Here is a 144,179-nt window from a genome sequence, read left to right on the forward strand (position 1 = left end):
AATGATCAATTAATATAATTTTATAAAATGTTATATTATTATTCTTGGTACAAATAATCTTAGAATCCTTACATGAAAAGAAAGAGAAAGGGAGAGAGTATTTAACCGTTATCATGTAATATTTATTTGGTTTACTACACACCGATCTATAATAGAGAGTGGGGGCACATAATTTTTATTAGTATGATGTCATGCACAAGCATTAAATAAAATGTTCATGAAAGTATTTTATTTTTTATTTAAATCCTATATCCATGTGACACATATCCAAATTCAAACCGCATTCATTGGCGATATGTATCTCCTTCCTCTGTAGCTGTAATAACTATTTAAAAATGTGCCGAAGTTTGAAGTTTTACAACACATTAAGCTGGATGCCAACCGCCGTTAAAAAAGAAGAAGAAGAAGTTTTACCACAAGTTTTACGGCAGCGATTTCAAACGCTCTCGCCGGTTTTGTCAGAGATTGCGACATGCCGTGTTTCCGGTGATGCGTATTTTGAATGAGAAACGCGCGAGTTTCTGAGGGAGTGGATCGACATAGTATTTTCAGCGTTTAACAACTTAAATTATGCCCTGCTCCTCGCACTACTATTATATTCTGCCAGAGTGGACTGCAACTGCAATGCATCGTCGTTTGGATTACTGTGGTAGGTTACTGCTCTTTGACACATCTATAATACATTCTTATGATTAAGTTACATGTGCCTATCTGTTACGTTTCTCTGTATACTTTTTACACTCACTCTTTATTGGTTGATATGTACTTTATAAAAATAAATAGAAAAACCAATGCCATACGTTTTTTTATTGCACAGTTACGTGATGTGTGGGTTTTAAGTCTGATTTTCTATTCAGTTTCTATTCAGTTTAATGAACTTTATTGGCATAGTTTGTGTCTACATCAAAGCATGTCACAAAATGAATAATTGCAATATACAAGGTTATAATATGAAATATTATAATTCCCAGACAGCAATATTGTGTTGGCCCAGGATCTGGACCGACACTGCTTGCTATCTGGGTTGGGTCCGGGCTATATAAGGCTCAGGTGTGGCTCAGATTTGGGGATTCTGGTTTACTTAAGGCTGAGAATTGGTACCAATAATAAAACCTGTTTTGGCCCAGTTCAGGGCCAGCTAAGGCTGATTAACTGGTTGAGATTCGGGCCAGTTGTGGCCCGAGTCTTTAATCCAGTTCTGGGCCACTCCAGGTCTGTCATCCTTTGCAGTACCTGGGCCGAGGGAAAAGTGATTGTGTGGCCCGGATCTGGGCCATAAGACATTTGCTATGTGGGTGGAGAGCATAGACAAGATTGCTCAGTGTGAAGGTGTGTTAACTTTGAGTTAATTGGTTAGTGGAGTGATAGAAAAGTTGACAGTCAGAAATCCTGGAAATCTGGCAGACTTCGCTTGATGTTGTACTTCATGAATCCCCACATTTGTTGCCTTTAAATATAATTCCTTATATAATAATTCCTAATTCCTTAGACTAATTAAAAAATGTATTCTCATTTTGTACAGAGGCCAAAACCAGCCGGTTGTGAATGTGATGATGGGCCAAACCTTCATCACAGCTCAGAATCATGGGTATGGCACAGACAGGGAACCCCTTCTTCCAGGCTGAAGTCCTCTCTTTATCAATGCAAATGATGGAAACATATTCTGGATTTCATATTTCATAAGTTAACTGCGCTTATGTCATTCTAAACCTGTATGACTTTCTCTTTTTACATGGAATAGAGGTAAAAATGTAAATCTTTGGATTGGCTTGTCTATATAATGAGAGTAACCAGGTAAACTCGCGCTAAAAAACAAAACAAACAAAACATATGATGGCATATTTCATTATTGCGAATTAACTCTTAGGCTGTTTAGAAAAGATTTATATTTGTTAAAATCTTTGTTTTGTTTTTAGTGGAATCTGGGTTAAAGTCTAACATTGTTTTCTCTCTTCTCTTTCAGGGCATTATGCATCGTACCAAGCCAGTGTTCACAGCACAGTTCCACCCCGAGGCCAAGGGAAAACCCACAGACACAGAGGTCCTGCAGCACTGTCAAAGGATTGTGAAGAGTCTGATCTTTTTATTTTTCATGGCTGAATGTTCTCTCTTGATCATGTTGTGTTGAACCCTCTGTAGAGATTCAAATATGGCTGCCCTAAACAGAAGGCCGCTGATTATTTAATTAAAAACCAGCCAGCGTACTTGAGCACTTTCTTCAATTATCTTTTATAGTTCCTGTTTGATGCTTTCATCTCTCTGATAAGGAAGAGAAAGGAGGGGAGCATCGCATCTGTGATGCCAAAGAAACCTGTTGTTCCTCAGAGAATCCAGATGGGGGAGACAAACTACATAAGTTGGAAGCCATCTGTTGAGTACAGTTACAGATAGATACTTGTTTGCTGTCTTTTTTTTACCCAGGTGTCTAAAGCGCTGGTGCTGGGTTCTGGAGGCATGTCCATCGTCAGGCGGGAGAGTTTGACTACTCCGGATCCCAAGCTGTCAAAGCTATGAAGGTGAGAAGTTTTGTTAAACTTTGCTGGTTGTGCCTCTTTTAAATGCATTAGTTTTATATATATATATATATATATATATATATATATATATATATATATATATATATATATATATATATGTATATGTATGTATATATATATATGTATATATGTATGTATATGTATATATATATATATATATATATAGCCATCAGCAGCAAATTGACTCTTTTTGAGCACATCTTGCTGATGAAACAAGCTTAAGCCAGCATATTCACAATGGTCTATTGTAAGCTAGTTTATCCTAGTTTGTTGCTGATGTTATATCCTTAGATGCATTGTTCACCAGCAAAAAAATGCTTTTGTGGTGAAGCTGATTAACTAAAGTCTTGCTGGTAAAGCTAGTTAAAGGGTTAGTTCACCCATATAGCAAATTTATGTAATTAATAACTTACCCTCATCTTGTTTCAAACCCGTAAAACCTCAGTTTATCTTCGGAACACAGTTTAAGATATTTTAGATTTAGTCCGAGAGCTCTCGTTTAAAACGATTCAGTTCAATTTGGTGAACTGAATGATTCGTTCGCGAACCGGATATCCAGCTGCTTTGATTTGAACTCTCTCTCACACAGACACGGAAGAGAAGACGATGCTGAATAAAGTCGTTGTTTTTGCTATTTTTGGACCAAAATGTATTTTCGATGCTTCAAAAAATTCTAAACGACCCTCTGATGTCACATGGACTACTTAATGATGTTTTTCTTACCTTTCTGGACATGGACAGTATACCGTACACACAGCTTCAATGGAGGGACTGAGAGCTCTCGGACTAAATCTAAAATATCTTAAACTGTGTTCCAAAGATAAACGGAGGTTTTACGGGTTTGAAACAACATAAGGGTGAGTTATTAATTACATAAATTTGCTATCTGGGTGAACTAACCCTTTAAGCGAGTTGTGACACTAGCACATAAGCATCCAAAATACAAAAGCGGGGAGCTCTTAAGGGCTGTTAGTAACATGCACACAATGCCATATTTTGATTAAAGTAAATTTAAAAATAAAATAAGTTTTTTGGTCTTTTTTTCAGTGATATTTTATTAGTATTTTTATAATACTATAGCTACTATAGTAATATTTACATCTTTTCTTTATTTTTATTTTTCACACACTGTTGTGTACATAATCCCGCAAAAGACTCAATAACATATTGTATGTATGTTTACATGCTCACACACTACAAATCATCTTGCACGGTTACCCAGTCAGCTGCTTGACTTTCCCTTTGCACGTATAAAGTATTTATGTGAAGCATTTGTACAGTTAGTACTCTCCAGTTAATGTATAGGTAATTATTTATATATAGTATATTTACAGTCCATTGTTATACAGTATGTCTGCTATTTATGTAGCACAGGTCCTGTGAGGCACGACACCTGGTTTCACTGTATGTCCCCACATTTTGCAGAATGATAATAAAGCTTGAATTGAATATGTTTTTCAGGTTTCATTTTAAGTTTTAGTAATTTTTTGTGCTTTTGTCATTTTTATTAGATTTAGCTTTAATTTTTATAACTACGTTATCGTGCTGCGTTAATGCGAGACTCTTATCGGGCGAAAAAAAAAAATATCGCCGTTAATCTATTCTCAAAGTTGGGTTGGGAGCTGGGTCTATACTAAGCAAGCTATGATGACTTTCACCTTGATATTTTATATAACCGACTGGCTGAGGCCAGCCTAAATTGATGCTCAGGACAGTTGACGGGCCACTGCTGCGCATCGTCACGAAAGCTTATCTTTTTCACATGTTTTTAAGCCTTACCGCATGTCGATTTAAACATTAAAGCATCCAAAAACAAGACGCGGAAAAGCTGAACAGAGTAGCGCGTGCCGTGTTAGGTGCGCACGAGAGAGAGAGAGCCGTGTATCACGGACAGCGACACTGAACCGAGCTCTCTTCTGCGAAGTTATCCTCAAAGTCCCTCCTGCTCCTGAACGAACAAATACAAATCGCAGTTTGAACAAACAAAAAGATGTGAAAGAGCCCAATTCAGCACCGCGGTGTTCTGGTGTTCAGGGCTTACACAGAGAAAGGCGTCTCAAAACATTTGAACATCGAATTTGATTATTTTTGCTCTTGTGCCGACAAATACATACCAAATATGTCAAAATATCCACCTTGGAAATTATGCTCGAAAAAACTGTCAGTTATTTCTTAGGTGAAAGTAAACAGTTGAGGAAAAAAATGGGATGTGTATTATATTGGATGCGTTCATCCTCTCTTAAATGGACGCGCCTAATTTAGCTACTGGCTGCTGTAATGTTAATCCAAGAAAATGAAAATGAAAATCATAATTTTTGATATATATAGCAAAACTGTACTAATGTGAGAAATGTTGAAGGTGTCTGAATAAATGTAGGTTTGATTGTATATTTCATTTTTACATTGAAGTCTATCCAGTGCTATTTTACATTTAATTATTTGGTTTCTGTACCTTGACACCTACAAACTTGAAAAAAACTTAAACAGTGGTGCGAAACAGGTGTAAGATTGTTTGCCACGTGCAATGTGGAATTAGTTTACAGCTTTTTCAAGGACTTTGTGATGCATTCTGGAAACAGGAGATGAGCCCCTTTTCTAATGCACCACCTAGCTTGATAAACCCCTTCTCAAAGACTTACTGTTTGTCCATTTTATTTGGGTAACATATATTCTGAATGCCTCCGGCAAAATTCGAATGAGCCATTTTAATCTAGATTAATTTCAAGATCACAGTGAGATTAATCTAGATTAAAAAAATTAATCTATGCCCACCTCTAATATATATATATATATATATATATATATATATAAACGTAAAAATGGTGCTGATTGACCCCAACATTGCCTCGGTACAGACTAACGAAGTTGGAACCAAGCAGGCAGTCTCTGTGTACTTCCTGCCCATCACTCCTGAGTTTGTGATGGAAGTGATCAAAGTAGAGCGACCCAATGACATCCTGCTCACCATGGGACGATAGACGGCTCTCAACTGTGCTGAGCAGCATTCAACATCAAACTTTACCAAAGTCACCAACACTGAAAGGCTTGATTGATGATGGTGGAGCTTTGGAAGTATGGAGTACAAGTTTTGGGCACACCTGTGGAGTCTATTATGGCCACTGAGGACCGGCAGCTCTTTTCAGATAAACTAATGGAGATCAACGAAAAGATTTCTCCCAGTATCACTGTTAGAACGGTGAGTTGAACATTTGCAAATTCTGGCACTGCTCAAAGATTCCAAAACTTCATTGTAGATGCTACGTTTGGACACTTTATAATAGATATTTGTTCGTTATTATTTACTGATGATCATCTTTGTCTGGAAGGTGGCAGATGCCTTGAAGGATTGGCATCAGATTGGCTACCCTTGGTCATGTTGAGATCAGCTTATGCCCTGGGTGGCCCTGGATCAGGCCTGTGTGCTAATGGAGAGAAGCTAAAGGACACTGCTCGCAAGGTAAGCACTGTAAAACATGACATAACATGATGTTGATTCATCTCATTAATTCTGACGCTATGAATTTAAAACACTGAATTTTTCTGTACAGATAGATTTTTATTAAAGGTTGTTTAATGTTTGAAATATATGTACCCGAATTTTAGAGACTCAATAGCTTTTTTTCACTGGGTATGAAGTTGTGTTCAGAAAGTTATGGTATGTGGTCATAGCACAGTCTTTGATCTCTAGAAGATCAAAGACAATTTGATTCCTCTTGATATGGCTGCTTTTGAGATGGTTTGGCCTGATGAAAGTGGGTTAAGTCTGTTCACTCTCGCTCTGTTGTGCTACACGCTCTGGCCATGAGCAGCCAGATCCTGGTGGAAAAGACCCTTCTGGGCTGGAAGGAAATGGAGTATGAGGTGGTTAGAGATGTTGCTGATAACTGTGGCACTGTCTGCAATATGGAGAACTTAGACCCTCTAGGCATCCAATCCATAGAGGTACTACTGTCTATGCAGAACACAATCTTGTTTGTATTGTTATACTCATTATTTTGTTACATTTTGTTATTCATAAAATAAAGGGTTAAGGTTTAAATAATATTTAATTATAAAAAAAATCATATATGTGTATTATTATTTTTTTTAATTGCTTTTTAAACTATATAATGTAAAATTTGAAATGCATATAATTATAGGATATTACAAAGTTTAGGCTGTCAAAAGGATTTCAATTTCCATCCAGACAACTCCAGTGATATTCAAAATAAAAAATAAATTTAAATGAAATAATTTAGAAAATATTGAACAGGGCTTGCATGTAGTAAACAGGGTGTAAGGAAAGCATTTTATTACTTTTTACTTCAATGGTTGCAATAATTGACCTGTTTTAATGTATGTAGTCATTCATTCAAAACTGTTGAATTGTTAACTGTTATATTTTTAAGAACATGGTACATGTGTGCTAAAATAGATTTTCAAAGGATTTCTGCTTTTCATTGTCTTTGAAGTCATTTGTCATTAATCCTTGCATACATACATTCATACATGCATGCAAATACTCAACCTACAGTATAAAGCCATGTGAATTTAAATGCCACAGTACATCACGAGGACATGCATTGTAACTTTCTGGTTATCTCAAAGGTGACCCCATCGTGGATGCACCCAGCCAGACTTCTAATGAGGAGTACCACATGCTAAGAGAGACCCATATTAAAGTAGTGCGTCATCTGGGCATTATGGGAGAGTGTAACATCCAGTATGCCCTGCATCCGTCCTCTCTGGAGTACTGTATTATTGAGGTGAATGCCCGTCTCTACAGAAGCTCAGCACTGGCGTCCAAAGCCACAGGGTAAGATCTGCACTACCTTGCAGTGTTATTTAATAATATGTTAGTATTTTGTAAGTATACAGTCATCCAGGCATTATTGTTTTGTCTTTAGGGACCACACTGCATTGCATTTGAGTTCATTTAATGCTGCAAGATACAGATTTAAGAGTGTAATTATTTTGGCTTGGTTCGAGTTTTACCTGCAAAACAGACATTTCTCTGTGATCAGTTTCACACAACTATTGGGTTTGGATTTTTTCTTCTTCACCAAAATATTGAGAACTGACTGCAGCCAAAGTTCTGTGTATGTTGAGAGCCAGACTCTTAAATAAAAAAATAAATAAAATAAAAACACCCACCCACTACTCTGTCTGTTCAGTGTGAAATGAATCCATATCCTTTGAAAGCAAAGACAAACAAACTGTGTGGAACAAACGGAACAGATTTTGTTGTCTTAAAAAAGATCAGTGTGAAGAGGTAAAAAAAAAAAGAAATAGTTGTAATACTTTGTGGGACAAATATTTTTTTTTTTCCCTTTCTAAAAATCATTGCAGAGTTTTTTTTTTTTTTTTTTGGAAAGCGTAGTTATTTAAACTGTGCTAAGGGCAGGTTTAGTAGTCATTTCTAAATTGCAAGAGAAAAGGTACTAAATTAATATTTTTTTCATTTTTAAGTTTATTCATTTTTCACTTTTTCAAATGTTTATTAAATAATTTTGGAGAAATACAAAAGTCACAAATGAGATAACTGTTGACATGCAGTATGAGAATATAGGCTATAGATATCATTACTTAGTTTGGTTTTGGAGATCTTTGACATTTTTGGTATCTTGACAATTTGGAACATGGTCGATTCACTTTTGAGCTCTTTCTGAAACTCCAGGAGAGACACGTATGAGATGAAATCATAAAAAGTCACAACTTGCTCTCCCTGAAATTTAATTGCTGTCGAGGAGCAACAGTTGAGATATTCAAAACATTGTTCACCTCTAATGAATATAAACTAATTGTTCTATTATTGTTGAAAACGTTATTCACCATAACCTGGCTACTTTCGGACACTTCCTCATTAGGTATCCGCTAGCATTTGTAGCTGCTAAAGTAGCACTGGTCATCCCACTGCCAGACATAAAGAATGCAGTGTCGGAGCAGATCAAGGCCTGTTTGGATTACATTGTCACCAAAATACCTCGCTGGGATCTGGACAGCTTTCGTGGGATGTCCCGGGAGATCAGCAGTGCCATGAAAAGCGCTGGAGAGGTGCGAGTTGCCATGGTGACAGTGCACTGGTGCTTTCTAACACAGTTTAAAACTAATCCAGGACCAAATTATGATTTTGATTCTTCATTGCCAATTCTACAGTATTTTAGTGTGTATCACAGTAAATTCAGTTCTCTTGATTTACAGAAATAGACAGACGTCTGTCTCCATCCTCTTATTTTTTCCCTCTTATTTCCTCACAGGTCATGGCAGTTGGCCGAACCTTCCAGGGGAGCATCCAGAAGGCTTTGCGGATCTGCCACCCCTCAGTAGACGGCTTTGTTCCATGTCTGCCTCTGAAAAGAGCCTGGGCAGAGCAGCAAGACCTTCAACGAGAGCTCTCTCTGCCTTCAAGTACTCGTCTCTTCTCCCTCGTCCAGGTGTGTGACCCAGAGCATTAAGAGAAGTGCATTAGAGTCTAGATGATAGATTCTGATTGTGTTCAAGTCAATGTAACAGCCATGTTTAATTCAGGCTCATGATTTATGAATCAGTCCTAAACCTTTGTGTTCAGTTTAGATTCACAACCATTCAGAAGTTTGGGGTCAGTAAGACTTTTTTTTTTTTTTACTTTCATCCTTAATTCAGCAACAATGCACTAAATTGATAAAAATTGCTGTAAATATATTTGTTACAAAAGATTTCTATGTGAAATAAATGCTGTTCTCATAAACTTAATATTGAAGTAAAAAAAAATGTATCATGGTCTCCATAAAAATATTAGGCAGCTTAAATGTTTTCAATATTGGTACTAAGAATACATATTTCTTGAGCACCTAATAAGGACATTATATACTGAATATATATGAAAGAGTTAAGTCATGTGACACTGAAAAATGGGTGTTGGAAATTCAGCATTACAGGAATAACTTACATTTTTAAATATGTTGAAATAGAAAACTCTTAATTTAAATTGTAGTGATGTTTAAAAAAAAAAAAAAAAAAAACATAATAATGCAGCCTTGGTGCATTAGCTGTGCATTAGTAGAGTAGTGTACAGTCAGCCAGCCAGCCATTTTGCAAAACAAACTCCTTCAGGGTGATACAAGACCCCTCCATATCTCCTGGGCATTCATTAAAGTTTAAAATGACCTGTCTGCCTAAAGAGAAAACAGCCTACTTTTCATCAGAAAAATGTGTCATGCTGTTAATGCTGGCAGATTTATTAAGGAATAATAGGGAAAATCCTATCAAGACATCAGTAACTCTCAAGGTTAGTCTCTCTTGTAGTACTAGAGTTTGATGTTAGTCTCCAGGCACATCATTTCATTCAGCGCAGGTTATGCCTCCTATTAAGCAGACAGGCAATTAAGTGTGCTGTGTCCTGATTGGCCAGGAGCCCCCCCCCACCCCACAGCACTACAGCAGTAGCCAGTTACAGCTCATTGGCCTCTGCTCTGTATTCAAGGGACACCACAGACTAACAGCCAACAATCAAGAGACATTATTTCTCATTTAACAATGACCCAACAATTTCTTGTAGACCACAATCATTTATTAGAAAAGCCTGTTTATGTTCATGCCATTTATAGTATCGTCTGCTGATTTGAGGCATTATGAAGGCCCTGCACAGTGGTGTGACCATTGATCAGATCCATGACCTCACTGCCATAGACAGATGGTTTCTGCACAATGGAGCAGCTCCTGGGTCAGCATAACAGGTGAGAGAGGTTAACAATTACATTCGGACACTCATAACTGATATTAACAGACAAAAATAAGGACTCAAAATTTAAGACTGAAGCTTCAGGTTTTCAGTTATTGGAACTCTGATATTTCACCACTAGACTACTTTCAGGTGAGCGCTGACCTTTTTACGTACAGTATGAAGTCTCACATTTGGTGCGTGGGATAGTGAGGACTGGTTGTCTCTGTCCACTGCGACTGACACTCTGCGGTCTCGCACTCCTGCTGCCCCATGCTGGTTTTAATGCTCTTTACCTTATTAATAAACAAGGGCCAGATTTAAACCAGACCCATTACGTATACTGAGGGCTTGCTGTATACATAAAAAAAAAATAATAATTAAAGAATTTTTTGAGCTACTATTTTTTTTTTTACATTACTACAGATCAGATGTTTTAAGTTTTGATTTCATTTTTCTGTTTTAGCAAGCTTTGTTCACATTTCTCTTTTATCTTTGTTTAAATTTTGTATTGATTTTAAAATAAGTATTAAGCATCTTTAGCCAGGATTTTTCTTTTTTAGATTTTCTTTCGTTCCATGTACACCGAAGCTTGAACTCTTGAATGATTTTGCATGTATTTATAAAAGAAAAAAGTAACAAAAATCTGCTAACTTTTTGGGTTAGGGTTAGGAAAATGTGTGTCTTGATGAGTTTCTTAATGCAGTTTCCACTCTCAGTGCCACAGTGCAGAGAGATCTACTTCTGAAGGCCAAGATGGATGGTTTCTCAGACTGACAGGATGGCCAGGTTCTGAACATCTCAGAGGGAGAAGCTCGGACAATCAGTCTCAACAGAACATCAGACCTTTGGTTAAACAGGTTTGAACCCACTGGCAGAAATATCTGTTTATGATTGAGATACAGTGGTTATGACATTTGCTTTGTGATAAATGGTTTTGTGCTTGCTGCTGAATACTAGAGATGTTCCGATACCCTTTTTCTCTTCCCGATACCGATTCCGATACCTGGGCTCAGGGTATCGGCCGATACCGAGTACTGATCCGATACCTGGGTGTATATCTGTATATACAGCTGTATATACTACTAGCCCTGTGTAAATTGCTAGAATTTTTTTATGGTGTGCTTCAGACAGATCCCTCAATAAAACATGAACAAATACATGGTGAATTACTGTATTTATTACAGTATTTTTATTATCTAACATGAATTTGACAGTATTATTTATTTTCTTATGCAAAAAAGAACTTCAAATGCAGCCAAAAATCTAACACCGCAAACTAAAAAAGGTATTTAAGTTTTACAATATAACTGTATAAAAAAACTGCAACAAATAAGTCTAGGAATATAAAAAAAGATCTATTAATCAGATAATCTCTAACAAGTAAAAAACAAGTAAAAAACAAGCAACCATCTAGGCATAATTATTATTATTATAGAGATGTATTATTATTACTGTAGGCTACAACAGTAGCTTTATATATTGTCAATTTACTCATGTAAACCAAACATTTATTTTAATGGGCTGCCATGAAGATCTTTGAGTGTCTGTGTTTATGATATGACAGTATTCTCAAATGAAACGGTAAATTCTCATGAAGTGACGGTTTATGCGTTCGTGTCCTCATGACACACAGCAGAGACTACAAAACAGCGAGCTCTCGCGCATCTGTGCCAGTCACCCACAGAGATGTAGATTTTGCGGGAGTAATATTTAAATAGTATTTTGCAGTTTAATATTCACAGACACTAGTATATATTCGGCTACTGTCTGGAGCCCTGCGTTTTGACTTACACGGAAGCGACTGAACGCAGTTGCCGGTACTGAATATACTCGAGAGTCTGTAACTACCGGTACTACAGAGACATACTGCTAACCACTGATCTATAATATAGTAGCGGCTTCACTGTCTTTTGGCAGTTTAGAATGTGATGAGTGATCCAGTCATATATAGATAAGGGCTGCTAACGCGTTTTCATTTCTTCTTCGCTGCTCTAAACAGGGGTTGCTTGTGGCAACACAGCACAACTTCCTGTGTTTTCAATGCATTTTGAGCAGCGAAGAAGAACCGTGCAGCGGTTAGGCAAAGCTTGCGGTCATAACTAGGTCTTTTTTAAGAAAATGGTATCGGATCGGTATATGGGTTCATGTACTCGCCGATGCCGATGCCAGAATTTGTTGTGGTATCGGAGATATTTCCGATACTAGTATCGGAATCGGAACAACTCTACTGAATACCCTGCAGCCACCAGCTATTTGTATTGTACTTATCACGGTCAGGTAAACCAAATGTATTGTTATTTTGCCATTGTTCTCCGTCTAGACTTTTTCAGAGTAGTACAATTATACAAGACAATTTTAGTACACAAGAAAAACTGAAGGAAAGTTTTGTCAGCATGATTGTTAACATTTACAATATTGACAAACCACATACATTAGAGTACCTAAAAGCACAATACAGAAAATAAAAAAGGGGGATTTAATAAATAAATATGTAAGTTGAAAAGGGAAAAATAAAATTGTATTCCTAAATTCTAAAACGGAATGGAAGAAAGTGAGATAAAATAAAATTCATTGTGGGATTTGGAGTTTGTGGCATAAATGCATATAAAATAAAACAAGCTAAAAAAAAAAAAACATCTATAAATTAAGTATAAATAAATTTCAATAAAATATATAAAACAAAACAATTCATTGGGGAGATTGGAGATTGTTGCTGATGTGTGAGGATGAACCCAATTTGTTTTGTCCTTCTCAACAGGAGCGTGACTTGGATTTTAAGGATCATGCTATCATGATTGTGGTCTGTATCACTTTGGTGAGCTTAAATCTTTTTTACCATAATCATCATCCTATGATTGTCATTTCACACCAGCCCATTCATGTAATATCTTCATTAGTTTTAATGAGCAATTAGTGCAAGAGTGGGTCAGGGCAGCGTTTCGCTCTACTTTCCCACAGGCAGTGTGGAGTTTGACTGGTGCGCCGTGTCAAGGCTCTGTGCCTTCAGACAGATGGGCAAGCGTACAGTGGTGGTGAACCATAATCCAGAGACGGTCAGTACGGACTTTGATGAGTGTGACCGTTTGTACTTTGAGGAGTTAACTCAGGAGCGCATCCTGGACATCACACAGCAGGAGGTGTAAGATCAAAATTCAGCTTATGCACCTGGCACCTTTAAGAAACTGAAAGGTATTATTCATATTTTACAAGGTCATTATGATATGGTCCCATTTTTGAAAATTCCATGAAAAAATTTACTGGCATTTTATACAAAATATCTTCTAGGGGATTTTGATCTAGCAGCCCTATACTTATGTTTTTGTGGAAAGTTTTATGGGAATGAGCAGTCACTGCTGAGCTCCTTTGCCTCAATTTCTGTTTCCATGGTAACAAGCTTCTGTGATTGGTCATTCTTCAGTATAATGTGTAGAGCAAATTCCAAACAGGAATTTGGCACACAAAAAAAGTAAATTATGGTAAAATCACACTGCTACAGAATCATATACCATCACTTAACAACCTCTGAGTGAAAAGATTAACATTTTATTGCTAGAATGTTCTCTATAGAGATAATAAATGGGGTTTTTATGCAGCTCCAGTCCTAGAAACCATTATCTCAAGAGACTAACTAGGATATGCCTCTGAGCTTCTGAGCAGTGAGTGAGGAGCTCATTTCTATTGCCTTTATAGAGATGGAGCCACTAAAGTCTTCACTGATGATGCAAAACCTGACCTCTCTAACAGCCATTGACTTCTTCATTCAGAAACATTATAAGCTAGTTAAAATGGTGATTAAAGTATGGGCTGATCAGGTGTTTGTTGTTTTGCTCGGAGGTTGTAATACATTCCCAGGTGCTGTGCAGCAGTTTATTACAATCACGTTAGTGTGCTCAGATACACATGGAGTTCCCACAGAGCTGGTGTATGTACGGTGAAAAGGGCATACATGTAGTTTGCTATAGGAATGTTATGAATGGGATCAGAAGGTATATGAGAGCATAAAATAATGCCATGTCATGTCCCAGGGTCAGCTCCTGGGACCACAGCTCAACTCTGAAACCGAAAGAGAGAGAAAGACAGCACCAGTGGATGAAAGTCTAGACTGAGCAATGAACTCTATAAAGAGTGGATTCATGCAATGAATTAGTACTGATTGTAGTCATTTCTGTCAAAATAGCGCTCTGATGAAAACATTATTTGCTTGAAACAAACTTTTTGTCATGAAGGATGATGAGGATGAAGGATGCTTTAATTCATAAGTAGTAGAATTTTTTAGTCTTCGGTCATGGACAGATACAATCAATCATATGTTAAATTGTAGAGTTGAAACTGTAATTATAAAAAGCTTTGTAGATGTATGTTTACTGAAAGGAATAATTAGGTTTTGAAAGAATATTTCATGAATGCCTATTTCCAGTAATTTTGTCAAAAAATTTAGTCACTTAGTTTAAAAAACAGAACAGGAAGTGCATTTACAACACACATAATGAAAGAAAAATGTGAAGATTTTTTGATAAAGTGCATCAATTAGGCAGTAAAGAAAGTTTATCTAAATAGACGTTTTCACTGTTTTTGATGGATGAACACCTATATGTTGTAAAGACTAAGGTGGGTCTTTTTTGCACAATGTAAATAATAACTAAACTCAATTCAAATGTTTGTTGTCAGTAAGGTGTTTTTGTAAACAAATAGTTTAATTGAGCCAGGATGCATTACATTTCCAAAAAGTGACCGTAAAGACATTTACACTGTTAGAAAAAAAAAAAAAAACAGTTTGGAATAAATGCTGTATGTTTGAACTTTTGAACTCTTATCAAAGAATCCTGAAAAAAAGTGAAGCAGCACAACTGTTGTCAATTGCGATAATAATAAGAAATATTTCTTAATCACCAAATCGGCATATTATATTTATGAAGCATTTTGTTACACTAAAGACTGGACTAATACCTGCTGAAAATGTAGCTTTACTTTAAAAAAAATAATATTAACCTTTTTAAGTTACCCATATTTTGGCAAGGCAGACATCAATGACAAAATATAAGTAATTCTGGATGGACAAATAGCCAACACTTGAAAGTTTACGGTTTAAGAATTACTCTGACTGTTATTGTTATGGAGGTATATTAGCTCAAACATCAAAAAAAAAAAAAAAAAAAAAATGCAAATATTAATAAAAAAATGGCTGTGTGAATGATCTATTGACATAATGAGGCTGAAGGGACAAGTCTGCTCATGCTTCATTTCAAATCTGAGGATGTTATCTCAAAATATGAATTATATATAACATTTTCTAAGACCGTGTTCTGTATTTTTAAAGAATGTTAATAATTTTTTTTTATTAATTAGAATATATTAGATATAATAGTTATTTTAAATTGTAGTAATATTATTACAATATTGTTTTTTTTACTGTATTTTTGATCAAATAAATGCAACTTTGGAGTGTCCACAGTACACAGGCCATAAATACTGTATATTTTATGCAGTTTCTCAAAAGAGACCTTAAAACATTTATTTGAATCTTATTTTATTTTTTGCTGCTTCTCCTCGCTATTTGCTGCTCTGTTATTCACTTCATGATCACTTTACATGCCAGTCAGATGTTTTCTTCCATCATGTGTGGGCTGTTTTTGACCAGAATATATTGCAGTGTGGATCAGGATTCATTGTGATAGTCAGAAGTGTTTCATGCAAGACTAAGACTACAGAGCCTTGCTCTGTTGCTACTGGCTCTTAATTTTAAATGCTTTTAATTGAACCACTTAATAATTATTTTGTACGCCGTTATCTTGATGAAGCACATCATGTTCAGGGATAAAAGGGAAAGGATTTTCTGGAGTTTGTTGACTTAGGTCATTTGAGTAATACAGATTTGATTTTGATTTTTCAGTAATCGTAAGCACCACCCACTTTACTTATGCATTTTCTTGTTAAATTAATAATTTATTGCTCCCGTCATCCTAGGCTTTTAAGAAATCACCCACTCGTGCAGCCATGCAGACGTTCTCCCAATATAGTTGCATTTCCAGACTTTTCACTTCTACAAATGCTGCATTCACCCCAAATACTCCAGAGGTGTCGGAGTGCTTTCATACACCATACATTAGAAGTGCTGAAACATGTTGACTGGAAGCATGCTCGCTCGTCCGTTAGCTACATCCAGCCTTCTTGCCTCGGGCCTTGGAAGTGAAGAGCTGAAGTTGGTGTGATGAAAAGGGGAGAGAGGGTATTCTGCCCCACGGCGCTGCCCACTCACCTCTGCTAGTCTCAGTCTCAATGCTGAGGGTACATCCAGCATTTTAATGGTCTCCCTGTTGTTAAAACAAGCCAGAAAGGCAGCAGAGATCAGCAGAATCTTCAGGGATTCTGTAGTTCACTCAGTGTGCTGTTTCTGGCTAGAAGGGCAGTGCTTAGGAAAGGTGAGGAGAGAAGATATAGTTGCTTCCTTATATCACACAGCATTTCTTGCTTAGTTAAAGGGATAGTTTACCAAAAAATTTAAATTGAATCAGCGTTTGGTCATCGTTGTCATTCCAAACCTGTATAATTTTTCTTCTAATGCAAAAGGAGACATATTGCAGAATATGTGCATGTTTCTAATCCATATTTACAAAAAAAATAAAATTGCCAATCTAAACACTAAATGCACTGAATTCCAAATATTTTAAAACTTAACAATAGAGTACTGGAGAAGTAAGTTCTAAAAACCAGAAAGGATTTACCTGTTTTTTGCAAGTTTGGTCCCATTGTCCCAAAGTCAATGGGTTTTCCTTCAACTGAATTTTATTAGAGAATTAATAGTATAAAAAAAAAAAAGGATGAGCTTAGCACAATAAAATATTTTAGAATTCTATTAATGGTATTAACGGAACTTTTAGAATTGTCTGAAAGTTACTTGGTTTTTAGAATGGGTTTTGGTTAAATACTTTAAATAAGGTCTCTGGATTACACAAGCTCAAAATATTTTCATATTGAGTCGGACTTGCAATCGAAGGGTTGTGAGTTCGTGTCTCGGGCCGGCAGGAATTGTGGGAGGGGGAAGTGCATGTACAGTTCTCTCTCCACCTTCAATACCACGACTTAGGTGCCCTTGAGCAAGGCACTGAACCCCCAACTGCTCCCTGGGCGCCGCAGCACAAACGGCTGCCCACTGTTCCGGGTGTGTGTTCACAGTGTGTGTGTGTGTTCACTGCTCTGTGTGTGTTCATTTCGGATGGGTTAAATGCAGAGCACAAATTCTGAGTATGGGTCACCATACTTGGCTGAATGTCACGTCACTTTTATTTTACAACAAAAAATGCATCAGTAATACTTTTTTTAGTAAGCTTTTATGTTTTTTTAAAAAGTTACTAACCAGTGGTTATCTGGGGCTACAGAGGTTGTCCATCACGCTGAACAGGAAACCCTATCTCCTCCTTGTGTTTCTACTCACCTTGTTGCAAACTAATCTAATTCCAATTTTTTTAACTAGTACTTTAGATTAGAAGGAAACTAGATTAGGAGAGCACTCCTTAGCTTTATGTGAGGTACAGACAAAATGTAAGTCTTTTTTTTTTTTTTTTTACCCCTCTTCTGTAGCTCTCAAATTGAATCAGAATATTTTGAATGAATCAGAAGAGAGCTTTTATGGTTGCGTTTTAGCTGTAGTAAGGCAGTATTGTATCCAATATGATTTTGAATTCCACTTGCTAATAACGGTTTGCTCCAATAGACAGTTGTTCAGTCTTAATTTTTTTTCCTGACAAAGTAGCCAGTTTACAATGCATTAAAAATAAGGTGAATAGATGTGGTCAGCAGTAATTGTCTGGCCCTTTTTGCCCACAGTCTGGAATATAAATGGAAAAAACCCCAATAGCCTGACCTCATCTGAAACACAGACTAGGTGATGTCATGCAGCTGATTGCAAAGAGATATCTAACTCTTGTCTTTTTCAGGAAGATGCTGTTTCTTTTGCCAGTAATGTGGGCTACCCTTGCTTCCCGAGGCCATCCTATGTTCTGAGGTGAGTTAAAGTCAGTGAAGTCAGGACACAAACACAGTATAGGAGATCAGTTTTGGAACTGACTTCCCATGTGATTTTGTCTCTTTGGCAGAGGCTTTTGTGTAATGAAAGGGGCCAAAAATGTAATCACATTTATCTAACAATCTTTCCCTCCAGTGATTGAAAACTACTGCAGTCAGATCAGTGAGTTAGTGAACAAATCGATTTGATTGGTGAATGAATTATTCAAATGGTGTATTTCAAAAGAATCAGCTCAAAAGAGATTCACTGATCCAGTTCTCAAATTCAGCTTAACAAATCAGTTAACAGCTCCACAGGGCATTATCTTCCATGAATTAATGACTTGAATGAATAATAACAACAACAACAGTAACAATAATAATAATGATAAATAAAATTTTCCTCGCATAAATATGGTTCCTTTTTGCTACCATGAATTGTCATTGTATGGAAAAGACCTAAGTGAATATTCTCCAAAATTCCTTAGATGACCAAAAAAAAACATAAATAAAAAATTAATAATAATATCACAGCATACTTGTTTGGAACAACAACATAAATGTTTTCTTTTTTATTCAGCTAATAGCTTTCCCATGTTCATAAGTACTGTAGACTGCCCTGAACCAAATGAAAGTTGGCATCAGTCAGTGTAAAGCTGATTTGACAGGAGGAGCAGAGAAATGTCACTCCAAACTTCTCAGTGAAGGCCTGTAGAAATCCTGGGTAGGATGCAATTTCACCCACATTATAAGAATCTCAGATTGGCAGGACTCGAACAGCTAATTTGTACATAATCAGACAGCAGGCATCTATTTTGAGTGCGAAGATGAGAAAATTAGGTTCCTTTTAAACCAGGCGCCGGTCCGCTGTGCATCAAGAGGTCACACAGAAATAGCTGAAAATACTGCTTTTAACCATTACCCATTACACATCACAATCATAAAAGCACTTTTATCCGTGAAGCACTTTTCTATTTGTTCTCATTTGGTGTTGCCTCAAAGGTTACTCTCTGTATTGAGAGAAGATTAGAGTTTTTTTCTTTGGAACTGCAGCAGTCAAAATACAGAGACTCATATTGTGCTAAGTGTGAAACTAATAGTTATCAGTGGAACCAGATTGAAAACATATGAAACTAAAGCTAATAGAAAGTAAAGTGGTATACTTTCATTTATTTTAACATTTATAAATCAACACCCACAAATAATAGCCTCTTGTAGAGACAAATTTGTTTTTAGTTTTCAAGAAAACCCAACTGCCAAAACCAAGACTTTTTAACTTCTTTCTTTCGTTTGAATATTAACTGCCCTGTGTGACCATTGAACTGCTCAACTGAGAGCCATGTTTTGTGTCTTGCTTTGTGTTTCTGAGGGTGTTTGGTGCCAGCTGTGGTTTGGCATCATTATATTGACTAAATCTATGCCTGAGGCTCAGACTCTCAGGGACTGCAGCCCAGACACAGAACCTGACAGAAACACTGCCAGTTCATCTGGACCGTGGAAGGGTTCATAGTGAAGAGACGCTTAGGGCTGTCTCTGTATATTTCCCACTCGTCTCTCTGTGTTCACTGTATTTTGATGTGTTAGTGAAACATATTGCTGACTGTCAGTTAAAGTGTAAAGGTAAGCAGTGGTGTTTTATTATGGGATTCAAACAGAGTTCAAAATTAACTTTTTGCCATACCTGCCAATAGTGAATGGGTGCTTTTTCATTCTAGTATATATATATATATATATATATATATATATATATATATACACACACACACACATATAAATACACATTGTTCTGTTTGCTGTGGAGTCAAGAAATCTGTAAATATGATTAAAAGGTGAATATGAGACAAAACTACAGAATGTCACATTTTATTTTTGGGTGATTTAACAAAGATGTTTTACCAGCGAAGAAGATCAGCACTTTTAGAGTTTCATCTTCTTACCTGATGTGAGCATAAGTATTGGAACAGTTGCCTCACAGGTCTTACTAAGCATTTAGCTGTTAATTCTTCATATATTAAAACCAGGAAATGTGTCTAATCAGTAATATCCATTGATTCTGCATTCTAAGTCTTGCATTCGACAATGACACACACAAACCAGGATGAAGATGAGGAAGCCGACTCTGAAAGAAAAGCAGGCAATTTGGATGCTAAAAGAAAAGGGGAAGTCAATTAGAACTATAGGAAAAACAAAGAGCATGGAGAAATCAAGAGTTTGGAAACTAACGGTGACATCAGCAACCAACGATGACCTGATCGCCTGAGAAAAACAACATTAGCTGATGACAGATAAATCATAAAAGCTGTGAAAATGAACCCTAAAATACATATCTATAAAATCACTTACAACCTCCAGAAAGCTGGGGTGATGCTCTGTCAATCTACGGTCTACAGGAGAATTTGAAACAGAATTACAGAAGCTAGAAAGCAGGATGCAAACCTCTGATCAGCACCAAAAATAAAAAAGGCAAGATTCTTCACAAATGTGAACCAGTAGAGTTTTGGAACTGAGTTGATGGATCGATGAGACAAAGATAAACCTTTATCTAAGTGATTGGAAAGCAAAAGTGTGGAGAAAAAAGGGAACTGCAAATGATCTTAAGGATGCAACCTCATCTGTAAAGCTTGGTGGAGCTGGTGTCATGCCAAGGGCGTGCATGGCTGTGTCTAGAACAAGAGCTCTTCGTTTTAATGATAACTTAATGTATGATGGAAGTAGCAGAATGAATTTGGAAGGGTACAACATCATCTTGGCTACCAATATTCAAGAAAATGCCACCAAAATTATTAGAAAGCACCTCATAATGGATCAGGACAATGACCCAAAACACCCTGCCAGTTCAATCAAGGACTTTATCAGGGCAACGAAATGTAAAGTCTTAGATTGCCCAAATCAGTCTCCAGATTTAAATCTGAACATTAATTTCACCAGCTGAAGAAGAGACTAAAGACAGAAACTCCCCAAAACCATTGGAAATGGATGCATTAAAGGCTGGAGAAAAGCATTTCAAAGCATAAGACCAAAAGTCTGGTGATGTCTCTGGGTTGCAGACTCACTGCTCTGATTGCATGCAAGGGATCTGCAACTAAATATTAGCTTTTAATCTTTTATATCTGCCTTAAATTCAACTGTTCCAAAACGCTCACATCAAATAGTGGGATGAAATCTAAAAGTGCTATCCTTTGTATTTGCTAAAACATGTATGTGTGGAAAGACCTAATAATACAAATTTACATTCTGTAGTTTTGTAGCATATATATATATATATCTTTTAATCATATTTGCAAATTTCTTGACTCCGTAGCAGAGAAAGCAATTTTGTCTTTACTGTTCCAATACTTAAGGATATATATACACACACACACACACACACACACGGTCACTTTTTAGGTACAACTGTTCAAATCAACCAATCACATGGCAGCAACTCAATGCATTTAGGCCATCTAGATGTGGTGAAGACAACTTGCTGAAGTTCAAACCGAGCATCAGAATGTGGAAGAAAGGGGATTTAAGTGACTTTGAACGTGGAATGGTTGTTGGTGCCAGACGGGCTGTATTTCCAAAACTGCTGATCTACTGGATTTTCACGCACAAACACCTCTAGGGTTTACAGACAATAGTCCAAAAAAGAAAATATCCAGTGAGCAGCAGTTGTGTGAATGAAAATGCCTTGTTGATGTCAGAGGTCAGAGGAGAATGGACAGACTGGTTAGAGATGATAGAAAGGCAACAGTAACTCACATAACCACTTGTTACAACCAAGGTATGCAGAATACCATCTCTGAATGCACAACATGTTGAACCCTGAAGCAGATGGGCTACAGCAGCAGAAGACCACACCGAGTGCCACTCCTGTCAGCTAAGAACAGGAAAGGGAGACTACAATTCACACTGGCTCACAAAAATTGGACAACAAAAAATGGAAAATAAGGTGATATCATGCTAGTTGAGTTGATAAGTATATGAAAAAGGCTGTGAAACATGTTTGGGGATGGGATTTAATCAAAATACAGTAAATACAGTAATATTGTGAAATTTGACAGTTTAATATTTAGTTTTCAATGTTATTGTATTTTAAAATAAGCTAATTTAAAATGGTTGGTCTGCTTAATATTTATTTTTAGAAAGACCTGAAGAACAGCATTTATTTGAAATAGATATTTTGTAACAATATAAGTCTTACTGTCACTTTGGATTAATTTAATGCATCCTTGCTGAATAAAGGTACTGATTTCATAACAAACAAACAAACAAAAAGTTAGCCCCAAACTTTTAAACTGTTTATGTATATATGGATGATCACTTGATCAGGTGTGATTTCGGTACCTTTCTACAACTGCATCTGGCTATGCCACAAATGTTAGCTCCAGGGATGATGCCATTAAATGACAAAAAAAATTCTGTCTTTTTTTTTTTTTTTTCTCAATATGAAACAGATTCAGTGGCGATTGCCTCGAGGAGCAGCTGACCCAAATATATTTCTCTAGTTTGCTTTTTCTCTCCCTATTCTTTTACATAACTCTACATATCTTCCCGTTTGATAGGTTTAACTCTACAACCCTCGAATAATGCTTTCGTCTCCTGATGGGCTCATTTAAATGTCAGAGTGATGAATGATGATAATCTTTCTGTTTCCAGTGGTTCAGCCATGAATGTTGTGTATGGAGAAGATAAGATGAAATGTTTCCTGGAGGAAGCCACACAGGTGTCACAGGTGAGGTCTGCACATTTAACCATTTGGCCTGGTTAACATAAATAACTTAATGTGAAGCGTGTTGGTTTTGCCATATGAATCATGCAACAGCTCCGTCATGAATAATGTAACATGCAGCCTTTTTTACCCATTATCACAAATGAATGATGTTCTTGAAATTACATCTAAACCTACCCTTTAGGAAAATATGCCCTAAAGAGCTTTTTTATTTTTTAAAGGCAGACAAAGCACATTTCCAGCAGCTCCAGTACCTCAGAGCCAGTATTGATTTTCATCTCCTGTTCTTGCTAACCCCTCAAAGTTTTTTAAGAGTGCAATAGTGTTCCTGAATCCAGCAAAACCGCTACAATCAATGTTTTTTTCTACTTCAAAACCAAACTTCAAACCAAATCAAGATGAATTTCTGAACAACAAAAACTGCACATTTTAGACTGGCCTTTTATTGTGGCCAGTCAAAGGCACACCTGTGCAATATCATTCTGTCTAATCAGCATCCTGATATGCCACACCTGTGAGGTGGATGTAGAAGCACTCACTGACACAGATTTAGACAGATTTGTGAAAAATATTTGAGAGAAATAGGCCTTTTGTGTACCTAGAAAAAGTCTCAGATCTTTGAGTATACCTCATGAAAAGTGGGGGCAAAAAGGAAAGTGTTGCGTTAAACAATTTGTTCAGTATATACTACCATTTAAAAGTTTGGGGTCTGTAACCTTTTTTCATGTTTGTGAAAAGCCTCTGATGCTCATCAAGGCTGTATTTATTCAAAAACAGTGAAACAGTAATAAAATAATTGATATATTATTACAATTTACTGTTTTCTATTTAAATATAGATTAAAATGTAGTTTAGTTCTATGCTATACTCACCAAAGCTTTACCAACCGCCACACAGGTTAACTAACTGAAGAAAGGATGAAATAATCAGCATCTGCTCAGTGCCCCATTTAATGAAAATCCTAAAGCTTAATTTCCCCACCTAAATTATTATTCTCAAAGTGTCTGTCAGGTTGTCTCATAAAGCCAGACAAATGACTAATAATGGTTGTTATAAGATAGCAAGGAATAGAGACAGGTCTTTCAGACAGGTGCTGGATGGAAGGGTTTAGTTATGCTTTTATTCAATTACTGTAAGTTACAGAATGACCCTGAGCTGCATGAGGCTCATGTTGTGGCTATAAGAGACAGTTTACAATTCTGGGAAGCACTTCATGAACACTCAGTCCTTGTTAATGTACAGCTATAGCCTTGAAAGACCCTTTGAATCAGCTTTTTTAAAATACAGGGCCCTATTTTAACGATCTGAAACGCAAGTGTCAAAGCGCGAAGCGCAAGTAACTTTGTGGGCGGGTCTCGGCGCTGTTGCTATTTTCCCGGCGGGATAAATGGCTCTTGCGCCCGGCGCAAATCTAAAATGGGTTGGTCTGAAGTAGCTTCATTATTCATAGGTGTGGTTTGGGCGTAACGTGAAATAAACAAATCAGAGCGTCATCCAACATTCCCTTTAAAAGCAGGCGCGCAAGTTCCATTATGGATTGCTATTATTATGGCGTATTTACCAGGCGCACGCCAGGAGCGGTTCACAGCCGAGGAGACTGATGTTCTTGTAAGAGCAGTGAAAGACAGAGAAGTTGTGTTGTATGGGGATGGGAGAATAATTAGCCTGAATAATTTGTAAGCTAGATTTATGCCTATTTTTTCACATCTTCGTGTCACACCACAATGATTTCCGTCATCTCATGTGTTAATATTTTTTAGTGTAACAATTTATGATTTGCAAAAATAACTGTTGCATCTGTGTAGATTACATGAGCAAAGTGTATGCGCGTTGTGCACGCTATACATTATGGTCAAGCATGCGCCCTTAAAATAGCATAATGAACAACGCGCAACGCGCCACTGACTTTAGACTAGGTTTTTTCTGGTCAGTGGCGCAATTGTTTAATGGAACAGCAAAATAGCACCAGGGATTGTTTGCGCCGGAACACGCCTCCTTTTTTGCGCTGAACCGCCCAGGGAGCGCAAGTTCATTCACTAGTTTAGCGACGTGCTTCTGTGGAGGGAAAAGCGCGCTTTGCGCGGGTGCAAAATAGGAATGACACATGCGTTGGTGTACAAAGTCAATTGCGCTGGGTGCAAGATAGGGCCCACAGTGTTTTTATGCCCTTTGCAGTATTCTTAAAATATCTTTTTTTTTTTTTTTTTTTTTTTTTTAGCAATAGTGCTATTTACAGCATTTTTATGGGGAACAGGATCATCCTGTGGTTATCACCAAATTCATACGAGGTGCCAGAGAAGTGGAGGTGGATGCAGTGGCCAGGATGGGTAAGGTGAGAGATGGTGGAATAATTTTCCAGTAGAAATGGGTAAGAATTTGTAAAATTACTTATCAGGCATTAAATAGAAATCTGAACACACAATCCTTGTTGCTGTGGTTTGTGTAGAAGATACAACTGGTTGTGTAAGACAATATAACAAAACAAGAAAAAAAAAGCTCTTAAGTATATTCCTTTTCTTTTTGTTGCTTTATCATATAACTACAGCTAAAATAAACTATAGCTAAACAGCTGTTTTAAGCACTGGTTGTGGTTACAGATGTTGGCTCATGTTATCACAGAGCATGTGGAGGATGCAGGAGTGCACTCAGGAGACGCCACACTCATTCTACCCACCCAGACCATCAGCCAGGGAGCTCTGGAGAAGGTTCCAGGCTTATTTCCATTCAACAAAGCTTGCTGTGTGAAGCCGGTTTGCACAGACAGACATTTTCTTTTCTTTTTTACATTGAGTTTTAATGTCAGGTGTTTTCTTTAAAATATTTCGCCTTTTCCCTCTTTGACTGGCGATTCTGTCCTCGTGAAGAACATAATGCTGAAGCATCCTTTACTAAAGTTTGTGCCATTACTATTACGTCCAATTTGTGGCAACTTTAGTCTGAACAGGAAGAATCAAATCTAGCTACAAATAACTTGCAGTTGATCTAAAAAAAATAAAAATACTGGTGTCATTTTTAATATAAAGTTTCTTTCCCTTTAGAATGGTGTTGTCTTGATTGTCTTTTTCATGAACCACAGATGTGACGTTTCATTCTCCTTCCAGCTGAATCAAAGCCAGCTGTCAAAAATATTTTGCGTGTTTGTGAAATCCTCAACCTTAAACACATATGACAAGAACAGTCTCCCAGAGGGCCAGCAGTCCGTCAAAGTCTTCTCTTTTCAGCTGCCTCAGTTTATCAGAATTAATATTACGTTTTCTGCGCTTCCTAAAATGTTGTATATTAGATTGGTGTATATTTGAGACGACATGCATAACCCAGACTGTGATTGATGTTTTCAGCCTGTGCATATGTAAAGACTTTGAGTTATTACTTGTAGTTTATATACATATATATATATATATACACACATTGTTTTTTTTTGTTTTTTTTAGGTGAAGACCTAAAAGAAAGTTGCAAAGGCGTTTGAGAGTTCAGGGCCATTTTACACTCAATTTTTAGTGAAAGGCAATGATGTAATGGTAAGTTAATGGTTCTTCATGAAAAGTTTGTCTGTGACATCAAAAGATATGAATTTAAACATTACTTTTCATGACCAGTGAACTGACAACATTTAGAAGCATTTTTGATCCGGAATCATAATTTTAGAACTATTTGCAATTTTTCTTCTTTATTTACTCTGTAAATTATGCTTTCCATCAAACAACATTTGGTCAGAGTAAGAAAGAAATGAATCCTGCTAAGCTGTTGAGTTTTTATTCAGCTTTATTTTTGTAATTCATAAAATATGTCTGCTGGTTACTCAAGACCATGTGTTTCTGTCTCAGGTGATTGAGTGTAACCTGCGTGCCTCTCGATCTTTCCCTTTCGTCTCTAAATCTTTTGGTGTGGACTTCATTGATGTGGCCACCGGGGTCATGGGTGAGCCACTGGACGAGTCTTGTCTGCCCTCCCTAGAAAACCCAATCATTCCAGTCGACTATGTTTGCATTAAGGTATGTATGTGTATTAAGTTAAGTAAATGTATGTTAGAGCTATGAACTAGCAGTTCTAAACTAGCACTAAATAAAAGTACTAGTTTCTTAAAAACACACACACACACACACACAAACTAATAAATAAATCTTACTGACCCCAAACTTTGGAACAGTAATAGATATTTCCAGTGTAATATTACATACCACATACTGTTTTATACATTTGTCTTTTATTTCTCTAGTTACTACTTACTGAGCAAGCCAGTTAATCTGTTTTAAAAGTGATTGATTGAACAATGAAATTACTGGAGTGTTAGTGCTGGTCTGTATCACAGGTTCAGGAGTTGAGCCTGAGTGGTGTCTCTATTCTCCTAAAGTCATTTCCTGTGAAATGATCAAGGAGCTTCAGTGCAATAGCCGCAAAGAGGAGCCAGTCACAAGGGAATAATCCCCGTCTTCTGCCAATCTCAAAGTTTTAAATACCTCATTTAGTGCTGACAGGAATTTTAAGCAGCTAACTGGATGTTTTCTTTTGGAGAGAGACATTTACGGGATTTAAACTCACTCGCAAGATTAAAGATTCATTCTCTCTTTCTATCTTTTTCAAATGCATCTCTCATGATATTTTTCTCCATTTCCCATAAGAGAAAAATGTCATGAATGAAATATCACTTATAAGTAAGTAATTTCTTCTCCTGGTCAGCAACAAGAGCAAATGTATAATATGATATGGTATGATATAATAAAATATAATAAATATAATATAATATATAAAAAATAAATAAATACTTATCTAACATTCACGTTAATCATTGACATTAATCATTAATCAAAAGTGACAGTAAAGATGTCTATAATAAAAAATATTTTAAAATATAAATGCTGTTATTTTGAATTTATTATTAAAAGAATCTTGGGGAAAAAAAAATATATATGACTGTTACCAAAAAAAATATTAAGCAGCACCAGTTTTTAACATTGACAATAGTAAGAAATGTTTCTTGTGCACCAAATCTTGAGCATATTTCTAAAGGATCATGTGACACTGAAGACGGGAGAAATGGCTCCTGAAAAGTCAGCTTTGCCATTAAAGGAATAAATTACATTTTAAAATACATTCAAATAGAACATTTCACAACGTGACTGTTTTAACTGTATTTATAAAATGTAGGCTCTGTGAGCATAAGTAACTTTTAAAATCTTACAGACCAAGACTTGTAAGCAGTATTGTATCCATATTTATTATCATATTTTCTTTATCTGTGGCACCTAAGAAAAAGTGTAAAGGTAAAGATGGTTAAGGTAAAAGGACCTTAAAGTATTTCAACATAGTGTTCCATTCTGTCATAGTCAGGTGCGAGATAATATAAATATATATGACACATCCACATCAGTATATTGCCATGTTTCATGTTTCCGCTGCTTTTGTCAAGCTGGGAAACATCTCGGAAACAGTGCTCTTCCAGTCTAACAAGTCCCTAATGTGAAGTCTTTACCACTTTCCACAGCTTCGCAGATGGCTGTTGGAGGAAGGTCGGCATGTAAGAGTTTTTCAGAGTGCATGGACACATTCCTTTAGGTTTCATATAAGTGCTTGTTTTCCTTGTACGGAAATCTCTGCTCTTCACAACCACAGAACAATGGGTTTTTCGGGATATAGGTCTGCCAAGATGATTCTGATATCTCTCTAAGATCCAATATAAATTCGCTTTTCTTTCTGTCATTATGCGATACAATTGTTGGTGTAATATATTTGCAGTTTTCCACTTGTAATGTATGCCGTGATCCGTTGGGACCAGGAAGGCCTGGTTTCCATACCGACCACCAGCCTTTAAAGCAAGGTCTATAAATTGGTAATAGGAAAGACCACTTTTTGCTACTTCACCCAAGAAGTTCTGGGACTCTCCTCACAGGCCGTCATGAATTCTCAAGGGGTTCAGTAGTTAAAAGTCTATCTGCTATTATGAATGGATCTGGAACGGTGCCAGGTTTGTAATAATAGTAGAAGTAGTAGTGTCCTTCACCTCCACAGTTCTGCCTGGTGGAGTTGCCCACCGGGATTCCTGCCACATTAACAGCCCACAATGCATTAATACCAGAATGAATCAAAGCTGCTTGTGTTTATTCACACTGGTGCGGCCTTTTCTCTCATTTGTATGCGTAAGTAGGCTGGCTTATCCAGGGTTGATTAAATGGCTTCAAGGATGAGTTCCCCCTGGTGGCGCACTGCAGTGGAGGCCAGGGTGGAGTGTTAATCTGTGCCCCACATCCCCTGTGCAGGTAATGGGAGCTGTCTGCTTTTAATTGGAGAGATAAGGGCGTCACTTGAATAGAAGTCAAACTGCTGTTGGTCTAGTCCAAAATATTCAGACTTCAACAGTCTCTCCATATAGCACCCACTTTAACAGTCTCTCAGTAGCACCCAATTATCAAAATTCAGCATCTTTTTTTTTCAGTGAAATGTGTGTTCTGCTTATTAACAGATAGATCATTTGTGATATCTCTTTAAGTCTTTTCATTGTGTCCTTTGAGCTTGTTGTGTCTCTTCCACAAACTGATGTTTTTGAATGTCCCTGGTGTGGATTCAGGTCTGCAAATGTTTTGGCCTGTGGGTGGCAGTGGTGTAGCAGGTTTACTGTTTTCTCATTCACTTTCATATGAGGAGTTCTCTTATAATATCATTTGACTGGATGTGAATCACCGTAACTTGTCAAGTGCTCTTGAGACCATTAACCCTCTATTAAAAATAGTCACATTAGACTTGCATTAGGCTTTTATACATTTTCTTGCTTTCTTGTTCCCAGGATTCGTGATAAGCACTGAGCAGTAATGTTTCACAGATAAGTGTCAGGAAGTAAACAGCATTTGTATCAGATGGCTTTTCTAAATAAATGGAAGCCTGTATCTCCTGAGTTGCATATATATATGACAAACTGTTTCTTTTGTAGTGACACATGCTTGCCAAAGGCATTCTAGGCGTTTAGATGATAGAACAGTATCTAAATCATTGTATATTTCATTTAACATAAATCATGGTCACACATCTATCTATCTATCTGATCACTAAAGTACTGGAGTAATGGCTGTTGAACATACAGCTTTTCCATCATAGGAATAAATCAAATTTTAAAATAGAGTAAACAGAAAAGTTATTTTAAACTCTTAATAATATTTCAAACTAACACTGTTTTACTGTATTTTTCATCAAATAAATGCAGCATTGATGAGAAGAGACTTCTTTTTAAAACATTTTAAAACTTTTGAATGGTAATGTAAACGCATCAACCATTAAAAAAAACTTTAAAAAAACAAAAAAACACTGAAAGACCACTTCTAGAACATTGATTACCATTACATCCGTCATAAAATCTGAAGTGTCCCCAGCTCGTGTTTTCATCACAGGCTGCTGGGAAGCAGACCAGCATCAGGGATAAATGTTTACATATTGTGTACCAGTTGTAGTCTTATTTGTTCAGTGGAACTCATGGGCACACACATCTAGTTTTTCCCGTCCTCTGTCCAAATCCATCAAATAATATTTTTATGTTTCCACACGGGCCGGTTTACCTGCTCTGTCTGCTCTTCCTGGCAATGGGAAAATCATAGAAACCAGCCTGGAGGACAATGAAGCTGAAGGAGCATTTTAATCGTGCGGCACTGATTTCCAGCTTTAGAACAGGAAGTACAATATCTCCTCCCCAGATTTTATGATGCCCCCATTCTGTCCGTTTTTTCACAATTGTAATATCACACTAGTCTTCCTTCATTCAGCAACATCTTTAATATATTTGATTTATTTCACCTTGGCTTTCAATATTGTACTTATGGAGACAAATGAAAATTTATCCAAGAGATTCTGTATGCTGTGATGAATATTTGCAGATTTGTTTCTGATCTTAAAGATTAAGATATTTCTTTCTCTTGTTTTTTTAGTGATCTGTTTTGATCACTGCAGGTGGCTTGCTTTGGACCAAACATCTACTCAGCATTCCTAAAGGCCATGCTCTCTACAGGATTCAAGCTTCCCCAGTAGTGGATTCTCATTGGGATAAAAGTGAAGAAGAACTTTTTTTTCCTTCCTTAATGGTTGAATCTCAAAGGACTCAGATTTACTCAGTGGAACATAAGCATTTCCAGCTTGTTTTGATCAGAACAGGTTGCTATATCTACTTGCAGGTTATTTTCCACATAAATTACAAAATCCATAATATGAGGTTTTCAAGTAGGAAAACAATTCCTGAATATACAGGTGCATCTCAATTAATTAGAATATCGTGGAAAAGTTCATTTCAGTAATTCAACTCAAATTGTGAAAGTCGTGTATTAAATAAATTCAATGCACACAGACTGCAGTAGTATAAGTCTTTGGTTCTTTTAATTGTGATGATTGTGGCTTCCATTTAACAAAAACCCACCTATTCACTAAATTGTGGACTGTGAATTGTTGGCCTTCTGGAAAGTATGTTCATTTACAGTAAATGTACTCAATACTTGGTAGGAGCTTCTTTTGCTTTAATTACTGCCTCAATTTGGCGTGGCATGGAGGTGATCAGTTTGTGGCACTGCAGGTGGTATGGAGGCTTAGGTTTCTTTGACAATGGTCTTCAGCTCATTTGCATTTTTTGCGATTTTGCTTGATAATCCTCATAAGGCTGCAGTTCTCTTTGTTGGTTGTGCATCTTTTTCTTCCACACTTTTTCCTTCCACTCAACTTTCTGTTAACATGCTTGGATACAGCACTCTGTGAACAGCCAGCTTCTTTGGCAATGTCTTACCCTTCTTGTGAAGGGGTGACAATGATTGCCTTCTGGACAACTGTCAGATCATCAGTCTTCCCCATAATTGTGTAGGCTAGTGAGTCTGTATGCATTTAACTTTTTTAATACACCAGTTTCACAATTTGAGTTGAATTACTGAAATAAATGAACTTTTCCATGCCATTTTAATTGTTTTAGATACACCTCTATTTAGTACATATTTATGAGTTTAAGAATTGGCATGTAAAAATTCTGTTAGATTCTCATCCTTGAATTCCTGCAAAACTGTGAAACAAAAGATTTTGCAGAATGTTTTGGATTCTCTTTTCTAAACAATGCAAGTGAATGGCAAGTAGGTTTTTCTAGCAAAAAAAATAATAATACAAAAAGCACCATAATGGCATTATGAAAACGGTAAATCTTTGCACTATATTCTAAGTCTTCTGAAGATATACAGGCGATTTGTTTAAGGAACATACTGTAAGTTAGGGGCCTGTCGAGTTCATGAATGTTGTGCTGATGAAAAATTGTCTTGCAAGTAATTGCAATTAGCTATTTTATATTAACTATTAATTTAACTTACTCTCATAGGTTATTTTTAGGTTTTACTTGTAATATATGTATAAAATATAATAAAGTATAATAAAATAGACTCAAATGTTTTACTTTAATGCTGTGAAAATGAATATTTATATAATATAACACAATACTACAAAGCAGTTTGATTAAACGCACATGCATTTTTATGAATTTATATTTTGATATCGACAAACTGCACACTTATTTTGGTTATCATTTTTATTTGATCTAAGCTCAGTTATTTAAGATAAGACCATTATGTATGTTATGTACAGTATTGTTCAAAATAATAGCAGTACAATGTGACTAACCAGAATAATCAAGGTTTTTAGTATATTTTTTATTGCTACGTGGCAAACAAGTTACCAGTAGGTTCAGTAGATTGTCAGAAAACAAACAAGACCCAGCATTCATGATATGCACGCTCTTAAGGCTGTGCAATTGGGCAATTAGTTGAAAGGGGTGTGTTCAAAAAAATAGCAGTGTCTACCTTTGACTGTACAAACTCAAAACTATTTTGTACAAACATTTTTTTTTTCTGGGATTTAGCAATCCTGTGAATCACTAAACTAATATTTAGTTGTATGACCACAGTTTTTTAAAACTGCTTGACATCTGTGTGGCATGGAGTCAACCAACTTGTGGCACCTCTCAGCTGTTATTCCACTCCATGATTCTTTAACAACATTCCACAATTCATTCACATTTCTTGGTTTTGCTTCAGAAACAGCATTTTTGATATCACCCCACAAGTTCTCAATTGGATTAAGGTCTGGAGATTGGGCTGGCCACTCCATAACATTAATTTTGTTGGTTTGGAACCAAGACTTTGCCCGTTTACTAGTGTGTTTTGGGTCATTGTCTTGTTGAAACAACCATTTCAAGGGCATGTCCTCTTCAGCATAGGGCAACATGACCTCTTCAAGTATTTTAACATATGCAAACTGATCCATGATCCCTGGTATGCGATAAATAGGCCCAACACCATAGTAGGAGAAACATGCCCATATCATGATGCTTGCACCTCCATGCTTCACTGTCTTCACTGTGTACTGTGGCTTGAATTCAGAGTTTGGGGGTCGTCTCACAAACTGCCTGTGGCCCTTGGACCCAAAAAGAACAATTTTACTCTCATCAGTCCACAAAATGTTCCTCCATTTCTCTTTAGGCCAGTTGATGTGTTCTTTGGCAAATTGTAACCTCTTCTGCACATGCCTTTTTTTTAACAGAGGGACTTTGCGGGGGATTCTTGAAAATAGATTAGCTTCACACAGACGTCTTCTAACTGTCACAGTACTTACAGGTAACTCCAGACTGTCTTTGATCATTCTGGAGGTGATCATTGGCTGAGCCTTTGCCATTCTGGTTATTCTTCTATCCATTTTGATGGTTGTCTTCCGTTTTCTTCCACGTCTCTCTGGTTTTGCTCTCCATTTTAAGGCATTGGAGATCATTTTAGCTGAACAGCCTATCATTTTTTTGCACCTCTTTATAGGTTTTCCCCTCTCTAATCAACTTTTTAATCAAAGTACGCTGTTCTTCTGAACAATGTCTTGAACGACCCATTTTCCTCAGCTTTCAAATGCATGTTCAACAAGTGTTGGCTTCATCCTTAAATAGGGGCCACCTGATTCACACCTGTTTCTTCACAAAATTGATGACCTCAGTGATTGAATGCCACACTGCTATTTTTTTGAACACACCCCTTTCAACTAATTCAACTAATTGCCCAATTGCACAGCCTTAAGAGTGTGCATATCATGAATGCTGGGTCTCATTTGTTTTCTGAGAATCTACTGAACCTACTGGTAACTTGTTTGCCACGTAGCAATAAAAAAATATACGAAAAACCTTGATTATTCTGGTTAGTCACATTGTACTGCTATTATTTTGAACAATACTGTATGTATTCAGTGTTCTGCTTGGAACTGATCTAAACTTTTTCCTCATAAAATGTGAAGCAACATATCACAAAAACTGATTGTTATCCATACATAACTACTAAAATAAAGCAGGTGCAGAACAGTTGAAGTTTATTTCATGTAAATCTCCCTGAACGTTCACAAATATATAACTGTTCCAAAAAGGCGAATACACAGTCACATATATTCACTGGGTAAAGTTTCTCCTTGAAATGCATTCTAAATCACTCTTATGGTGTTTTATGCTCTTGCGATACACCTATTTTTATTTCAGAGGGTTTCAGATGACAGATAATCACAGTGAAATGTCTCACCAAATTCAGGTAGTGCAACAACCTCACGCTGCAGGCACAAGATGTACTGTATAAAACAGGATTTATAAGGAAATTCTTAAATGATTCAGATGAAATAAACTAGTTATGGTCTGATCGGTTTCCTCAAATGGTTTTCTATAGGCAAAATGTTTTTGTTGTTCATCTCCCTTTGGTGTAACTGTGTGATGTTCACACATCATTTTAAACCTAGACTATAACACAGGAATTCAGAAGCTTAGTTTTATGTTTTTATGTAATATCTGAGAGAGCACAGGAGGAAATGAAAAAAGGCATGCCGATGATGATGTTTATTATTCATGCCCACTCTTAGCGTGAAAATCAAATTACTTGTCAGGGCCAATGACAATGCTCAGACAGCACTGTGTTCTAATAGAGTCTCTGGCAGAGATGGGACCAAGTCACACATGTGCAAGTCTCAAGTAAGTCTCAAGTCTTAACCTTCAAGTCTCAAGTAAGTCCCAAGTATTTTTTTCTTGGGCAAGTCAAGTCAAGTCAAGTCACAAGCTATGTCAAGTCAAGTCCAAGTCAAGTCACCTTAATATTGTTATTTTACCTGCAGAATCTGATCTTAATAAAGTTAAAAGACAAGATATAAGTAACTGTCAGTAAATTAAAATAATTTAAATGTAAATACTCATGTTCAGTAAAATACATCATGGAATCAAACAAAATTGTAAGTTCCTAAAATTATTTATTTTTCACTTCTGCCAACAGTGTTTGAAATGTTTTACATTTTCAACATTGAGTCCATAAAACTAAACATCCAACAGACTCCTCTCTGAACACCTCTCTCTCTCTCTCTCTCTCTCTCTCTCTCTCTCTCAAACACAGTTTACATACAACATTAAACTGTTACATTTCTCCTCTCTCTCTCTCTCTCTCTCTCTCTCACACACTCTCTCTCTCTCAGAGTATAGAATATAAATATGACGTATTTTCAGTTGTTTCATACTTTTTTGTTATGTACAGTACAGACCAAAAGTTTGGACACCTTCTCATTCAAAGAGTTTTCTTTATTTTCATGACTATGAAAATTGTAGATTCACACTGAAGGCATCAAAACTATGAATTAACACATGTGGAATTATATATGGAATTATATACATAACAAACAAGTGTGAAACAACCCGAAAATATGTAATATTCTTGGTTCTTCAAAGTAGCCACTTTTTGTTTTGATTACTGCTTTGCACACTCTTGGCATTCTCTTGATGAGCTTCAAGAGGTAGTCACCTGAAATGGTCTTCCAACAGTCTTGAAGGAGTTCCCTGAGAGATGTTTAGCACTTGTTGGCCCTTTTGTCTTCTGTCTGCGGTCCAGCTCACCCCTAAACCATCTCGACTGGGTTCAGGTCCGGTGACTGTGGAGGCCAGGTCATCTGGTGCAGCACCCCATCACTCTCTTTCTTGGTCAAATAGCCCTTGATGCCTTCAGTGTGACTCTACAATAGTCAATAGTCATGAAAATAAAGAAAACTCTTTGAATGAGACGGTGTGTCCAAACTTTTGGTCTGTACTGTACATAACAAAAAAGTATGAAACAACTGAAAATACGTCATATTTATATTCTGTACTGTGTGTATATATATATATATATATATATATATATGTATGTAATATGCACTTGTCATGACTGGGTAATCGCGGCAGCTACATTTGTTTTTCTGATCAATTGTTTTGCTCTATGAGAAAGACAAGGTAACAAAATATTCGGGGCTTATGCCCCCTTAGCCCAGCCCTAGCGCCGCCCCTGGAATGCGTTTTTTTGACGGCCTGCTAGCGGATCATTAGGGGCTGTTCACATCACGTATTTTGTGCGCGCAAGTTCGTTATTTCCAATGTAGGCGCGCGGTATGCGCGCTTATAATGGAAGCAACGCGCTCAACATCTAAACTTTTCAGAATGCCGCAAGCGCACCGCAGGTCATGTGACAATAACTAACCAATCAGCTTCATCCTTTCTCGTATCAACGTTGAAAGCTCAGCTAAGATGAAGGAACAGCTGTTCATAGCTGTATATGGATTGCCATTTTAAAATGAATTTAGTGGCAGAGCTACTGCGAGCGATTTTTAGTGCTGCAAATCCATTTATCCTTTGCTGAAATTTCCGCGTTTTCATTGAGAGAGAGCGTGTCATGGATGCTTAGCAACGACAGACGCCCCGGGAGCACTTCTGCCCGAGCGCTTTGGAAAGACGGAGAAAGCGGCGCGACTAGCGTTTTCCACGCGTTTTTAGGCGCGAACTATTGAAGACAAAAGCGATGACCCTCGGTACCTCTCAGGCTGACATGTTGATGTGCTGGGATATCTGATTTAAGTGGGCGTGGTGTGTGTAAGGTAGAGAGGGCATGACTGATGATAGTGTCCTGATCCAGTCACGACGCTATTCTCTGCCTGCGCTCCAGCTGAGTAATCAACTTTATTTTAAAAAATAATTTATATATTTTATATTCAAACTGAAAACATGATGTAATTAACACTCAAGTCATTCAAGTCATCGTGTCTCAAGTCAAGTCAAGTCCCGAGTCTTTGACTTCCAAGTCCGAGTCAAGTCTCAAGTCCTAAAAATAGCGACTCGAGTCGACTCGAGTCCAAGTCACCAAGTCACAAGTCCCCATGTCTGGTCTCTGGTATGAATGAGAGCATGAAATTCCCATTTGAAACAAACCCTCCCGGTTTCTGTAGATGCTACCTGCCTGATGGCTGTACCTGGGGACTGCAGATCTGACATGCTTTTTAAAGCCTGATTATCAGTCCATGAATCTGCGCTATTGATCTTGGAGTGCTTAGACCTTTTGGCTTTAAATATTTATTTTTTTTTCAGGATTATCATTTTTCTTTTTGTTTTCTAAGCTTTTGTTTTTTCGTTTTATTTTTTTGCTCCAGAATTCATTCAGGCTTAACTTCCTGTCTACTGCTCATCGGCTTCATGAAGAGGGCTTTCAAAGTGAGTTTAAGTTAAACCAACAAAACAGCCGCAGACAACACTCAGTAGTAGTTTTTTCTTAGCTGAATTCCATCTTGCATGGATAAAGAACAAATCTGTTTCTGTTCTGTCTTTAGGTCTGCGCCACAGAGAGTACATCAGCTTGGCTCAATGCTAATGATGTTCCAACCATCCCTGTTGCTTGGTCGAGTCAGGAAACCAAAAATACAACTTTACCCAGCATCAGCAGGTGTGTACTTTGACTTTCTGTGTAATCTTTTAACACATTTATTACTGCTCTCAATTTATATATTAATATTATTTGACAGAGTTACCTGTCCCTGTTGGTTAGCGCAGCACTCTCACACATACACGCAAGACGATACACAGTACACAGCACGCAAACATATCCACTCCATTTCCATCCCCGTCAGAATCGATGCTGCTCATAACAACACGCATACATACATACATACCTGAGTTGTTGATAATTACATTTTTTGGACAAACCCGGTTTCGCCTGACAGCGGGCCTGCGAAGACCCGTTGTCTCTCATATTAAATTAAACAAACAATTTATTTTAATTGTTATATAAATAAAATTGAGATTTAAAAAAAATATATATAATTTATTGTTAGTGTAAAAAATTTATATTGGGAAATGGTATTACAATTTATACTTTAATATATTTTTTAAATGGTATTTTTTTTCAACAGCCATTACTTCACTGTCACATGATTCTTTGGAAATCATGCTAATATGCCGAATTGGTGCTGAAGAAATACTTCTAATTATTATAATGTTGAAAACATTGTGGGTCCTTAATATTTTTGTGGAAACAGATACATTTTTAAGGACTATTTGATGAATCTAATGTTAAGAAGGACATCATTTACTTAAAATAGAAATCTTTTGAAATAATATAAATTTCTTTGCTGTCACTTTTAAACATTTAATGTGTCCTTAATTCACTTTTTAAAGGGTTCCAAACATTAGAATAGCATTCATTTGATTCAATTGTATAAAAGCCACTGTCATGCTACAAAAAATGAATAGCATCGCTACTGAGCGTTACAGTAGTACTCCATAGTCCTACACATTGGTATTATTTAGTATTACTTTCATGCCCTGATTGTTGGCTTTGTTTACCAAATAAAACATTCAGCTGTGATAGTCACCGATCAGCTGTCATGAGAGCCCAGAAGTCAAGCCTGTCAACAGAAGATCCAGTCACCTTTGAGGCATTCAAGCTTCTTTGTGTCACTTATGTTAGCATTCTGCTTTGGTGCATGGCTCTGTGGTAGCAAAATGCTTTCACTGAAAGCGTACTCTAGAAACTGCATGCTGAGATACTTCAAGTATTTCTGCCATCGTCGAACCTCAAGGCTTGCAGTCAAATTACACTATTTTGCTGTAATAAGAGATGTTTACTAAAGTGAGAGCACAGATTCAGTTGATTGCAATTATAACTAATCAAAGGGCGCTTTTAACACAGCTTCACATACATTATTTGAGACTGGTGTTTACAGTTTAAAGTTTGGTGTCTGGTTTGAGTAGATGATTAACATTTTTGATACTTTTATAAAGGCGTATACTCTAAATAATTTATAGCATTTTTGAAAAATGTTTAAAAAACATGCACACTCACAAGAGAATCTACTTATTGCAGTAAACTAATAAAATCTGGTTTATTTTTATATTGGAAGGGTTGCCTCATGGGGAGCAAAAACTTTGTGTACTGTTTGAAATGTGTTAAAGGTTTTTAACGGATCACTTTTTGCATTATGGTCTGAATAGACCTAGTGGTCAACTTACCCAATAACACCAAGTTCTTCAAGGACAACTTCCAGATCCGCAGAAGGGCGGTGGATTATGGAGTACCACTTACACAAACTTCCAGGTCAGCCTTCTCGTTTAATTGTATTATTATTCATTTTTGTTCTAGTATTAAACACCTGTTTCCCTTTTCTGCAGGTAGTAAAGCTGTTTGCAGAAGCCATTAGATATTCCAGTGATTTAAACGCCACCAGCCTGTTCCACCACCAACAAAGTGATCCCAGACTGTCGGAGAGCTCTGCTGCAAGGTTAACTTCTAATCTCTAAAACAGAGGACTCAGCTATCCATCTCAGTTATCTGTCGGGGCCAGTTAAAGTTACAATTATTTTCACAATTATAAATCTGACTAGACAGGGCTCAAGGCATAGCTAAGGCAACACTAAGCAAGATAACTGATGATTATTTTAGCTTTATACCAACGCATGGTAACATTGTGTTTATTATAAGCTCTATTTGAGTTATAGTTGTGGTATGTATTCATATAATATTTCTAAATTTTTTACAATTTAATTCATTTTACATTATATCCATGACAGCTGTAAATTTATTTTAACACTAAACTAAACAATACTGATCTATTTTTATTGTTGAGCCCTGCAACAGTTATCGGCACAGTTGCAGGATTGGAGGATCTGTCTTGACTTTTCTCAAAGAACATTAACAAATATCACAAGTTATTTTATGCTAGAGCAGATCTTCAAGAACAGGTCATTTATAATTAACATGTTTAGTGAGATGGAGTTTCTATTAAAAGACCCAAAATATTTATGCACCATTTCATAGCCTTTTATTTCATGCTTTAATTTGAAATGCTTCGTCTGACTGGAAAAACACAAACAGAAGATATCTGGTTCATATCACCAGGATAAATTAATAGATTTTAAAGTAGTACACTTATAGCAGCTTCTTAATTGGTGCAATGTTATTTATCCATTTACTCTAACCTCAAACTGTCATTCATGAGTGAAACATTTTAAGCTTCTTGGGAGATTCCTCATTTAGCTTTATTAGCCTGCCAGTAATATACATATCAACCACCTATTAGCAATACTCTCACAAACATTATGTTTATCACTTTAACATCAGTTAAACACTGTGCTAATTGGAAAAAGCTAATATTATGACCAAACAGCCCACTAGAGTGTTGCACATTATCTACTGGTCTAGATATTTATGCCATAATTAAATCCCAACTCATTTGTGTTTGTGTGGGAGAGCTAAGTACGCTACATGTCACATCTCATAACAAAAAGATTGCAGAAAGGGAGAAACTAAACCGAAAGGGGGGGAAAATATCAGTAGAGTGTGAGAAGTCCTTTCATTGTACTATAGACAAATAGAAACTGCAGTAATCTGTATTTGTAGAATGTTTGCATACCTCACACATTCACTTAAAGGGACCTCGCCTCAAAAAGAAAACTGTCAAGATTTCACCTTTTGTTTTTCACAGGAAAAAAAAAACATCTAACGGTGATAGTGAATTCCTTATTCTTTAAATGCAAATTCCTATGGTATAAGGGTTTCAGTTTTAGCAGTTTCAGATCGAATCTTTGAGTTCATTAGATAAGTGGGAATCACTGAACTGGCACACAGGCATTTGAAACGGCAGCAGGCAGATGGCACCTTATGCCAGCCAGATGAGAGGGCATCCATGTGGCAGTGATAGAGTTCATATTTAAGCCATTTTGTTATTGCTAATGGCCGTTCATTTACAGAAGGGCATGTTAAGGCATTATTCTGAATGTGCCCATTTTGACCCTGAAGCTATTTTGCAGCTGATGGATCAAAACAGCTCCATGCAGAACGTCTGCTCAAATGGATAACAAATGGATGAAAACCTGGAGTTATTTTTCTGTGTTGTAGAATAGATTTATGAAACAAACAGCCTAATGCAGGTTATGTGCAGTCTAAACACACAGCAGTGCCAACAGGTGTTATGTGTTTGTTCATTATCAGACCTGTATGGAATTTCTCTCTCTAGCTCTCTCCTCATTTTCTGTACTGATTTTGTGGGAAAATCTGTAGAATTGTAATGTGGTGTGTAGTTATTCATGACAAAATTAAATAAACTTTTAATGTGAATAATCCCTTTATGTAAAAAAAAAAACAGGGGTGGTGTTGGCACAGTGGATAAGTCACATGCCTTTGGTGTGAGAGACCTGGGTTCGAATCCACTGACATCAATGTGTCCCTGAGTGAGACACTTAACCCCTAGTTGCTCCAGAGGCGTGCGACCTCTGACATATATAGCAGTTGTAAGTCGCTTTGGATAAAAGCGTCAGCTAAATGTAAATGAGAACATTTAGTGAGGGAGCAGGCAGTGCATTTCCTGTTCAATCATTAGTGCAGGTTTAGACTTGCTCAAGATCTGCTTCAGGCTTTTTTTCTTATGCGCTCTGGCTTAGAGAAGAGAGCAGCCACACACCAACCGAAGAATCAAATGATCCAAAAATGCAAAGTGCTCAGTTTACCTTGTAAAGGGTTTGAAGGGGATTTGCGGCGTTCTTTAAGCAAATGGAGGTTAATTTGTTTTAGTCAGGGGCTCTGATTAAGTTCTTTACAGACGCAGGACAGCACCGATAGCATCCTTTTTCACAGAACTGTCTACATCTATTAAGACTAGGGATGGAACAATGCATCTGGTCGTTAAGAGCCCATGAGGAATAGTCTATTAAAAAAAAAAGTTGAACTAAAACTCTCTCAGCCTGCATCTAACAGGCCTATCCAATTTCAGTACATCCTAAAGAAAACTATGGCAAGAGCCCACGAGAGGATAATATGCTAATAACCATCTCTCACGTTGCCAGACTCGGGGCGAAGCTATTACTTATATTAGTTTAAAAAATATGCTATAGTCCAGCTGTGTAAAACCCTAAATACTGTGTACTTATCTTTTCTGGTGAATAAGGAGAACCAGAGGCCATATGTGACAAATAAGTCGTGGTTTTGCTCACATAAATGTTATATCGCCTCTGGCTGTTTTTCAGCAGCTTAACCGTCGCAGAATGGGTGTATGGAGTAATGACTTGTGCACTCTGAGGGGCACTTGGTACATCGTTGCTGACAACAGTGTCAAAATGGATCCTTAACCCTCTTCATATTATTACCACTCGAAAATGAAAAGCGATAGAGGGAGAACAGAGGAGAGAAAAGCTGCCGAGCATAATTACCACAACACATTACAGAGCGCGTGATATTTTCCCCACTATGTGAAACCTCTCTGAGGATTCCGACATTCCTTGATATTCCGTTTGCGGTGAGAACTTTTAATTATACATGAATGAGCTTTAGTGCTGCCTCTTGGTGAGGACCTTTGAGATTAGAGCGCTGTATGCCAAGCTTCCAGGGGTCATGATCAGCTAGTCACACAAGGCTGAGCGTTTGATTGAATTTAGCTGGGAAAATGAAATGTTAAAATTTGATACAGTAGAAATTACTCTATAAGAATCTTAAACAAGGCCATCAGGAGAGTGGAGTTGTTCCTAAGCCTCTGAGGGTCGGCACTGTATTATATTATAAAAAGTAGAGTAACATTGATTAGAATATTAGATTGATGTCGATCCCACTGTACTGTTGTACATGTAACTTAAAAGCTCTGTAATGAGATAGAGAGTGCATTTCTTCTTACCCGTAGATCTCTGGCTTCAGAGGGAATGAAAGACATCATGTACAGTTGTGGCCAAAAGTTTTGAGAATTACATAAATATTAGTTCTCAAAAAATGTGCTGCTAAACTGCTTTTAGATCTTTGTTTCAGTTGTTTCTGTGATGTACTGAAATTACAAGCACTTCATACGTTTCAAAGGCTTTTATCGACAATTACATGACATTTATGCAAAGAGTCAGTATTTGCAGTGTTGGCCCTTCTTTTTCAGGACCTCTGCAAGTGGGCATGCTCTCTATCAACTTCTGGGCCAAATCCTGACTGATAGCAACCCATTCTTTCATAATCACATTTGGAGTTTGTCAGAATTAGTGGGTTTTTGTTTGTCCACCCGCCTCTTGAGGATTGACCACAAGTTCTCAATGGGATTAAGATCTGGGGAGTTTCCAGGCCATGGACTCAAAATTTCAACATTCTGGTCCCCGAGCCACTTAGTTATCACTTTTGCCTTACGGCACGGTGCTCCATCGTGCTGGAAAATGCATTGTTCTTCACCAAACTGTTGAGGGTGTTTTGGTACCATTCTTTATTCATGGCTGTGTTTTTGGGCAGAATTGTGAGTGAGCCCACTCCCTTGGATGAGAAGAAACCCCACACATGAATGGTGTCATGATGCTTTACTGTTGGCATGACACAGGACTGATGGTAGCGCTCACCTTTTCTTCTCCGGACAAGCCTTTTAACAGATGCCCCAAACAATCGGAAAGGGGCTTCATTGGAGAATATGACTTTGCCCCAGTCCTCAGCAGTCCATTCACTATACTTTCTGCAGAAGATCAATCTGTCCCTGATGTTTTTTTTTTTTTGAGAGAAGTGGCTTCTTTGCTGCCCTTCTTGACACCAGGCCATCTTCCAAAAAGTCTTGGCCTCACTGTGCGTGCAGATGTGCTCACACCTGCCTGCTGCCATTACTGAGCAAGCTCTGCACTGGTGGCACTCCGATCCCGTAGCTGAATCCTCTTTAGGAGACGATCCTGGCGCTTGCTGGACTTTCTTGGGCGCCCTGAAGCCTTCTTTACAAGAATTTAACCTCTTTCCTTGAAGTTCTTGATGATCATATAAATTGTTGATTTAGGTGCAATCTTAGTAGCCACAATATCCTTGCCTGTGAAGCCACTTTTATGCAATGCAATGATGGCTGCACGCGTTTCTTTGCAGGTCACCATGGTTAACAATGGAAGAACAATGATTTCAAGCATCACCCTCCTTTTAACATGTGAAGTCTGCCATTCTAACCCAATCAGCCTGACATAATGATCTCCAGCCTTGTGCTCGTCAACATTCTGACCTGAGTTAACAAGACGATTACTGAAATGATCTCAGCAGGTCCTTTAATTACAGCAATGAAATGCAGTGAAAAGGTTTTTTTGGGATTAAGTTAATTTTCATGGCAAAGAAGGACTATGCAATTCATCTGATCACTCTTCATAACATTCTGGAGTATATGCAAATCGCTATTATAAAAACTTAAGCAGCAACTTTTCCAGTTTCCAATATTTATGTAATTCTCAAAATTTTTGGCCACGACTGTAAATTGTGTTAGTATGACTATCAGCACAGCCCCAAGATTTTGCTCTGAGAAGGCAGAGATTAATAAGAGACTTGTTCTATGTCTGTGAGTGATTAAATGTGGTCCAATTGCACATTGAAATGTAGAATTTGCCTCAGGATAGAGATTGCACTTCCATTCATCTGTATATGCCAGAGCCAAAGAATACATATTTAATCTATATTTGATATTCTTTGCACTCTGCAGTTTAGGTAATTTGGATCATACATAACTAACTGTAATATTTCCATTTAATCTGTGAAGTCATGTCACTTGAAGTTCATAAATTTATTTAATAAATTCAGTCATTTTTTTTTCTTTTCAGTGTCTTGAAAGGCTATTACATTTAAATATCATATTTATATATCACACACAAATATATATATATATATATATATATATATATATATATATATATATATATATATATATATATATATATATATATACTTATTTATAAAAATATCAGAACTCCTGATTAAAATGCATTGATTAAATGCAAATCCCCTTTTTACAAGATTTGGCACTTTAAGCAAATTTGAATCAAGTCTTATTCCATTAAAAACTGCTTATGTCACATTCAGTAAAAAAATAAATAAAAACCCTACATAGGACAGGGATGTGAACCTGGCTCTCTTTGAACACTTTTAAACATCAACTGTACCACAAAGACAATTTATGGGACTGTAAAGTTCCCACAAAAAGCTATTGTCAAATGAAAAATAATGTATTGTAATTAAGAATAAGTTGACATGAAATACCTTTAATTTGGAGAGTAGTCATTACTAAAATATAATAAAACTATAATAAACAATGTAAAAAAAGTGTGATATCCACTTTTGGTCATACCCCACAGTGTACTCCCCTCAATGTAAAATTCTTACTATAGGAACTTGAGGTCAAAGGGGTCCTGCTCTGATGCCACTAGATTTTCTGAGGTTGAAATCAGCCTGAAATCAGTGGTTCAGCCCTGCTTGAGAATGTCAGCAGGAAAAAAGAAACCTAGATTACTGTAATTGCTTTTTGTTCAAAAACCAAAGTATAAAAAAAGTTGCGCACAACCCACAAAGCAAAGCTTTCTCTCAAAATCCCGTAAGGCTGTATATACTAAAGCACTAACTAACTTTACTAAAATGAAACACTATATGGTAGCATTCAACTTCCATCCTAATATTACTCCAATGTTCACTAATACAGGTGCGTTATGATCTAGAAGTTTTTCCAATGTATCGTATTTTTCGGACTATAAGTCGCACCTCATTATAAGTCGCATCAGTCCAAAAACACGTCATGATGAGGAAAAAAACGTATACGTCGCTCTGGACTTTAAGTCGCATTTATTTAGAACTAAGAACCAAGAGAAAACATTACCGTCTACAGCCACAAGAGGGCGATTTATATTTTCAGTAGTAGACAACAGGAGCAGTGAGTAGCATAGAGTGCCCTCTGGCGGCTGTAGACGGTAATGATTTCTCTTGGTTGATGTCAAATTAATTTTGATAAATAACTCGCACCTGATTATAAGTCGCAGGACCAGCCAAACTATGAAAAAAAGTGTGACTTATAGTCCAGAAAATACGGTAAGCAAGACCACATGGACAACGAATAAGGTAAATCACATGTGTAGATCAGTATGTTACGACCAGTGTGTGTGGTTGGCTAAAAGATTTACATTTATATGTAAAAGTACACTGGTCACAATTGCCGCATCTATAATAACCAGGAGGAGGAGTAAGAGTGACAGGTTTAACTACACTAGACGGGAACTCCGATCTCACAAGCATGTCAGACAGGTTACTTTGACGTTTAAAACCAAACGGAGGGCCATCCTTGAAAATATGAGACAATTTGGAGTAGCTGGAAATAATATGCCAGTATTTTTTTTTTTGTCATTTAATCTTCCTTTAGTATGGATGAGTGAAGCTCATGATGCTACTCTTGCTGCCTCACCACAGGCGGGAACAAATTGAGCTAAAGCTCATTAAGGAAAGTATCATGACGACGGTGATCTAACCTTCAGCCATCTCTCAAAGGATCTTCAGAGGAGGCCGGCAGCTGCAGTTGTCTCTGTCCCTGTGCTGATCGAGTGTGCATACTCAGCCATACTGAATAATGCACGGCACCTTCCTGGGCTGAAGGAGGTCTGCTGTGTGCAGAAGAAAGAAGAATACTGATTGCTAATTGACGTTGGTTCCTCATGCTATGATAATGAATTATCCAGGAGGCAAAATGATTGACGTCCTATGAGGTGAGTGCTGGTATCTTTAACAGACAAATGATGGGTGTTTTTAAGTGACATCGGAAATATTTGCCCATTATGTTTCTGGTTCTCGATTAGAAGAGATGTCAGGAAAGAGAGATTTAAAATTTATTTAGGGAAATCCTCGATGTTCAACTCATGGCATTAACATCATGGTTGTCACTACACTAGAACTCCAGGCTATTAATATGCTTGGGCAAAATGTCTAATAGATTAATTTTGTTCCTTTTTCTACACCTTTTGATGTTTAAATGTATATTCATTCTTCTGTAGAACATTGAACAGTAACCACAAAGGTTTTACAAAAAATATAACAGATTTACTTAGAAAAGGAAGGTCAAAATCACTTCTCACATCACAAATGCATTTAAATTTACATTAAACACACAAAAGCCCAAGAAAATAAAATAGCCGGCAAAAACCCTAGCTTAATGTAAAATACCCTCCCTTTCTTTAATGATGCAGGCCTGAATGTAGCTCGGGTATGTTGTAGCCTTAAACCCAATGTTTAGGGAAGGTCGTTGATCACTAATGTCTTGTTTAAAAGTTTGTGTTGAACATTTTCAGGTGCATTACATGCATTACAGTTTGTCCGGAGGAAAAAGTCTCTCAAGTCCCTCACTTCCTTCTCACCCATGACCCATGTGATTGGCTCATAAACAAAACTTTCAGAAAAAAAATAAATAAATAAATTCACAAAACATTTGTGAAACTCTTACTATGTTAACAGGCATATTTTAAGCATTTTCACATATATTATTACCCAACATATATTTAACATTTTAAATGCTGTATACAGTAAATGAACATTACACTAGGCATTTCTCTCATTGAGCAAAATCTAAATTTCTTTGCTAGTCAACTTTTTTAACCTTAAACTATTTATTAAACGGTGAAATTATTTATTCAAACTAGTACATCTTATACTAAAGAACACATTTCAACTGGGTTACACCATAATGTAAAATGTGGGGGGAAAGTAATAATAAAGCACAAGGTGTTTCCAAACTTTTAACTGGTGAAACTTGTCCAAAAGGTGGTCAGTAATGGGACAATGCAAAATGAGAGTGAATTTTGTAAATGTAACTTTATCTTTGGTTTATATAGGAGCCACTGCCATACTTGGAACAAAACTGGCCACTGCCATGCAAGCAGTTCCTCTTCTGCATCGCATACATCATGATCTGGCCAGATTTGAATCCAACAGAGGACAGACGGAAGGGAAATTCCTTTTCAACTCTGCTGCAGATTTCTATCCTTTTTAATAGGACAATTAGGACTACCCGTTCCTGTAAAACACGTTGGTACATGGTAAGATATCCTTTAACAATTATAACATTTTTATTTCATTTACTGGATCTAATTAAACCTTTCTAATTTCAGATTATGTGGTTATAGCACTACAATACTGTACATTCCTCTACACAATGCTAATAAAATTCTAACCATGTAATCAGATCAATTGATCAGTTTTAAACCATAGGTAAAAATTGATAGCCTGAATACACTGTAAGTCGCTTTGGATAAAAGCGTCTGCTAAATGCATAAATTTAATTTAATTTAATTTAAACCACTGATCTAATGTGCATAAAGTATATTCTCACCTGGTATACTGTAGAAATGCTAAATGATGATCATTTTGTTTTATTCCCATTCAAAAAATGAATAACAGATGAATAACAGGTTGTTTATAATGTGTCTTCAATATGAGCAATCAGTTTAGAAAGTGAACGTCGAGCACATATTTTATCCTGTGCATTATTACCCATAATAGGTGCAGATGTAGAAACAGAAACAGACCAACAAACCAGAAACAGCTGTATACCAGCATGCTTAAATCACTGCAGGAGCCAATGTGTTGCACACAAAGACAAGCCATTTATGTCTGTTATTGTAAACTGATGCTGCCCACGGCTTGGTTTCATACTTGTTGGCTTTTTAATTCACTTTCTTATTTTCTATGTGCTGTTATCTGAATGTACTGTTCAAAATTACTGTCCTTAATACCCTATTTAGACAAACCTTGTCTCAGAAAACCAGAAACATAATTTTTGCCACTTCATGTGGAATAAATTTTTTCTGTTAAGTTAACCTCCAAACCAAATTAGAAAAAAATGTTTTTTCTAAAATGTTTATATTCCGGGGTAGATTGCCGGCAAGAGCCATTTTAGGATATTTTCAGATTTGGTCTTAATGACTTAGGAGTCCTCTTCACGATTTCTTATTTTTCACAGATTTAGGAGCAAATTTTAACACTGAAATGCTTTGTGAAATACTCTTAGAGCAAAGATTTAGGAGTCCTAAATTTAGGACTGACACGCCCAATATTTTTAAGATTTTCTCCTAAATCAACAAGTTAGGAGCAACTTTTAGCCTTAAGATGTTTTGTGAATACGGGCCCTGAACTACAGCATTCTTAAGAGCCGTTTTCCCAGTAAAGTTAGGTGTGAAAGCCCCCTGCCTTCAGACATACACTTTTGTGCTGTTTCCGGGTAATTCTTTCACTGTTAAAACATTAGGAATCTTTCATTGTAAAAACACATACTGGTTGCTTTAAGAAAGCTCCTTGTGAAGGCAACAGAAAATGCTGGATTTTGAAATGGTGCTAAAATTTATATAGCTGCAACTTACTTTGAGTGTAGAAATTTGTCAAGTACAGTCACCTTTATTCACATAGCACCCAAGAGCATCATGTACTGTGTATAAGAGTAACAGTCCTGGTACTGAGCCCTGCAGTACTCCATACACTTAAATTATACGACACAATTTGAATTTACTTCTACAAATTGATAAGATTTAAGACATGGTCTAATAGTGCAAATATATCTATGACTGGTCTATTTAGGGTCTCTCTAAAGGTGTATCCTTTCAATTCTCGCTCCAATCTGTTCATCATGCAAAAGTTTAACATGAACATGTAATTCTCCTCATTTCTCCATTACGTAAGAATGTATTTGATGCCTTACATTGCTTGTGTTCTTGTTTTCTACAAACTCCAGCATACATACAGTAATGCCTTAATTTGCATGTTTTCATTTTGCAAGACAATTTGAGAGAGAGGGAAACAAGATGCTTGCAGGCTGATTACTTCTCCTCTGTGAATTTAAACATCAGCCCACATCCAATTCTCTGTTGCTATGTCATGTTTTTCTCTCCTGTCATCTCACTCTCCAAGTTCCTTTCTCATAGCACCAAACTCCCTGCTCCCTCCCTTTGCATCTCTTTTTAATGAACACCTACTGAACGTCATGTCTTAATTTGAAATATAAATTAAATTATTTATTCTCCTTGTGATGCACTACACTCACATTCCATGGGGAATGCAAATTTTGTGTTTATTTTATTTTTATTTTAGGGTCATGTGGCCTTTATTTCACATAGAAATGGACAAGGATATAATTGGATTGGGATTAACTAAAACTGAATTATTGGGTCTCAACACCAAATGTTAAATCTGACGGAAATCCAATATAGCTCACCATCCAAATAACACCATTCCTGTAGTAAAGCATGGAGGTGGTAATATCCAGTTATGGTGTGTTTCTCTGCAGCAGGGACTAAAGCACTTGTCAGACTAGAAGTAAACATACTCTGCTGCCCTCTGCCAGAAAGTTTTCAGTGGGAAGAAGGTTTACATCCAACATGACAATGACCAAAAGAACACATAAAACTGAGCACACATTGAATGTAGGAGAAAAACACCATTGCAAATCTATGGAATGACTTGATGACTGCAGTCCACAAATGGTCACCATCAAATTTAACTGAATTTGAGCAGTTCTGCAGAAGAGTGGGAAAATATTGCAAAGACTAGTTTTAATCAAGACTAAAAACTGTAATTAAAGGAAAAGTTGGTTCAATAAAATACTGGCACAAGTGGGCGATTTTTGTTTTTCTGACAAGTTCTTTCACATTGATATTATAATTTGCACGGAGTAAATTCAGATAGATAAAACAAAAACTGTATCCTTCTACATTTCAGGCTGCAAAGCAACAAAATGTGTTCATTTTAAAGAGGGGTGATACTTTTCTAAACCCACTGCACCACCTTTAACCATAATAAACTAATGTCCTCATGGTAAGCAAAAAACTTTCTCTGTATGGGGGAAAAAATGTAGGATGTAGCAGCCAATCAGTTAGGTTTGGCATCTTGCTATTGTGGGTGAGCTTTTGTAATCTGTTGAGTGAAGCTTAATAAAATGCGTGATTGGAGAGGGGTGCTAAAACCGTGCCTGTTGTTGATGATTTTGTATATCCCTCTAAAGCCACTCAAGCAGGGATGAGGGTGGCCTCACTTTCAATATTTATGAAATTGGCTCTGTGTGAAATTGGTTTTTGCCTAATGGATCCTTGCATGACTGCACTCCTTAAAAGACACTGGAGTCACAAGAAAGAAGAGATGAAGTAAGCAACAGAATTGAAGAGAACGATAATATAAGTTAAGAAACGGCGAAACCCTTGAACCCAGGCCTACTATAAATATTAATATATTACAAGAGAGATCAACTAATAGGTTTGCGCACAATTCAAGGAATTGTTCAATGAAAATACTGACACTTAACATGAACCCGCAGTTATCTCTCGCAGGTTTCCTATTTGCAGATTTGTGAGCTCTCAGAATTTCACCATTACTTTATGTATGCGCCATTTTGCTTCTGATGAAGTCAACCAGAAAACCGAATGCAATTTACACTGGTTGCAAAAGGAAGCCATTTCACTGCACAGAGGGAAGCATAGGCTTTCCAGAGAGCTCTTTGCACTGGTTTTATCGTCTGGGACCCAACCAGCCAGCTAATGAGGATGACTGTGAGCTTGCTCACTGTAACGGTGATCTGGGTGCTGGGGAAACTAAAATGTGAGCTGCCCGGACAGAATGGCATGCACTATAATACCGTGGTACATTAAGCATTAATTGGAAGGACCTTCTGATTATGAAGTCAACCCATTTGGCTGGAGTGCCACATCTCCCCTCTTTCACAGATGGTTAGCTTAGATTAAGTAGGGGAAAATCAAATGTATGGGCCCTATCTCGTTGGGGCAGTGCTGGAGCATCTTACTCAGCGGCCTTGGTAATTTACGAGGAGGATGGGGCTCCATGGATCCCTCTGTTTCTCCATATGTCTGCCAGTGACATTTACCAGACTATCTGGATTAATTAGTTTTCATGGTCCGTACGCTAGGGGCATGTTTGGAAGAATTCCCATGGCCGGTTTAAGCTTCCAATTGTACCAAAGCATTGACCTGTCTCTTAAGACTTTTAAAGCCATTTATATATGAAGTGTGAACCCAAGAGGTCTACAGAGGACATCTAACCATTACCATTCATCTCAGTGGTAGTCTGCAGGAAGAATGTGATTTGAAATTTTTTTTCTTCTATTTACTAAGTTCGGACCCCACTAGATTTAATTGTGTAAACAAAGTTTAGGGTCAGTAAGTCCAAGAACTTGCTTATACTTACTAAGGCTGCATTTATTTAATAAGAAATACAGTAATATTGTTACAAATTCAAATAACTCTTTTCTATTTTAATATATTTTTAAATATAATGTATTCCTGTAATTGCAAAGCTGCATTCAACAGACATTATTAGAGTTTCCAGCCTCACATGATCCTTCAGAAATCATTCTAAAATGCTGAGATCCATGATTGTTTTAAAGTGGTGGTTCAAGTTTTTTTGTTTTTTTTTTCTAGGCTTGATTTTGTTCATGGGGTGCAGTCTAACATGTGTTAATGCTTAGTTAAAAAAAATAAAATAAAAAATATAGGTATGTGCTCCGGTTGTATTGTAAACAATGGCGTACTTATCAGTTTGAGCCCGATTTGGCTGATTTGTTGATGTCTCATACTTTTAGATATGCTGTTATTTGTAAATGCTACTGCTTATGTTAGCTTTTATATACGGTTTTATCCTGATTAAAGCTTTAATACAGTAAGGCAACTGCACATGCGTCCATGTTTAACGAATGAGAGGGAGATGCAGAGAGTGTGCAGACCACGGCGACGCAAGGAACAGTATTAAGAACCGCTGCTTTAGAACATTGATTTTGAAACTTGTTAATACATTAAAATCATTAGAAAGAAGAATATTTTTTGTATCTCCATTTGCATGGAACTTTTAGCTTCGTAACTTTGCAGATATCGTTTATGCTCAAAGAGGTTTTTGTTAGATTGTCCTGTTTTTAGTTATGTTCTTACAATTAGTTTCACCAATGACAAATTGCTGAACATTCAGCAGTTCACATTACCCAATATTTCACCTCTTTCGCTGCTGTTCGATAAGCGCCACCTGCTGTCATAGAGTGAATCTGCATTTTCATTCAGATGGTCTGCTGTTTTTGTTTCGTGCATTTGTTTTGGTCAGATGTTTTATGTAGCATAATTTGACAAAGTTAAAGTCAGTTTTTGATTCAGATTTTGAAATAATACATTCTAGTTTACATCTGAAACTGCTCATGTATGCAGCATGTTTGTTTGGATCATCATTAAAATGCAGTGGTTGTTTCTACTTTTAAATGGCAACAGATACAGACTGTTATAGACCAAATAAATGTCTTGTTTATTTTTATTGTCTCTCGCTTAAATTAAAGAAATAAATATTAAAAAAATCTGTTATCAGAATCAGCTTACTTGCTTCTAAAACATTAGCAATTAGAATAAAGATGAACAATAAATGCCGGGCCAAGTGTGTGGCAAAGAATTAAGGAACAGGTTCAATTGTTTAAGCTATTAATCATCAGGATGTTGCCAGCCCTTCCGCTAAATTGGCAGTTGTAATGCGCCTTTAGGGTGGTCCTAAATTTTTGTTGGTGATCCTAACATCTTGAGGTTTCGAGCACCAGTTCTACCAAGTAATAAAGTTCATTTATTTATCTAAAGTGCTTACCCTACAGTTGTCTGTCTGGTGATGAAAAACAGTATTGCAGTATGTGATCTGCAAAAGAATAAGAGACTCAGTGGCCCACAATGTCTGCTCTGTGTCTGTGCCCTGTGTTAAATGGGAAGGACCGCAGGAGGAAGATCTTCATTATACAACAGCTTAAAAGGAGTGAAATGCCTCAAGAGAAGGAGAGAAGGGAATAAGGGAGGGTAACTGACAGACTCATCCTTCTCTGTCTCTCTCCATCCATCCCGTGTGTTCATGACAGCTGTCAGCCAAGCAGAATGCCTAATGCCAGTCAGGTAATTCATATTCCCAGCCTGGAACCAGAGAGAGGCATGGGGTGGGAAGACAGGATGCTGGACGGGGAAATGTAGAGGAAGAAAAAGGTAATTACTTTTGTTTAAAGTTAAGAGTTTTTAAATAGGAATTAAAAAAGATGGTCAGACACTGAAAGCAATAGAAAACATTAAAACATCAGTCACAATCTCTCTCTGAAATTTGAATGTAAAAAAAAAAAAAAAAGATTCTATATAAGATCAAGGTGCATAACAACACTTTTCCCCAGATATTCTAACCTTCGTATAAGAAGTGCAGGAAACCAGGATCACCAACACTAAAGGTCCACAAGCAAGAGTGTACCAAGCCAGCATAACTCAGTTGGACAGTCTGATTTGTCATTAGAGGTTCAGGACAATCCATAAACAGGAAGCAGACAAAAAACTCCCCATGTGAGATCAAGGGAGAGAGAGTGGGCCTGCTTTGCCTTGCTTGACCAATAATTGATACAATTGTACGTAATTCTCCATAATGGGAAGGCAGACTCAAGGCTGTTAGCAGTAATGTGAACACGGAACGTGCTTTAGGGCCACACTCTCTGATGTCTCTTTTTTTCAATGGAAAAGCTCCACTTTAAAACAAGCCTGAGAAATGGCTCTTACAGACACAAGTGCAGAATGTACCTGGCTTATGTCTGTTACCCTGTCAGCACCCAATCGGAAAAGCAATACTGGTGAACATTTGAATGAAGCATTGAAAAGCTGCCCTGTTTGTGTTTTGAATAAGGCTTTGTGAATGAAAAGCGCTCTCTTCCACCCTCAATACCCATAGCTGAAGTGCCCTGAGCAAGGCACTGAACACCCAGTTGCTCCCCGGGCAGCTGGATATATTGCTCTGGGAATGTGTTCACGGTGTGTTCAATGCTCACTGCTGCGTGTGTGCACTAGGATGGGTTAAATTGCAGAGCACCAATTCGGAGTATGGGTTACTATACATGGCAAATGTCACTACTTTCACTTTCACTAATTATGTCTCTATTTGTTTCTCCATTTCTGCTGGGATTTGCATCCCATGGTAACTAGGATTTACACAAGCTTCACACCTGTGAAGACATGATGCCAACCCCTCAGACGATCTCAGATGATGCCAACCCTGAAACAACATACAGAACTACCAAATTTTTTTTCAACGTTTGATTGTATCATAATAATTGCTGTTAACAGTGTTCGCTCTCTGTTTGATTATGTCTTTGATTGATTTTTTCCATACATTTCTGCCATATGTACATAAGGGGTGAGTCACCAATGATTAGCATACTACTAAATAATCTAGAAACTTAATTTAATGTAAAGTTGCTTTGCAATGATTGTATCGTAAAAAAATAAATAAAAATAAAACTGAATTGAATATTTTTGATTTGCTAAACAGAGCCAGCTTGTATACTGTAATTTGTTCCTGATTCGATTTATAAAATGGTAAGCTATTATCCCACAAAAGCATTTTGTTCATCATTGAGAAGCCTCTCCTCTTCTGACATCAATTAAAAATGGGTGCAAAAATCCATAAGTTGTGAGTGGTCCCTGACTTGGTATATTGTGAATATTATTTGATAAATTAACAGCAGGGCTCTAAACTATGCAGTCAAGTAAGTAAAGTCCATCAGGAAGCAATGACATCTGCATTTAGAAATTTTCTTTAGCCAGCCACCGAAAATATGAATAGAGTTAGTGATCGATCTTGAGAAGATTGCAATACATTATTATAGATTTACCCAGCCCTGATTGTGATCATCTCACTTTGTCTTCCAGATCTGCACCATTTTCATAGAGCGACAGGCTGGCATAGGCGGTGCTGCCTGCCGTCCTCTGCCTGGCACATGTTCCTGGCACTGGGATGTGCAGTGAAAACTCCCTCCTGTCCTTCACATGTCACTAGCATGTTGCCAGTGCCGTACTTCCACACCCCTGCTGGGCACAGATAGTGTGATCACATCATCCTTCTGCTTGAGTCTCACCTGTTCCTCTCACACACCTGCACTATAGCGTCAGTTCGTGAGCAGACAGCCACCACAACAAACACAATCAGCCGTACACACACCCACCCACACACATGCTCAAACATTCATTTAGCGTGCATTCAGAAAGGTACAAGTAACCCAGATTTGTGGTTTCCTCACAGCTTGGTTTTGCAATGATTACTTTAAAAGTAAGTTTCTGCAGTTCAGTGCTCTTGAATTGCTACATGGGAACAATACATCATACTCTCTCGGAGTGGATGGTTGATGGATAATTTGCTGGAATTACCAGGCACAATGAGTGACTGTGAAACAGCCGCATAGAAAGGGACTTTATGACAACCAGATGCTTTATTGTTCTCTGGTAAATCACAGATCAGAATTTGCTCAGGGAGGTAGAGAAGGCTAATGCAGATATTCCAGGCGAGGCCAAACATTCCAACGATCTACATCAGGGTCAGAAATGAATTTTTGCAACAAAAAAAAATATATAATAATAATAAAAAATAAATCAAGATAAAGGGATAAAATTGTCCATGCACAATTAAACAACAAATTATGGCTGTCGGGATTAAAATTAAATGTGAAAATAAATAAAATGTTTTTCGTCCACTATTCTTATTCACCGAAGTCTAGCCTTACTTTGTGTATGCAGTCATAATCGTAAAAACTGTTGTTCTTGAAAAAAATAACAATTTTTTTTTTTTTTTATTGCTAATCAGGCTTCCATTTGTCTCTTTCGGAACAAGACAAGTCACTCATTTCACCCAAGGCTTTTACCAAACATTGCTGAATACAATTTATACTTCACTGAAATGCAAACTAGAGAACATAGACGAGGATATGATAAATATTGACAACATTAGTTTTTCTTGGTAGTCTACAAAAATGACACGAACCTCTAATAATGGGTGTTCACATTATCTTGTACCACCCTGTTCCTTTGCTGTGCTTCTTATAGGACTGTTTCACCAGCAGAGGGTACTATTGCAGCTTCCAGGTCGGAAAAATTGTTCTTGACAATCCCAGTCATCCTTCCTCACTCACTTTATCAAAAACATCCACATGATATCATGTGAGAGTCACATAGGGTGCTGTTAGTCGTGTATCCTTTTGTCTCTCTTAAAACATTAAAGCGTAGTGGGTAAAACAGAGCAGCAGCAACATTTGGATGCCTTAATGCCCAGACTTCAAGGCTTTGAACAGTTAATAAGAAATGTATGCTTGTCTAGTAAGTCTTTTTTATAAGTCTCTTGAATAAGAGCATGTTGAAGTTTGTTGTCATACATATTTACCAAATGCATGCCAAATTACACATTAATGTATATCCGTTTTCCTTTCAGGCTACAAAGCAAATTATGGACATTTCATTCACACTCAAAACCTGAAATATAAATTCTCATAGTCTGTATGCATTACTAATATATTGAACCATTTCATTGTAGTTTTTGATTTTCTGCGATTTAAAATGCTCAAACCAGAAGCAACAATATCTGTTAAGTGTTGGCTCTTCACAAAACCTAAATATCTTTTTTATTTTTAATTTTCGTTTTAAATTGTAGTCATTCATATAAGCCATTATTTAAATAATCAATTTATACTGAATTAATTAACAGTAATATTAATCCACTATGAGTTAGCTAATATATTCCACGCTCATATATAAATCTTGCCACAAAGCACAGGCAAAATTAGCCCGATGCTTATGATTGTGTAGGAAAAAGGATACATGTTAATTATTTATTAATAAACTAGTGTTTTCTGAGTCCTTGTCGGTTGCATTCACAAGGCTGACTCTCATCTCCACTGGACAAGAAATGCAACCTTCAAGCAGATTACATAACAGGGAGTATTTTATTTAGTTTTGAATTGGTTCTTGTAAAATACATTTCAAGCATTCTGTAGATAGTGGGGTGTAACAGTATATGTATTTGTACCAAAAATGTTCGGTACGGGTCTTTTGGTTCAGGAGTCCATATGTAGCGAACAAATACTGCATGCTGTAACCACTGCATGAGTGAAACTTCATTGGAAACTTCCAGTTTTATATATTGTTACTTTTAAAATAAGAAATAATCTCATTTTTCAAATTATGTCCTTTTTTCAGGAAATTCAAACAATCTTTGATGTGGCACGACATCACATAAACGCCTCCTTTAAAACTGCAGTGGGATCATCTCATCCTCTTTACTGCTAGTTTTAACACAAAATAAACATGAATGAACATTCATGCCTCACGTAATCGCTCAATCAGTGTTTCAACCACAGGAAAATGGAAATAATATAGCTTGAACAAAATGCCACATAGCATTTCATTTATGAAGTCTAAAGAAGAGCATTACGCGAAATATTAGGCTAGACTTTATACTCATTATATTTTACTTTGGAATTAAATCTGTTATGAAACGAGCTATGACAGTGTAAATTAATATATTTCAACAACAAACTGAATTAAGAAGTTAATTTACAAACTGCATTACGTGGAATTTACATGTTTGCATAGCCTACTTTTATTTGAGTGTTGCTTGTAAAATATTTTACAGTAAATAGTATTTGAATTTACGTTTGGGCTCTGTTGTTAGCTGTAACCTTATAGTAGGCCTAATGTAAAATGGCTCACTAAAGTCTAGAGCATAAGCCGAGGTAATTTTTTATCCCTTAGAAAATTGTAATTATAATTTAATTTATTTTAAGAAAGAGCTATTTGTTCAGTTAACCACTGTTTAATAAAAAAAAAAAAGATTTTCTCCCTTCTGTACCGAAACTGTGCCAAAACGTGATGTCAAAATCGAGGTACATACTGAACTGTCATTTTTGTGTATCATTACACCCCTAGTAGATCTTTTGTCTGTGAGGCAATATGCAGAGTTCCGTCTCATGTTTGTGACGTGCTCCAGTTCACAATGAAAGAGATGGCAGGAAGCAAATCCTTTTTGTTTTCATTATTTTACAAAAGCACAACATTTTGTTGTTATTATGAGTTTACAGAAATAAAATAAGTTTTGAACTGATTTTGTTGAATTATCAGGGAAAAATGCAAGTGATCGTGCGGGCACCTCCCTGTCATGCAGTTTATTCCACACTCTGCACAAACACATGAATATGGATTAGTATTAGAGCAAATTAGGTTAACGCTAGAGAGTGGATCCAGAAGTCTACATCTGAGACAGATTTGTAACCTATAAATTGAAGGTTATTTGCCATTTTAAATGATGTAATGGTTCGATGCCCCTCCAATTAGTTGATCATAACTCTTGTTTATCAAGATTAAATGGATGTCGCTGTGACATGTCATGAAAAACTTGATTCAGTGATTCATTTGACCCTACAGAACAGGTTAAGGTTAAGATACAAGTTTAATTTTTAAAATGTTATGGACATGCACTTTAGTGAAGAGTCTGACATCATAAATCTAGCCCTTATAAATCCCCCAAATCATTGCTGTTTAGACAAATAGTGTTTCTTTTTCAGACGGTTTAATTATTTATTTCTTTACAAAATGGTTGATGTTGACATTAATTAAAAAAATTGGCAGACTTTGAATTCTCATTTGAAAGCATGATATATATTCGGTTGAAGATGTATTGTAGCCTAGCCTAATTTTACTCTAAATGCACAACTTAAATAGAGGTTTGTTCCTTTTGCTAAAAACTATTTATTTTATTTATTTTTTCATAATAAGGTTGACATTTGGATGGAATTGCTCATATGATGTAAATGGGCAAATATTACAATTAATATATCTAATTAATTACACTCTGAGATTTAAACAAGTTTGTTGGCACAAAGCTGACAGCCTTCTTTTGACACTTTGCAGAGAAAAAGCAGATTTACAAATTCATTACTGTGTTTTTAAAAGATAGTTGGCCGAAAAATTAAGTCTTATGAAATCCTTCCTTTCTTCTATAAAACACAAAAGGAGATATCAAGCTGCTCTTTTCCATAAAGTGAATGGTGAATACAGCTGTCCAGCAATATACAATATGAATAAAGACATCATTTTAGTCTGTTGCACATTAGTGATGAAGTCACAGTATTGATGACTTGTGATGCTTTTATGGTGTTTTTGTAGACCCTAGTCCCTGCTGTTTAGAGCTGTAAGAGTCCCTACCCATTAAACATATTTGCCAAGTATCTGTAGTCACTTTCTGTTCTGCTTGACTGGTTTTTTTTTGTTTCAGAGCATGAACACACTGTTCAACGGAAACACCTGAGAGCTCTTTTTATCAGGTTACATTAAATGAGCAAACACAAGCACTGTGAGCTCAAATGAAATACACAGAAAGACGTCTGCCGCTGTCGTCTTCCTCCAATTAAGGCTATTTATTTTGCATGCAGCCTTTTTTGGATATGATAAGGCACAGCACGTTCCTGGCTCTCACTGTTCCTTCAAGCATTTCCGATTTATCCATGTAGGAGCAAGGAGACAAGCGGCACACATCCATAATTACAAACTGCTTCAATAATCATTGTTGTCATTACCATGACTGATACATGCTGGCGATGACAGCACCGCAACGCAAAAGTGTGACACTCAAAGCCAATGCGCTCCCTCCTCAATGTACCTGTCTGTGTAAGAGAGGGCGAGAGATCAGAGTCAAAGAGCCAGATTTAATAATGCCATTGTTCTGATTTAAGAAGTGTGACCCCAGATGATTAATCTGATCAGATGGTGCCATATGAAGGACAGGCATGTCACGGGACTCGCTGTGTGCACCACCTTTTACATGCAAGATAATATGAAATTGAAAATTCTGTCATCTGCATGTCAACCTTCCCATCGTTCCAAAGCTGTATGAATTTGTTTGACAGTATTTTTTTATTTTTTCTTTTATTTTGAAAGTCAGTGTGGTCCAGTGTCATTATATAGAAAAAACAGTAGACACATTCTTTAAAATAGCTGATACTGTGTTCCACAGATGAAAGAGTAAATGATGACAGAAGGTTCATTTTTGGGTCAACTATTCCTTAAAATGTAAATACCCTCAGGATGACTTTGTTTCTTAATGGAAACACATTTGGAGAAATTTAGCATTACATCACCTGCTCATCAATAGATCCTCTGCAGTGAATGGGTGCCATCAGAATGAGAGTTCAAATAGCAGCTAAAATTATCACAGTAATCCGCACAACTCCAGTCAATCAATGAATGTCTTAAGCTAAATGCACATCTTCTATCCATAATATTGCTTTTGCAAGTGAAAAAAATCTGAATCAGGAGAGAAATATGCACAGATCAGGGACTGTTTACAAGTGAAAACAAACATTTTGGTTGGTTTTTGATGCGAGCGGACAAGGGAGGATATTTTTCACTGGAGGAAGTGTTATTATGAATAATGGATTTTTGGTATTTTAACGACGGTTCAAAGTTAAAACACCTTGATTAATTTATAACAAACACACAGCTTTTGACTTCACAAGATTTTAACTGATGGACTGGAGTCGTGTGGATTACTTGTGGATTATTTTATTGTTTTTATGAGCTGTTTGGAGTCTCATTCTGACGGCACCCATTCACTGCAGAGGATCCATTGGTGAGCAAATGATGTAATGCTAAATTTCTCCAAGTCTGTTGGATAGCCTGAGGGTGAGTTCTTTTTCAGGAAATGTTCAGTTTTGCCATTGACATCCATAGTAGGAAAAAAAAATACTATGGAAGTCAATGGCAACCACCAACTGTTTGATTCCTAGCAATCTTCAAAATATCTACTTTTATGTTCAACATAAGAAACTCATACAGGTTTGGAACGCCATAGGGGTGAGTAAATAATGACAGAATTTTTATTTTTGGGTGAACTATCCCTTTAAGGATTCTCAAAACAGTGTTGCCTTTAATCAGTTATCTCAACAGCAGAGTTGAGAAAGTTCACTAGTGCCATGACCTCTACCAGATTTATTTGATTCATACTTGGTTTCTTTCGTTTCTTCTGTCTAACATTGATTCAATTTGATTTTTTCCACGATCAGGCTCACTTGTCTTTCCAAACACGTAGCTCAGGAGCAACATCTCACTCTGTTGCCGGGAGCGACACATTAAAAGCACACCACTCACAATAGATATTTACCCGCAGACAGCCAAAATGACTTTTATACACCATAGTAGTTGCTGGCTGTGACTGCTCCAGAGGGGATTTCATCCTTGTGGAGTTTTGGTAAGCATGAAATCAGAGTGAGACCATCTGTTGCTTAAACATCTGTACGTAGAGAGGAAGAGAACCAGAAACTAAAGTGACACTGAACATCACAACACAACAAGAATGCTCCATTACAATAAGAAAAATCGAGTATCATGGTCTGCTTCACAGTAAGCATGACAACAAGTTTTTCATTCAAAGATTTTGGACATTGTCAGAGTAAGTGACCCATGCCATTTATGAACTAGACTTTCAGAAAATTGTAATTGCTCAATTCAAGCACATGTCATTTTTGCCACATGAGTGTTAAAGAGATAATTCACCCCAAAATAAAAATTATTCATAATTTTATATCATTTACATACTCCCATGTCCTTCCAAACCTGTATTTTTCTTAGTTTTTCCACCTGGACTGTAAATGTTACATGACTTAAAGTGCTGTAGACAAGGTAATGACTTTTGAATGAAATTTATGCTTTTTGTGTAATTATAACATGTACCAGTAGGGCCATTTTAACCAGCTGAACCTTGACTCTCTGATTCAGAGTACGCATGACTTTAAAATCCTGTTCACACCAAGAACAATAACTATAAAGAAAGCTAGAAAGATAACTATATTAGCGTCCACACCAGTGAACAATGCCCTCTGTTTATTCTGCTTGTCACAGCAGGATTTATTCTGACTGGGTGTTTTTATCATTCATCAGCTGGAAAAACAAAATTCTGAATGTGATTCCAATGATATCGTTTCTCTGTACCTTTATTGTTATAGCTGCTGGACTCTGCTATTCTTTAATGTTGAGAATGATTTTTAGAACTATATCTTTATAGTTATCATCCTTGGTGTGAACAGGCCTTTAGCAACCATAAAGCAGCATCAACCTCTTATGATGTTTGCGAGAACCTCCTTAAGCATGTTAATTGCAGTGAAGTAGGTTACTAAACAAACATATCTTTGTATATTTTTAAAACTAAGTCTTAGCCACTGATCTGTAATATAGATTATATATATAGATCAGTGGTCTTAGCCAAGAATCTTTCATAATTAACTGTGTAAATTATTTGAATGAATTCAAGAAATAATTCAATGAATTCAAGTTCAAAGCAGCCATCTTTTCTCCTGCAGTACAGTTTACATTCATAACACGTTTTTAGTCCAGTCTGTTGAAAAATGTGAAAAATAACACATTCATTTTCAATCCTTTTTGTTATATGAACCTATATTCTCAGATGTGATAACAGTAAAAGTGTGGATCACATGTTCAAAAGTGTTTGCAGAGGGAAGTAAAAAAAAAAAAAAAAACATATCATGTAAGATAGTCCAACTTCTTGACAATTTACACCAGAGAATTATAATAAAAAAAGGATTTAACTGGAAATTTGTGGTAATCCTAAGAAAAACAACAAACTGTTAAGCTAACACCTGCTTCCGTCAAAGTTTTTCTGCCTCCCCCACCGTCCATTAATATTCTGTGGCTGCACTTGTCTCTGAAGATTTGTAACTCTGTTTGAGCACATTAAAGCACCTCTCATCTGAACAGCAGGCAGATGCCAGCTCTTTCATCTCCAATGCAAAGCTGCTCATTTTTTACAGGATAGGTTCAATGAGTTACATGGGCGACATCAGATGGTATATCTCAGAGATGGATATAGCAGGTTAGAGAAGGCTCCGAAAGCAAGTAAATACTATAATTTCTGGTGGAGTCAGCAGGGGAAGAGAGAAATGAACATTAGAGAAGTGCTTGATTTAGGGCTGTTTCTGTGGAAGAAGTCTTTCAACAGAGGACACCAGAATCTGCAGCTTTTTCTGCTCTAGTGGAAGAGACTCTTTAAGACTTTTGCTTAACATTTTTTGAGTTCTAATTGCCATTTTAAGGAAAAATAGTTTACAATGGCTTGTGGAAAACCAAACATGCACAACTAATTTATTTATTTATTATTATTTTGTCCTCTCAAATAGTCCAACAGTGGACATTATTTTCCCTGAACTGTGATGTAACTGACAAATGTTAACAACTCAAATATATTATGCTTGATATTCTGCAATGGAAATTATGGTGATGGAAACATTTTATACAATAACATTCTGCTAATAAGTGATATTTCTCCCAGGTAAACATTATATACAAATAAAGAATAATAATAATAATCGTTTTACGAGCATTGGTGGTTATGGAAATGACACCAATTGATGAATTAATTGGCATAAAAGTGTATATAAATGTATTATTTTTTACACATGAATCCGATGTAACATGACACATATGATCAAAGTGTATTGTCATATTTTTATGGACTTTCATAATTTAAGATTGAAAGTCTGGGTCTGAGACAAGGTAAAATCATTAAAGTAAAAAATGAATGAAGACATGAAGACAATCTTAAATCTTTTTGCCCATTATGCACAAATTAATGTATGATCAATTAATTCAAATGTATAGTTATCTGATCATTCATTAGAATCTTAATGTGTTGATTACAGCTCAAAATCCCTTAAAAACTCTGCCCTAATGACCTGCACTGTATACATATGCAAATTATGTGATAGAGACATTTATTTTATCATCAAGCTTTGAGTTGGTCATTGATAAACATGAGATTCCATGGTGGGAAGCCATTTCCCTGGAGAAGAGAGGGTCATGTGCTTGGCAGAAGGACAGAAGGGGTTTAATTCATATCCTTCCAAAACATTTGGACCAGTTCTTCAATTGAAAACCTCAAAAGAACACTGTGAAAGCATAGCATTGGTCAGATCTCACAGATAGAGTAAAATATTCCCTGAAGAAGCCCAATTGAAGAGCTACCTAATTTCTGCATTCTTACCATAAAATAGAAATCCATTGAACTAAAATGTTTCATACACTTGCTGCAAAATTTCTGCATTCAAATCTTTTCAAGGAACTTTTATGGAAGCTCAACATGAAGTGCTTTTGATTTTTTTTTTATTCTTTCTTATTTTATTCTCTTTTTGTACATATCTTTTTTTTTTTTTTTTTCACTGAGTCCTGGTTTGATATTGTGCCAACAATAGAGGCAATTAGCAAAAACCTCCCTCTCCATACAAAGTACATAAACAGAGATAATATTAGCTTATGGAGAAGCTAATGGTCCATCTCTCTGTGGATACACAAATCTGGAAATTAAGGGGTAATGTGTTGTCATGGCACTGTTTACAATGGATTTGCATTGGTAAGAAATTTGTAATTATGTGGTTTAGCTGCCATCACTGATGTTAATATTAGTCTGAAATGCCTCTGACCTTCGCCCGTGGAATCCTCTCTTCACCTCCAAATAGTTTCATGGGTCTGAATATCCGATTTTAAGTCAATGTTGCCATGGCAATAAGGTAACATGGAGACAAAGTCCACTACAACGCCATGAAAGTGTAATTTATTTTTTTATGGCACTATTGTTACCAAAGTTGTTTTTCCACTAATGACAGACAATAGCTTTTAAAGAGGCATAAGTATATTTCTAAGTTGTATTATTTCAAAGTGAGTCCCATAAGCTGATATAACGGCCTTTTATCATGGTGTCTTGAGTGCCAGCACAATGATGTTGCCAGTGACACTGCTTCACCTGCTCAATGCTAGCAAATAAAAACATGCTGCAATTCTTAATAGGTTGACAACTAAGTATTGCATTCTATGTTGCATGTAAATTAATTCACTGACATTAAAATTACATGTTTTTTTCTATATGCATATTTCTCATCTCTATACATAGAACTCTAAATAATGAGATAAACATAGAATGTTAAAAAAATGTGATCTGTGTACAAACCAACTGGTGAACTTTTTTCCTTCAAATTTTTTAAAGTGCAGTTACAGAACTCTAAACTTGCTGAATATTCCGTCAGATTCCCAGAGCCATCACAGCAACTAAGGCGGTGTTCTTTTGGTTAATTTCAGGGCCATTTTAAAGCATAAGTGAACTTGGTTGTTGTATGAGGCAGATTAGCTAAGGGGCGCCAATAACATTAATATAATCAATAACATCATTATGCTGTGTTCACACCAAACGCGAATAGAGCATCAAATTCGCGTCTACCCCGTCTAGTTTGCGTCTTGAACATTTGGAGATCATTCGCTTCATTCGCGCGTGAAATTAACTTCACAACAGACGCGTATTTCAGGCGAGAATGTAGTTGTTTTAAACTCAAATATGCGGTTTATTTATAAAGACATATTTAAAAAATGTGTTTCGCAGATTTCGGAGATGAGCTCCATGCGATCAGCGGGAGCTCCGTCATCATGTATCCGCCGAGAGCAACCTCACCTCGGCTAGACCTTCTGACATTTGCCACTGGCTCTGATGTCTCTTTAGTGGTTCAAGATAAAATATAATTCATTTGGGGTAAAACGAAACGTTTCTTATCTTTGGCCTTTATTCAATTTATCTATTAATATGTCATATATATATATATATATATAGGTCCTTTTTATTTCTGTCTCTATAAATATAAACTTTTGTCATATAGCTCCGGTTGACTGCTCACTGACAACATCAGTCGTTCCTCCATGTTGAATGAGTGACTCCTAGCAGGCTCCTGATTGGTTAACGTGGCGCGAATTGACACCAAAGTTAAAATTTTTCAATTCTTCGGCAGACGCGAATTCGCGTCAAATACTAAATACGCAAAAAATGCTCTATTCGCGCGTCATTCGCATGAACTAGACGCAAGAATGAGGCGAAATCGCGTCTTCTGCGCCGCGCTAAATGCCTAATTTGCGCCGCGAGACCTCCAGACGCGCATAAACGCACCTTTGCATTGACTTAACATTGAAATCATTCGCGCCAGACGCTCTATTCGCGTTTGGTGTGTACACAGCATTACACATTTCATGAATTCACCCTTACATCTAATCTGAAGGCGAATAGTAGGTATATTTTGCCGTGCTGTCCTGGGGGAGGGGTCCAGAGCATAGCCCGAACCCAAATAACTCCCCCTATCCCTAAATGTAGTTTTATAACAAAGTTCGGGAGGAGCAGTCGCAGTTCATTAACCTGACTAACACAAGTGGATACCAATCAGTAATCAACTCATTACAAGGTATAAATAACAGCCGAACCTACCTCTGTTCATTGACAGTTTTCAGCATCCCTCCTCCACCTCATTCTCCTCACTATAGATCCATCTACTCTTTTACCACAACCGGGGGGGGGGGGGGGGGGGGGGGGGGGGGTACTCTGGGTCCGGGCCACATCCCGAGCTCGGAGCCCTCCACCCGGACAGCACGCCAAATATGCATAACCTTACTGAATTAATATACGTAGATGTGAACTCGTGAATTCAGGATAAATAGATTAGAAGTGAGGAGTTGGGGTGGAGGAGGGATGCCGAAAAACTGTCGTGGGACAGGAGGTAGGAAGATTGGATATATATATATATATATATATATATATGCTTGTGTGCTAGTTACGATGATTAGCTAAACGAGATGCACCTGTGCCAAATTGGATGATTATCTGATCGTGCTCCTCCCGAACTTTGTTAATAAAACCACATTTAAAGGTACAATATTGTCAAAACTCATGATAACTGAGGGCTAGGGGATATTTAACTACCATATAAGTTTCAAAACCATCAATCCACAGTCATATGCACACAGCCTGCATAAAGTAGCTGTGGAATTTCACAAACCGTTATGACTTTTGTATAAATGTGACATCAGAACTAGTCACCGCCTTCAGTCACCACACTGAGCACTGCCCACTGTCCCACCAGACAACAACGAATACATGTCATTGCCAAGCAACAACACCACGGAAACGTCGAGAAAACGCTGTTCAGGCAATGGATGTCAGTAAACTACATCACTGCACAGGCTTCCGAACAACATTAATATAATAGACCATTGGCTAATGTTCATTTATTTTGAAATACCATAGCAATTTAGTTCGAGCTCAACCATCTGTTGCACATTTCAAAAGTGACTGCTTCGTCAGTCAGGCACAGCTCAATGCCAGTTTTTCAAAGAAAGTACTCAGCAAAGATGGTGCAGTCGCTACTTTGTTTGTAGATTTAGGTTATATTATGGAGCCAGCATAATCTGAAATTATAGTTTGTAAACAGTTATTCAACGCTAATGTGATGCTAACCTCAACTAACTCTATCAGTAGGAAAGCAATAGTTATTCAGTGTTGTTACCATTCTGAAACACTGTTAACTGTTGTAAACACATTTGAGAAGGTGGTTGGTTGCCTTCTGTAGTCGCTGATTCAGGTCTAAGTTTGGCTTAAACGTGTAATGTACATGTAAGCTGCGTTTCTATTTACCATACTTATATCACCAAGCCACAGCAGACTACAAGATACATGACCCTAGTTAACTGTGGTTAGCCTGGCCATGCGTCACTCAGGAAAAACAGACCAATCAGAAAAGAGGCTCATGAACATTAATTAGACAGGCAAAAATTTACCTGGGGCATGTTCAAGTTCGAAACGGTGCGCAACGTTTTGCTACGGTTTCCAGATTGATCATGTTTCCTGGAAAAGGCGTGGACCGTTGTGCAACGGCGTTTGAGATGCGTTTTCTCTTGTTTGGTGGGTGTGTCAGAACTGCAGTCCAATCAGCAGCAACATGTATATAAAGCACACGGTATTAAAGTGAACTCGCACAATGGCTTGAAGGAAAGTAATGTACAAATGTGTTCGTTGCAGCTCGGTATACGCAACAACTGAGGATTTTAGAAGACATGTTTGTCGTAAGTTTTATTGTAAAAATATAGGATATCAACATAATGATGTAGTGGTTAATATTTTTAGCTTCATTGCAAGTGTATGACATTTGGTATAGAAATAAACAATGGTAATTAAGTGCTTTTCCTAAAAATGAGAAAGAAAATACAGGGTATTAAAACCATATGAACTACAAATAAAGTCAGTATGTGATGCTAAATAGATGGCTCTGAAAATTCTTCACAAAGAATATCCTTCTCAACTGCCATAGTTGCAACTCTTGCGTCACTAGAACAGTGTGTTCAACGCATCACCGTTTCTGTTTAAAAAAACGTTGTGCAACGTTTTGTTGGGGCTGAACGCAACCCTGTTCTTAGCAGAACTCTTGAGAAAGGAGCTGTCAAAACATATTGAGATGGTTTTTGGTACTTATACCGCAAATATATATTAGGGATGCCCCGAATCCAGATATTTTGGGTTCAGCCGAATACCGAATCCCCTGTTTAAGATTCGGTCGAATCCGAAACCGAATCCTACTCGCATCCTCATTCCATTAACACAGTAAAACACATTAATGAAGTAAACAAGGTCAACAACAGTGTATTTTTCATTTTATAATTTCATTTTTATTATTTCATTTTTATTTTAAAGAATAGGCAACATTATGCCAGGATGACAAGTGGGAAAAACTATTTTGACAATTACCATAAGCCGCTTACAGAAGTACAAACCAAAACCATTCAATAAAAGTGCAACAATGCAAAGAACAGTGTTTTTCTTTTCTCTTTTAAACCAGAATATGTTTGGTGACTTTAAAATGTAAATTAATGTTATTGAACATTTACTCAAACATGGATAGTAGGCAGTTTTATAATAGTAGGCTAGGCTATGATTAGAACAGTAGCCAAATATTATGAAAAATATTAAGGAAGAGCACACACATGCCCTGCATCATAATTACATTAATATAAAACCTCTAACCTTTCACATGAAATGAGAGTTTCCTTTAAAAAAAAAACAAGATGCTCTGCATTAACAGGTGACAGCCTAGGGTTCGGTTCGGTGAAAAAAAAAAAAATTCTAAGATTCGGCCGAAACTGAACCCTGTCAAAAGCCCAGTATTCGGCCAAATCTGAATCTTGGATTCGGTGCATTCCTAATATATATATTCTTAAAGGGACAATAAGTAACTTTTTAGGTATTTTATTATCTAAAATCAATATTTTTATTCATAAATATGCCCTCAATGCTGTACAAATACCCATGCCAATGTTTAAACTAATCCTTGTAAATTAAGATTTTATTATCTTTATATACATGGGACGGGTAGGTCGACGGAGGCTTCCATGTAGTTCCGCCATCTTGCAAAACTATAATAGCAGAGAGGGACAAAAAGTACTTAGCCAACGCGTTTCCACAGCGCGTTTTCGGTCAGAGCCAGAAACGTAGGTGCAGAGCAGTGAGAGGCGCTTGAAACTGCACCGGCAAGTTTAAAAGTCTGGATTGCATTCTTATTATGGACCATACATATGCTGCGCCACAGGAGAAGAAAACATAGTCGCCAAAACAGTAAAAAATAGAACGTAAAAGGAAACGTGACCGTAGATTACAGAAAACAAGAGTTAATGTCGGGGAAGCTTTTTCTAGGTGGAAAGAGCTAATGCTGGATAAAGATTTCAAAAGAGACGCTGAAGTGGCCAGTTTTCTTCTTGACAGGTAAGTCAGTGTTACAATCTATATTACAATATTTTTTTTATATCTAACAATGCATATAATTCAGAAAATATAACGAATAAATTAGACGTAACTACTAATTACAATATTTCATGTTTTCCACAGTCAGTAATTCATACTGTAACATTCGTTTGTTAGTTGTCATGTTGCAGTTTGTTTGAAATAACACACCTGTTCACCTGAAGGAAAACTCGACGAAGTGCTATTAGAAGACATCCTGTCAAAGCTTTTTGGTACATATCGCCTACCGTAGATGCAACGCGCATTTGAAAAAGCGAGGCGCTGGAGAGCAAAATTAGTTTGAATGCAAAATACAATTTCACCATTAGATGGGAGTAATTCCTACTTAGTGTCCCTTTAAGGACATCAAAACCACAAATAAAACACCAGAAAGGTAAAATGTGTGACCTTTTTTGAAATCTTATAAGAAACGATTTGATCAGAATGTCAAAATTTGTATTTTTTCCCCTTGAATGAATGTGGCTGCAATACAATTCGAGTGATTGTAATGCTTTGCTGTTATTAAATTTTTTTATTTATTTTTTAATCCAGAAAATAGGAAGTTTTCCAATCATATTTGAATATATAAATTAAAGGCTGTAATTTTTTTGTAATAATCATATACTTAAAATGTATATAGGCCATGATCCTATAAGTACATCAAAGTGTTGATTGGTTGTCATTAAAAAGGTTTTCTCAGGTTTTAAAAAAAATTTGCTCATATTTGGAAATAAAATCTAAAGGACCTGATATTTTGAATAATCATTTTATTAAACATTTGAATTTGATTGAGCTTTGAATAATGGATATAAAGTAATAAGTGTATTGAGCACATTTAAACTTATCTTAATTTGTGCTAAGTGGGGGAAAAAGTTAAAAACATCTGTATATTTTGTCTGGTAATGTACCACCCACCAGTGACCTGACAAACTTTGTTCTGGCCTCAGAATCTGTGTATCTTGCACTGCTGTGATACAAAACGGAGGATTACTTATACCAGCCGACTGCACATGAATGGCACCTCTGCAGCAAACCTGACTTCATAACCTACTTTAAGGCTATGACAGTAAGTCTCGTCTTGAATTATGATGTCAGCCTCTCCTGGGCAGAGTCAGGAGCAATGTTTTATTCATCTGTGTGTAGCATTCAGCAGCGCTGTAGAAGAGTTCTCTAGTAAACACAGATTTAATGGGCCAGGCTTGTTTTTTTGCTGTCTGGCAGGAGCAGCAGCGCTAGAGAAAACCATGTATAAGAGATGAGGAACAATGCTAGCCTGGGCTTGCTAGACGGGGAACGAGAGGCAACTACAAGAATGCACTACAGACACACGCCTGGCAGACGTAGGCATACTGCTGCTTCTGAATGCAGTTTGAACATACGGAGTAAGAGATTATTGAGCAGATGTAACATGACAAGTTTGTTTTTGTTACATATATAGAAAGTTGCAGTATTTTTCAGAAAATGATGGGCAGTGAACTACAGCTACCAAATATCTATCCAAATGCAAACGATTACAAATAGGCACTCTCTTGTAAAACTACCTTTTTAATAACTGAAAACAATGTTATTTTGTTCTTGAATGAATCAGAGTTATTAAACAAGACTATGACTCAAAGGCAGTTACTTGTTTCACTATAGAATAAATCAGTGTCTGAACAAACTGGAAAACTTACTCATAACGGAGTTCCTTCTCTGGAGCTACCCTGTACTGGCATATCGATGTAACCTGAAAAACAACAAAATAACCACTCAGAGGTCTGAAGAAAGTCTCCCCCTTGTTTACCAACAACACAAAGGTTAAAGTCAAGTCAAACAACAGAATGTGTTTAAAACTAAAATGTAGACGTTCTCCATGGGCTATACTTGGGAACAGGAAATGTCTTTTTTATTTGGTAATTTGTTCCTAGGCCTAAATTAGTTTCCCTTTTCTAATATTTCTATTAATTTGACGATAGCTCAACTCTCATAAGATAAAAGTGTGTTTTACAATCATGCATAATATTAGCATTTAAATTTGCAGTAGGTTCAAGAAGGTTCTGTCACTTTCTCAGGAGATCAGAAAAGCCAGAACTAGCAGAGAGGGCCCTAAAATTAACTTTGGTATTTAAACTGTGTTTATTTTATTGTTATTTTTTTTTTTTAATGGTGTAATTTAAGAAATGGAAATGATATTTTCAAACTTTTACTTTTATTGAAAATACAGTTTGTATAACAAATTATAAAATTATTGGAAAACTATAAAATTATACTATAATTCTAATTACTATAATAAAAAACTATGTGCGTTTTAATATAAATAACACTTTATTTGACACACCACACAGGAGCGAGGAACTAGAAGACAGGAGTATTACCATCAGACAGTCCTTTATTCACAGACATGTAATCACACAGAGTGTTGGGGGGGGGGGGGGGACAATATGAACTAAACAGGGAACATCTGGACTCAAATTAGAAACAATCAGGGAGCAGGAACAGGAAGATAACCAAATAAGGGAATAGAAACATAAACAAGGAGCACATGTGGGGAAGATAACACACCAACAAGGAAAACAAGTCTGACAATAATATATTAAAATCACCCCCCCCCCCCCCCACACACACATACAGTCCAAATAAAATTAATCTTCAATCAGATGTTTTTTTAAATCCTGGTCCTGCTCTGTACACTGCAATGACTTAGCATAATCAAAATAATTGTACAAGTAAATTTATTTATATGGCTAGACAAAAAACGTGATTTAGAAACTTTATTGTAGTATTACATATCACCCACACTGAGTGGAAAACGACCAGCTTTAAAGTTTTCAGGTGGCTAAAGTAAATCACATTGAGTCATGGAGCTCTGCAATCATGAGCTCTGACAAATAAACAGTGGAGGATTTGTGTTCAGGTCGTGAAATCTGAATAAATGGCACAAGCATGCAGGAAAACATTTATTACCCCAGCAGATTCATATTCATAATGCACCAACCAGCTATTACTCTGTAAAAGTGATCTCAACACATTTCTCCATGGCTGCCCTCATCAGTGAGTTTTCTACGCTGTGTATCAAACGCCAGCATCATACTCTGCCCACCCGAGCCAGCAGCTGCAGCCGTCAGACGCAAAGCTCTGCTGGGGCGAGTGGGTCTAGGGTTGAGCAGTGCATCACCAGGAACAGGCACCATACATCAGAGGAGCGTAACCTGTCAAGGCATGAATGGGTTTTGTCATGAATGAATAACTACTGCAAATGTAGTGGCAAGGAGGAGAGCTTTACGCTACTAAGCCTTTTCTTCTTCTCTGATCCAGGCTTTGGGCCAGACAGAAAATAAACAGAATCTTCTACAAACACAAAATCTCCGTCCCAAATGAAAATGCTGCGAGAAGTTTTTTTTCCCTCTTCTGAGACAAGGGACAACTGACACAAAGATCGTGTGAAGTCTATTATAACTGACAGTATGATTGTCTGCGTTTGGCTTTTGGTTGGTAACAGCCGTCCCGTCTGGGCGAGTACAGCTGACTACAGTTGTGATCATAAAAGAAACATCCATTGGGTGTTTAAACCCAGTGAATAGTTTCATCCCTGAGGCGATACTTTAATACAGCCAACTAGAGTACAGCCATGCTGAATACAGCAGTTTTATATTATGCAGAGTGAGTCTGTGATAAAATTAATTAGCAGTGTTGACACTGTACAGCAGATTGTGACCCACATACCCAAAGGATGCTTCACCATCCATTCCAAACAAACAAAAACAAATGAATAAAAAAAAACATAATTAAATTATACACAAACAACATAAGTTACTGATAAAATAATGAAATTAAATAAGAGATAAAGAGGTCAGAGCAGTCACATCACTCTGAGGTGGTTTAGTTCATGCCCCCAAGTTATGGAATTACATTTGCTTCAATAAAAATGAACGAAACTTTATAAAACTGAACGTAAATTTTTCAGAAATTATCAAAAATATGCCATTACAAAAAAGAAAAACACAATGAAAATGAAAAAAAAAAATGAACACAGTTGCACTAATGTAACAGGCTCTTCAAACATGCTTCATTTTTGTTAATGTTTTTCAAAGATTCGTTTTCGCTAATTGTGGATTCTGAATGCATTGCCACAGATTTCGCTTTTGCTTCGCAGTTTGGAGTTTGGAGTTTTGACACAAACCTCTCGTGGGGGCGGGGTTAACGGTGATCTACTCTGATTGGATAGTGAGCTTTTGATGGACAGGTGCTCTCTGACCGGGAAGTACAGGTGCCACTCAGTGGCGCCAGAGAGTGACGTGCATATTGGAAAGCTCTCGCAGTGATTTGTATTACTAAATATGTAAATAATATTTGACCTCCGATTGTCTCAGTTTGTAAAGATGAGCTCTTGTCCTTCAAGGCAGCTTGAAGTAAGCCTGTGTTACTGAATGACAATAATTACCCTCAACAACTGTTGCATACTGTAACATTAAAAACTTGTATTGATGTTATTGGTTACTTCAATAACACAAGCTTACTTCAAGCTGCCTTGAAGAACAAGTGGAGGAGGAAGACGATGCCGCTCCGTATCTCCTCCTGAGAGCTCATCTTTATAGACTGAGATGATCGAAGGTCAAATATTATTAACATATTTAGTAATGCGAGGCACGACGTATTGCATACAAATCACCGTGAGAGCTTTTTTTCTTTTTCTTTTTAATATTTTATTAATGCAGAGAACAAAAAGAGTTACTTTCTAGACTAGACTAGAGCAATTATTAAATATATTTCTTGTTCCCCCTTTTTTGTTACTTATACATGGCTAAAAGGTGGCTAATATTCCTATAGGCTAATGAAATAATACTGGCATTAAAAAAAAAAAAATTCATTAGGCTATTTTTGGTGCCCCCTCAGCACTTGGTGCCCTAAGCACAGTGCGTGATGCGCATGGTGGGAGCGGCGGCGCTGCTCATAGCAAACCAACGGTTAGGGGGGAGTGGTTAAGGATGTTCTCATCAAGCCATCAAAATGACATCATTAGAGAAGGAATGTTCATATTTTTATTAAAGATTACCAAAACATTTTTTTTGTTTTCATTAGATTAACTTGGATAATTTTGACACCTCAAGACAAACAATGAATGCTAACAAAGTGAATAGTGTCAAATGTGTACTGAAGTCCTCCGGTTTCATTTTAAATACAGTTAATAACTGAGGTGCAAGATCTATGATTGAATAAGACAAGAGAAAAAATGCTACAGTGTGATATGATAGACATGGAAGAAGTGTTGCCCTCAGACGACAGTATCGGCAGTCATTATACAGTGTTGCTACTGACCCCGGAATGTCAATACTGACCAATCAGAGTGAAGCCTTTCAGAGTAAATAAATGAGTAAAATAACCAGCAGTTAAAATAAGGAAGTCAATGGCAACCACCAACTGTTTAATTCCCAGCAATCTTCATATCTTCTTTTATGTTATCATACAGGTTTGGAACGACATGAAGTATAGTAAATGATGACAGAATTTTCATTTTTGGGTGAACTATCCCTTTAAAAGTAGTGGCATATATAAGTCTAGTTAATGAATATGAATTAGGTGATGTAATGTTTATCAGTGGCGCTGAATGATTTGCTAAAATGCAGGTATGGGGAGTAGCTATCGAAAATAACAAGTAAATATTTAACAACAAATAATTTAATAATAACAAATAACAACTTTTTCCTTTAGTACACTGTAGAAGCAATCAGTTACATTGATTCTACAGAAGGGGGACCTGGAACAAGATTTTAGTCGCAAACACAACAACAAAAATATATTTACAGACTATTTAGTTTTACAGTTGTTATTTTATTCAACCTAATGCAACATTTCTTACCTAGGCATTTAAAGATGTGAGTAGAGTTCTGTGGCGACTTACATTTCTTATTTTTAACTTTGTCACAAATGACTTGCAAAAAAACAAAAACAAAAAAAAGTTCAACCTTGAGGTGGAAAGTGATGTAAAAGATCAGGAATCTTCTTTCCATATTAAAGAAAAGTAGTGCTTTACTAATGAATACAGTATTGTTCTCCTTGCTGTGGCCAGGTAGGGAAGCAGTGGATTAAACAGCTCTTACTGTGAGAAGAAAAGTATGAGAGAAAGGAAGGACAGATTCTTCACCACATTGCATGTATTTTTCCTCACTCCCAAAAAACCTCCTGCTGCTACCCCATCTGCCTTGGCACTCAACGAACATGGCAGCTGGCACGCAATTCCCACTAATATCAAAATGGCAACAATGGATTCACTACAGAGAAGAGAGGCAAACTCTAACTGTTTATAGGGATTTTAACTTATGGACTGTTTCACAAGAGTCACAGGCTTTCAAAGCCAACCTATTAATTCCACACAGGACAAGATGTGGTATTGTTTGATGCCAGTGATGGGAAAAAGATGATGTTGCCCAATGTGCCTACTTATACTACGCCCTTAAAGTATATACTCTTTTGGTGAAGAAAAAGTACACACTTTTGAGTGTGTAGTAGAAGAGTAGTCAAGCTTTGGGACATACTATCATATCATCACTTCACCACTCTGTCGCAGTTATACGCAGCCAGCCAATGTAAACTGGCCAGCCTGTCAATCAACTCTTCACAGTTAACATCCTCCACATTTAATTCCATTTAACTTCCTACCCGATAAGAGAGAAAAGGGGTAGCAGGTTGATCTGTCAGCCGTGGGTTTTTATGCAGAGAACTGTACTCTATATTTTTCGCATTATGCATTTAAAAGTTAATGGCCAAATTCACATTGTTGTTGCAGATGAAATACAACACAGATAACATTAAATATTTATATGTATATATATATGTGAATATATAATTTTTTTATTTTACCAGGTTAAATGTTGATTATTAGTAACCCAAACCCCTTTATCTAAACATCTCTACTTAAAGTCAGCATGAAACGGAAGTAGCTTTTTTTCCGAGTGAAACTGCATCTGAAATGAGAGGGCTGGACTTAATTATCGTTCTTCGGGAAGTGATTGGATCATTGATTGCGTGTAGCTCGTGATCAGAAGAGAAGATTAACTGTTTTAAGGGGAGGTTAACGTTTTTGATTAAAGATTACTAAGGCACTTTAATGAAAAAATAAATAATTTTTTTTCAAAAAGTGCACAGATAAATTATGTGTAATAAACACTACAGTATTGATTTCATGTTGACATTGGTTGAGCACATCTGCTATGTTTGTAGTTTTTTTATGCTTTTTATTCATATTTTTAGTTCCGAACCAAGTCCTTCGCCAAAGCCAGAAAAATAAATAATGATAATAAATAAAGATTTTCCTGCACAGGGTTGGAATATTAAGTAAGCCTACTCATTTATTATTATTATTATTATTATTATAATAATAATTATTATTATTTTTATTGCAGAACTTATAAATACATAAAAGAACATAGAAATGAGACATGGTTGCATCGCCTACAACAAATAAAAACTGATGTGACTGGTCTGATGTGACAAAACATCAGCGGCAGATTCTCTATGTATAGCCTACATGATCTAAATAGTGCTGGGCAATCTAGATATTCATCAGCTATTTGATGCTATAGTATATATTATTATTATTATTTATTTACAGTGTACATCAAAAATGTCATAAAGAAATTTTAGTGGACATTCTTGACAAACAATTCTAATACATTCAAAAACGATCCACTGAAACAAAGTTTGAAGTGATTTAAAAACAAGAATAATGATCCTACCATTACAAGTTCCATTTTGCAATCAGAATGTTAAAAAAATATCATAAAACAGTTAAAATTATTGTAGAAATACAACAAAGGTCCATTTTCAGTATTGTACTCTCCATTTTACGCAACAAGCAATCCAGCACAGAGCTGTAACTGTCCACTTACGATCCTCTGAATCCCCATTTAAAGTCCTAGTAAAGAAATAACAGAGCTCTTGTCTGTTTCTGAACTAGATGTTCAATTATTCCTTCATAAAGCTCATATGTTGCCAACTAAATTTTTATGAGAACCATACTTCATGTACCTACAAACCTTAAATCGCCAGGGGCAGAAGTTAAACCAGAGTCCGGGGGGATCCATAAAATAATTTGGGGCTTGTGTGATTACTGTTGGTACAAATGTAAGTTTCATTGGATTTATGGAGCAATTTCCCCGGAGTGTTCATTTCAGCCTATACATAAATCTCCTAGATGACCAGCACTTGGAAAGCTCCTGAGGACCTGCGTGACTGTTATAGACTGATGCAAAAGTATGACAATATGACAACATACTGTAACAATATTATGGTGAGTGCATTTATCGACACAAACTGCATTACGTCAGCGACAGCTATAGATCAGCAAAGCACAGCATAGGTGTCTCCACATCATTGTAATGCTGTCTGTGTTTATATGCGACACTATTTCAGGTTTACAGTCACACACTCGCATCCACATGCATGCACACAGCTCACCTCTCATTTCCCATCCCAGTTATTAGTTCATTAATCACCATAATGGAATGACACAAAACAAAGAAAGGTTCTCCTTTACCAGCTTCACCTATAATGCCCCTTTATGCACAGAAGAGGGCGGCACTCTTCAGCTCAATGGAGGGGAGGTGGGACACTCAATCTATCAATTACCTTATCGAGGATTCTTGCTCCGCCAGCGCTGCACCAGGACATTTCCCACAGGACAGGTTTTGTGGAAGTATTTCATTAGACAGCAATCAGACAGCACTCTGTCACAACTAACTGAAAATAAATTGCCGTTAGTATGAAATGTGTGATTTGTTAGAACATGTCCAAAATGTACATGAGCGTTTCTGCTTGGTAAACTTTTGGGGAAATAATCATTATATTTTAAAAGCTTTATTCTTCTTGGCTGCAGTACAAAGTTTGTAACCAGCCATGTAATGTTAAAACGATAGCTTGAAGGCTAAGAAGCAGCCTCTGTAACAGTCACTAAGTAATTACTTATTCAAAAGAATTCTGACAAACGTAACATACCGTTTTTCACCTATTAGAAGTATGCAATTTCAGATGCAGCTATAATGTTAAATGTATAATGTTAAAGTTTCTATTGAAGAGAAGCTCTGTTTGAGTAACTAAGTGCTACGGCAAGTCAAGATACCCAGTTCACTTATATAACTCACTGGAAGAAGACAAAACTGCTATAAAACATTAACGCAACACTGCCTATGCACAAAGATAAATAATAATAATTGCATGCCTTTGGTTTTAACCTGGTGGGTTATAGGCAGCTGATTATGTATGTAGGTACATACATATGGTAGATCCGGAAAATATTCACAGTGCTTCACTTTTTCCAAATTTTGTTGCAAGACCTAAGACTTATTCCAAAATTGATTACATTATATTCCGCAAAATTCTACAAACAATACGCCATAATGACAACGTGAAAGGAGTTTGGTTGAAATCTTTGCAAATGTATTCAAAATAAAAAACGAAATAAAAGTATTTATTAGTATTCAGACTTTGCTCAATACTTTGTTGAAGCACCTTGGCATCGATTACAGCCTCAAGACGTTGAGTATGATTGTGGAATATTGTTGGACAGTGATATTGATCCAGGATCAACAAAAGATGTTGACCCAGGAGCATGTCTTACTTGGCATGACCTTGTTGTTTGTCAAAAAAAATAGTAGGTAATTTTGAGATGTTTATATGCAAACAAAGAATATTTGTAGATTTTCTCTACCCCTGTATTGTTCTGTGCCATCAAAGTGTCAAGCAGCCGCATAGATCTGTGGCTGGTTGCATAAACTGCTTATTAGACACCAATTGTTTTTCTGCAAGACTGGTCATAACTTTTACTGTTACATAAAAACTTAGATTGGTCTAATTTGAATCTGAAAAAGTAAGACTGATAACCACTTGGTTTACTGCTAGTAAGTCAAAGTAGTTCTTAGGACACAGCTTTAACGTGCTGACTATGTTTATGCAACTGGCCCATGATCAGAGGTGCCAATCCTGCTGGTTCTGTGTAGTTTATATATTATTTAATGTTGCAATGATTTTTAAAGGATTTTTAAAGTTTAATTACAATTCTTATAAAGGTGTTATTTGAAGTATTGAGTGACAGACAAGTAGAAGGGTGCTGGCACACTGGGAGATCAGTTTTCCCCTGTCTACGCAGCTGTATATATATTAAAATTGTTTAATGCACAGCTGAATTCACAGTAAAGCAATGCATCCAAATCTGGCAGGTCACAATGACAACATTCATACTACAGTATATAGAACATCTGTGTTGTTGTTTTTTTTGTACTGTAATTACAAAAGTGCCACCTACTCAGAGAGTATGCAATTTCAGTAACAGCCATCATCTTTCTTTCATTTAAAATTAATTCATTCTACGATAATTTTTTGTGGCTGTTGCTTTATAAATAAGAAATCACCCCAACCATATGAGCATAATACACAGAATCGTGCCAACATGGTATACAAAAATACCTTTTGCACAGGCTACATGTGTAAAATTCAGTTGAGACGCAATGATCAATGGGTGGGCCAATCCCTTTCTGCCTCATTTCCCTTCTCTAGCATGTTGAGCATGTGCATGCAGGAAGAATCGACCCAAAAGAATCTTTAATCTGGAGATGATCTGAGCCTTTAGCCAGGTGAGTTCTCAAACAAGCCTGCTGACAAATGAAAGTAACTCCACCATAGGAGATTGTCTACCCACTCTTAAACATGACATCACGCACAGAACATATATATTTTTGACATGTGTGTAAGACTAGACTGCAGTTCCTGCACGTATAGAAATGCAGACAAACACACTTCATCTCCCTGTTAGTACGCTCTGAGTTTGATGTGCACGTTTCTTCTCTGTGTCCATCACCTGTAAACTATACAAAGAACAGTAATTGCTTGTCTGGGCTGTCAGCTCAGCTTTTGGTGAATCTACACTTGCCGACACCTAGCATTTACACATGAAATGAAATTACTCCCTTTTCATTGCACCACTCCAGAGAGATGTTACTCATAGACCTGTCAGTCTGTTTGTGGCAAATTGTTTATTTAATCTCATTGAATAATGTACAGGAGTTGATGTTAAGTACTAAGAGTGGATTTCCTCACTTGTTTGCATTCTTGCAACAGCAAAGAAATCCCGAACACTGAAATATGTTATTTGTTCAGTCAATAAGTTTCCTGTTATGTCAGAAATACAGAATTGCAGTGTCATATGAATAATTTTATGGTGAGGTTACAACTCTCACTATTAACACAGGCTTCACATACAGCAGAGGGCAGATTAGATGGTAAAACCATCCAGGTCACATTTCATTCCTGAATCAAGTAAATAAATTAAATAATTAGCACTTTGCATGAAGAAAACTAAACCTATTTAGGACCATTAAGATAGTTTTTTTGTTCTAATTGAATCAAAAAACTTTTTTCCTCTCTTTTCCTCTAAATCATTACATAATGCATCCAGAAGTTATGCATTCTCTCATCATCAAATTATAATTGCATTATTATTGTAAAGAATAAAGAAAAGTATAAAATAAAATACTATTATTTAAGGGGGTCACTATATAAAGCAAAAATGCAAGAATATGAATAATGGATAGCAATGATATCATATGTAGAATTCATCCAGAATGAAAGTTTAAACATTTAATTTAGCATAAAAAATACCCAATAAATAAATCAATAAATAAGAATGCATTAATTAAAGGCAGTACAATCATGATGCATAAATACAATGACAAAAAAAAAGTTCAATGAGAAAGAGACTTTAACTTTTTGTTTTATGCTTATGAGAATTTCTTTTTAGGATAAAATACAGGACGACCCAGAAAAACAAGAAACAGATGAAGACATTTCAGTACAAATGATGAGATTAAAAAGTGCATATGAGGAAAAAATAATTGCATTTTATTTTTAGATGTTTTATAAAACATTTGCCATTTGTGAAACTGTCCTAAAGAAGCCTTCTCTTCCAAATACTTGAGGATATTGTCTTATATAAGATTATCATTTCAGATGATCTCTGAAAACGTAAAAATAGCAGCCAATATTCGCAATGCTCTATTTACTGACTAACAGCAATATTGAAGTCAATTCCACCACCACCCCAGGCATATACACCTGTCATAGTGAGCAAAACATTTACAAGGCACTTTTCAAATGGCACCTCCCCTGGAGAAATCCACAAAGCGATCAAACTCCTTTTATTTTTAGACAGATCTTAGGTATACATGACATTATCATTCAGCAGACCAGGGGTGCATTTCCTAAAAGTATAGTTGCTAACTAAGTTAGCAATTTTGTTGGTTTCAATACAATTTCCCATTGCCAACCAACTAAGTTTTTAACAGGTTAGCCTGCTTTTGGGAAACGCACCCCAGATACGTCAGTTAACAGACCAATCCTTCAGGTCCAATGCTACTGCATTATACCTGCAGACATTGTGGAGAAAGGCTGGAGTAAGTTCATAGACCTTAATCAGGGTAGACATCATATTTAATTGTATGCAAATGGCTGTAAGGTATAAACAAATAATCAGTTTAATAGGTTCAGCTGTCTCAAAATGTATAAGTTCTTGACCTCACGCAGCCCCTTTTCATTATTTATAGCCTCTTCAGTGTTTCTTGACCCATTAAAATTATGATTAACCCAGTAATTGTGCATGTGGAATGTGTCCAAACGTGAATATACATCTTTATTTAATTTTCTAGGTACAACAGGTGGATGCAGCTAAGAAAAGACACTCGCACGGAATTGAGAGGAAGGAGAGGTCAAGAAGGACATCCCCATAGACACAAACAATAGGTGAGAATGTGGCACTGCGGTACACAGTTTTAGCCATGAATTAAGGGAATAACAGCACTGCAGTCAGTACACTTTTGATCACCTTAGATGGAGGTAAATGTGTTACACAGGGGTCATTAGACACAAGACAGGAAGAAGATGAGAGTTTCGTATGGCTGTTTCACACTGCACTCAACAACAGCACGCAACAAGGATCTATCCATAAAATAAAGTGATTTCTGGATCTCTACAGTAAGTATTTCCTTTAATAGCAGCAATAACACATTTATCTGATGTCTTGCACAAGTTCAGAATGAAACGTTATTGTCAATTTATGTATTTTTTTTTGTACCGAGGGAAAGTTATAATATGTTTTAATATACATCAAACTCTGTTTTCTCAAAGGATCAAAAAAAAAAAAAAAAAGATGTCTCGAGGAATAAAGGAAAATTTTGTTCAGTGACTTTCCCACAGACCACCCAATATAAATATTAGGTTAGCTATATGCATTTAATGACTCATTTATACTGTAAAATGTATACATTTCTAATTAATTAAAATATGAATATATTTATTATAATATATTTTATTTTAAAATGTTAAAAATTTAAATAAAATACAATAAATTGAAAAAATATAATATCTTTAAAATATTACCTGAAAATATGTTTTCAACAGAGTTATCTTATACATATAAACCTAAGAGGAAACAAAATAATAATTTTGCTTCATTTTCTTTAAATTAATGGTTATTGTCATGGTGTAAAGAACAGAATCTGCTCTTTGTTAATAATTTTAATCTTTTATGGGAGTGTCCTAGGCTGTTTCGCGCTGATGGCCTGCACCCCAGCTGAGTCAGAGTGGAACTCCTCGCGGACTACATCTCCAGGACACTTCACTTGTTGTGACTAGTAAGACAATGCTCAAATATCTACTATGATGAATTTTGTTCTAGTACTTGCACTGTCCAATCTATTAAGACTGTGTCGGTTCCCTGAATAGTGGGGTCAAAATACAAATTTAATGTAGGATCTAGAAAAAATATTATTGTGATTAAACCAGAAAAAAGTGTTTTTTTTTTTATTTGGGCTCTTAAACATTAGATCACTCACACTCAGTTATTGTAAATGAAATGATCACAGATAATAGTTTTGATCTGCTTGACTGAAACCTGGCTAAAACCAAATTATTATATTGGTCTAAATGAGTCTACTCCATCAAACTACTGTTATAAGCATTGAACCCCGTCAGACTGGTTGTGGCGGAGGTGTTGCAACAATCTATAGTGATATTCTCAATGTTACCCATAAAAAAGGATACAAGTTTATATCATTCGAAATACTTCTGATTTATGTTACACTGTCAGATGTGCAAAATAAATCTAATCATACACTAGATTTAATTATATTGCATGGAATTGATCTTACTGATATAGATATCGTACCTCAAAGTGATGATGTTACTGACCATTCTGCTTATTACTGATATTAACTATATGGCTCAGTGTTACTATCTGGGCAGAACTATTGTTCCAGCTACCAAATACAGATTCGCAGATTGGGAGAAAAACTTCACTTTCATCTTCAGTTTCATCCATCGCACCCAAAGATTAACTGCAGTGCTTTACAACTATTAGATCTTGTACCCACAAAATTACTGAAAGAGTTGTTACCTGTAGCAGAAGAACCACTTCTCAATATTATAATCTTGTCGTTATCTTTAGTTCATGTCCCAAAACCATTCAAGCTGGTGGTTATTAAGAAACCTCTTATTAAGAAACCACAACTAGATCCTACAACTAGACTGGCAAATTATAGGCCCATTTCAAATCTTCCATTTATTTCTAAAATTTTTGAAGAAGTTGTATCTGCTAAATTGTGCTCCTTCCTGCAAAAAAGCACAGAAACTTCTACTTGTGTCAGACTGAGACTGCATCTCATTGCTAGTTTTACTTGATCTTAGTGCTGCGTTCGACACTGTAGATCATGACGTACTCATAGATTGATTACAAAACTTTACAGGTATTCAAGGGTAGGCTCTAAGATGGTTTAGATCCTACCTGTCTGAGTGCTACCACTTTGTTTATTTAAATGAGGAGTCATCTCATTTATCACCAGTAAAATATGGAGTGCCACAAGGATCTGTCCTAGGTCCTCTGCTATTTTCAATATACATGTTGCCCCTTGGTTAATATTATTAGAAAATACAGGATTAGTTTCCACTGTTATGCTGATGATACTCAACTATATATCTCAACGAGACCAGATGAAACTTCTAAATTACCTAACCTAACAGAGTGTGTTAAAAATGTGTGTTAATAATTTTCTTCTATTAAATTAGGATAAGAAAGAGATCTCGTATTGGAGAATCTCGTAGATTAGTTTGCAACTAGACAGATGTACTGTTACTTCTTCTACGGTCAAAAATCTGGATGTTATATTAGACAGTAACTTGTATTTTGAAAACCATATTTCCCATGTTACAAAAACAGCATTCTTCAATCTTAGAAACATTGCCAAGCTACAAAACATGTTATCTGTTTTTGATGCAGAAAAGGCAGTTCATGCATTCATGACCTCTAGACTAGACTATTGTAATGTACTGCTAGGTGACTGTCCTGCATGTATCATAAACAAGCTACAGGTAGTCCAAAATGCAGTGGCTAGAGTCCTTACCAGGTCAAGAAAATATGATCATATTATTATTACTTATCTATAAGGCCCTAAATGGTTTAGCTCCTGCATGCCTTCTACCACGCTACAATCCATCAAATTCTGATCGAATGCGCATTATTATTCTTTAGCTTGGGTTAAACTAATTAATTTTACTTGGTTGGAACAGCAACTACACTAATTTTGTCTCTGTTTGTTTCTCTGTTTTGCCACAGTCTGGATCCAGAACACCCGAGAAGAGATGATGCCAACAAGTGTGATTGCATCATATAATAAATGCTGTTAATAGTGTTCATCGCCCGGTTGACTTTGTCTTGTATTCATTTGTCCGAGAATTTCTGCCATATGCACATAAACTGACAATCACCACTGATAAGCGACTACTAAATATTATAGAAATTAATTTTCTGTAAAGTTGCTTTGCAATGATTTGTATCATAAAAAGCGATATACAAATAAACTTGAGTTGAACTGAATTGAACAAAATTATATTTTTATTTCATTAACAATTATTTTATAATCACAACTATTAATCATAGCTATGTTATTTTTTTAATAGCCATAGTTATGACAATAAGAGTAAAAAAAATTATAATTTCTGACTTTTATAAATCTGCATAAATACAACTTATTTACTATACTATTATTTGTGCATTTAAGTATTATATTATTATATATGTATTATTGTTTTTTTATGTTATTAAAAAAAAAAAAAAAAAAAAACATAAGCAAAAACGCTGCAATATTTCCCTTGTCCTCAAGGTGGTGTTGAGTCTATCATCATCCTTGTAAGGATGGCTTAACTCAAGCCTCCTTCCTGTTTAAGAACTTACAAGAGCAGCAGTAACCATGGTAACTCCTTCAGAACCTAGGACAAACATTTATAGGGCAATGGATTTGCTTGAGAAATACTAAAAAGAACTAAAATAGAACACAGTCATCAGAGACAGGTACGTCTGAGCATTTGGAGGCCAGCACGGTAAAAACAAAAGCAATTAAGAGCTTGAATTGGGATATATTTGTTTTCAGTTAATCTGAATCTTTGTATTGCTTCCATAATTACAATATTATGAAGGATTTGTGAATTCTGTGAGTGCTGCCTTGGATTCTTTTTCTCTCTGTTACTGAGTTACAGCAGTAATTTAGCATCACTGAAGCAATATAGGGGAGCGTGCAACACCATAACCCTCTCTCAGAGGAGCAGAGATGAGACCAAAAAGAGAGCTACCATTACCTTCAGGAAGAAAGACAGTCCTTATTGTTGTCTATTTCTGTGATTTCTGCTCCTGAGAGAGAACTGTCAGAGCTTGGTATGACACATTCTGTGATAATAGACTGTCATAAGGCCCAAAATTTACACCAGAGGATGTATTTCCTCCTGGAGAATCCAGATTCAGATGATGGTTGTGTTTTGGAACATGGCGGATTTCTATTTCTAGCTGGCAACTCTGAAACATACTTGACCACCTTGATGGTTTGTTGATGGTCTACCATGTACCAAAACCTTTTTTTTCCAGGACTGTTTTAAAAGTGTTCTGCTGTTTCAAAGTGAGCAAGAGAGAAAACGTTAAGACTCTTTCTTAGTCCGTGCCATGTCCCTCTAGAACAGTCATCATTACAGAGACATGAGATGTTACACACCTTACATCAGTAAAATGATCCTGCTCATCAGCGATCATTCCACTAATGAGCAACCTAATTCAGGATTGTATCACACACATTCTGGCTAATGAGTCTAACTGCTAGTAAGGGAAGACAAACAAAGCGGAGCACACATATGCACAGGAAGATTTTAATTGCACAGCGCTGCAAAAAACAACTCCTTGTACAATAGCGAAGGTTATCACTTTTTGCTACTGCCCTGCAGCAAACAAACAAACAAAAATGCTATAGTGATCTGCCTTCCTTTTGTATTATATGCATTTGGTAGACAATTTAATTAATGCATTGAATTTAAAGTACACATTTTATCAGTTCATGTATTCCCTGGGAATGAAACTAATGGCCTTGGTGTTCCTAGTGCAATGCTCTGCTGTTTGATCTACAGAAAAACTTTTGCTGGGAAAAACACATTTCTGGCACTTCTGAGTCTGACACTGACATATCAGAGGCCATTATGTACAGTGGAATCTTAACTCAGTGGTTTCTGTTTGAGCAGTACTTGAAGTGTCAATTCAAGCGAAAATTCTGCGATCATTCACTTTCTTTTATGTTGTTTTAAACCACAGACTTAAAAAAAAAAGGTTTGTATATATAGGTTTTTACAACTAAACTTTATTACTCACATTAAAAATAACAAAACTTTCTAAACTGCATGCCAGGCGCTTAAAATGTAGATGACGTTAATTATGGAGGGACTGATCTCATTTTGATTTAGTTGTTTCATGATGTCTGCTTGTAGTTTTATTTAAATTTGGATTATTATAGTAATCCAAGTCATTGCATGCATTTCTGACATGACCACTCTGAGAATTTGCTACTGTCAATACATCCAAATACATGCTGCAATGAGCATGTAGGAAATACTACTGCTGGACATATATATCAAGTAAAATAACCCCCATAGATAACATACATGAAATCACCCTAAAGCAGATCTTTACAGGTGGAGCTGGGGAAGGTGGGGGTTTCTGTAGCACGTCGCAACTGCTACAACAAGCACTAGCTGAGTATTTGATTGTTGAGCAACAAGCTCATTGGCTACTTACTGTATGTAAAAAGAAACAAATCAGCTGCGCCATGTGAATGATGATGTGCTAAAATCAGATTGAGTTAGAAACTATCAAACTGCACCATCTAGAGTTTCACAACAGAATTTGGAAAAACCCCCAAAAAAAGTGCCAGATGAAATACACACAAATTAAGTCCTGTTGTTGCTAATGTGGGTGGGTTTTGCAATGGATAGCAATGGATTGGAATGGATAGCTGAGCTGCAGGGATGTTTACTGCATGATAGCAAGACATAATAACATACTTCCCATTGTTTGGCTGCTCAGGAGAGAGAACAGGGTTTGATATTATAGCAATTCTGATGCAAGGACAAAACCGAGAGCTCTTTCTCCCTCTGCAAGAGTTTGTCCGTAATGAAGCATGCAGGGGTAAATGATTGATGTCAGGATAAATTAAAGTGCAATAGAAGGACATGATGCACTGTTCAGACTGACATCCATCAATTTAACCCAAAAAACTTTTAAAAGGCAATTACAGGACTGTGGAACAAAGCAGAAAAAAGGGCAAATTCAACATACAGTTGCCATTTGTCAAGAAGACATGTCATCAGTCTAACAGCCCAGATTAACATGTCATCACCTTTGATTTATCTGCTGACGAGAAAAGGAATAACATTTCTTACCCCTCACTTGTGTAGAAAAGCACTGTTTTTCTTAGACATTTTAACATCCGACATTATCACAATATACTTAGCAACAACAAATGAAGCTTGGGTAGGAAACCAGGCTGATATTATATAATTTGACTTAATGAACAAGAGATGGTATGAAGCCTGGGGGAGCCTACCTTTGGATGGATTGGCATTTCTTTGAGTGTTTGGAACACTTGTTAGCTCAACCAGTCGCTGAAAGCTTGTCATTTCCGACAGCAATCCTCCAAGGGTGCAGCAATTCTACATAGAGCGACTTTCACAGCATTTTCTTTCTGGCTTCTAACAGCACCTAAACGGATAATAATATAATATGCTAAAACTCATCTGAACATCTGGTATTTTCTGACGTCACAACACACTGTCACTTAAATCTGTGCATTTGACAGATGCTTTTACCCTAAGTGACTAACAGAGAATTCAAGCTAACAAAGTAATTCATGCGGCTCTTGCATTCCCTGAGAATCTAACCCGTGCAAATGATGAAGGAAGAGTTATCTGAATGTAGAGACAGACTTGTACTCCTACACAAAGTCATGCTGGGATAGTGATGTGAGGAGACAGAGAGGGAGATTGATACTGTCGTTTGCTATTGGATGGGTGGAGGATACTGCTTGTATAATGAATTGTGACACTTCAATTAGCCCCTCCAAGATAAACATTACAAAAATAACCCTCTTGCCTTTTCAGTTTTATGGCTAACTAATAGGGGTGTAACGGTTCACAAAATTCACGGTTCGGTTCGGTTCAATACACTGATGTCACGGTTCGGTTCGGTACGGTTCGGTACGTTTTAGATACAGCAAAAAGAAAAAATTGGCAGATAAATTTCCTTGATTTTTTAAAAAATGTTTTATTTATTAAAACTAACAAAGTATGTGTTTTTTTTACATTGAACAATGATGGAGCTATTCTTTACCCATCTTCTATGGTGTTTTCTTAGCAGCATACTGTATAAAACAAAAATAGCTCCTTATAAATTTTTTTTTTTTTAATTAAATGTAATATTGTTGTAGTGGTTATGAACAAATACAAAGATGTAACTCTTTTTATATGGAACTCTATAACTCTTTATATTTAGTGTGTTTTTACTCAATTGGTTCTCTATTTGGGCTTATGTTTTTTGGAACAAAGCAGGAATTACGGTCTGTCTGAAATGGGCTCGTGAAGGAATATTGTAATGGGGCTCAATTACATTAAGCATGTTCTTAAAACCTGCGTTTTCCACTACAGAGTAAGGTCTCATATCCGCGGCTATAACGTAAATGCACCATTCGCTGCGGTGATGTCCGTATACGGAGCCCGGGACGTCACCTGTAGGAGAAAAAAAAGCAATCCGTGGCGACGGTTTTGCAATCCGTCCCCTCAGTTTATAAACCGTACTCACGAATTCATAAACTGTTCACTCGATTTAACAAATCGTGCCCACGGATTAACAAACCGTGCCCACGAATTTCCAATCCGTGCACTTAGATTTTGTAAACCGTACCCTCGGTTTTTGAATCCGTACCCACGAATTCATAATCCGTGCGCACGCTTTCGCAATCCGTTCCCTCGGATTTGTAAACCGTACTCACGGATTCATGCAGCAAACTCCTACGTGTTAACATACAGTTTTATTGAATATTATTATGTGGAATAGGTTTACAGCAAAGTGTCTTAAGTGATTCTCTATCAAGTGTAGTACGAGGTGGAATACAAAGATTTAATAAGAAAGATGCGCATTAAAATCTTGTTCAATTGCTGATAATCTATAATAGCACTTGATTATTATTGTGCAATAAACCTGGCATTGTGACTGACTCTGGAGTAATTTTTTCCTCTTTTGTAAGTTATTTTGGATAAAAGATTCTTATGCATAACCTGTATAATAATATATAATAATGATACAAATAAAAATAAAGTTATTTTTTATAATTTTAATTTGTAGGCTAAATAAATGAGTACAAGACAGTAAAAATATTTGTCATAAAATAATTTGTGAATTGCTTTATTTTTAAATAACCTTTGGACAGTTTTGGAAATGCTTGTGTACAATTCTTTCTTAACATGAAGACTTATTTTTGTGATTTTATTATACTAAGCTCCACCCACCTCACCCCACCTGCCGGAGTTAGATGCATGTTTCACTGTTAAGTGTAAAATGCGTGTCAGTTTTCAAATCCGAGGGAACGGATTGCGAAAGCGTGCGCACGGATTATGAATTCGTGGGTACGGATTCAAAAACCGAGGGTACGGTTTATCTAAACGCACGGACTGGGAATTCGTGGGCACGGTTTGTTAATCCTGGGTACGATTTGTTAAACCGAGTGAACAGTTTATTAATTCATGAGCACGGTTTATAAACTGAGGGGACGGATTGCAAAACCGTCGCCACGGATTGATGTTTTTTCTCTCCTACAGGTGACGTGCGGGGCTCCGTACCGAGCCTTCAGCGCGTACTGAGTGAGCGAGCGCCTGACTGAGTAGCCTAACATAAACATATAAGTTGGTGTTTTTTTTTCTTCGGGGGTGTCAGGGGCATTGCCTGTTACGTCGTTTGGGTTATTGGGCTACCTTGTTGAACGCATAACATTATATTTCACACACCTTTTTTATTTTCCAAATTTAATTAATTAGTCCAACGAACCGTTCGGTACATAATGCGTACCGCGTACCGAACCGAAAGCCTCGTACCGAACGGTTCAATACGAATACGCGTATCGTTACACCCCTACTAACTAACACACAACATTATATTGTTGCCATAAATTGCGTACAAGGGCTTAATTTCTATTCTCTGGCACAACTGATTCTTGGAGAATTAGTGGAAAGCCAGAATATGTGTGAGAGTTACAGGAGATAGATCTCTTTAGCAGTAACATAAGCCTTAGCGGACTCTAAATCCTTCATCAAAAAGGATTCAGTTCAGAGACAGCTCTCAGCAGGACTATCTGATACCCATTGACTTTATAAGTGAGAAACTCAGAGCCACATGGGAAGCGTTTTTAACATTAGTTGGAAGTATGAAACAACATATTGAATACAGGGAAATCAGGCTGGATTCAAAGCCAGAGTCTTGTGGCCAACACAAAGACCGACAATCTCCATTGACTTTATATTGCAGGAAGTTACCTCCTTGTCATTTCTGACTTACAAAAAAAAAAAAAAAAACAACAGAAAAATGTCTAAAGGTTACTACGTCACAAGGTGTACAGTAAGCAAGTAAAAAAAAAAAAAAACTAAATTTTTATAATCTGTCAACCCCCCCCCAAAATTAAAAAAACACAAAAATGTACGTTTAAGGACATAAAAGCATAACGTGTCATATTACTCCGAGAACTACGCCCACTGGAGGAAAACGTAATCAGTGACAGGAAACATTCATGTTTAGTGATCCTTTCTTTCCTTTCCACCAGTAGGTGATGACAGTAAAAATGGTCTTTCCTATAGTGTTACAGCATATAGAACTGGATGACTCATCGTTATTTTCTTCTTTTATTAATGACAAACCTTTTTCCTGTTTGACGCTGCTTTGACACAGCCAGTATTTTATAAAGAGCTTTACAAATAAAGTTGAATTGACTTGATTTGACTATAGGTCATTTAAATTCATTCAGTGAGTTGTCCATAACCAAAACGAGTCAAAACCTACAAACTAAGACTAAGAGACTTCAAATAGTATTTAAGCATCATAAGTGTTTTTCCAAACTAAATAAATACATTTTAATTTGTACAATCACCAGTAGTGTTTACGTAGTTATGATTTGTCTCCCTCTTATTCTCTTGTTGTGAACAAGATTGACTCGCATAATTCATTTAATTGCTACTTTTTCTTTTTACGTGGATCAGCACAGTAGATTTTCCATAACGAACGAGATGATTCATTCAGTTAATTCACAATCAAGATGTCCTCTCTTTACGTTTGCCACAAACCATTCACAATCAGTCAAGGAAAAACATGAGTCTTGAGGTGAACTTCACTTAAATTAAAAAAAAAAAAAAAATTCTGTACAAACTACACACCACTATTTTCACAGCCAAACGGATGATTTCAGAGATTTAAAATGAACCAATTAGAGTCCATGATGGGCAGGGCTACATGCCTGTCACTCTCGATCTCAGCTTTTGTCTCTTTATTTTTTTCATGTCTGTTTAGGACACAGTGCAATGTTATTGTCCATTTGTTCTGATAATTTATTATTTATTAGAGAGGTTTGCAGCAGCTCTTTTCTATGGAAGAGTAAACAAAACTCTGTGGTAAACTGGTAATTGAGCAAAGTGTGGAGCTAAGCATGTCTTCAAAAGCGCTAATGATCCACGGGGTTCCAGCTCGCACTGAGATGCATGACTGTGTGTTTATGCTGTCTGTGAACATATTTATATAATAATGCTGTATGTGTGTGTGTTACCGCCATTAGAGCTACGGGCTTGTCTGAAGCAGGGGTAATTTGAGGTACAGTTATGCAATAAGAATAAAATAATATCTGTTTACTGGAGTCTGCCAGTTTGGATAAGAGGAAGGGAAATGAGAGGATAAGATCATGTATCATAATCAGGGGTGTGGAAACAGTCTGCAAAGTGAGGGGACATATTATAAACAAACTGGCTCATGAATATTAATTAGATGATATACAAACTATTGAACCGACTGAATTTGGTTTTATCCCTCACAGCCTTGTTTCTATTTTTTAAAATTAAATCCCAGGGTTATAGCCTACTAGTTAACTAAAACCAAAACCATAACTGATTTTATTTCAGCTAGCTGCTAAATCAGCATTTATTGCTTACATTTAGTTTAACTTGTAGTAAAATAACTCAGATTGAAAATGTATAGACCATAAATAAATAAAGCTATATATGAGCTATATGTCAATAGGTGTGTTTACATGGACACTTTTTGCTTCCGTTGGAATGAATTCATTCTGATTGACGAATCCGAATGTAGTGTCAACATGAAAATTGAATAAAGTGATTGGTTGATAAGCGTGTTTATATGTCACAAGCTTCTGATCGGATTTACTTTTTTGCCATGTACACACTGCACGAATATACAGAGTTTCCCACTGTTGTTGGTGACTAGCACATGAACTGTTGTGCAGTCATGCTTACTTAAAGGTGCCATATGCAAAAATTGAGGTAAAAATATCCATAACATGACCTACACGCATCAAAAGAATGAGAAGAAAGAAGGGTGATGATGTCATAAAAAAAATGTCAAGTTATAGTGCTGCAGAGCTATCAACCTTAATTAGCATTAGCATTACTAGCCCCGGCCCGACAGGTGTCGTAATACCAGTTTCGGCCATGGGAGGCGGTATGTGGGCAACATAACCACCAGCAAACCTGCAATACACAAATACCTCGCAAGGCTTGTGGGCGTGTACTTGAACCTGATGTCAATCATGTGGAAAGTACAGCCCACTACTACTTCATTTCAGTTCAGGGAAGAGAGAGAAATGATGTCTCAAGCCCTTGGCAAGAGACCCCTACCACCACCACCCGCTACAGGGAAACAACCGGGCTCGGAATCACAAATCAAATCCGATAAGAAAAGGAGCCGACCCAGAGTAAACATCGGCACTGCTTTCAAGCGCTGGAGACAACTGATGGACCATAAAGAAATGAGGCTCGACTCCGAACTTGCAACATTTCTAACAGTAAGTTAGATGCTGTTAGTATTTCGCTGAATGCTTGAGAGTTGGCACATTATTTCCCAAGCAGAATAAAGGACAGGTTGATTATTGCGGTTTAGCGTTTGTATTAATCTATGATGTGTCCCTGTTTGCGTAAAGGGACATAAAAAATAAATTAAACGTGATACGTGGACCAAGGTGTCTGAGGGTGTACTCACACTAGCCAGTTTGAACCGTGCCCGAGTGCGTTTGACCACCAAAGCGCAGTTCGTTTGACTAGTGTGAGTGCTCCGAATCGTGCCCGGGCGCTGCTCGATTAGCCGGCCCTGGCCCACTTGGAAGAGGTGGGCCAGGGCACGGTTCAGTTGGACTCGGGCGCGGTTCGCATGCAGTGTGAGCGCTAACCGTGCCGGAGCACGGAAAAGGACGCGTTGCGTCACGGTTTTGCGACGCTCCAAAACCAACATGGCAGGGAAAGGGTCGCTTTGGTCTACGGCAGAGGTGCAAAACGTATAAAAACTAAAAACTGCAAAGTCCTTGCTGCACTTCAGCTGGTACCTTGCAAACATCCTCATACGAGCAGCACGATTACGTGAAAATTTTCGCGCCACTAAGGCGACACATCTGTTTAACAACAGGCTGTGGACCAAACAACACAAAATTATCCACAAAGAAAACAGAGCGATGCACTCCATTGTGTTCAGAGAGCGCCGCTCTTACTGTTTATCCCGAAACCGTCGCACCATAATGACGTAAACGTGCTCCGGCACGAATGCTGAAACCCTATATGTGAGTGCAGGCCAGAGGGGGAGTGGGGAGGGGGGACAATCGTACTCGGGCCCGGTTCATGGCAACCGTGCCTAGTGTGAGTACACCCTGAGATTGTTCATTTTAAGTAAAGGATCATAATATTTAGTCCACAACAATATTTAATGAGGTTAAATTATAACTCCTTGTGGTTAGTCTGCACGAGATCAACAAGCTTGTTTGCTTTGCGGCCGCTTTAAATACAAAATAAGCATTCAATCTACGTCAGAGCGTCTGAGCGCTCACAAATCTTTCTGCAGCGTCGTGAACAGAGCGGCAAGATCGATTTTTGACGCTCTAGACGCCGGCGGTGTGAACGCACAGTTAGGCTTCGGCTATTGCTGTAGTGTTGTTGTGAAGGTAGGGGCGGAGCATAGAGACTATGCCGTTTCTCGTTTGTTACTCTAGAGTAGACCAATTCACTTTATTGAGGCATACCGCCCCTATCTGTTATGGAATGTGGAGTATGACTTGATTTTTTTTTGCCAAACATTACAGATGGCACCTTTAAAAGTGCCCCTTTCCACACCCAAAACCAGTCATTTGTTGATTAGAGTCTGTGGTGATGATAAAGGGATACTTATTTATGACACTTTATTCGCCAGGAAGTCACTGTGCATGCAAAGTACTTTCCAGTTTCGGTTTTCAATCTGATCAAGTGTTTACATGTTCTCTCGCTCAGATTACAAAAGGAATAAACCACCCCTTACAATTCGATCGAAATTTTAGTAGGATCTGTCAAATTCAATCCGACTGACATATTCCGAACCTCTAAACCTATTATTATCAGATTAGTAGGGTCCATGTAAACACAGCTAATGATACTAAAACAACACTGGTCTATCCTGACTAAAGTTGCTACACTCTGATTACAATCCATGTTCATATGATACTAGTCAATTTATGGAAAAATTAGAGAGTTAATTTTAATATCAGCCACAAAGGTGACACAAACCCTCTGTTTCCTGATTAGACAATAGTTGTTTCTCAGTGTAAGACAATATCTAGGGAAATTAATCAACTTATGTCATGGTTGATTTAATTTTTCTGATTTTTGGGCTAATTTGTCACCGAGTGGCTGGTGGAGCTGAAGCTGAGGCTGAGCAGAATGGAAATGAATTAGTTTCTGGCATCACACATCCAATGCCGTCACTTTGTTAGAGCACAGACGTAAACATGCAGTCAACGCAGCGGTCAAATGACTATTTATGTACGGGAGCGACACGCTAATGATGTGCATTAGCAGTTCGCTCTGGATCTGGGCCTAGTCATAATGGCTTCGATCCTACAATAACTGTACATATGCTTTCACTCTGAAATTGAAGCCACTTTGCTTTTGCGAAAGACCATAGGCGGGGGAATGTTGACTTGAGACCCAGCACAGAAGCAGTTATTATGGCATTAAAAAACCCAATAACGCTGTCAGAGGACATTCGCATTTATACTGCAGTGATATTACTGCTTCGAGGTAACTCCCAAGAGTTTGCTTTAGGCTGATGCTCATTTTCTAAAGGAAAACTGGACCAATACGGTACAGAAAGAGTTGGCAGCACTTCCTCAGCACTAGCCACCAAGCTGAGTGGAAAATCTTTGGCACTGCAGTCCCTATGGAGCGACTACAGGGACTATATATGAAGGAAGACTGTATTTACCTGTGATGTCGAAGTAACTTTGAAAATGTAGTTTAAAAAGCTACAGGCAAAATGTAGTAATAACGTAAAAATTCCCCTTTAAAAACTTTGCTACATTATTATATGTTAAATAATATATTAAAGAGCCAGTAAGATGAAAATTCTAAGCTTCCTATCACTGTTTATAAGTCCTGTACATTAGGTTTAAATCCATCCAAGGTTAAAAAACATTGTCATTTTGTCAAAATATCATTTTAAAATTACCTCAATTCTCAGAGATCCCCAAACGGTTCGCGCGAAGCTGTTCAAAAGATTCAGTTTCCTTAAACCCCACCTTTCGGTAGCATACTGTGTTCTGATTGGTCAACTAACATAGTCAGGTTTGATTGGTTGTTCCTCACACACCTCCACGGTAAACTATGCGTTAGCATCTGTTTGGGGTGAATTATGTCTTATTCCTCTCATCGCGAAGCAAACAGTAAAATAAAAAACTTTAACAGTCTCTCTGCTTTTTCTTCTGTGTGTGTATTCAAGCCGCGCGCTTCAGTTTGAATCTGAATAGCGCGTTCAGCGCGGGGGCGTGGTCACGAAGGGAGACATGAAAAACAGATATCGCGTTGTTTTCATATGGATTACTTTATCACAGAATATCTGTTTTCGGCAGCACTTGTTTAGTTTTAAAGTAGACATGTCAAGCTTTCTATAGATATCTCTCTCATGTCTCTTCGTTGAGTATTCACGGAGTTACACTTCATTTTAATGACGTGTTTGTAAATGAAGATCAGCGCAGACAGGCTGCAGACAGCACACATACTGATAAGACGCTCGGGAGAAAACAGACACATAACTTCATAATTATACTTCGCGTTGTGATTTGGAGATGCTCGTTGTTCTAAATAAAGTTGGTAATGAACCATCTTTTATGGCCAAACGCTTTGAAAATCCCGCTGTACTCACCGAGATTAGAAAAGCAGTCATCAGTGAAATGTTGTGAACACAACAAAAGGGATTTGTTGTACTGCTCTGGTATTGTGGTGAAAATGAATTTTAGCCATTGGTTCTTCTGATCTTCATTCTTTGGCAGTGAAAATAAAACAAACGGTCTCCTCGACATGATGCTCTCACACCAACCAGAGCGTCTTTGTGGGGGGTGGGGCAGGTCAGAGTTCCGTTTCTCCCAAGACGGTAGGCGGAGATTATTATGCAAAGTGCTCCTAGTGACGTACATAGAGATGGGCAAAAGATTTGAAATCTATAACGACTCGTTTCAGCGATTCAGAGTCGACTCCTTACTTTAGAAGCCAATAACTTTATAAATCGTGTACTTTTTGGTTTAATTAATTGCATATTGTTTACACAGATGGGCAGCTACATCATACACTGTTATAGAGGTAATTTTTGATTTCCCATCTGTGTGGCTCTTTAAATAGACATAAGAACTACAATGAATCTCATTGATAGCGATTGTCTGTTAAACTGTATAGGCTAATTGGATGAATAAACAAAACCCAAGTGTGCACATGCAATAATTTATCATGATATTACTAAACATACACGCATACTGCACAGTCGACTGATGCTGATGTTGATGTCACCTGCCGCACATTTAGCCAGTCATGTGGGATCAGCAGACAGATGTGATGATGGTTTTTAATGTGATAAGGGATCAGATTTTGAATTCATAGCAGTATGATCACAATGCCACAGTGGCCTAAATAGAAGAGTTACAAGGTAATGAGTTAGTGAGTGACTCAACTCTCAAAACTTGAATGACCCCCATGTGGAGGGATATGACATTAAGGTCTTATCATTGTAGCTGAGCACAGCTGAATAATTTAATAAAAATCAAAACTGGTTATGGGTCTGTAGGATCTTGTCCTGCATCAGGATATCTTATAAAATTTTCCAACTGGTATATCTATGAAAGATGCTGGACTTGATTAGTTTTGACTGTGCAAAGTTCTGTATTATGTTCTTCACAAAAGACGTCCACAGTTTCTGTTTGAAGTTTAAGTGCATCATGAAAGTAAAGGCATTTTTGATTTAAATTTTTCAAATTATTGGATTATCGTACAGGGCCTATGTATCAATGACTGACGCAGTTTTGACTGTCATGGTGTGTGCATGTGAAATAACTGCTAGTTACATTGCTTATTCCAATCACTTACAATGGACCCTTATTGCATTTTTATTGGCTTATTCTGACTGTTGACATTGAAAATGAACTGTGTCGCAATTTCCCGCAATGCATCCCTGGCAGACAAACACACGTCTTTATGGCGTCTTCTACGGAGTCGTTCACTTGTCATGCAATGGTCTTTCTTTTGAACAAACCTGCATTATTAAGCCATAAAATAACACCAAAAAAAAACGAGAATATTAAACATAATTTGTATATTTTTAATTGTGCACATTAAGCAATTATTATTTATAGTCTCCTTTTGTTTGGGTTATTACTAGTTATGAAAAAAAAAAAACAAGTGTAATGATAGTGATATGAAGTTTTAGTTTGTAAGTAGCCCATTCATTTTCACTATTTTAGCAGCTGTTTAAAAACAAGTGGTTTAAACATTATTATCTCTTATTTTGTAATTACATTTTACAATTATGCAATTAACAAGCGTATTCTGCCATTTTTGTTCCGTTTTATTTTTGAAAACAAACTTGTCAAACCAAACTTTAATATTAACCCTTGAATCATTTATTTATTTATTTATTTTTTATCTCATTGCAACCATGTTAGTGATTAAAAACATTCATTTTAGTTCTTCTCTACTTAATCTGATAGTTGCACTATTAAACATTTGATCCACTATCAGGCTCAAATTCTCTAAAATCAAGCCAAAAGGCTTCCTTGGTGCCTGGCAAGTGAACAATCTAAGACATGACCTTCATGACCATAAGTTCCAACAAACAGCTCTCTCATAAGTCATACCTTCCATTCTGCAGGTGGGTTATGAGACACATCTCTGCAGAGACAGCAGTGAGAAACATGAGAAGTGAAAAGCCCAGATGTCCTTCAGCCATCCTGGGTCAGCATCATCTTCCTCTTCCACTTCATCTCCTCACCCTACAGCTGCATGGAGATCAGCTGCTAGCTTTAAGAAGTTTTTTCTGAATATAGTTGTCAGTCCAGAGAATGTCTTAAGACATATCCCATGAGAACAAGCAATGCATGGAAATTTATACAATGAAATGCAAGGTACTGGCAAATATATTCAGTCATGAACTCTCTTAATAATGCCTTCATGGCTACAGATAAATATCCTTACAAAAAAGCCAAAATGGCACAAGCTGGAGCCAAATCAAACCTCCAAGGAAACCAAACTCTTTCTTTGTCTTTCTCGCACATATATGCTGTAAATATCAGAGTTGGTGAAGTCACTACCTAAAAGTAGTGACAATACTAAAAGAAATTATGTGTTAAAGTGCTTTTTAAAATAGTGTAGCTTTTTAACAAGTATGTTTCCAAAAGAAATGTGATAAAACATTACATTGAAGTATTTCTCACATTGAGCACTCAACTTTGTTTAAAAACCTACATACTGACCCCAAACCAGCCCAAGATAAATCTTACATCACTAAAAGCATTCTACACCAAACAAATAAAGTGAACGCTGATGTCAAACAGACTCAAGCCTTTGAAAAACAGAACTGATAGGCCCAATCAAACGCTGCTGATTATGCTCATATGAGTGAGTAGTGAGACTCTCAGCTCATTTACAAAGAGCAAATGTGTGAGCTTCTTCGAAACAGCCATGGAACAATTACAGAGACTAACATTCAAACGCACGTCCTGCCACGGCTTTGCATGTTTCCTGATTGCTAATTGTGATTAAAAGCAGCACCTGAGGATGGAGCTGAACTGGAGAATGACCCTGTTGTGGGAAAGAAATAATTGGGGTAATTTTCTTCGCTACAGCCACTTATACGAGCCTTTTTTTTAGAGAGAGAACAAGAATTCATTTCTAATGATGTTTCCTTCATAAAACTGAAGCAAAAGATTTAAGAGAAACAAGTATGTGCAGGAAGAATGCTGAAAGAAAAAACAGACATTGTACATTTTATAGACGATTCTGTAACCACAGTTTACTTCTGTTGCATCTCTCCAGGTGTGATGAATAAAATGAGCCAAGCATCATTACCTATTCAGCCTAATGAGACATTGTGTTTAATAGAGTCTCTTCCTTCTTCTACAACAAAACCCCTTTCAATCATTGGAAATGAGTTAGTAAAGCTCAGTTAATATGTGCAAAGGGGCTGCATTGAGCAATCAAGGGTGGTAGAGGTTTGTAGCATAGTATCATACCAAATATATATGTATTGCACCTATATCTGCAGTATGTGCACACGTCAGCCACATGCTACCGGGTTGGACCCCTGTTTGCCTTCAGAACTGCCTTATTCATGGCATAGATTCAACAGTGCTGGAAAAATTCCTCAGATTTTGGTCCACATTGGTCCAGATTTGTCAGTTGCACATCCTTGATGCTGGTCTCCCGTTCCATCACATCCCAAAGGTGCTCTATTGGATTGAGATCTGGTGACTGTGGAGGCCATTTGAGCAGTGAATATGTTCAAGAAACCAGATGATTTGAGCTTCGTGGCATAACATCTGGCTATGTCATTTATGCAATGCTCAATCGTTACTAAGGGGTCTCCTCGCCACACCATTATATCACCACCAGCAGCCTGAGCTGTTGAAATAATGCAGGATGCATCCATGCTTTAATGTTGTTTAACATCAAATTCTGCCCCTGCTGTCTGAATGCTGCAGCAGAAATCGAGACTCGTCAGATCAGGCAACTTTTCCCAAGCAACTCACATGAGCCTGTGAGTTGTAGCCTTGGTTTCCTGTTCTTAGCTGGCAGGAGTGGCACCTGTTGTGCTCTTCTAATGCTGTGATGTGTGTTCAGAGATGTTCTGTTGCATACCTCGGTTGAATGGCTTATTGAGGAACTGTTGCTTTTCTAGCAGCTTAAACCAGTCTGATCATTCTCCTCTGACCTCTTGCATCAACAAGGCATTTTCACCCACAGAACCATAGGATATTTTCTCTTTTTCTCTGTAAATGCATAGTTTTGCTCAGTTTGGAACTCTGGATAAAATTGAGTAGAAAGTATACTGGTAAAATATATAACTAATTAAATGTTTCAGATTTGTATATTGCTTGCAATTGTATTTATTTATTTTTTAATGCACAAATACTTTTGAATGGCTATCAATGCAGAAAAATGTTTGTTACTGCCAGATGATAGAATTATGGCATCTAATGACAGGGGCTGACAGGACCATGATAAGGTAACTTAGCAAAACCATGAATCCTATAGTTAGTTACAATCGGAGTCATATTTGTGCCATTACTTGACTAAAGGATTAGTTCACTTTAAAATTAAAATTTCCTGATAATTTATAATAATTCAACCCATGTCATTCAAGATGTAAATGTCTTTCTTTCTTCAGTCGAAAAGGTTTTTCATGAAAACATTCCAGGATTATTCTCCTCATAGTGTACTTCAACGGCTACCAAACGGTTAAAGGTGAAAATTACAGTTTCAGTGCTGAGAATGAGTGTTTCATTTTTACAGATTAGCAGACTATAGCATTGCTCAACCACAGCAGCTGGGAAAATATCCAATATGAAATTTCAAAGTGTTTGGTGGCAATCATTCTGTTAGATTTAAAAAAATTTGATTCAGTCAATGAGATTGCTCTAGAGATCGGTCCATAGATTACCTGTAGGCTGAGGCATATCAATGGGCACATTGAGGGAAAATGAAAGACTCTTGATTGGTGGCTTTTGCGCCTCATCTCTCCAGTGCAGGGAATGTAATACGCGTCCTATAATGAAAGCTCTCAGGGGAACTCTTCCTCTGCTTAGTGGTCTATACCGGGCCCACTCAATCACAAATGCAGCGCGTGCTGATGTACCGACCGGGCTTTCAGTAACACCATGCTGCTAAGTCTGGAAAATGCCTTCTATCGTTTTTAGTGGCATACACTTTGTTGCCACATGACGAAGCACAACATTTATCTCTGCATTTATGGAAATGCTGAGTTCCACAATGCGAAAATAGAATATGACTGCTCTCTTGTGAAAAAGAACACCATTGCTCTTTCCCCTGGTTTAGTTGGTTCATTAATACAGACAGCTGCAGTTTATTATCAGGTTACATAAATGTGACTCTAAAGGCAGTTCTTTATAATTTTGGCTATATTTAAAAATTAATTTGGAGTGCAATTGACAAACCAGTGCAAACCAGTGCAATTGACATTAGTACAAATTTCATATTTTTGTTTCGAGATTTAAAAACACTAGGCATAATACCCTTGCAGACTGAATAAAATCAGAGTGTTAAACTAAAACGCTGGAGTTTGTATCATCATACATATGTGATTTTCTGTGAAAAATCTCCAGACTGCATATTGGGGCTAAATCTGAAAATAAATTATGACAGAATTGTTATTTTTGGATGAAGAATTCCTGTAGGCAACGGTTGCTGGATTTAATTTTCCGGCATTTTCAGGTTCTATTTACACAAATAATATGAAAGCACCTAATCTGATCCTAATTTAAAGCATATTACCCAACCAAATGAATTATTTTAGGGTAAAGGTTTTAAGAAAAACAGGTACAAAAACAGCAGCAGTAAATCATCACAGCGGGAAAGATCATTTCTCTTCAAAGGAAAATCCATACAGAATGTCACAGGTAAAGAAGGAAGGGCTGGGAAAATGATGGATTGCGTCTATCACACTCAATTATGTGCTTGAGAAAAGTGACTCAGTATGGGAGGGGAAAAGAAAGACAATACTGATCACAACCTCTTACAATATTGGATTTCTAGTGACAATACCATAAAATGTTACTGCGGGGAAAAGAGCAGATTCTGTCATGCACAAGCACACAAAACAAATAATCACTCTTTATCTTCTTGTGTCGTGATTATCAGAGATATTAAGGTTTGAAGGTGGTTGCAATGCAATTCAGCTAAGAGTGCAAGAACTTTCATCAGATTGCAGTGTAGGGCACAATAAAATCAGTGACTAGCAACTATGAATGCTAAACTACCTCACATCCCCATATAAAACAATTGCCATCTGAATAGAGCTTAATTCTGAGTTCTTCTGTTGAAACAAAGTGATGAATATGCAGTCAAGAGCACATGGCCAGCACATCTAGCGTTTCACTGTGACATTTTGATGTTAAATTCCATCTTTTTTTATGCTGATTAAAAAGGTTGTAGTATCTGATTTTAAGAGCATGAAATTCTGAATCATTGCCTTGAGATAACTGCAGACTTGACAGACACTCGCTATCCATCCAGACATTCAAAAAAGAAAAAAATCTCTGAGCCATCTTAATGTCATGTGTAAAGAATGTGAGATGCAAATAAAAATAAAAAAATTGGACAGACTGCTAAATCAGGTGTTGTATTTATTTATTTATTTAAATTAAAAATATAGATTCAGGTAACAAAACTGTGAAACAGTATTTAAATGCTCTAGCTTTGGGGAATGGGAAAGCTGTGGTGGAGAAAGTTACTGTGACCAGAGCTGAAGATGGGTGTCAAAAACTGAGTTTTGTTTTGACGAGCCACCACTCAGTAACAACGTGGCCAAATGAACACTCCAGACAATTAGAGACTCTCTTGAAGGAACACCATGGCAGATGTTTTTGAGAAAGTTGAGTTCAGTGACTGTGGCTTTTGTCATCATTTCTCACCGTGTTTGCACTCACAGTCTTTTAATAAGCCTGAGCTCACGGTGTGGTTGGCTGCAGATGTCAAGAGATGGAAATATGAATTACATATTCAGAAAGAACTAGACACTCGCAATATGACCAGGACTAAAGTCAGGAAAAGTCTATCTGGAGTTGAGAGAGATTCCTGGGAGATAGAAATGCTATTGTCAGACAGCTGCAGATTCCCCACGCTGGATTCTGTACAAAGAGAACATTGTGGGGTGATGGAGGGAGGCTATACCTGACAGAAAGAAAACATCTCCTACCTCTTGAACATGGGCAGAGGTTAAAGAACACAAAAAGCACCAAGCATACGGTGCACGGTGCATACGGTCACGAAAAAACACACCGAAGTACCAAATGAACCTGCAAGATCTACAAAATCAAATATGTGCTGTTCAAATTACAGATATATACAGCCATCAAATAAGAATAACTGGTCACACACAATATAAGTGAACAAAACATAATGAAAAAAAAAAGGTCAGTTCAAAAAGAGCATAAGTTTCCCAGCTATTTACAAATATATCTGGCCAATTCAACTGTCTATAAAAATACTATTCACATTTTCTCAACGTACAGTATTAAAACCACGAGGAACAACTATTCCAAATGTCAGTGTTGCAGGAAGATTTTTTTCTTCCCTTTATTTGTCCTGTGTAATATCAAATTATTTTTTAAATGTGCTTAAATCTAACGATACTTTCCGACTACCTTGCCACATGCAAAATAAGTTCCAGTGTGCATTTCAAAAGAAATGATAAAAGACAATACAAAAAAACCCAAAATACACTTTTGTTTGCAATCTTCGATGCTGCAGATTTGATATGCAAACAAACATTATCAGATTAGCAAATGCAGACTCAGTAAAACTGCAAATTAATTTAATTGTCTGTGTTAAACGAAGTACCCTAAAATACTGTAAGTACCTAAACAGTAATGTGATAACAGAAGCTGAAACACATTGTATTTTGTAAAGCTTATTGCCTCTTTATACTGTAAAATGATATCAGGATTATTATAAAAGAGCTTTAGGGCTTATTTAAACATACGAAGGGACTTTTATGTGCCTAAATCATCCAGGTGGATGCAGCACACTAGTGGTGGACGAGGAGATTCCCCCTGACAAATGTAAAGCGCTTTTAGTGCCTAGAAAAGCGCTATATAAATGTAAGGAATTAATGAATTAGTTGTATGTTACAACTAGCTGATGAGGAAGAAAAACATATGGAAAGCTTATGATTTTTAAACTCAAAATCCCACAATTTCCAACAAACCACCCATAATCCAGTTTAACCAGACACTAAAGGTGGTAAAATAGTTCTGCAGTGCACTCTATTTAAATTAAGTCTTAATTATTTTTATTGCCGTTAACTCATTGCTATTGGCCTATTACTCCTAACAGAAATCAGGCAGTAAACCTAAGTACATTAAAGAGTTGTGCACATTTTCTCCTGATCGTGGCAGTAGTAATTCATCAAATGTTTACTGAATGTAGAATAACATGCCAAGCAGGCATTACATCTAGATGTGCAGTGTAGTAAAGCACACTTTAAGCATTTTGAAGAGATGATTCAAGGGTCTGGAACTTAGTGAACTCACTTAGTGGACTAAAGAAAAAAAAAGAAAAGAAAAGAAAATAAGCCTTCACCAATAATTTTACCACTCTTTACATAATTGTCTTTGAGCCCCTTCTGGTATATTTAGTTCATGTCAAGATGTCTTTGTGTTGTTCTAGATTTTTCTAACAGGGAGTCAAATTGTTTGTGCTCCATCCAAAACTCATATCCTAGAGTTTCAAGAAATTGGAAATGTTTCCAAAGAGAATGAGTCCAATCCTCTAACAGTCGCTAATAGTGAAATTATTAGCAAAGAGTCATCCTTAAATTTCAGGCATTCTTCTCCCTCTATTTTGGTCTAGTTGTTCCTCACTTGATGGATTTAGTTAATCTTTACCCACCATGTATTCACAGCAGTTGCTACATATATAGATTTAGACACCCTGATCTGCCGTGACATTATCAGTAGCATATGCACAAGGTCCTTGCCTTTAATTGGTTTAAGAGAAGTTAACTGCAAGCTTCTACCCTTTTGGAAACTGTAAGGTGGTTTTGATGGAGGTTGCACCAGAATCATTTAGATAACTATGCATTGGGTTCACTCATAAATACAAGAAAGATGAATAAAATATAATTTGGTCTTAGTTCTTAATCTACACAGTGTACTTCACAACTATTAAACTAATTTCCAAACTCTATAGGAGCTTAAGTGAAGCAATTTCAAGTATGAGTTTTTGTCCTGTGCATGCATCTTCTATTATTGTTATAGGTATTCTTAGCATTCCTTTACTGTGACCCACCTTAAATTCTGCCCCAATTGCATTATTCTGAAGGTTAAAAGCTTGAGATAAATACTTAAATTAGTAAACATCTGTGTTTGGCAAATATTATGGCACGCCACAAACATTCCCTGATTTTGTTTCCAGTAGAGAGCCAAAAATGTAATTTGCCCAATCACATGGGAACAGCAATCCCAAAGAACTCTGCTCTATCTTTGTTATGTTCATTAATTAAAGTGCTCCATGTAACTGTAAACCTTCATATTCAAAAGCACAAAAAAAAAATAATAAAAAAAAATGATAGAGCAAAACAAATGTTTTGATGCATGCGGGTGGTGTTTGCTATCATCATGTAGCTATGATTATTATAAATGAGTATTCAATCAGTGCCCTTGGTGTTTAAAACAAACTCATGTGGCTGTGCCACGCTGTTAAGTGCTATAAAACCATTTCCAATCTCCAAACCAGCAACACAATATCATTATTCTCCTTAGCAGAAACGCATAGTGACTGGCAGTGTTAAAAACTATACAAGTCTGGCCAAAGAAACGTGTGTGTGGTGAAGATTTCCCCAATATGTAGCAAAGTTGTTTTCCTCCATTTGATGAGAACAACATGCCCTAATAAGCTGCGTTATCTTCCTAAATTCATATCAGTATAGCTCCATGAGATGCTTCTTAAAGAAAAGTCATTATGGGAGACAGTTCAAATGGAGTTGACATATTTGAAGCAGTCTCATCTTTGACCCCAGGGAAAATATTCCATCCGTAAATTCTCATTTGTTCCTCATGATACTGTTTGATGGTACTCCTGTCTTATAGATTTCAAAATGTCCCCTACTGTTGCAGTTTTAATGAACCCAGCTAGAAAAAGCTGCCATCTTGAATGCAAGTCTTGTGCATAACAGTTTTCCGGCCGGTCAGGCATTGTGTGCTGTTGAGTCTTCCATGCAAATCTTGGCCTCTGTAGCTGTGTAAATATCCATTTGCCACCGTACATCCATCTACATGGATACTCTTGGTTAGGCTACCTTAAGGTGACAACTCTGTGAGCATACAGATCAATGCTGGCCAGATCAACAATAAAAATGTTATTACAGTAGACTGTTGTAGATCTGCTTTTATGAAGTTATTGATTTTGTGGCAGGCTGCAGTATGGTCTCAATTATATGCAGGCGGATACAGTTCTAAGCATGAGATGCTTGTCTTCATCAGGTTGCCTTTACGCATGTAGTTTTACAGTGTCCAGTTGGGAATCATTCCATTCTCACTTAAGAATAAAAAATGATGAGAGAACGGCTCAATAGAAGTAATAAAAAGTAGCTTGTTTGAGCAATACAATACATGTGCAGAGGAATTATGGAGATATTTTGAACAGAACATTAAACAATGTGTCTTTTGAAGATACACCATTCGAGAAGGTGGTGATCCAAGGTCCCAGTTCACACCATTCTGTAATGAACATATGTTTTGTTGTATATAATAGCATGTAGTTTACAGCCAGGGTTGTCATTTAAATTTTTTTTGAGTCTCAGTTAGTTGGTGACATTGAGGACCTTTTTGGGCCCTTGTGTCCCAGGGCTCACAAAGACATTCCCAATATGACGGATTTGCATACAACACATCTGCCTCATAAAATCATGTATGGTGTGCTAAAATAAACTGTTAACTGAAGTCATAAATTACAACAGATCATATCGTAGCTTCAAATTAAATTCCCCCAAAAATTCCCAGTTCTGTAATTACAGATAAGAATGACCCCTCTCTGCTATTGGACCAACCCACATTGCACGTCAACGTCAGTACTTGCTTTCAATGAGATGACTGTAACATCTACAAAATGCTAGGAAGAGTATCACTTTCCGAAAGTTGGGCTCAGGTAGGGGAAACAGATCTTAATGGTGCATGAGGTGAGAAGAGACAAGCAGGAAGGAGCTTTGATTGATGTGGCCATCTGTGACCAATGCCTCTGGAGGAGAAGTTCACTCAAGTGGATCAGTTCTAGGTCATTGGAGGTTGAGTGTTAAATCCAGTTCAGAGAAGAGCGCAGAGATTGCAGTGCTGGTGTGAGAGCCAGCATGAGAACACACTATGACTCTCTCTTTACCTCCATCTTTCCTTCGTTGTCTTGGCTGTTGTTGCTACACAACAGTGTTCCTCTGACGATAGGGAGGCGGTGGCAACACTGTGCCCGGTTTTAGTGCATACTCAGACAGGTACTCCTGGTTCTCAGCCACGGCGGGTCGGATCCGACCATTTTGCCGGTAGAAGAAGCGTGTGCTGCAGTCCTGCAGATACTCAGGGTTGTGGAGAGTGCCCTTAGGGGGAAGACTGTGCTGCCAGTACTCGGGATTGTCAAATGTCTTTTTGGGCTTTATGTCTGCTTTGATAGTACCAGAGTGTGTGGGGTGGAGAGTGTGTCCGGGATGGGCGGAGTGGTGGGTGTGGCCTGAGAGGGTGGAGATGCTTTGTTTGCCTTGGTACAGTGGCTGAGTTGAGACATGGGAACTGGGTGCTGCTGGTTGCATGGTTTGGGGAAGGTTTTGGCTGATGGAAGTTCCACTATTTGCTGCTGCTACTACTACTGCTGCTGCTGCCGTGTGTGCCATAGGCACTCCGTTCTTCCGCAATACATCATGACTCTTTTCCCCAGAATTATGGAAGGTGTTTAGGTACAACGGGTCATTGACGTACTCATCCTCCACTTTGGGCTGCCCGTTGGAGGTACTGTGGTAACCTCGCTCGGTAGTGTGGACTTCTCCATTTTTGCGATGAGTGACAAAGGGGTTCTCTTCCACAGGGTTGAGATAATCTGCATGGTAAAATAAGAGAACTGTCAGAAGAGAGGGGGTAAGCAGACTTAGAACATTGTGGCAGCTAGCGCTCTAAGGTAAAGCCGACTACCACTGATCTCAGCAGGCTTTTTTATACAGACTCAACAGATTGCTCTCTGAAGTCCTAGAGTTATAGTAAATCAAAGTTCTGTCCATGAAAAGTTTTGGTAGAGTATACTTTAGCATACTTTAGAAAAGAATGCAAATTATTGAGGTTATAAAGTGTGCAAGTGAACCCATGCAAGGATTAACACAAATTAGCCCAAGATTAGCCCAAATTTCAAATGGATTAATCACTGCTTTGAACCCTGTTTTATGAAGAACTGCTTGATAGCATGTTTAACAAAACTTTAGTGGGTACTAAGTACAACTTGTGGTTTTATAGGTAAGAAATGTGAAACAATAGTGGCTAGGGTTCCTGTAGGTAAAATAACATAATAATTTCTTAGGTTATACAACCGATAAAATTTGTGTCTTGATCCAATGTCATTCACTTTGGATAAAAGAGTGTTACATTACATTTAATGTAATGTTTAGCAGCAGACAAATAATCACAAATGGCCTCAAAGCTTTTCTCGTTAAATATTTATGAGCTTTGTAGTCAGAAACTTTTACAGGTTCTATTTAGTTTCAACATTTAAAGGAAAGTCAAAAAGGTCAAAGCGATGGAAAACTGTCATTCTGTCATCATTCACTGTATGACTGACTTTCTTCTGTGGAAGATAAAAGATTATATTTTGAAATGTCTCTGTATTTTTTTGTCCATACCATGAAAGTCAGTGGTCTTCCACAACTGTTTGGTTTCCAACATTCTTCAGAACATCTTTTGTGTTACACAGAAGAAAGTCAGTCATACAGTTGTGCAATCACATGAGGGTGAGTAAATGACAGAATATGTTTTTTAGATAACCTACGCCGTTAAAACGACCAGAGTGGATTTCACAAGTTCATGCTTACATATAATTAGCTGAAGTATGGTAATGCATATTTGGCGTGCTGTCCAGGGAAGGGTTTCGAGCTCGGGAATGGCTCGAACCTAGAGTACCCTCCCCTGTATTAGTGTAGAATAAACTCTAAGTGAGGAGATGGGGCTGAGCAGGGATGCTGATAAACCGTCAATGGATATAAAAGTTATCTTGAGTGTGCTCCACCTGTGTCAATTAAGCTAAGTATCTGATGCGCTCCTCCCGAGCCTTGTTAATAAAACATCATATGGTGACATTTACACAGATGGACAAGCAGTTATTAAAAAAGTTTTTTTGCAATACTATTTCCCTTGTAAATATGCAAGAACACTAACCCAGGGTTTTTAAATGTACAAAGTGAAATCTCAAAACTTGACTACACAGGATTAATTACTAACCACTGGGTAAAAACGTGAACAGTGTGAATCATTGAACAAAGACAAAAAAGGGTCTCAAATGGCACTGGATAAATAATTTCAAGTGTAAAATGAGTAAGGGATCTCTGTGTGAGCTCTGTTAGATCCAACTCCTCTATCACTCACTCGCTCCAGTTTATCCTTCCATTACCTGAGGGCTTTTTGTCCTGCATGGCGCTCATGTATGTAGCCTGGTCGGTCTCAGCTCTCGCTCCACGCTCACATAGTATCACAGTTGGGTCTGAACTGTAGCGCTGGACACTGCTTTCCTCCCCTGTGCTCGCCCTGGGTGAAGCCTTCTTCCTGAGAGTGCCATTACAGCGGCTGTCTTCAAATGCCTCCGAAGTCCCCGAGGCTCCCTGCTGGGCCATAGATTGCTTCTGAGTGGAACAGCCTGGGCTGACCGCAGACAAAGCCACAAACCGCGGGATAGTGGCCATCATCTCCTCCATTCCGAAGCTGCCGTCCTGGTATGCGAACTGGTTCTGCAAAAAAAAACAAATGAGCCTTTTAGTATTTTTGGCATGATCTATTTCTGTTTGCTTTACAATTAAACACTTCAAGAGAGGCAAATATTTTGTGCTAGCAAGGCTCCAAATATTAATACGGTTTAGGATATTTAATGAAAACTTGGCAACAGTGAATGAACAGACAAGAGTGTACTAACACAACTCTCCTGATTCATCACTATTATTATTATTTTTTTTTACTTATCCCTAATCCTCAGACTCTCTCCATCTGCCTGTCTTTGTTTATCATCTTACTGTGCACTTCCTTTTTATTAAGTGCTGTGGTGGCAACAGAGTGTAGCAAAAAGGCCAAGGATATAATATATAAGATGGTGAAACCATGTTTCTTTAATACCATGGTACTGACTTATCACCATATTCATGCACTATAGTATTTTAAATAGTTCTTTAAAGTACTGTAGAGAATACCATGATATTACCAAACAACCAATCTGAAGTCTTTCGTGGAGTCTTTTGTTTTTAATCCAACTGTTATATAATGTGAAGAAGACATTCATTTACTATGAACAATCTTGTTTGGTTTGTTATTAAATATAGTTGTGATATACCCCATTATAAAACCATGGAAATACTCCAGTTTCAGTGGGTATTGAAAATAATCACCCCATTTAAAATAATCACATTTTGTTGCTTTGCTGCTTAAAATGAAGACAGTTTATTTACTCAGTTCAACTCATAACATCCAATTGAAAGAGTTAACACCAACAGAACGAAAATAAAAAAGAAATAAAAAAACTGAATCACTGAGTTGTAAAAAGGATAACCCCCATCAGGTTTAGGAAATAAAGCCATTTCACATTCAACTGTGATCAGCTGTGGTAATTTTGATTAGCCCAGTATGAAAATAGCTTTTGTCAAGCATTTCAGTCCTTGGTAGTGCAAGTTGTGCAACTGAAGCAAACAATCAACTATGGGCGACAAGGCACTGTCAAAAGATTTCCGGGATTAAGATGTGGACAGCCACAAGTCAGGAGATGGATACAAAATAATTCAAAGGCTTTATCAATGCCTAGAAGCACAGTGAAGTCTGTTAAAGTGGAAAGTATTTAGTACAACACAAACCCTCTCAGGATCAGGACATTGCTCTAAACTGGATGAAAGAGTCAGGAGGAAACTGTTCAGAGAGGTGACCAAGACCCCTACAGCAACTCTGAAGCAGTTGCATGAATTCATGACAAAGAGTGGTCATTGTGTGCATGTGACAGCAATGTCACATATTCTCCACAAATGTGGCTTGTATGGGAGTGTTGCAAGCAAAAAGCCTCTCCTCAAGAAAACCCACATGCAGTCACGACTGAGATTTGCCAAAACGCACATTAAAGATTCTGAGGCAGATGGGAGTAAAATTAAAATTAAAAATTCAAATAATTATTTGAGTGGGCAAATACTGCAAAGTCTAGATGTTCGAAGTTAGTAGAGACATATCTCAACAGACTGAAATAATTAAAGAAAAAAGGTGTTTCAACAAAATTCTGTGATTTTGTTTTATTTATTTATTTATTTCACTTAGATGTTGCACTGAGTAAATTCAGCTGGATTAAACAAAAAACTTTGTCTGTCTTTATTTCAGGCTCCAAAGCAACAAAATGTTATTATTTTGCAGAGGGGTGATTCTTTTCTATACCTACTGTATGTGATAGTATATTTCTATTGCTGCTGTGATCTCTCTGCGGCAAGTTCCTAGGTGTTGTCTGAATGTCCTGAATTCAGTGCGTCATCTCTTATTTTACTTTATCCATGACATTTTCTCTGCTTCACTAACTACATAACACCAGTCTCATCTCATTCTCTTTTTCCATCCTGTTTTCACCAGCACCCATCCATGATGCTCTTTGAGCACCCTGGAGCTCATTGCTGAGAATGAAGGGTGCTGCTGGGGGGAGCATTACTCAAAACAAGAGAAACAAAGAGTGGAAACTGTCATATATAATATATAACTATACTGGTGGAGTGGGCAGTATCTGTAATATACTAATTTTGGATAATCTTGAGTATAAATGGCTTCAGAAATTTCATTTGAGTATTCAAATAAATTAATCAAATTTGCAATATACAACAAGAAAAACAAAAACAAAATATAATATATTTTACACAAATAAAAACTAAATAAAACGATTTTTCAACGTTTACTTTTTGAATAAAGTAGTTGTTAATGTTTATGCCAAATCTGAAAATTGTGCTTTTATCCCAGTATCCTATTAAACATTTACAACCCACTGACCAAGGAAGAAATAGTGCTTTTTATATAATGCTCAAACTTCAGTGGAGATGAATTTGGGTTAATATCGCAATCCACTGTTTGGGTTATTTGGCAGAGTTTCGCTTTCCCTCAGTTTAGCTCAGTTTATACGGCAAACTGCAGGCGAAAGATTTCTGTTCCAAAGAGGCTCTGAAGGATTGATGTCCCTCATTGATATTCATACCACTCACTCTGTTTTCTCTCCCAGTTAGACGAAAACAAAACGCAAGTTAGAATGCAAAATGGCACACATGGTTAGCGAACACGGTCCAGGCGAAAAGAGGAAACATTTCATCACACCCACCTCTCCCACACACTCTCACACCCTGGCTAAATCCATTCTAAGTCCCTGGCAAAGACTGATTGAACCCTGAGATTTTGTCTTTCTAAGTTACAGTTAAGAGCTGTTTGAGATGCATCCCAATCGGTTGTCCTTTCCCATTGCCGCTGCGCACACTAACAGTTAATAACATGCTCATGGCTGACTAACATAATGAGCAAATACCCACTCTGGACTTCCTGTCTATGGGCAAATATCATCTTCACTTTAGTGAGGACCTAGTTATTTACACTGGCATGCCTCTGTAATGAAAGCCAAGGCATGGAGCCCATTATAGGCACACTTATTGAGGGCGACTTTTTTTTTTTTCTCCACTCCACAGGAAAACCTTAATGCATGTCACAAAATCACTGCTGCTTTTCAAAATGCTAAGACAAATTAGGACCTGTAAATAAAAAGGACTCTTTATCAATAGGGGGCATTATTGAATGAGACTTCCTTTTTTTTTAGTCATCGCATTCATGATTTCATATTTCAGTGGCAGACAGGTTCGATCTGGGAGGGCATAGCATCTGTCAGAGAAGAAATGGTGGGCCGGTTTTTCTGGGATGCTTGCGTCGGTGCCACTTAATTGGTTAGGAGAGCATCCATCCACTCCAAGGTCAACGTCAGCTAGATGATAGACTCAACTGAAAACTTTATTCAGCCTCAGACAAGCAATAAATAGAGCTTCATGGATCGAGAACTAAAAGTGCATTAAAATGTAAATGGTATTCTTAAATATGTAAATATGTGCAAAATACCCACATGTGGATGCATGATGTATGTGTCAATGCATCAACGACCTCTTGTCTTTTGCCTACTTAAGACATATTTCACTGTTTGACAGGATTTATATGCTATATTCTACGCAGTCTCCTCCCAAAGAGTGCGACCAAAGCTAGTTGATTCTCTCCAAACATTTTACCAAAACAGAAATCTAGGCCTTACTATGATTTCAAGTATTCAGATGAAGTGATAGGAGCCTTAAAGACCTACCGTTATAACAATCCAATGTTTCTGAAACTCTTTACACAAAATACAATCTAATTTAGCCACTAAACATTGATTGATTTCATTCCCTTTCGATACGTTAAAGTACCATCATTCAATGGTACTTTTTAAAATTATTTTAAAAAGAAGTCTCTTAGGCTCATCAAGGCTGCATGTATTTAATAAAAAATAGTAAAAACAGTTATACTGTGAAATAATATTTCAATTTAAATGAACTTTTCTATTTTAACACATTTTTAGATTTAATTTATTTCTGTGATGGCAAAGCTGAATTTTCAGCAGCCATTTCTCCCTTCTTCAGTCACATGAACCTTAAGAAATCATTATATGTTGAAAAACATTTATTCTGATCATCAGCATCAAAACCATGACACATTTTTTCAGTATCATTGATCATTGTGTTCTAAATTAAGTTCTATAGTTTATAAAACAATACAGATTTTTTGTAACAATGTAAAAGTATTTATCATCATGTTTGATTAATTTAATGCATACTTCCTGAAAAAAAAAAAAAAAAAAAAAAAAAAAAAAAAAGATATATATATATATATATATATATATATATATATAGTACACTCACTCTGTTGGAGTCAATGCGTGATCTGGTTGTGTATGCCAGTGGAGGAATACTGAAGGCGTGTGGCACTAAATACTCCTCGGCATCCATCAGATCCTCCAGTTCCTCCTCATCTAGCAGACTCTGGAAGAACTTACTGTCATTGGGGCTGGGCAGCTTCATGCGGTCGTCTCCCTGACACAGAAAGCATCAGGCTTGAGATATCATGCTTATTATGCAAATAAACAAGGCTTTATGACACTTACATGTTCTATTTATTATTTGTTCTTTCATTTTGTTATAGATTTTATTATTGTACAGTACTTCATGGCCATTTGAGCTCAGCTGTGAGGCTCTTACCTGGATGACTAGGTAACGTTGTGGATCTCTTGCCATTCGGCTGAACTCTGCTGCAAGCTCCTTAAATCTGGGTCTGCTGTCTGCATCTATCATCCAGCCTGGAGGGACACACATAGCACAACTTCAGTCAGCAAAGTAGAACACAAAGGATGAACAATACTGTGAGCTTTCTGTACGTTTAAAAGAAGGTTCTGGCTTCATCATCTGTGAAATGCTAACAATCACCACAGAAATCATTTTCCCTCTCTATTTTTAAAACAATAGAAAATGTGTTTACAAAAACGCACATAACATGTTGATAAGTTAATCTGCCTAGAACAGTAGAGCGCATTAACAACTCAAATTATTTTGTAAGTAACAATTAAAATAAGTGATTTAACAAAACTGCAGTCTTCATATTTCTGCAGTTTAATCCTTTGGAATTATATTTTCTATAGACTTTCATCATGGTATGTTTTGTAAACATAATACTGCCCCATAGCCTCTACTCAGTTTGAAGTGAGAATAAATCTTAATAGCTGTTTAGCTTGTGGCTCACAGTGTCCCGGACACCAGTATTTGAATGATTCAGAAAAGATGAGGTTAGGATCATAGTATTTTGGTAGTACTACAGCACACAGTGATCGTATTACATTTTAATGTTAGTTTGAATACTGAATAAGTGTCAATATTAAAATAAAAAAATAAAAAATAGCAGCGTCAATTAGTGATAGAGGCTATTTAAACTAAGTTCAAATAGCCATGGATGCTATTTACACTGTGCAAAGTGCAAAGAGCTAGATTCTATTTACACTACGTTAAAATAGTAAGTTTTCTGCTATTTATACTACTTACTGCAAATACTGGCTATCTGCACCACAGTATTGTAGTACATTATAAAAAGTATGCAATATTAACTAATTGAGTGTAAATTTAAATCAAATTATTACATTGATGCCACCTTATTGGGACAATAAAGCCCTCCCTACACATACCCTGACCCTACACAATACTTTATTTGAAACTTTTTGATTATTTCTGTCATTTTCTTTGAAAATACGTGCTTTTTTGATGTGATTTGAAATTTGAAAAGGGTTGAAATTTGAAAAAGTTCGCCAAAAGGCGGATTCGACCCCGGGTTCATCACGTCAAAATGAGTATGACACACTTTACCATCTGCACCACTGCTGCTGACATTTGACACATGTCTTTTGTGATCGTGACCAGCAGAGTCACACGTTGGTGGACAGAGTTAGTGTAAATAGCCTCTGTCAACAAGGCGGGCTATTTGCACTAAAGAACTTATGCAGAACTTATGTTGTATGCAGAATTGTCATACAACAACAACAAAAAACTGAAAAAACATCTGGAATGTGCAAAGCTCTCTTACATTTGACCATGACCATGTAGACATCAATAGTGCAAATGGGAGGTTGAGGAAGCCTCTCTCCTTTCTCCAACAGGTCAGGAATCTCTCGGGTTGGGATTCCGTCGTACGGCTTTCCTCCGAATGTCATCAGCTCCCAGATAGTCACTCCTGGAAGAAAACCCAATAAACATCATTTAAAAAAGCTTTTAGGTGTGTGCTGAGACTATCGGGTAGGTGTTTGTCTGAATCATACAGAGTATAGCTGCAAAAATCAATTGAAACTAGACTTTAAATAAGATAAATTATATTTTATTGAGGCAATTAACTGTAATTCAGGCTCATCTCACCGTAACTCCATACGTCACTTTGGTGGGTGAATTTTCTATAGTGGATGCACTCCAATGCCATCCACTTTATAGGCATCTGACAAAACAAGAGGGAACATATCATTGGAAAAATACACAGTGGTACAGTACATGAAAATGTCATAAAAAAATAAAATAAAAAAAAGCATTCATCAAGCGAGCACAGCGAGTACTGCTTTGTTGTTTATTTATGCAACTTGACAAAGTTTCTTCAAAGCTTAAATCCTTAAAACCAAACCTTATCACAGAATCATGCATTATATATTAAGTCTGGAAAGTGAATATTTCAGAAATGGAATAATCAGTAATATCTGAGTCTTTTCATCTTTTGCTTTGGAGGGGAAATAAAAACAGGTTGGGCTAAATGTGTGTGCAGTGCTTCGCTAAAGCTTTACAGTTTCTCCTCTGTGGGAGAAAAAGCATGGCTGATTTAAAATAGTAGACGGTTGGAGCTGAACAGAATAGAGCGAGTCCCAGGATATTCTATTCTGATACAGCAGCAAGAGAGAGATTCAGATGGACAAGTTTGAATCAATGTGTACATGAAGTGAAGTGCAGGAACAGGACACAGCAGCTGGTGGGTGGACGTTTGTTTCAAATGAAAAGGTGCAGTTAGTGTGTTGCTATTTGCCTCTCCTTATATTCAGCATAATATAATGTTTTCTAAAGGATCATGTGAAAATTCAGCTTTGCCATCACAGAAATAAATTACATTTAAAAACGTATTAAAATAGAAAAGTTATTTTAAATTGTAACAATATTTGACAGTATTGCTGTTTTTACTTTTTAAAAGGGTAGTCTTCTGTCTTGTAGTGTACATTTGGCCTTAGAAAACCTTGTTAATTAGCCCGTCATTAGAGGCTGTGCTCTAAAACCCAGTGACGAATGTTTAGTCAAGCACATTTCTTGATTACTCAAAGCATTGTTGTTCCAACACAAAAAGCACATTTAAAGTGATGCTATGCAAACAGGACATTGTATGCCCTTTGTCTTGTCAGGGTCATGTGACACTGACCTTGCCCCCATCTGCGTTGTATTCCTTCTCATCTGCATCCAGAAGGCGAGCCAGACCGAAGTCAGTGATCTTTATATGGTTGGGTGACTTTACTAGGACGTTCCGAGCAGCCAGATCCCTGTGCACAAGTCTCCTGTCCTCCAAGTACATCATACCCTGTACATGCACACACACACACACACACACACACACACACACACACACACACACACTTTTTAAAAATATAGTCAATTACTGTGACAATAAGTTGACTGTTTGACAGTCAAAATCCTCATTAACACTAATACTACCATAAGCATGATGATACCATCTCAAGCTAATCATAAAAAATAAAAAATAAAATCCAAACATTTAGTCTTTTGAATAAAACAGTGTACATCTGCAGTACTTTATTTTGCAACTTAATGGTTAAGAAAATGTATCTAATATTACATATAATGTAAAATTCAGTCTGATGGTATAGTTTTTTCCCCCATTGTACTCCACAAATATATGCCAAGGTGACAGTTATGTCTTAAGAGTATTCATTAAAATCAATCAAAATTTTCGTTTTTTAGTTTAAGTTCTCGTAATTTTTCTTATGTGCTTATGTCATTTTACATTGTAAAATTTTACATTTTGTCATTTTTACAAATAATTATATTCTGCTATTTCAGTTTTAGTTCAAGTCATTTTAGTAATTAAATTTAAATGTATATCAATTAATAATTAATTATTCTTGTATGTTTAAGTTTTTCATCTATTATATATATATATATATATATATATATATATATATATATATATATATATATATAAAATCTTTATTTTAATTACCAAAAATGTTTTAATAGCTTTAGTGTTAGTTAATAAAAACAATAAACTGACCATGAAAAAACTGAATTTATTGTATTTATTTATATTTACCTAACATGCTTAATAAGGTATACTAAAAAAACTGGTAGATATTACTGCAAAATACATATTTAAACTCACATGATCAACACCATCAATGAATTTCACAAGCTAATCAAATTCTTCATGAATTTCTGCATTTGTGTCATGATAAAATGAAGATTCATTTTGAGGAAGAGTTTGTAGCCTTGAAATTAAATGGTTAGGAAGAATAACATTTAGAAAATCTAAATTTGTTTGTTCTACCATCACTGTCAAGGACACTCTGGGGAGGGATTCCACTGAAAAAAAGTCATAATATTATTAATGGAGATTGTTCACATTGATAAGCAATGAGTCTCTTCTCAGGTGTGGCCATGTATTGCAAAACAATGAACTCCAGACATCAAATTTCTGGAGGAGAGAATGGAGCCGTGATCCATTCGCAAGAAAACAGCCTCTCTACTTTTTCACCAACAGGGCTTTTAAGTGCCCTTGAACCGGTGGCTGGCTGAAATTTAAATCTTAATGTGATTGGTGGAGAGGTAAGGACAGCTTATGGCAAACTGGTTTTACTAGGCAAGGGAGCTTGGAGAAGTGGGGAAATACAATTGGAGAGGTCTAGTGTAGCACATCACAGGTGCTCTATGAGATGAGAAGCCTGTTTCTGTCTTCACAGAAAGAGTCTGGTTACAAGTGTTTTTAATATCAAAGCTGTGAGAATTTATTCTTACGAGGAAAGTGTATTACATCATGTAAAGCACCAAGTTTCTGTTGCTAAACACAGCAGGTAATGCATCATATACTTGGGGAAATCCATGCAGTGCATTAATTTTTATAGGCAACTGAAGGGAAATATAAACAGATTTGGCTATTGCTGTAAGAAAAAAAAAATCCTCAAAATTTTTGTGTCTTTTGCACTGGATAAAGATATATTTGTTATATAGTTTTAGTTATATATTTAATGGTCTTAGTTATTTTAGTATGTCAGTTATTATAAGTACAGTTTTTATTTTCCGATTAATATTTACATTTTATTTCAGGTTTCAAATTACCAAAACATATTTTTAATAGGCTCGTGAAGAATAACAGTACAATTGAATTGATGGTAATATCAGAATATGAATTTTTTTTGCTGTTAACTCAAAATGGGTTGTATTCACTGTAGTCTTCATTTAACTTTTTAAATTCAAATGACTGAAGATAAAACTCAGATTTTCTGCTTTTATTTGAAGTGCAAAACAACACATAAATGGAGTACTTTTCTTTATAAAAATAACCAAATCTGCTGGATATTATTTTAATTTTATTTTCCCAGAAGAGAATATTTATGCTAATCAAATGGTTATATGTCAAACCTGAGTGAGAACTCCATTCTAATTGGGAACAAAGCAGTGACACATAAAACATATAATGAATGAGGAAAGTGACTCGCTTTGCAGCAAGTCAACAGACTCATGAATTGCAGCACAGTCAGATCTAAGAGCATGTTTCCCAATGTACTTATTAAAATGACAGCAGCGGCTCTAAAAGAGAAATCCCCCAATTAAAGATGAGCTGAGAAAATGAGAGGACCAGCTATAACAGTCTGGGAATGAAGAAAGGGGTTTATTTCAACCATATTCAGATGAGTTTGGGTTAAGCTGGGAAAGAGGATGATGCTTTAATAACAAGATTTAAAAAAGACTGATATGTTGCTCAGACAGTTCTTATGTTAAGAAACAAGTGTTCTTTACCAAAACCAACTGAGCTGCCTATAGAAGCAGGTTTCAAAGGCATTGTTTACTATGTATCTTAATTTATGCTGCCCCTCGAGATACCTCATTATGGCTTTGTAGCAGGGGCGTAGATTACGCGGGGGACGTGTCCCCCCACTTAATATCATGGAAATTCGTCCCCCGCACTTTTTCGGTCAAGTTTTTCTCATAGAGGTTTTCAAGAGCGGGTGTGAATAAATATAGATTTAAACTCAAAGAGACGGGATAGTCTGCATATGATTTGATATTTAATTCGGACCCAGAATACAGTGAGATGGACATCACAGAGCGCAAACTCTCCTGCAGTGTGCGTTTCATTCATACTCGAAGCCGGAGGGCGCTCTCGTGCAGAAAGTCATTTCAGAAAGATCCTAATATGGGCAAAAGCGTCCAGCTATAGCTGTATGAAAATAGTTTTTACACAGAGAAAAAGCAGAGAAACTTTTGCAAAGACGAAGACATTCAACATAAGATTGCAACAATATATGGTTTTTCAAGTAATCTCCAGCAGGTGATAAATAAAGTATGAACAATTTAGTGCCAATTGACATAGCATTTATTACAGAATAGAAACTATTCTGCCTTATTATGTGATAAAAAAAATGTTGCATTATAGGTAGAGCTGAAACAACGAATCGATTGAATCGATTAAAATCGATTATTAAAATAGTTGTCAACTAATTTAGTAATCGATTCGTCGTTAAATAAATTTTATTTGCCATGAGCGGCTCATTTCGTGCATATTTCAAATCTGCGGTGACCAAAGTGTGGCAGTAATGAGCCACCGGAGGTTTTACTCAGCCAGTACAGCAGGTGAAGTAGCGAATAGCCAATAGCTGGCCTCGTTTTATGTCACGTGCTTCCCGAACAGCGTCTCTGCAGCATTCAGCGGGAAGTGGGAGTACTTTACTTTGAGCCTTCAAAATGAAGAGTAACCTGTTAACTCTGCACTACTGAACTGTTTAAGGGGCCGTTCACATATCGTGTCTTTTGCGTGCTCAAGTTCGTTATTTCCTATGTAGGCGCGCAGTATGCACTCTCATAATGGAAGCGACGCACGCGGTGCGATGCGCCCGTTTTTCCAGGCGCGTCCACACCGCATCCATTTATTCTTTGCTGAAATTTCCGGGTCTTCATGGAGAGGGCACGTCATGGAGAGAGCACGTCATGGTTGCTTAGCAAAGGCAGACGCCTCAGGGGCGCTTCTGCCCGAGCGCTTTGGAAAGAAGGAGAAAGCGGCGCGACTAGCGTTTTCCACGCGTTTTTAGGTGCAATATGTGAACGGCCCCTAAGAATTTTATTTGTGCAGATTCTCCAGTACAAGGTTGTTTGCAAATGTTTAGTCGTAAAAGCTGATAACATTGCTTTTTAACAGTTAACATTTAAAGCTTTACAAACATGTTATGTGATCAGTTTGTCGTTTACCAGTTCATAATTCAGACTTGCAGCCTAATTATGACTGAATGAGAGAGGTAAATGTTTGAGTATATTTAAAATGCACTTCTTTTCTAAGTATTCACTGCTCTTTTTCACACAGCAGGTTTTTTGTGTGTCCCAATTTTTTTTTCTGGACAACCTTCTGATGGATTTTACTTTAAATTGTGAGTTCCATTCAGGTTTCATGCCATTGGCACTTTTTTTCGAAGGATTGTTTACAATTTCACAGCATAAGCTATAAAGCTTTTTCCCAGTAAATAATAAAATACAATGCACTGCAATTTTATTCTGTTTTATCCTTATACTTCGTGAAAATATGTTCTCAAAGATTCCTTAAGCTTTGTTTGGGATGTTAAACTACTTTAGGAGCTCTAAGGACTGCCATGGTGAAAACAATATTTGAAATCTCCTTGTGAATTTTGCTAGAGTATGGGTCAGTGTTTTGATTGCAGAAGAGTTCGACAAAGGATAACTAACATAATAAAACAACTCCAGGTATATTTTTGATGAGGATATGACAATGCAAAATGGTTAAAATCTCTTAAAAATCTATGCTGAATGATAAAGACCCTTTATTAATAATTTACTTGGGGAAAAAATGGAAAAAACTAAAATATAAGTACATAAACCGATTAATCGATTAATCGTAAAAATAATCGACAGATTAATCGATTATCAAAATAATCGTTAGTTGCAGCCCTAATTATAGGAAACATGATGCATTAAGAGCTGGGGGGTGAAAACTTTTGAACACAATGAAGATGGCCAAATTTTTCTTATTTTGTTGAAATATAATTTTTTTCCATTTAGTTCTGCCCTTCGTAAGCAACAGAAGATCCTTGTATGTTTCCCGGTACACAAATTAAGTACAAAAGTTTTCCAAAAGTTTTCATCCCCCAGCTCTTAATGCATCTTGTATCCTTCTGGAGCATCAGTGAATGTTTGAACCTTTTTAAATAGTTGTGTTTGAGTCCCTCAAATGTCCTCAGTCTGAAAAGATGTATCTCAAAATCATAAAGTCCCTGCTGGAAAGGGTTCAAATATGCAAAGATGCTGGAAAACTGAAGAATCTGCAGGACCTTAAAGATTTTTTCTGAAGAACGCTGCTCAGTTTAACTGTTCAGAACAAACAAGGGACTCATGCACAACCATCACAAAACAGAAAGACAGCCGAGGATCATCAGGTAACAGCACACAGTATTAAGAACCAAGGGTTCCCAAACTTTTGAGTGGGGTTATTTTAATAATTTCAGCAATTTTTTTGTCTTGTGGACTAAATGTTAATATCTTTTATGTACAATATCCTACTCAGGACAGTACTAAATAAAATATAACATGCATTTAGTATGATCTCTCTTATTTTTTGAAAATTACTCATATTTTCACAGATTCTGCAAGGGGTGCCCAAACTTTCGATCCCCACTGTGTATATATATATATATATATATATATATATATATATATATATATATATATATATATATATATATATATATATATATATAATATTTCTGTCCCCCTCACTTCTGAAAAGATGGCTACGCCCCTGCTTTGTAGCGAAGTTACTCTTAAAATGTACCGTGATTGAGTCAGTAGGAAGTAAATCCAGTCTAGCATTATATTATTATATTATATCCATTATAAATATACAGAATTTATTCAATACTGAAAGAAAAATATGGACAGCCTTCATCCAACTTTATCGTACACAAGCCAACTTGATGTGTCTCCCACAGTAAAAAGTGTCTCTGGTTCTAGTTAGTTTAGTCTAGTAAGGCCTCATATGAGGGTAGTGTAAACTGGATTTGTAGACAATAATAAATTAATAATATGCCCTCAATGTCCCTGAGGGTTGAGGTCAGTGTCCAGTCCAATGTTGTTCCTAGAAAGGTTGTGCAAGAAATGCTAATCTGCCTGCTTTGAAATACACAAAAATCTGCAGAACTGTGAAGAAGGAGGGAACAAACTCTTTATGCAATGCATTTGTAATCGTTCCCCAGCAAGCAAGTGTAATCCATGGTAATGCTGTGGGGATTACACCCTCTGTGCCCGCTGAAGGAAAAAAATAATAAATAAAAATTCACTTCCTCCTCTCCATACTCACCCATAACCACATTTCACAGGAATGTATCAATTCTAGAATGTATCACTTACATTAAAATGGTGGAATCTTTAAGATTTGTAAAAATGAATTATTGCTTTTATTCAGGAAAGACACATTAAATTGATTGAAAGTGACAGTGAAAACATTTATAATGTTACAAATAATTTCTATTTCAATTAAATCCTGTTCTTTTAAACTTTGATAGATGTTTTATGGTTCAAACAAACATATGTTTTCACTGATAAATAAATGTTTCTTGAGCACAAAATCAACATATGAGAATGATTTCTGAAGGATCATTTGACACTATAGACTGGAGTAATGACTGCTGAAATTGCAGCTTTGCTATTACATGAATAAATGACATAAAACATATTCATACAGAAATCTGATATTTTAAATTGGAATTGGAATATATATATACTGTTCAAATAAACAGGGCCTTAGTCAATTTAAGAGATTAAATAAATAAATAAAAACAATTGATGCAACCATGAACATACACAAGGGAAGTGAAAATCAGAACAAATGACCACGACTGAAAACCATTCTGTTGCTTTCCTCCTTCCTTCTGCATGCACTGCAGTATGTCTCACCAAAGACATGTCTTAAGAGCTTTTCAAAAATTAATGAGCCTACATTAACATTAATCGTCTATCAAAATGCAATTATCTGAGCATTTGCGGAGCTGAGGTAGAGAGGAGGGAAATGTATATTTCAGGGTAAATAATACTGACTTCTGCACAGCTGTACTTGCAGAAGGGGGAAGTGCTTGATTGTACCATATACAAAAAAACGATTACCTCGTACTGGCATGGCTTTTCAAGAGTCTTATTTGTACACAAAGCATTTTTGATCATTTTCAAAGTTTCAAATAATTTAGGCAGTAGAAAATTAGGATTAAAATGTTAGTGGAGGAAAATAATTTAAAGTAAAGAATCACATACCTTACACATGCCTCTGTCAAAGGCTTTCATTCTCTTTTTATTTCTGTAATGAGTAAGGAAGTTTGAGAGACAGGAAAAGGGAAGCACTTTTGTAATTTAAGCCATGGACAGAGAGATTTTTAGCATTGAGGCCACTCAAAAACATGGAGACAAATAGAGCTGGAGTGCTCTCAAGAGCCATACTTTGTCTGGGGAGAAAATACTGCCTACTCAGAAAATATGGAGCCCCCCAGAATGTCTTATTTTGTTCATATTATTGTTTCCCTAGCTCAGTGTGAGTAAACAGTGTACAGCAGATCCTTTCAGTTGTTTCACATCTCTCGTAGGACTAAATCCGAACCCATTCCACAGTCAGAGCACAGGCCGTTTTGACCCATTCACTCTGGTTCCAGTGTATTTAAAACAGATTACTTCTGCAGCCTGGACAGCCAATCAATACTCACTCTGATTACAATAAGACACAAGATGGCCATGCCACACAATATTTATCCCCAGAGTGGACTCCAGTGTAATTAGAAATCAATGGCTCACACAGTCCATTAATGCAGCGGATAGAGCAACAGAGATTGTCGTACACATGAGAATATGTGTGAAAAGCCCTAAAGAGGGAAACTCTGACTTTATGAAAGAACAGAAGGCGGAAGACATTTTAAATATAATGTTCAGTGGGGGATTCTAATCTTAATGTGTTTATAAGGGCTAGCAGAGGTTTTCAAAGAGACACTGAGTTCACAAAAGGTACAGTGTCTGTTCAAGGCGAATACAAAACCAAGATTTACCTTAAGTTGGAAGAAGTATCAATATAGAGCAGGTGTATTCAACCGTTTTATAGGCCTATAATATAATGAATCACAAACTAATATACTACAACATGTGTATATTGCCATATTAAGGCATTTAATGTTGTAGTCTTTGTGGACTATACACAGTAAGAAAAAGCGTGATCAGTCTGATTCACAAACAAATACCTCTGATAAACCTGTGCTTTTAGTGCATAAAAGTGAACTAGTAAAATCTGATGACTCTTAATGAATCATTGAAAAAGATTAATGAACACACAAAGTTCTACTTTGAAGCTCCAGTGAGAAGTGACGGACGTGGAAGTGCAGTGGAGAGAGCAAAACAAAACACCATTCACCAATTAAAAGTACAATATGTGTACGAAACTTAGATGAAGTTAGAGATTATGGTTTATAAAGTTTTAAATAAGGATATTTTCATACACAAATTAACTTTAGATAGACTTTATTAACCCTGGAGCCATGTGGAGCACTTTTTTATGATGGATTGACGCACTTCATTGAACTTCTAAATCTCAACACCCATTCACTAGCGTTATGAAGCTTGGAAGAGCCAGGACATTTTTTTCTGAAAGAAGAAAGTCATTTACACCAAGGATGGCTTGAAGGTGAGTAAATTATGTTCATTTTCTTTTTGGGTGAACTATCCCTTTAAATTAATTGATTGAGTAAATGATCCAATACCTCACTCATTAATCCCTTGATTTGTTTCTGAATGAATCAGTGTGTCTAAATTAAGTGAGTGAATGCTTTAATGGTTCACTTGTTTTGGTCCTGAATCAATGAATGTTTTGAGCAAATCAGCTGAATGAATGATCTTGTTACTACTTACTGAAATAATGAAGCAACCTGGGTCACTATCACCAATGCTGATTTACCTCTGAAATGTTCATTTTAATATATGTTCATACATAATAGTTTTGTAATGTAGACCCATTCTTATCTATTGTTATAAGTTCAAAAGATTTTATATATCAAATATATCCAAATATAATTTATAGCAATAGCCAACTCTTTATTTAATATAATATACAAAACAAGCATCAAAAATTTAAATAGGATTGCAAAATATGTATTGATACCCAGTCCAACTATTAAATTGTAAATTTTAATTAAACTTTTTTTCTTTCTTTTTTTTATGCAGGAGGGACACATTGAAAATGTATACTTCATTTAAATTTAAGTTTAAATTAAATTTTTGAGATCCCAAGGAATCTCAAAAAGCATTTGTCTCAATGTTTAGTAATCATGTTTCAAAACGAGAGCTTTAAAGGAATGAAAAACCCTCCTGTATCATCATTATTGGATTAGTATATGGACGCCCTTACTGCTTCCCCCATAAATGCTCTGATTAAATTGACTTCCTTTCCAACTTGCTTTTGACCTTTTGAATGATCTCCTCTATTCCTTAAGAGACACATTTAAATTGTGTTAGTCACTTATTAAGTGTATGCCATTTTGCAGTGATATGAACTTCAAAACCATCTGCATCTCCTCCCTCTGTGGAGGATGTGTTTGTGGAATAAGACTGGAAATAATCTCTGAGTAAAGAGTGAGGAAGGTGACCTGTGAGGACCCACCACAGAGAAAGTAATTCAGTTCTCCTGTCTCTTAACTCTCATCCGCACTCTTTATCCTCTCTTACACCTGTAACCACATCTAACCGGGATTAGACTCTTTCTTTTCCTCATCCGAGCCAAATAATCTGTCCCTGCTATTTCAGTTGTGCAGTGCATGGAGCCGTGTGATAGGCTTAGTCTTGCAGTTGTCATCATCAGTATTCTGAATGTCCTTTCTGAACAGTTTTACTGCCACAAAACCATTCCATTAATTCCAGAGCTGTCAGCAGACCACAGTCGCTTGAAAAAATTATGACAATCAGCAAAATTGGAGGGGAGATCCGTCTATCGATTAGAACTTCAATCATACTAGTGACTCCTTTAAATTGCCAGTTGTTTTTTCAAGAGGAAATTGGGGCTTTGATCTTGCAGATAAAGTGTCAGGCAATTCAAATCCCTGTATAAAAATGCTGCGGTGTCAGAAAAGATTGAACTGACCATCAGTACATCAAAAGCATCAGCATTCCATCTGGATCAGATTTAAAGGTATAGTTCAGTCAAAAATGAAAGTTCTGTCATCATTTACTCAACCTCATGTTGGTCCAAAAACTCTTTTAGTTACTTCTGTGTAAATCAAATGTCTCAAGTGTTCTCCACATAATGAACATCAGTAGGGTTCATTGTTGTTTGGGACCCCACTGACTTATGTGCAAAAGTAATTAAAACCCTCTTCAAAATATCTTCTTTTGTGTCTTTAAGTTTTAGAACTGCTTTCTTAATTATAAAAAGCTATTTACAAGGAACATGATTGAGTGTAATATACTACTTTCTTTCTTTCTTTTTAAGAAGTCTCCTATGCTCACCAATGCTGGATTTATTTGGTCAAATTACAATTTAAAACAGTAATACTGTAAACATTTATAACAATTTAAAATAGCTATTTTATCATTTTATGCAGCTGTTAAATATGTTTGGATATATGTTCAAAAATAATGTTCCTGCGATTCAAAGCTGAATCTTTAGCAGCCATTACTAAAGTCTTCAGTGTCACATGATCCTTCAGAAATCCTTCTAATATGCTGATTTTGTGCTCAATAGCTATCAATTATTATTGGTAATCAATTATCAATAATAACTTGTACTAATATCAATGCTGAAAAGAGTTTTTGCTGCTTAATACTTTTGTCTGTGTTTTTCAGGTTTCTTTAAATAACAGAATGTTCAAAATAACAGCATTTATTTGAAATATAAATATTTACAGCATTATAAATGTTTTTGTAACATTATAAGTGTCTGTCACTTTTGATTCATTTAATGCATAATTTTTGGAGAATAAAATAATTTTTTTTTTTTTTTTTTTTTACTTACCCCTAATGTTTGAAGTGTATCATGGTTTCTTTAAAGATATTACATTTATATTTTCGTCTTCCCTAAGAAAAATAAATGTTTCTTGAGCACCAAATCAGCATATCGGAATGTTTTTTGAAGATTATGGGACACATAACTTTAAACTGACAGAACAGATGACAGAATAACAGTTTTATCATTTATATTAACTACTGCTAAATGCCCAGTATGTGACCATGAAGAAAAATAATTTATGACAAAATGTGATATAGTTGTAAAGACAGCTCCAGTGGGGACATCACCCTAGCCTGTGTGTCCCAATTTGAGACTTTAAAAATCGGTCCCTCTTGTTCTGTACAACTAGTTGCTGAACAGAGGAATAAGAAATGCTTATTATAAATGATGACTCCTTTTCCTCTGTCAAGCATGCTATTATCCAGCACCTGGACTGTGCAATAATAGAAGTTAAATAATCTCTCTATTCCTCTCTCTCTCTGTTACACACACACACACACACACACACTAGCTGCTGGAGGCAGGCGATAAACTCCCTCTGTGACCAATTTTCAAGCCAGTGTTTGGAAAGAACACAACCCAAGCACAGGAAAAATAATAAAGTAGTGCATGCTGCACAGACAAAGGGCTAATTAAAAGCTGAGCAGCACAACGTAACTGACAAAAGAGAGGCCTGTTTAAGTAGTTTGTGTAAACATGTCACTGAAGACTACCAGTGCAATCACAGACAGGAGGAGGACGGTGTGTACCAAACAATGCCAGGTGGTGAGAGAAAGAGAAGAACATGGCATCAAAGAAATGAGGAACAGTACATAGACAGAGATAATACACAAGAGACAATTAAACACAAGAATGTGTTAAACTATTCAGTATGTGTCTCTATGTCTCTGCAACCTAAGCTGCATTAAATAGTTGCATTGTTAACGCCACTGATATAATGTTTTAATGTATAATGTTTTTTTTTTTTTTTTTTATCCCAGGCATAAAAATATGGATGTAATGATACATTGATTTTCATTTTATACTTACATAAAATCTATATAATCCTGACCTAACCTAAACTTAATATCCAACCATTTTCTTTCCATCCAAGAAAATGAAAGGGAATGGATCATCATCATTTTCAGTGCATGAAAAATGACAGCTTGTATATTTTCAAAATGATTTCTTTACTCCTTTGGGTAATAATTATAGAAGGAATATACAATAACTACTGTTCAAAAGTTTGAGGTCAGAAAAATGTTATGTTTTTATAAGAAGACTTTCATGCTCACCAAAGCTGGATTTATTTGATCAAAATATAATAATACAGTAATATTGTGACATATTATTACAATTAAAAATAAATGTTTTATGTTTGAATATATTTTAAACTGCAATTTATTCAATTTCGTCATGTCATGCCTTGTTTTTCAATATTCCGAGCCTGCGAAGAAATGCTCAACATTGTAAATGTGAGTGGGTTAATTCTAGAAGAAGCAGCTAGCAAAACAACTGAAATGTCTTACATCATCTTTAAGCCTTTATTATAATTCTTGGCTATTTTCTTTCATTGGCCAACTTATGGTGGGATTGTAGTTACTTTAGTAAAAATCAATTTGTCAGTGTACAAGTTCTGCAGGCTGAAAGTTGGTGATTTATTTCCAAAATCATTTTATTATTTTATACACAAATACAAAATAGCACACACACACAATTGGCAAGAGCAATTCCAGCACGTAATACACAGAGAAATTGGTTGTGCTGATCAACACTGATTTTATGGCATATGTTTACAACAGAAATAGTTTTTTTTTAGTGATGAGCATGATGTTTTATTTCACTACCTAGCATTCAAATTCAATAAAATTTAGGGAAAGAGACCAAAACACGAAGAAGTTGGAAGTGTGTGTGTGCTTGTTTGTAGCAGTGTGAGTGTATATGTGTGTGTGTGAGAGGGTGTGCCCTCGTGTGAGAGCCTGGCTTCTGTCCGTCACACTTCACTACCCCTTCAGCAGTGCTCAGAGTGACAGAATACCAATAGGGAACTTAGACAGGAGAAGGACAAGCGGGCCCCAGCGAAACTGAGCTGGACGCTGACAGAAAAAGAATCAGGCAGGAGAGGCAGGATGCTGATCACATCCTTCAACATATTACTGACACCTGCTTGGTAAATCATGGAATTAACATTAAACTGTCATTCCTATTTATAGCTAATCCATTATAGTCAGGAATCTGGAGTCACCATAGTGCTGAGCTATGCTAAGTTGCTTTGCTTGCTTTAGCAAAATCTCCCAAAAAAAACTTTCAGTCCAGACACTTTCAGTTACGCCTTAAAGCATAAAAAGAGCTGTACATTTGTGTTTGAAGCTAAGATGGCAGTGAAAAAACACAATTATGAAAATGATACTACAGCCTTGTCATCATAATGTCTTTCTAATGATATAAGTGGTGAGTTGTAAGTGCTCCCAGATTACACTCCTTTTGATTCACTGACTTCTCTGGAAAAATTACATCTACTGATGCCTCTAGTTAGCTCCAATTCACACCGTTCTGATCTCAGGTATTGGGCTTTTGGGGAGGGAAACGGTGTGCCAGTACATATGCCAACACATGACCTTGTCCTGACGGGCTGGGCTGTACTTGGCATGGGGCGCAGGGCACCAGATGGGCTTGGTAATGTGCTCGGTATGAGAGAGGAGCGAGACCTACATGCTCCTCTCAATCAGGTGAGACCTGGAGACCCGTGGAGGCCTTGAGGGTGGGGGGCAAATTTCATTAACGACACAGTGAGGGGGGCACAATAGGGGAGAGTGGGCATCACCCCCCACCCAAAACACATCGTCTTATTTGTCCTCTGACGTGACCTACAAACATTGAATCATGCAATATAGTCATAATTGGAAATGGAACAATGCTGTTTTCCTCCATACCATAATTCAGCACAAGAATCCCTTAAAGGTATAGTTCACCCAAAAATGAAAATTCTGTCATCATTTACTCACCTTCATTTTGCACCAAACCTGTATGGATGCAGACTGCAAAAGAAGATATTTTGAGGCCCAAGCTACTTTGGAATTTTGTTGTATGAAAAAAAACAAAAACACTCCATACGGGTGTGGGATAACATAAGGATGAGTAAATGATGAGACACTTTATTTTTAGGTGAACCATCCCTTTAAAAGCTTCACAGCATCTACTCACTTACTAACAGATGTTATGAGCAACAGTATATAACTGTTCATTACAGAAGAACATTTAGAAAAATAAATAAAATACAATTCAAAATGCCATCCAAAATTGAACTGTTTGAAGTTAAGATTGACTTCCACTCTTCAGACTTAAACGTTTAGGGAAAATTGAGTGATGGTGACAAACACACTCACACTCTCTCTAGGATGCCGTCACTCTCTGCACATGCCTGTTGCTCTTAATTGAACCTCATATCCACCAATTTACTGCTCAATTTATTGGCCTGGATGCACCTTTTTAAGCTGTAACAGATGCCTGGCAACACATTAACCGTTCAGTGGGAGAAAAACACGTTCCTGGGGAATCACCATGGGAGTGAGAAAAAAGACTGATGACAGTATAGGTTTCAAATGACAGGTATAATTCAATATTAAATCTATAGTAACCATCATCATAAAGAGCTCTTTCTGTGTTTACACTTTCCATAATAAGTAGGGTTCTGAATTATGTGAACGATATAAGGCCTTGATGAAACACAGCTGGAGCAATGACCTCAAAAGAGAGAAAGAATAAGATACAGACAGGCCTCAAATTTCACCTATGTATGTGTGCAAGACATATAGACTACTTTTTTGTCCTTTTTGGAGGTTTTCTACTGTATCTGTATGGAAAAGCCCATTGTGTTCTACAGAGGAAAGAAACTTGACGTGAAATGACGTGAGGGTGAGCGAATGATTCATCATTTAAATTTTTGGCGAACTAATCCTTTAAATCAAACCACTGAATCCAGTGTGAATTCATCTGCTGTAAGGTCATGCAGTCGTCCTTTGCCTCATGTGGTATTACACCAGGGCACAAAGAAGAGCTTAGCTCTCATTTGCTGGGTGATTAATTTACTCACGATATGATCTTAGATAGTTCCCTGGCATGTCGGCCTAGTCCCTTCTAACAATATTAGCTTCTAGCCCATTTTACAGTCTTTTTCTCTCCCTTTTCCTTCAGTTCTTCATTGCCTCTGACCTGCCCTGAACAATTGTTTACAGATTCAGAGCGAGGTCTGGCCTTCCCCAAGCCACAGTAAATAATACACACCTGTCTGCTCCTCAAAACACAGCTCAGTCCTCGCAAATCAATACTGCAGGTAATGTTTGGCGCCGGGGGCCTGTATGTATTTTTTCAGGGAAGGGATGTACGTGCCTTTCCTCTGAGGCTGCTCTGGCTCCATTGCAACCATTACTAAACATCTGGAGCAGTGAAGATAAGGGCATCAGCATAAGGCTTCTGTGAAATGTAATGAAATGTCATTGGTGTGCGAATATTGGGTATTTTACAACGGCTTGTCCAAACATATTTACGTCTTTTGGTTTTGTTGACTTAAGTGTTACGTAACTTAATAACACTAGAGATAAATTTATCAATTTGCTATGAATAATCTTTTTGGTGGGTTACCAATTAAGTAATAAATAAATAAATAATAATAATAAAAAAGCAAGATTTGAATGTTTTCGAAAGAAGTAACTTATGTTCACCCATGATGCACTTATCTGATGAAACCACAGTAAAAAACAGAACTACTGTGAATTTGTATTGCAATAAATATTATTTAATTAAAAAATAGTTCTATATAGCGATGTTTATCAGCATGTCTGCTCTCTCTCTTTTTTCCCTCTTACAGGACTAAAAAAGAACACTAAACTAATCTTTAAGGCCATACAGGCCTCTGTGTATGGATGGCACTATCTGCTGATGTTCGCATGCCTGGAAGAAAAATAAAACAAACAAAGAAAAAGCATTTTTTTTCAGAAATGAGAAAAATGAGAGAAGGGAAAAGTCATTTTGCCTGAGGCAGCACAGCACATTCATTCTTACGCTCCTTTAACTTAAAGCAGTATGCCAAACAAAAGCCTCCTTCTGACAGCAAATGCCTGGCTTGGACTACACATGCATAAGCCAGAAATACAGAGAAAATAGAAAAACAAAAGAGTGTGGGAGAAAGGTGCGAGATCATGCCAGACAGGTACTGTATGTCAGAGATAAAGGAAGACGATGCTAAAAAAAAAAGTTATACGGTTTGGAACAATTAATGGTCTAAAATTTTAAAGCAGGAACGATTCATGTTATAAATATAATAGATGTCCTTCTGGCAAAAAAAAAGAAATTTGACAATTAAATACAGTTATAAATTGTTAACATATTTTTCCAACTCTGTATGGTTTTCTTTCATTTTTTAATGATTGCACTGCATTTCATTATTATATATTGAAGTATAATACTTAAGTCATATAGTTTGGAACAACAGGAAGTAAATATTTTTTTTTCCCCCTTTAAGCTTTAATTATCTTTGTCCAGGCATCTCTTGGGGTCTCATATTGGCTGTGCATAAATTAAGCTTATATACACCCATAAGCTTTTAAAGCACTGACTTAAAATTTAATTAAAACCCTGTGTGTTATGAAACTGTAGCCCTGGTGGAAAACCTCAATAGCAACCGACAAACACTAAGTGTCAGTCAGAGATTCCGAAACCTCTCCTATTTTCCCGAGAATTTTCTGCTCCAAATGTGCATCTGTGCTCCCAGCTGTCTGTCTGTGTGCGAGCAGCCAGTGAGCAGTCCGTGATACGCTCTGAACGCAGCCACATGGCTAGTCATCCTTTCTGTACACACTAGAGCATAACAGATGGCTGTCTGTGGTAAATATGGTTAACTTGACCTGATGAAATAGCACAACAATCGATCCAAGTCATTATCATCTCCTGCTAATTGCAGAGGCCTTGATGAAATGGTAAGACATTTAGATTTGCATTTGCAAATGACTCTCATGTTTCTATAGCTCATTAAGTCTAATAAAAGCCATTATGAATAATTTTCTCTTCCTGTCATTCCAATACAAATTCAACATACTGTAGTAGGTGTGGCCTATTCAAATCCAGTTGAATTCAAAAAGAGTCCAAATTACAAAAATACTGTTAATTTCTTTTATGCTCCTCAGAAGTCAGTCAGTCATACAGGTTTGGAAACTATAAATGCTGGCAGAATTGTGATTTGTCTGTTCTTTTACATTTGTTTTTTTTTTTTTTTACCTAACCCTGATATTATATGAAATATAATATAATGAATAATAATAATGGAAATATATCCATGATCTTATATTTATCTTTCACTGACCTTCTCACAGTGCATATTAGGATTGAATTATCTGCTAAGATATTTAGGAGATTATTTATTATTATTATTATTTTAGCATTATTTATTAATTTTGCATTCATTTGAGCACTTTTATTAATTTTATTATAATCACTTTTTTATATCTTTCAGTTTTCGGTTTAATTTTTTGTTGTTGCTGCTCTTTTTTAATTAAAAAAAATATTTTTATTTATCCTTTTGTCACTTTTTATTATTTAATTTATTTTCATTTTGAAGTTGCATTTTAGTTTTTATTTATTTCCAGTTAGTAATATCAGTACTTCAATTATTTCTGGTGCTAAGCAGCATTTTTTAATTTTCATTTAGATTAAGTTTTTCATTTACTATTTATACTTGATTTTATATAATGTATTTATTTATCAAAAATGTTTGCAATAGTTTTAGTTAACGATAATAACCCTGCTTTGGAATACATGCAAAGCTACCTTGACTGCAAAAGTCTCAAATTGGGCAAGATAATGTTTCTGACAAATTTAGGAATGAGTGTGCCCATTATGCCTTAACATACTGTCTGTGTAGGCAACTCCCTAGAGTTTAGAACACAACAAAACCAAAACACAATGTCCTTCCTTTCTTATCAAATCATTCAACTCAATAAATGTTCACCTCTTTATAAAGTTACAGCTGATTTTGTTTGCAAGTCACATTCTCACACAAATTAAGGACAAATGACAGCTCTGTATCCCCTCTTTCCCACCACAAACAACCGAGAGATCAACGAAGGTCAAAGCAATTAAAGCTGCTAAGTTAGACAGATGGTTTTGATATTCAGAAAATTTAAAGTGAACCCCCTGCTAAAATGTTGGTGTCCCTTTAACTTCATCTCTAACACAGGCGAGCCACTCTAGAGTCTGCAGGTCTATTGAGCTGAGAAATCCTCAGTGTTCACTGAGACCTGTGCTGTCTTCCTCTCTCGTCTGTTTAAAATTTCAGCAGGCCCACATCGAAAAAGAGTAAGATTGAGAAAGAGTGAAGGGAGAAAGAGGAAGGAGATGTGAGATGAATGATTGTGTGTGGGGGGAGAATGAATATTATGAATATTGAAAAAGATCTGTATGGATGGCCTTTAAAGTAAATTGCTTTGCATGTATTTGTTTGTCTTGGGTTGGCAGCAACCAGAGGATGTTCATGAGGTTCAGTTCAAACAGGAGGGTTCTAAGTTCAGGCATGAGCCAACTGAGATGAGATATCCATAATGTTAAATAATGGTTTTATTTAGCTAATTAGGTTACATTGTTCTGCAAAGGTGTCATTTCAAGACATCTTTACATGTCTTACTCTACAGTCAGTCTGTAGCTTATAATTAGAGCATTAGAAAGCCAGTCGATTGTCCTCTCAACTTAAAACCATTGAATATCAAGCATCTACTTAATTTCATCTATTGAAAATTCAATTGGCTTAGCTTCAGATATGAAGAATGGGATGAATACAAGATAAAAGTAACCATGAAAGGATAAAAGGCATAATTGCTGCCTGTGATAGTATCAGTATCCTTATTGAACTTAATAAGAATCCTGTAACCTGCAAAGCAATTGAACCTTAAATCAGCATCTACCCAGATTTCATTTAATATCCAATTTCAATCAATCAATCAATCAATCTATCTATCTATCTATCTATCTATCTATCTATCTATCTATCTATCTATCTATCTATCTATCTATCTATCTATCTATCTATCTATCTATCTATCTATCTATCTATCTATCTATCTATCTATCGTCATGTTTTATCATATTTATGCTCGCAACGGCCTTCAATTCAGCCAAATTATGTCAAACTTGTAATGCACTAATTAAAAAGTAAACACATCAGACACCACTAATGGTTACCAAAATGTTAACTTCTAATTACTTGAAACTACTGTGATGTGTGTTTGTCCCTTTGGGTGCTTGCTTGAAAGTATACTTTACTAGAAACCGATGGAAAGTCTGCAGGGAACCACTATGTAAATGAAGCTTTACATCTGAAAAAAAAAAAAAAAAAAACAGTTCATGGGATGCAGCCTTGATGAGTATGCAGGCATGTGTGAACATTTAGCTGTTTCATGCTGTGTGTCTGTTGTTTGTTGGTGTCAATGTCTGTGTATCACACTCAACAATTACAGCTCTAAGCTTCTTTCCTAAATGCCACTCTGAAAATACAGACTCTAATGGTAAACATTCTAAACACAACAACCAAATGTGTAATTACTGCATAAATGTTATGGTACAGTGCCTCACAATTAGTCTTTGAGGGAAGCCTCAGTCCTGCATGGGTGTAGATGGTTGTCAGCTCCACACTGTTAATCTGAGAGAGGCTGCTGCTTTGTAGCCTTCTACTTTTTACTTCTGGTATATGGTATTGATGATTTGAGTATTGTGATATTGTATCTATAACAGCTCTAAATCACTGACAATTGCTCAAAAATAAATGATATGCCTCTTTCATTTTAATTGATCACTGATAGGAGCCCTGCATCATTTTACTGGTCATCTTTTCATGGCAGTGCCTAAACCTTTCTCCAAGTACTGGTCAAAATGTAATCTTCACATGTCAGGCTTGAGTTGGATCTTGAGTTATCTATACTTTAGTAGTGCAAACGCTGGTTTAGTGCACCTCTGGCCAATCTCATCTCATCTCATTGCATTATTCATTTATTAATCTACTCAGAAGAATTAAACTGATTATTTCATAAATAATCTATTACATAAAGTGTGTTTTCTTTCACAGACAAGCCACTGATGCTCAGACCGCTATTAAACTGTTGAGAGCACAGTGAGACAAACCACTGAAAAGAGGCTTGTAGTCACTCTCTCTCTCTGTATGGCACCTCTTAAAATCACTTTCCTTCAATTTGTTCTTCATGTCCTACTCTTGCACTTTAATTTATCTCTCTTTCCTCTGCTCTGTTTTACATTTACATTTAATCATTTAGCAGACACTTTTATCCAAAGTGACTAACAAATGAGGAGCATATAGAAGCAATTCAGACAAATAGAAGTTCAACAGTATACAAGTGATGTAACAAGTCTCATTTAGTGTAGCACAGTACACATTCCAGTTTTTTTAAGAAAACAAACAAACAAACAAACAAACTACTTAAGAGTATCCTTTCCATATACTTCACAGTTTCTTTTCCAGAAGAACAATCATTGTGTCTGGTCCAGCAGTCATTACTCTGCAGGGCTCAACAATAACGATTTTCCTACATTTTAAATTCCAGTTGTATTATAGCTGTATTTGCAAATAGAAAAATAAATGTATTTTCTTTGTCAAAAATATTGTTAAATGAAAAAAAAAAAAATACTAATAGTAATAATACTAATATCAAATATTTTAATGAACAGAAACTGTTTTAAAGAAAACGTAATATTTAGGAAAAAAATATTTCTAGCAATAAACAAACAAACAAATAAAAACTATTTTGCATCGAAAGTAAAAATATCAACTACTGTCTGATTGGACAACACACACATATACACACGCACACACACACACACACACACTTGCATTGAAGAAGAACACCGTGAAGCTACCGTGTCTGTTACTGTTATAATACATACATGTAGAACTACACAAACTCTCAATACCAGTGCTCACTAACTGATTGTGAAAGAGTACTTTCCCTGTGTCTCTTCTCTGTTTATTTGACAGTTTTTCAATTCCTCTGGCCTCATTAGAAGAAGCCGCTCATAGCCAGATAGCCAGGCTAAGACACACTTACACAGACTCAAGTTTTTGAGTATGGGTTTATAGAGTATGTCAGAGGAGCTGCATGAAGATGGCATTGCAAAGCCATTGAAAAAACAACATGTACTATGTCAGTAATATAGCACTTGTAAATAATGTATATGGTTTTGCTTCATCAATAATGTATGGACCACAGAAAAACATATGCAGTAAAAAGTTTCTTTTTTTTTTTACTTCTAAAAATGAGTTGTGTAATGTGTGTGTAAAAACTGGCCAGCTGTACAATGGAATTAAAATAAAAAGTATGTAGAAAATACTGTTTTAGAAACGTTAAATCTCTACTGTATTTCACTGATAAAGCTTAACTGCATCAACAGTCCCCACAGTTGTTTTCAATAAGGCTTAATATGTCCAAGAAATTTGCACACTAATATATCCCTTTATATCTTTGTATAATGCACAAGTGAAAGGATGGTTTAAGGTATTATTTTGAAGCCAGTAATTGAACACTATGAGTATATGGGGTGACATTTCTAAAGCCTTGGCTCGTTTTACCCATTATCTGGAAAAGAACGGGCTAGAGACTTCCTGATTTTACTCCCACATCGCAGCCCACTATTAAAAAAGCCTCCTTGTATGAGGTGAGTCTAATACATAAATAATAACCTCCGATTATATCTCTTCAGGTAAACATTTCTCAAAAGTATTGTGCCTAAAATCTTACATTTTTATTTTTTTTCATACAGCTGATTTGGAAAGCCTGGAGAGTGGTCATGTGAGTACAGCTACAAAGTGTCTGAATACCAACTAACCTTATAAAACTATGATTTAAATGCACGAGATTCATCTAAACAGCTGAAACAAATATTCAGATCTATGCAACACAGGCTTTTGTCTATTCATCTGTACAATACAAAGCTAAATGCACACCAGTGGTTGACATGAACTTCTTTTACTTAAAATATTTACATGTATTTATAAGGAGAAGATATTTCAAAGTATACTTTAGGCATGTTACATTGTTACATTCGTAGGTGGCGACAAAGGACTGAGTCTGTTTGAGTGAATGAATCCTTCACAAACGGTTCATTCAAAAACACAGATCATTCAGGAACCAAACTTATTTATGAGTTAGTCATTCATTCAAGCGATTAGTTTCAGAAACACCACAAGATGTGTGATGGTTATGAAACAATAAGCCATAAGAAGCCATGGTTTATTTGTGCCTTGGCTTTGTTTGGAACTATTTCTGTTGGCAGAGCAAAAATAGACAAAGTAACCGGTAATACTGAGTCTTATTATTATTATTATTATTATTATTAGTAGTAGTAGTAGTAGTAGTAGTAGTAGTAGTAGTAGTATTATTTAATGATTACACTTGCAATCGTGCTGTTATGTATGTAATTTTATGTATATATATCTATATATTTTTTTTAATTTATATTTTCATGGAGCAAGTACATATTAAATTGATCAAAGGTGACAGCACACAGTACAGACAATTTTTCAAAATATTTACATTTCAAATAAATGTTATGTATTTTTTATTCTCACCAAATAATCCTGAAACAAATGTATCACAGTTTCTTCAAATATATTAAGCAACGCATAAAATGTCTCTTGAGCACCAAATCAGCATATTATGATTTCTGAAGGATCACGTGATACTGAAGACTGGGGAACTGACTGCTGAAAATTCAGCTTTTCATCACATGAATAAATGAAATTTTTAAAATATATTAAAATAGAAAACAGTTATTTTGTAATGATATTTCACAATATTTCAGTTGTTACTGTACTATTTTATTAAATAGATGCAATACTGGTGACCATAAGAGACTTATTTTAAAATAATTAATTTTAAAAATCTTAGAAATTAAAAAATCTTAACTTAACTCCAAACTTTTACAAGGTAGTGTATGCGATCTCTCTCGCTTCATCTCTGTCTTTGTAAAATCATCAAAAACCTTTCAGGCTGCAAATACTTTATGAGTTTTAGTTATAGTACATTAGTTCCTACTGCAGGCAATGCTTTGCCTGTCATGTCAACTACCACCTGCTGTGATGTAACTCCTGTACAACCTGGTGCATCCGCGTTCAAGAGCCCTTTTTTTTTCTTTCCTTTTATGAATGATTTGCAAACAATAACTCCTGGAATAGCTGCTTTGTTACTATTCTGTTCAATCACTGTTTTTCAAAACCCCCACACAAAGTTGATATACCATACAGGTCTGCATCTCAGAGATGTCAGATTTTTTTCTCTTGAGTAACACAAAGCAAAGCTCACAGTTACAACGTGGAACCCAGATCAGACAGAATGTATGTGTGCTTATCTATCCCAGCAGTCTTTGAGCTGATGCTGCTCTGAGATCATTCAGAATGCACTCCTAGTCTGGGAGAAAGAGAGAGGAGGAAATATGACCACCATTGGTGTACGAAGATGATAAACAGAGTGATACAGAAAGCAGATGGTGGGTCCAATATCAAAGAAATTTGGAAAAATGATGCTCGCTGCATGACTGGGAGGAAGAGAGATTGAACGAAGATCTTAACAGTGTTTTAATGCAAGTTAAAAAAATAATAATAATAATAAATAACAAAACAAACATCTTATCACTTTTAGTTTAAACATGCAGTAATTCATTTCTTTCTGCTTCATATCTAATTCATATCAAAATGAATTATAATAATAATAATATAGCACTTTTAATAAAACAAGAGCCATACCAAATTCCACATTAAGGTAAAATACATAAGAGAGATTTCTACTAATGTTGAGTTCAATACTTAAAGTCTCACCTTGGCGATCTGAACACACCAGTTGAGCAGTAATTGGGAGCCGATGTGGTCTTTATGCTCATGCACGTAGTCCAGCAGACAGCCATGGGGCATGAGCTGTGTGACCAGCTGAATGGTGGGGCTCAGACACACACCCAGTAACCGCACCAGGTGAGGATGCTCCATGCTGGCCATGATCAGAGCCTCCTGGAAGGAACAAAAGCAGGAATCTATAATCAACCAGTCACTCTCAGTTGTGACTTTACAGCATGTGAATAAAATATGTCTCTCTCTCTCTCTCTCTCTCTGTGTGTGTGTGTATGTATATGTCCAGCCTTTAGTGTTACATGATCATTCTCAATCATTCTAATATGCTGATGTGGTTTTCAAAAACACTTTTATATTATTGGGGGAAGGTTGGGTTAGCAGCCCTAACTGCAGCTCCTGTGAGGGAGAAACCCAGAAAGCTACAGATAAAAGAAGAGAAAGCTACACCCAGGGGAGCCCGAGAGGGGGGAGGGGGGTTGGGTAGAAGAGCTTCCTATTTGACAGACACAAGGTTATCGACCCGAAGCAATGAACTAATGATAATGAATATCCAGTGTGCCTGTGGCAAAATGTGTAAGAATCAGAGAGGTCTGAAAATCCACCAGTCAAGGATGAAATGTACGGAGCAACAGACAATAGTACCACAATACACAGGTCTTCGATCTGGTGAAACAGAGGAAGAGAAGGGTCAGGAAGCACCCCACAGTACCCAGAGCCTCCGCCTGGTGCATGCTGTGCAGCCAAACACATCATAACAGACTGTGTGGATCAGACGGCCTGGAGCCAGTCAAGCAACTGATTGGGAATGGGACATAGACCTGGCATTGGAAATAATAGTGAAAGGTGATGTGGAGAGGAGACTGCAGGCAATGGCAACATTGGTCATGAAAGTTGCTGCTGAGAGAATTGGTACAGAGGAAAAAATCCAAGTAGCCATATGTTGGGTGTAATAGAGCCAATAAAATCCACAACATCCGTAAAGAATAAAAGGCCCTCAAGAGGCAATAGAAGTGGGCAAATAAGAAGGGGAAGGCACCACTGGAAGAATTACGAGTGATGCTGAGGAAAAAGCTCATAAGCCTGAGAAGAATGCCAGGCTGCTTGGAACATACAGGAGTCATGGTTAT

General features: G+C 36.7%; 1 protein-coding gene, 3 long non-coding RNA genes and 1 pseudogene across 6 annotated transcripts in view; 3 read left to right on the forward strand and 2 right to left on the reverse strand.

The window, feature by feature from the left end:
• Positions 1-525: 525 nt before the first annotated feature.
• LOC128020044 (uncharacterized) lies at positions 526-6,481 on the forward strand. Of its 2 annotated transcripts, none has more exons than XR_008185275.1 (6): positions 526-649; positions 1,523-1,683; positions 1,964-2,516; positions 5,393-5,733; positions 5,864-5,994; positions 6,347-6,481. It is a non-coding gene; the product is annotated as an uncharacterized LOC128020044 (long non-coding RNA). The 2 variants fall into 2 exon arrangements; XR_008185274.1 differs by having other exon boundaries at positions 1,523-1,588.
• A 454-nt stretch (positions 6,482-6,935) lies between these two features.
• On the forward strand, positions 6,936-32,303 carry LOC128020181 (carbamoyl-phosphate synthase [ammonia], mitochondrial-like; annotated as a pseudogene).
• A 5,059-nt stretch (positions 32,304-37,362) lies between these two features.
• On the forward strand, positions 37,363-48,037 carry LOC128020045 (uncharacterized). The gene is made up of 6 exons (XR_008185276.1): positions 37,363-37,442; positions 37,559-37,671; positions 39,219-39,321; positions 39,396-39,505; positions 46,504-46,718; positions 47,838-48,037. It is a non-coding gene; the product is annotated as an uncharacterized LOC128020045 (long non-coding RNA).
• Positions 48,038-53,015: 4,978 nt separating this feature from the next.
• LOC128020046 (uncharacterized) lies at positions 53,016-72,855 on the reverse strand. The gene is made up of 3 exons (XR_008185277.1): positions 72,804-72,855; positions 72,123-72,175; positions 53,016-53,966 (listed from the first exon to the last, which is right to left on the reverse strand). It is a non-coding gene; the product is annotated as an uncharacterized LOC128020046 (long non-coding RNA).
• Positions 72,856-104,722: 31,867 nt separating this feature from the next.
• The window catches only part of LOC128020036 (receptor tyrosine-protein kinase erbB-4), a 295,490-nt gene continuing 256,033 nt past the window's right edge, over positions 104,723-144,179 (reverse strand). For both annotated transcript variants that reach the window (XM_052606565.1, XM_052606566.1), the window contains exons 20-27: positions 143,026-143,211; positions 119,340-119,495; positions 118,307-118,382; positions 117,981-118,127; positions 116,612-116,709; positions 116,276-116,446; positions 111,745-112,078; positions 104,723-110,190 (exon numbers count right to left, since the gene is read on the reverse strand). In XM_052606565.1, the coding sequence (XP_052462525.1) occupies positions 109,520-110,190; positions 111,745-112,078; positions 116,276-116,446; positions 116,612-116,709; positions 117,981-118,127; positions 118,307-118,382; positions 119,340-119,495; positions 143,026-143,211 (1,839 nt within the window). In that variant the 3' untranslated portion in view covers positions 104,723-109,519. The remainder of the gene's footprint in view (positions 110,191-111,744; positions 112,079-116,275; positions 116,447-116,611; positions 116,710-117,980; positions 118,128-118,306; positions 118,383-119,339; positions 119,496-143,025; positions 143,212-144,179) is intronic.

The sequence above is a fragment of the Carassius gibelio genome, chromosome A9, assembly GCF_023724105.1.
Source record: "Carassius gibelio isolate Cgi1373 ecotype wild population from Czech Republic chromosome A9, carGib1.2-hapl.c, whole genome shotgun sequence".
NCBI classification, from domain to species: domain Eukaryota; kingdom Metazoa; phylum Chordata; class Actinopteri; order Cypriniformes; family Cyprinidae; genus Carassius; species Carassius gibelio.